Source organism: Camellia sinensis, chromosome 9 (assembly GCF_055761805.1).
Source record: "Camellia sinensis isolate YWXY chromosome 9, ASM5576180v1, whole genome shotgun sequence".
NCBI classification, from domain to species: Eukaryota; Viridiplantae; Streptophyta; class Magnoliopsida; order Ericales; family Theaceae; genus Camellia; species Camellia sinensis.
This window is the reverse complement of record NC_138969.1, coordinates 98,542,560-98,686,738: the sequence shown is the minus strand read 5'-3', so window position 1 is coordinate 98,686,738 and position 144,179 is coordinate 98,542,560. Positions and strand designations below refer to the sequence as shown.

Genomic DNA, 144,179 nt, shown 5'->3' with positions numbered 1-144,179 from the left:
CTCTCTCTCTCTCTCTCTCTCTCTCTCGGTTGTTTTCCCGCAAAGCAGCAACAATGACATCACTCTTTAACTCTTAACATATGCACACACATATAATTCTCAGTATACCCACGAAATTGCTCAATACACCCACACCCACACCCACATACATCCTCGATTCTAGATTCTTCCATAATTCAATTTATGTTTAGGATTAATTTAATTAAGCAACACTTAATCTTAATAAATCTTGATTAACACATAATTAAATTAATCATAACTAATTAGTTGAATTGACTTCCATTAGAGCCCAATTAATTATATTTATATTTATCAATCTGAATCAGATTTTTAATCAAACTCCCAAAAAGGCTCCGAGTATCAAACTAAACTTATTACCATCATCACTTTTGGTTTCCCAAATCTTTAAGACCCTCAATTTCATATCAAACTCAAAATCTCCGTCAATAACTTACATATTCAAATTGAACACCTCATAAATAAATTTAATTCATAATAATCTTAATTCCCAATCCTCATAACTCAATTAACTTCAATTTAGACCCAATTGATCAAATCTTAATTTTACCAAACTGAATCAAATATTTAATTCAACTCCCATATGGTCTAATACTCGAAATTGAACTGATTCAACTCATCGATTTCACCTTCTTAAGCCATTTAGGCTTTCAATTCTAATTCCAAAATAAATCCTTAATCAAATCATGTACGAATCAGACTGAATAATTCCCATAACTCGCAAATTAAATCAGAATAATAACTAATTAAATTCCGAATCTCCTTAATTAATTAAATGCCAACTATTATACATGGCGGGTCGTCTCACAAAACATGTTTATATGAGATGTTGAGTGCAAAATCACGAAGAACCTTAAGAAATAACTCATGTGAGTCCCATGCATGTGTGAATTTGTAGAAAACCAAGTTCAAAAGTGAAGAGTTATGCACGCATACACACAATTCACTCAAACTCACTAAACTCTTGATGATTCATGCTCATTTCTTTCAATTACATGCAAATGGTCAAACAATTTGGTGAATTCATCTTCCTACATGGATTAACTTCATGAATTATAGGTAAAGATCATACCTAGAGCTTGAATTGGGCCTTAGATGAACTTAAACTCTTCAATCTCCCCTTAATTCTCTTGAATTCTTCTTCTCTATCTAAGATGTTGAGTTCTCTCTCTAGCTCTCTCAATTTTCAGCACAAGTTGATGTCAAAAATGAAGTCTAAAGCATGATTAACATATATATATATATAGGTGGATTAGGCTTAGCTAATTAATTGTCAATAAGGCTAAACAATTGGGCTTAAATCTAATCAAGTATGATTATTTTATTCTAATTATTTTGAACCGAATTAAATTTTAATTAAATTTACCATATGGTGCTAAATATTCCAACTAGCCTATTGAACTAAGCAATTTTGGTTTCTTAATCTGTTTGGGCTGTCAATTTTGACTTCTAAGTCAGTAATTAAACAGATAATTCAGAATCAAACAGATAAGTCTCAAATAAACACATAATTATGTAAATTAGGCTCAATAAAATAATATGTAAAAATGATATAGAGGTCAAGGACGTTACAGCAACTCTAAGATCTGGTGATGCAGTCCACTTCTAGCAAAGAGTTTTGCAATAAAATAAAGTTTCATAAAAGTTGCCAAATCTGGACTCGAATCTACTTTTCACATTGCACTAGTGAGACTAGATCAAAGATACCGAGGGTCTAAACTATTAATGCGTGCTGGTACCCCCTGGGCATGTTATAGTTTTTGGTAACTCTGTTCAGAATATTAAGAAACCTTGACTCGAACTCCATGATATGTTTTTTATTTTCAATTATATGTTCATTGCATTGTGTGCATTGGTGCGCCTAAGTCCCGTGCTCGTCAATTGTTATCCTGGACGGCTATTCAACTTCAGGCGGATAGACGGACATGGGCTCTAATACGGTGGAAGCACAAGCCTTGGAATCAGGATCACCACGTACCGCTTGATCCTCTGAATTGGGTAGGTATATTGATGTCTTGCTGAGGTACCCTTTTGACTAAAGACTGACCTAGTGCATATAGTATGCTTTAGAAACTTCTAAATTAAGACAAGATGCTACCCCGTGCTAAGATGTATGATGCCACTTGTTTGAATAGTGAAACCCTAGATCATGTCAAAGCTAGGACAGGACAACCCTACCCTTCATAAGGGTGTTTGTTCTCTTTCCTTCTATGTGCGATGTATGGAATCTGAGGTTCTCAAAATTCTGAGCAGTGGTTCAGGCATTTCATTTTGAGGGGTTGAATTCAATGTTTCAACATCTTGTATAATGATCAATTGAGCCCGAATGCTACTAAAATTCTAATTGAGAGTTCTGTTTTTTTTTTTCTAGGTAGTCGTGCACTATAGCTTCAGAAAGGGTTCATATCTCTTAAGTTCTTTGGGCTCACGCTGGTAGACTCTGTAAAATCCAAACTCGATTAAGCAGCCAATGTTAGTTTCTTTACCACCAGTTACACGTAAAAGAGCGAAACCTTTACCAACTGTCTAGAGTACCCCATCTTCACCAACTAGATCATCACCACTAGAATCAACAATGGCTTAGATCCTCAAAAATATAATAAACATACTTTTGACTCTTCAATGGAGCATGGATACTATCGCCAATACGGTTGCCAACCATGGTGACGCTCTTGCTGAATTGCAATGCCCATCTGGGGAGTCCAGTACCCAACCGCCTCCGGTGACTCATATAATTCCAAGTTTGCCTCCACCAGCTGAAGAGTTTCCTAAGCTCAACTTACCAAAAGACCTAAGGGTTCCCGTGAAATCATTGGGAGGACCACTTTCCTTTCCAGAACCAACGAGAGGGCTTTTTTCCCTAGAAACAAATGAGTTAGATCCAACTTTGTTGCAACTAGCCATGTTGGAAAATATGATCAAAAAGGTCACAAGGAATTAACTCAATCCCAGACATCGAAGACGGGTGTACTGAAACAGCTGTGAAGTTGCCCGAACGAGTCAAGATACCACACATCAATAGATTCGATGGATCTGTTGACCCTATGGTGCACATCGGCCCATTCTCTGATGTTTTGAAGCCTACGGGTTTGACTCGGCAGCAAAAGCTCTCTCTGTTTGGACGGACTTTGTCAAGAGTGGCTGCTATTTGGTATGCCAAGTTAGAGGACTCAGTGAAACAAAGTTGGGAACAATTAGCCGAGGCCTTTATCACCCAGTATGCCTATAACACTCAAATTGAAGTGACCACCCCAGAGTTAGAGGTAACCCGCCAAGAGCCAAATGAAAGTTTTGTAGACTTCATCACCAGGTGGAGGGCCAAGGCAACAATGATGATCAATAGACCACCAGAGAAAGATCAAATTCACATGGTGGTAAGGAATTTGCATGGCAAAATACTGCAAAAAAATGATAGTCCTCCCATTATTCACTTTTAAAGAACTACATGAAATGGGGGTTCAGATAGAAGAAGCCATCAAGTAGGGAATCATTTTTTAAGACAAAGAACCTGTACGAAAAACATTCAGGCACAGTTCCCATGCTACTACAAGTGGTAGCACAACTGTGAAGCTCTTTGAAGTCAACTCGGTTACTACCACCACCAAAATGGTTGATCCTTTTGCCTATACCGGTCCGTAAACGATAAACCCAACCCGAACCCCAACCTGAACATTCACCCCTTTCTATATATCCCTCATCAGAGCTATGAACATCTTGACAGAAAAGGGGCATCTCAAGCTTCTTGACCCTCAACCTTTTCTCGATCCTTTCCCAGCCAAACACGACCCGACCAAACACTGTGTCTTCCACCAATAACCCGGACATGACACCGATCATTGCTATCATCTTCGTCATGAGATTGAAGATCTCATCGACAATAAAGTCATAGCTCCCCCACAACAGCCAAAACCCAATGTCAGCACTAACCTACTACCATCCCATGACAAAATCCAACAACTCTGTCACCTGAACCTCATACATACACTACCACCTACATTTAACCCCAGCATATACATCACGCCTTCCCATCTACCCAAACTCGAGGTATACATTCCTAAAAACACTGATCTGTGCATGATGAATGCACCTCTAATCTAGCCAAAACCTGAAAGCCCTATGGTAGTAGTGGCAGAAATCGAAAAGAAAATAGTCGAAGTGTCTGTGATTGAGATTAGGAAACTACCAGAGGATGGATACGATCCTAGCAAGTATATCGTATCCATTGGTCAACTGAAGCCTGAGGTTGTTTTGCCTAACTCATTTTCTATCAATGTCGTCAGGAAAAATAAACCTAAATAAGGGTTGGATGACTTGGCTGACCTAGAGGAGGACTTGGCCAATTTCTAGTTCTTTAAAGAATTAGACCTTGGGAATATGTAGATAGGATAGTGGGATCCGAGAAATTCCGATGCTAATCACGGTTGGTCAAACGGTGGTGAAATTTCTAGTTGGGAAACTGAAAGAAAAGAGGATGAACCAAAGATCAACACTGGAAAATCTGAAGATAGTAATGAAGGAAAGGGTTCTGGAGAGGAAAAGGAATCAGAGAGCCAACCTGAGTATAATGTGGGGATGATTTGAGCAGAGCCTAACAATTGTCTTTTGGTCAATGAAGGCGAATGATGGAATGATGACGACCTGTAGCTCGCCCACACTGACGATGAATGGGAACACAATGTGCCTGATGAGACTTGGTACGTGGAAGAAATAGATCATCTTACTAGGAGTAGGCACTTCTTCAAACCTCCATATCTAGATCAAGGAGAGCCATTGGGCAAAGACAAAAAAGATAAGAAAGAGAAAGAGGCAGAGGAAAACATGGTTCTAAAGCAATTGAAAAAGATTTAGGCAAACATCTCCATCTAGGGGCTTCTCATGGCTTCCCGAGAACACCGACAGGCAATGTTGTCAGCCTTAAGCAAGGCTAAGTTGTCAATCAACACAACTTCGAAACAACTAGTGTCACTGATCACCCCAAGAGAAACAGTCCCCGTAATGGCTTTCTCCGACAAAGAGTTGCCACCGAAAGGGTCAGGACACGATAAGCCTCTATATGTTTCACTAGAATGCAAAAAGAAATGGATCTCAATCATTCTGATTGACACCGGATCAACCATCAATGTTTGTCATTTACACACTGCTTATGCGATAGGCTAAAGCCGGGCAGATTTCACACCCACTACTCAGTTGATTCAGGCTTATGATAATACTAGTCTGGAGATTATGGGGACAGTCAAAGTGCAAGTAATAGTGGGTCCATCTAAGCACAAAGCTGAATTTCATGTCATGGATGTTCTTGTAACATTCAACTTGCTATTAGGAAGGCCTTGGCTCCATCAGATAAAAGTTGCATCCACCACGATGCACCAACTAGTAAAATACCCATATGATAGAGGAATTGCCACCGTTTTTGAGAATTCATCCATTCAACCTACTCTAAAAGTCACAACGCCATTACTAGAAATACAGAGGAGGATTTGTTCGTCTCAGGCTTTACATTGCCAGAAGCCCAGCTAGTTCAGACGATCATAGTAGAGGGTAACGGGATGTACATTAGTGCCCAGTCAATCTATTTCATGAATAGGCTGGGGCACATTCTTGGAATGGGATTGAGGAAAAGCGATAGAAAAGGCATCGCCATAGCAAATGAAGTGCCCCATAACCCGAATGCATTTGAATTGGGGTATGCACCTACAAAAGAAGACTTGAAAATGAAGGGTAAAGAGTTCAAAGAAATGATCAAGACAAAGAGAGCCAGGTGACGGTTTGAGTTGGTCCATAGGCCAATTCGTGGAACCTTGAACGGGCACTTTGTCTGTGAAGGAGAGGATTTTCCTTTCTGTGGGTTTCTCGAGCCATGGATTGACCAAGTGAAATAGAAGAGGTGTCCCAGGTTTGAAATCTTCTTTGATCATCAACTCTCTGATAGTGATGAGGAGTGAGCAGATTCTAGCATTGACAACGGTCAAGATAGTGATGTCAGTTTAGAAAATATCATGGATGATGTCCTGGGTCTAACACTAGCTGATTTGCTGAAAAGGTCAGATACCGAAGGCAAACCAACGAACTTAGGGGATATAACCGTTTCTGTGATCGAGGAGGGATCACCTGCTGATTGCTCAAGCTTCATCATAGATGCAATGGATGGCCCGCATGCAAAATGGAGTTTGGAAAAAAGATTTTTAAGTTCTAAGTCGGTTGTTGAGTCTAATTTTGTGGAGTCAGATCTGTCTAGAATGCCAGACTCCAGTGATTATAGGGGGTAATAACCCAAACACCACTATCCCGTCTGGGTCTTCTATTTGTTTTTCTTTTGAGTCTGTTGTAACCGTTGAGCCTAAGGCTGTGAATAAAGATGATGTGATTTTCGTTTACTTCTCTATGCCTATAGTTCATAACATTGACCATAATTTTCAAAATTTTGATGAAAACGAAGAGGAGGAAATTCCTCGGGCTTTGAAAAATCAAATTGAATGGGAGAAAGAGAGGCGTGCCAAGCCATTAATAAATAAGATTATTTCAGTAAATATGGGAACTAAGAAAGATCCTCGTTTGGTCCAGATTGGTTCCACTTTATCTTCGGAGGAACGCGAGCAATTAATTGCTTTATTAAAAGAATTCAAAGATATTTTTGCATGGTCCTATGAAGATATGCCTAGAATCGATCCTGAGATTGTACAGCATAGGATCCCTCTTAACCCTAAGGCCCGACTTGTCAAACAAAAGCTTTGCAGAGTTCGTCTAGATTGGCACTACCAAAAAAAGCAATGTCGGATTCTTCTTGGTATCAGAGTATCCGACTTGGTTAGATACATTGTGCCAGTTCCAAAGAAAGATGGTAGAATTAGGGTTTGTGTTGACTTCCAAGATTTGAACAAAGTCGGTCCAAAGAAGGACTTTCCGTTACCACACATTGACAAGCTGGTGAACTTCACATCAGGGCATGCATAATTCATGGATGGTTTCTCCGGGTACAATCAGATTTCTAAAGCTCCAGAGGATAGGCAGAAAACTATATTTACCACTCTATGGAGAACGCACTACTATAGGGTTATGCCGTTCGGACTGAAAAATCCTGGGACTACATATCATAGGGCATCAAACATAATATTGCATGACATGGACCATAAAGAGGTCGAGGTATATGTGGATGATATGATCATCAAATCCAAAGAGCGGGTGGGCCACTATGTTGCACTGAAAAAGTTCTTCGAAAGGATCAGAGTGTATAAGCTGAGGTTGAATCCACAAAAATGCACATTTGGCGTGACTGCTGGCAAGATACTGGGGTTTCTAATTACCCAACAGGAAATTGAAGTTAATTTGTCAAAAATCAAGGCCATCTTAGAAATTCCATCACTAATGACTGAAAAGGAGGTGCGGGGCTTTCTGGGCAAAGTGCAATTCATAAGAAGGTTTATTTCAAAATTAACCTTGATTTGTGAACCACTATTTGGGCTCCTGAAGAAAGGAAAGAAGTTTTGATGGGATGATCAATGTCAGTTTGCATTCGAGTAGGTCAAGCAGTATCTCCAAAATCTACCTATGTTATTGCCACCCAAGTCGGGAAAACCATTAATCCTGTACTTATCAGTGACTGAATCAACTATAGGGTGTATGCCTGCACAAGAATCAAACCAGAAAGAGGAGAAGGCCATTTACGAGACCCGTTACACTCCATTGGAAAAGGCTTATCTAGCCTTGGTTTAGGCTACTAGGATGTTGAGGCACTACCTGTTAGCGCACTCGGTAATTCTGGTTTCAAGATTAGACCCCATCAAATATCTCTTTGACAAACCAACGCTTACTAGTAAGCTAGCTCGTTGGTTGCTTTTGCTTTCCCAATTCAACCTCAAGTATGTCTGTGACAACCCCGTTCCGTATTATACTATTAATCCTCAGTTATATTTGTGATTATGTGCTTAATGTGAATTTGGATGCTAATCATGTGATTATATGTGTTTTTGAATTCATATATGTCCATTGTAGTAATATTTGTACTAAATTCTGTTATAATCTGAAATTGAGGGTCATAAAGGTGATAGAAACTGAAATTGACTATACCATTGTGATTAGCATAATATTTAGAGCCTATGGTGAAATTTAATTAAAAACTGATTCGGATCAAATTAATTAGATTAAATAATGAGCCATAATTAATTAGACTAACCCTTAGTTAATTAGCTTAAGCTAATCACTCACTAGATATATATGTTAAATTATTATCTAGGCTCATGACTTGAGCTCATCTTCAATATTTAGCTGAAAATATCCACTATAGAGACAGAAGTGAGAATTCAAAGGAGAAAAGAAGAGAACTTGGAGAATTGCTCAAGAAATTAAAGGATAGTGAAGCTAGGCACAAGAGTTTGCTACACCTAGGCTCACTGAAGTTCAAAGGTAAGAGATTGAACCTCAACCCATGAGTTTTAGTTCATAATTAAATGGATTCAAGAAGATAATGAAATAAATTGCATGAATTGAGTCTAGAATCAAAAAATTGAAGATTAATTCATCTATGCATGTAAGAAATTACTGTGAAATCTCATTTTAGAGTATTATCTATGTTGTCTAAGTCAAAAGAAAGGTCAGTTTGATCATGCATGCATAATTCATGAGGCTATGAACTTGAATTTCATGTATATAAAGCCTTAGAAAAGAAATTGGACCAAATTGGGACATGCATGGTGAATTCCACAAGTTTGGGTTTTGATTTTTGTAGTTGGAGCTAATATTTATGTTTATTAATGAGTATATGAAGTCAAGAGTATGTCATGTTTGAATTTGGAGCCTTAGATATGTGTTTGAAGCTCAAAATAGAATTCTAGAAATTCCAAAAATTCGACAGATTGCTTAAATGACCAGAAGGTGGCTCGAGCACACAATTCGAGCATCCAGTACTTTTGCAAACATTGGAGGTTGGCTCAAGAAACCAAAAGACCGCCCAAGCGACCACCCTTTATTTTCAATCTTGGCTTGAGCGGCCTAGAAGTTGGCTCGAGCATAAAATGATAGCATCTAGTACTTTTGCAGACTGAAGGGCTCGCTCGAGCGACCAATGTTGCGCTCGAGTGAACTACCTTGTTTTAGGAAACTTTGAAAAGTTGTGTTATGTTTCAATTTCTGTTCTATTTCATTTCTAGACATTCTTAGGCACACATTGAGCATCCTAAATGAACTAAAGAGTTCGAAAAGAAGCCTAAGAAAGACAAACGAATTAAAGAACGGATTGTATTGTATTGTGACCCAATTTCTATATTATTACAAATTGTGTAGGGTCAACTCTGAGGACGAATCAATCAACTGAACACCGTGAGTAATATCTTAGTAAAGATATTTTCATGCATAATAATTTCTGAATACTACCTACGTTAAGTTTTCTAGACTTGTGTATTTATATTATGAATGAGTATTCTATCTGTCTGATTTGTAAAAGGACATGGAATGGGTCAAAGGCCGTTTAGAATGTTTGACAAGATAGACCTAAGGTCATCTTATATATGAATTGGACCAAATGTCATTTTGTATGTTTTTTACATGGACCAAAGGTCATTTTGAATAAGGAATTGATTGGACCAAAGGTCGTTTTGAATATGAATACAAAAGTGAACATGATCATGGCTATAAACGTGCGCATGAATATGAATTTGGAAATAATGGACCCGAGGTCGTTTAGTACATATGTTATGAAGGATCAGTGGTCCTCTGTGTATGGATCCATTAAATATGAACATGATCATGAATTTGAATATACGCATGATTAGTACATATGTTATGCAGGACCGGTGGTCATTGGTGTATGGATCCATTAGACCTGAGGTCAGATTATGAATAAATGTTTGGACCTAAGGTCATTTTGCCGCTTTCATATGCCTTGAGCATAATGGAATGGACCTGAGGTCGTTTTGTTTTGATAATCATCTACATGTGTTGTTCATGAGTATGATTTACCTATTTAAGAGTCTCATTCATATGACCTCTTTACTCTAGTATTATTCACTGGGCGTTAGCTCACTCTTTATTTATATATATGTATGTAGGTGAGTAGCGGGATGTCCAGCCCCAGCCCTAGTGATCTCGTGAAAGAACCAAGTTTTGTGATGTCAACTCGGGATGCCTCACGCAAGAGGCTTTGTTTTTAATCTTTTGTTTTGTCCTTGGGTTACTTTTGTTGGTCACATATGACAGCTTATGTATATAAGTTTTTGGCTTGGAAGATTATGTTATAAATGTTCCTGGACATGTATGATGTTCTTTTTTTTTTTTTTTTTTTTTGGGTATGAATGTGTGAGTTATTATTAATATGGGTAAAAAGATGTTTATGTTCCATGCCATGTATACACAAGCCCATTGGACAAAACTTTACAGTCTGCTTCCTCTTTTGGCCCCATTATTAATTAAATATTTTTGTTAATTTTGTCTTTGAGGCTAGGTAATTCGGGATTATTGGCCAGTTACGGTCTAAACCTATAGGAACGGGTTTGGGTCGTGACAATGTCACTCGCAAATTTGTCAAAAGAAGGGCCGTAACAGAATTTTTGGTTGATCACCCAATTGAAGGAGCGGGGGATGTGGAGACTCGTTCCCAGATGAAGAAGTCATGTAATTGGAAGACGATAGTTGGAAGTTATACTTTGATGGAGCATCCAATCAATTTGGCTATGGGATAGGCGTGTTGCTCATAGTGCCAGATAATTCTCATTTCCCTTTAGCCTTCAAGCTCTGATTCAAAGTGTCCAATAATCAAGCCGAGTACAAAGCATGTATTGCCAGATTGGAAGCAGCCCTAGAACTAGGGGCAATAAGGTTGGATATGATCAGGGATTCGAATATGGTATATACTGACATACGAGTTGATAGCTGTAGTCGATCTTGGACATGTTGATCCTGAGGTTTGAAAGATTGACATTTACACACATTGTGAGAGAGAACAACCAATTTGCTGATGCATTGGCAACCTTGACCTCAATGATAGATATACCAATTGGGGTCAAGATGCATCCAATCCTTATAGAGCAAAGGTATATACCAGCATTCGAGTTGATAGCCACAATAGAAGAAAAAGTACAAGATGAAAATCCATGGTACTTTGATATTTGAAAATTTTTAGAAAGAAACACATATCTGCAATGAGCAAATGCCAAGGACAAAAGGGGGATATGGCGTCTAGCTGCTCAGTTCATCATCTGTGGAGATAAGCTGTACAAAAGAGGACATCTGGGAATGCACAAGTTGTGTGTAGAAGAGGAAGAGGCAAAGCGCATCATGGAAGCTATCCATGGAGGAGAATGTGAGGCACACATGAATGGTATAATGCTAGCTAGAAAGAGCCTTAGGCAAGGATACTATTGGCTAACTATAGAAAGTGATTGTATTAGTTTTGTTCAGCGATGCCACAAGTGTCAAATTCATGCTAACCGTATGAATATCCCGCCATCAAAAGTCTACAATATGACCTCAACATGGCCTTTCTCAGTTTAGGACATAGATGTCACCGAAGCAATCACACGGAAGGGTTCAAACGAGCATGAATTTATCCTAGTTATCGTTGACTATTTTACCAAGTGGGTTGAAGTGTAGTCATGTTTAGTATTAACAGCATCACATGTGACCAAATTCATTCGAAACAACATCATTTATAGATATGGGGTGCCAAACGAAGTAGTTTCAAACAATGGTTCTCACTTCAAAAGAGAAGTGGCAGATTTACTTGCGAAATAGAATGTGGCTCTTCACAAGTTATCAACATACAGGCCACAAACCAATGGAGCCGTTGAAGCTGCAATAAAAACATCAGAACCATTATGTGTAAGATGGTGGAGACCTACAGAGATTAGCCTGATAAACTTCCTTTTGCGCTTTGGCGATACAGGACGTCCATTCGAACGTCTACAAGGTCAACCCCTGCTCTTTGGTATATGGAATGGAGGTTGTTTTGCCAATTGAGATAAAAGTGTCGTTGTTGAGGATTATGGAAGAATGCCAGATAGCCGAAGCTGACTAGCAACAGAACTGATTTGAGGAGTTAATGTTGTTTGATGAGCGGAGATTGAAGGTGTTATACCACATCAAGAGATATCAACACAGGATTATCAGAGCATTTAACAAGAAGGTTAGATCTAGGAATTTGAGGGAAGGAAACCTAGTGTTGAAGGACAATCGAGCCATTATCCATGATCCTAAGCGCAAGTTTAGACCCAATTAGACAGGTCGTTACATCATTAAGTCAATTTGGTCAGGAGGAGCGGTTGTTCTAATGGATTTGGATGGATTGGAGTTTTCACAACCAATTAACATGGACAAATTGAAGAAGTACTACCCTTGAGAGGCTCGTTGGGTCGAGAACCCAGAAAGGTGACCCAAGCAAAAGTTAGAGCTTAAGAAAAAATGAAAAATGAAAAAATAAAAAAAAATAACAAAACCTCGCAAGGTTGAAAACCCATAAGGGCGGGTTTGGCAAAAATTAAAGCACAAAAAGAGAGCATCAATACTCGAGTGAACCTTAACCATGAACTACGTAATGCCTAATTCCCATCTTTGGGATACGTGGGCAACTCTATTCTGAAGTTTGGTCAAAACCTTGAATCACCCGATTTGTTACGCCCCAATTTTAATTACTCGGAAACCTTACCAAAAAGTCTTTAATTTAGGTCCATTTTTTTTTTTTTTTAACAAATATCTATTACCCTTGAGTAATAGAAACATAATAACACATGTTCTCTCTCGCAATGAAAATAACAATAATAATAATAATACATGCCAACTTCCACTACGGAACTACAAATGAATAATTACAAACGTTAATATACAGAATTCATTTCTTTCACATCTACCATGAAATTACACATAAAAGATACATGAACTTCTTAACCTTCCAACCAATCAATCCGAATTCTCATCCTGTAAGAAAATGAAACAACAAGGGGTGAGCACAGTTACCCAGTAAGAATCTCATAGTTCTAAAACAATAATCATCCCATAGATAGAAATGATCATACATGCAGGGTGATACCATATAGTAAGGTAGTGTTTTGTAATTTCAAAATATCATACGTAGAGTATCTTTTTCTCAAAATTTATTTGAACATTTAAGCAAAACCTTCAACCATAAACTTTTTCCCTTATAATCAGAAAACCATAAATCTTTTTTGAAAACAAATGTGTTTAAGGAACAACATTATTTTAAATTTATTAACCCGATTCCAAAGCATTCCTCATTTCATTTCCATTTTAATATTCCTCTTTGTACTAATTACATTCATTATAACACCATAACTTCAAGTTCAAGTTCTCTTAATACTCAAAACAACCCTCATACACTCCATTCCCCTTTGTAGATCCATTATTGCTATAACTCCTTAACGTAGAAATCCAAATCTCCTTTATATTCAATAACAATTCTTCTAAACTCAACTCCTACTTGTCTAACAACTACAACACATCCACATTTGCATTATCAATTATAATTCAACATATCGCAAGGATAATAAACCCTTTTAATTCAATTTCTCCATTAATTACAAAACAAAACCCCTAATCTCTCCTTATAGTTACAAACAACCCGGTGAATCCGTTATCACCGACTCCTTATCTAGTTACTATTTCCTTATCCATTCTTTCCAAATAATTGCTCTATGCATTCCCCTTCCATACCAAATTACACATCGAAATGTAATTTCAAAAGTTCATCACAAGTCACACATATCATTACTGATTCAATGCATTTCACAACACATACCACCTTTTGCCAACTTGATACGGTGGGATAGTGGCCACCCAATTCATAACACCCTCCACCTTTTGCCGCTATTATACGGTGGGAATTGAACTCCCAAAAACCCTTTTCTCGAAAACCATATTTTCCCAAAAATCATGTTTTTCCACATTTACCGACTGCCATACGGCAGGACGTAGACCCCCAAAAACATTTTCAACTTTAAAACCATCCCCACATTTGGCGACTATTATACGGTAGGAAGTGGGCACCCAAAAACATTTTCAAAACCACATGTTTTTCCACTTTTGCAAGCTATTATACAATGGGACTGTGTGGACACCCAAAAATATTTTTCTCACATTCGTCCAGCGATAAGCCTAGACAAGGCATTTGGGCACCTTCAATTCAAAATCACCCCCACATTTGCCAGCTATTATACGGCGGGACGTAGGCTCTCAAAAATATTTTTCAGCTCTCACGCGGGTACCAACCACAACACAACCCAACACAGCTCAACTCAACCCAACACAACTCAACTCCACACAACACAACTCAACCAAACTCAACACAACTCAACACATTTTAACATAACTCAATGCAATTCAACATAACACACAACAAAATTCAACACAACCTAATTCAACACTAATCAATGCAATTCGACATAATTCAATACAACTCTTAACCCTTCACATCATCATTTCATCACAAAGCTCATATCATCCATACCATTAGTAATTTTTTTCCCCCAAGTTTGGTTTCACATTATAACATAATTTAAAATATCAACATTAAGAGTTCAATCGTAACTTTTACATAAATTTTTAAACTCTTTCCAATTTCAATTAAACTTGTACATATGTAATTTGACGCCTCAATTTCATGATACTACTTTTAATTTAACCAAAACCATCATCAATCTTCATGGACCAAACTAGGGTTTTTAAGAGAAATTAAAGTTTTTCACAAAACACATTTTATCCCAACCCTTCTATTGCTTTTACACCCAAACTCATGACCCAAGATCATAACCCAACAAGTAAACCCCAACTCATCAAACCCTAAACCCCCAATCTCATGATTAATCACAATATGCATAAAAATATAAACTTTTTATTTATATAAAGAAAATACCACAAATCTATCCATAAATGAGGGTATTGAAGGAGAACTAGAAACCTCTACCACTTGAAGCAAAGAGATGACAACCCAAAAATCACTAACAACGAAACCACAAAACTCTTGGATCAAAAGGAAGCCCTTGACGAGATCTACAATCTTTCTCAAAGGACCAAGGTGAAAAGATCACTCTAGGTGAGTAGATCTAAAGATCTAAGTGAAAAATTTTGAGTTGAGAGAAAGAGAGAAGAGAAACTCATGATGTAGAGAAAGAAAAGAGGAGAAAAAGTGAAATGAATATATGTTTGGAGCCTATTTATAGTAGCAAGGTAACAATAGAACAATAGCCCCAAAGTCAAATGAAAAGAACAAGTTAAAAACCCCCAAAAAGTATGGCCCAAACCGACCCAAAAATCTGAAAATTACACACAAGGGTCGACCCTTCAAGCAGAGGTGTCGACCTTTCAGGAAGAAAAGCTAAGACACTAGTGTGTGCAGAGGACAAGGTGTTGATGCCTCCTAGACTGGTGTCGACACTAAATTCCGGCAAGCAAACCCCAAATTCTGCAATACACAAGGGTCGACCTTTCCCAAACTGGTGTCGACCCTTGAGGCCAACAACAAAAGACAAGTGTCGACACAACCAAGATTGGTGTCAACCCCAGAACAAGATTTCTAAGTTCCCAAACAACTTTTCAACGTAAACAAGTGTGAACGAACAACCCCAACAAGTTTAAATCGATTTATACTCCTCTAAAACCAAGATACAACAACACCAAAGATTCCCAAAATGAAACTAAAGAAATTAAATACACTCTCCAATAGAATAAAGGATTCAAGTGTTACAAACTCCCCACTTTAGGAAATTTCATCCCCGAAATTAAAGAAAGCCAAAGCAAAGGTAGCATGAACACAATTGGAAACACAACCTCTAATCTAGAACTAGACCCACACTTGGGATAGATTCCCAAATTCTGATTCAATATCGCAGTGCCCCAAGGACACCCAAACAAGAAGAATTACAAGGAAGAGATCATGATCACTTTTTCGACCCACATACTCATCGACGTCTAAGAGACAAGAAACAACATCAATTACTAGTACATCCAAGGAAAATCAACAACTCGTCAACCGACAACAACACACACCACTACCACCGGATAACCAATACCCAATTGGGAAGAGAAAGAAAACCACCATTAAACCAAAAACTCAACTGACACTAGCAAAATCCAATGGCACACTACAATGTATGGTCCATCACAACAATTTCAATTCGCACCAAGCTTAGCAACATTTCCAATTTTTTATACAACCCAGCATTCAAAGATAAGACAATAAAATTCGTTCATGTATATGTATATATATAAAATTTTCATTCTCAAATGGTGTTCCAGCTTACATCATTTACCATCAAAGTACATTTGCAAATCTAAAATTTTCATAACAATCACATTTACCATCAAAAGTGTTATTGAGAACATTAAACCAATTACATCCTCACGACTTGTCCATATTTAGTTTTCACTCAATCAACAAGTTATTCATTAACACAACTTTGATTAAATCCTTAGCATTTCGCTTGATCGTGCCATCCCAAGTCACAACACAGAGAAACGAAACGTTCATTTTCCAAATTATTCTCAACATTTACCCGGTGAATTTCAACCATCACCCAATAATTTATTTCACCCATCCGGTGACATCACAGCACCTTTACCATACACATGTAATAACAACGAACAGAAACAATCCGGTACATTCGAGGAGTAATAAAACATATACGACTTTCCAAAAATTGGGAGTTCTTACTCATTACAAACATCAACACAAATAATCATTAATACACATTAATACAAGTGCGCTCAAAATGTATTACATTTGAACACTTTAATTTCATTAAGGTAATTTCACAAATTCACATCAACAACATACATGCACAAACAAACTTCATCTCTGCTAGTACCACTTAAAAGTACTATTCGACCGTACCATTATTTATCCAAACCATAGCAATTCTCAAATTGACTAAGTGTCAATTCACTTTAAATAGCATTCATTTAAAACTGGTCGCCAATTGAACCAAAACAGACCAAACTACCCAAATCAATCCTTAAGTCCCATCAAAGGGAGCGACTACAAGGGTTCATCTCCCCTATGCGACTTAATCCAATTCACCAATTTTCTACTCTTACAATTCAAACATTGACATACTAGCCAACACCAATTGTCCCTATATGGGGTTCAGCACACACCCCTTCACATCTCACAATTCATGCTCATCGTTACCACTTTTCATTCACATGAGAACTAGACTAAAAACTTTACGATGTCTCACCCTCAACCTGAGGAATTTCCATCAACTTGAGACAAGCCTCATCCAAACATCGCCATTACATATGGGATACTCCACACTCATGAAACCCTTCCAAGACACTTCTCAAACTTGCTACTCTACTCATACCTAAGCATTCCAAAGTGACTATTTGCCACCAAAACTCCAATATCAACCAATGTGGTTAACCATTCAATAAAACTTAAATTTTGACACTCAAACATCCACTAGTTGCCCTGAATCAAATACTCCGAGACGGAGCTCCATACACCATTCCCCACAATTCTAGAATTTCACCATACTCCTCAAATACACGTTGCACTAGTACTATTCCCAACAATCTCATCACTCTTGTGCTGATATGGCAACACCAATTCCAAATCAAACTAAACAATCATCACATGTACTACACCCATTACAAAGATTACAACGCGCATTCCTTCTCGATAACCACTTCTAGCATTTAACTATCAAATTTCCTTCATACTATTGAACTCTATACAAGCATTAATCATATCACTCAACACTTAAATACCACAAACCCCATTTCTCACCCTCATCATTATGAAACACAATTCTCACACCTCATTTCCAAACCTTTCACATTATTCTACATAACTCAAACTAACCTCATACCATCCTAAGATTTCGCCTCATCTTAACTATACTCCCTTACAACTCTTATTATCTCAATAACATCTAACATCATTTGACTAAACTCTAACCCTTCCTTGTGACACTTACTCTTCCTACCAAAACAAGAAACCAACCTAACATATAATCACACAGCACATAAACAATTTTTTAAGCAACAAACCACATAATCGAGTCAAGTCTACAAGGATAACCACTTGTTCCAAGGAACTCCCACTGGAAACCACGTTGATTAGACGTGTTTCCAATGAGATCTCAAAGTAAGTTAGCCGGCTACAAGCACTATCCAGGAAGCTCAACCCATGCTCACACAATGCAACACATAAAATCCTACACCTTCTACTTCTACATGCAAACATCCTCACCAAGCAAAGCCAACCCATTGTGGTAAAAACCACTTCCCGTTAGCTCTAGGTTTTCAAACCCAATTAGCTCTAATACCAAGTTGTTACGTCCCAATTTTAAGTACTCGAAAACCATACCAAAAGCCTTTAATTTGGGTCCATTTTTTTATTTTATTTTTTTTTTTTACAAATACCTATTACCCTTGAGTAATAAAAACATAATAGCACATGTTTTGTCTGGCAATGAAAACAACAATAATAATAATACATGCCAACTTCCACTACGGAACCATAAATGAATAATTATAAACATTAATGTACATAATTCATTTCTTTCACATCTACTATGAAATTACACATAAAATATACATGAACTTCTTAACCTTCCAACCAATCAATCCGAATTCTCTTCCTATAAGAAAATAAAATAACAAGGGTTGAGCACAAGTGCCCAGTAGAAATCTCATAGTTCTAAAACAATAACCATCCTATAGATAGAAATGATCATGCATGCAAGGTGATACCATATAGTAAGGTGATGTTTTCTAATTTCAAAATACCATACGTAGAGTACCTTTTTCTCAAAATTTATTTGAACATTCAAGCAAAACCTTCAACCATAAAATTTTTCCCTTATCATCAGAAAATCATTCCTTTTTGAAAATAAATGTGTTTAAAGAACAACATTATTTTAAATTTATTAACCCGATTCCAAAATATTCCTCGTTTCATTTTCATTTTAATATTCCTCTTTTTACTAATTACATTCATTATAACACCATAACTTCAAGTTCAAGTTTTCTTAATACTCAAAAAAGCCCTCATACACTCCATTCCCCCTTGCAGATCCATTATTGTTATAACTCCTTAACGTAGAAATCCAAATCACCTTTATATTCAATAACAGTTCTCCTACACTCAACTCCTACTTATCTAACAACAACATCGCATCCACATTTGCATTATCAATTATAATTCAACATATCGCAAGGAGAAACACCCTTTTAATTCAATCTCTCCATTAATTACAAAACAAAACCCCTAATCTCTCATTATAGTTACAAACAACCCGGTGAATTCGTTATCACTGATCCCTTATCCAGTTACTATTTCCGTATCCATTCTTTCCAAATAATTGCTATATGCATTCCCCTTCCATACCAAATTACACATCAAATTGTAGTTTAATAAGTTCATCACAAGTCACACATATCATTACCGATTCAATGCATTTCACAACACATCCCACCTTTTGCCGACTTGATATGGCGGGATAGTGGGCACCCAATTCATAACACCCTCCATCTTTTGTCGGCTATTATACGGCGGGAAGTGAACTCCCAAAAACCCTTTTCTGGAAAATCATGTTTTTCCACATTTACCGACTGTCATACGGCAAGATATGACAAACATTTTCAACTTTAAAACTATCCCCACATTTGCTAGCTATTATTATGCAGAAAGTGGGCACCCAAAAACATGTTCAAAACCATCCATTTTTTCACTTTTGCCAGCTATTATACGGCGGGACTATGTTGACACCCAAAAATCATTTTTCCACTTTTGCCAGCTATTATACGGCGGGACTATGTGGACACTCCAAAATCATTTTTTCACTTTTTTCGGCTATTATACGGCGGGACTGTGTGGACACCCAAAAATATTTTTCTCACATTCGTCCAGCAATAAGCCTAGATAGGGCATTTGAGCACCTTTAATTCAAAATCGCTGTAGACGCGCCCGCGAAGGCCTCATGCTACTACAGTTTGGACTCGTTTGTCACGGTTCTGAATCTAATCCCGCAAAGTGCAATGCGAGACAGATAAATCACCAAAGAGTCCAAATCCGGTAAATCGTTTTGGAAAACTGATTTTTAAGAAAGAAGTGTCAAACATGGACTGCTTTTCCAGATACAGAGTCGCCACCTAAATATTTTATTTTGGGAAAATTTAGGAAACCCTGACTCGTTGCCTAAGGCCACGTGTCCGTCATCACCAAAGTTGTCTCGGCTCAGGAATTTTTGTACGATTGGGGAAGGTCATCTATGAGCACCCCGCTCGCCCGATCCGAAGATCAGCCTGTACTAAGCATGATGTCAAGTTTTTGAAAACACATGCGTTCTTATTTCGATTAATTGGCTAATCTTTATTACGTGATGCGCATAGCAAAACAAGTATAGACTAGATTGCCTAACTTGGAACAAAGTATCGCATATCTGTTTGTTTGGAAATGGTTTTGAATTTTGCTACTCGCAAGTAGGCTAAAACACGAATTTCAATGAATTGTCCCGATTCAAGCAATCCAACCTTCACCCACAGGCATTCAGGCAGTTATATCATATAAGCACTTAGCCTCATGGCAAGCATGCTGTTATGTTAACACTCACATACATGCAAGATGCTAAAGCATAAACACTCACAGTGTACTCCGAGCCGAAACAAAGAACATGTTAGTAATCAAATGTATGATCCAAGTCCATGTTAATATGGCTAATGCAACACATGCAAAATGCAACTAGAAATAGGCTCGGCTATTCTAAGATGTCATGTGAATGCTACATTTGATACATGTATTCAAATTGGAATTTGAAATACAATGCAGTTAGTATGATGCGCCAAGCTCGGTGCATGCAATACAGATGAATGATGCAAACATGCATAGCATAATGTATGCTAATGGAAATATGCCCTAAATCTAACCATCGTAAGCGGTTAAATAAAAGGGAGAAAGAAGTGGGGTTGGAAGACATGCATCGCACACACGCACGCTTATTACATAATTGCGCCCTCTCGACAGAGGGACCGAAAGAATAATATAAATTAACTAATTAGCTAACTAATTAATTATTACAAAACACTTAACTAATTAACCAAATTAATTAAGCTACAAAAGTAGTAAAGAGGCCTCGAGAAGAGGGACAAATGCACGCATGCTCGCTCCGCTCGGAAATCTATCGCCATGCTCATGCTGCCTCTGTTTACACTGCACTGCACCTCTGAAAACTGTGCAGGTCTCAAGGATGCTTCCAAACCACTCCCTGAACACTGTGGGATATCACCGGCCAAAATACAGGAACACTAGCCATGTGGAAATGGTCATCGATCATTTGTGGGGATCTCGGCCAACAATACATAGCCGGCCGGCACTGAAAATGGCCGACCGACCATCTCTTCCTACAGAATGCTATTTTGCTGCAGCAGAGGACAAACAGAGCATGGCAATGCATTTTCAAAGCAATGTATGCACAACCACCCTTTCTATCATGTCATGAACTCAAGGAAGTATGGTTCTCGACCCTCGGGCCATCAATCACGCATTTCAATGCATGATGGCCAAAGGAGCCGAATGTGCAAATTAATGTACAATGAATGCATAAAACATATGGAGGACCCCAATCTCTATCATGGTTGATCAGGAGGCAAGGGATGCATGCATGCAAGCAAAACTAATCATGAGCATGTGAATAAGGATGCAAACGACCTAAGCATGCAAGGCAAACATGTGACAACATGTAAAGGGGCAAGATATGCAAACATGCAAAGCAACTTAACAAAAGCATGCCAAATGCAATACCACTTAAACATGCAACAACATGTTATTGACTAAGTATGCAACAAGGCACAATTGAATTAGCATGTTACGACACGCAATTTACTAAATATGCAACAAGCATGCGACAACATGCAAGACAAGCATGAAACAACATGCGGGGATGGACTTAAACCAAAATGGACGGCTCTCAAATAGGCCCAAATCAGTGGCCAAGGTGCAATGGAAATGAGGACGAATGCACATACGAACATGCATGCCAATTGGCCTAAAGACTAAGGCATAAAAGGGAAACTTTTAAGCACACTTAAAAGGAGTGAAAAGCATGCAAATGTGACAACATTACATGTTCTGAAATAATGCTAGGAGAGACGCCAAATCACATAAACGAGTCAAGCATGGCATGCTTAAGGCTTAAAGCCTAAGACTAGTCAAGGGACTTGAACCAAAGCTACACAAAACAAAGAGCATTTGGCAAGCATAACCCAAAACAGTCCTAAATCATGGCAAAGTGAGCCTAGAACAAGCAATGACCGAAGCCAAAACAAGCTAAAACAAAAGGGCAAAACATGAGGCATACAAAGCTACCAAAGAGGTGTTACACTACACCTATCAAAACCAAACATGGCATGATTGAAGCAATAAAAAAAAGTTATGGCATGGTAAGACAAGCCCAAAAACCCACTTAGATGGCATCCAAAAGGCCTCAGCATGGAAGCATGCACAATGATCCAATCATGAGGCATAAGACATCAACTCTTTAAAACATTAAAGGAGTGATAAGTACAAGTGTTTGAGCATGCTATATGGACTGAAATAACATAACAAGTGATGCCAAATCACTGAAATGAACCAAGTAACGCATGCTAGTGGATTCAATACACGAAACTTACAAGCTAGATTGAACCAAAGCTATACAAGCCAAGTCATGGATGACCAATACAACTAAAATCAGATCTTAAACATGATAAAACATGAACAAAATATTCTTTAAGCTAAGCCAAAACATGCAAGAATGGTATTCTAAACACAAGATGCATGTTAAGGCAAATAAGGGGATTGCAAGACAAGTACATGAAGCATGTAAGAGGCCATCAAACCAACTTGAAACAGAGTTATATTATGGCAAAACAAAGCCTAATACACACTGAAATAAAGCTAAAACAAGCTAGGCATACAAGCCACCCACATAAGCCATTTATGCAAGCATTCAAGACAACAAGGAGAGGGGATGACCCTCTCCTATTTGAGACCTTAAAACACCATCCCCACCACTGAAATCCCTCTGGATTTCAGTGGTGAGAAGGCCAAAACAAGGTGATCTCAAAGCTTAAAAATAAAGCACAAGAACAAGGCCAAACAAGGACTAAGAGGGGGGAAACAACCCCAAACACAAAAATGGCCTTAAACAAAGGTCTTAAGCACTAAAAATCAGAACTTTTATTAGTTATAGTCGAAGCTTAAAACAATATGCAAGATAGGCTAAAAGTTTAAGCAAGAAAGGGGTATCTAAAGCAAGGAACTCACCCTTGTAGAACCTCTTCAAGAACAAAGCTCTAGCAGGTTTCTCTGATCAAAAACAGCTCAAGAACCCTAACAATAACCCTCTAGTACCTTAGTAACCCAAGATGGTGTAATGCTAGGTGTTCAAGTGCAAAAGTAAGACAGAAACTCACTTTAGGTCACAAAACAAGACTAAACAAAGAAATATAGATACAAAACTATATCTATCCTCTCTAGGTCATTTTTCTGAACCCTTGCGGAGGGAGGAGGAGCTCTCTCTTTATAGAAGTTCAATAACAAAGCTTCCAAAGCAAGCTAAACCAAGAGGCAAATCCCTCCATACACGTGTATGGAGGGGAGCAAATGTGCATGCCAGCTAATCCAGCTGGCATAAAATATCTGCATAAAACAGATGAACAGGGTTCGACCAGCAAAAATGGCCGATTGACCAACACAAGGGCCGGCCGACCAAATAAAGTGCCGATCGGCCAATACATTTGGCCGGTGGAAAGAAATCATGGCCGATGGCCTCAAGCCTTGGCCGGTGGGTTGAGGGCATGGCAAACAAGCCTCCCTCTTCCATTAGAAGCAAAAACACAAGTGTTTGGTTCACAACCAAGCACAAAACAGACAAGTTAAGAGATCTTGAGGTGAGGCGCGTAGCCGAGACCTCCGAGAACTCAAAACGAACACGAGCATGGATGATCATCGAGTGATCAAACGATGATGTTCAAGTCTTGAGAACTGTCAAAAATGGGGTGTCTACAATCACCCCCACATTTGCCGGCTATTATACGGCAGGACGTGGGCTCCCAAAAATATTTTTCAGATCCCCGCGCAGGTACCAACCACGACACAACCCCGACACAACTCAACTCCACACAACACAACTCAACACATTTCGACATAACTCAATGCAATTCAACAAAACACACAACAAAATTCAACACAACCCAATTCAACACTAATCAATGCAATTCGGCATAATTCAATACAACTCTTAAACCTTCATATCATCAGTTCATCACAAAGCTCATATCATCCATACCATTAGTAATTTTTTTTCCCCAAGTTTGGTTTCACATTATGACATAATTTAAAATGTCAACATTAAGTGTTCAATCGTAACTTTTACATAAATTTTTAAACTCTTTCCAATTTCAATTAAACTTGTACATGTGTAATTTGACACCTCAACTTCATGATACTACTTTTAATTTAACCAAAACCATCATCAATCTTCATGGACCAAACTAGGATTTTTAAGAGAAATTAAAGTTTTTCACAAAACACATTTTATCCCAACCCTTCTATTGCTTTTATACCCAAACTCATGACCCAAGATCATAACCCAACAAGTAAACCCCAACTCATCAAACCCTAAACCCCCAATCTCATGATTAATCACAATATGCATAAAAATATAAACTTTTTATTTATATAAAGAAAATACCACAAATCTATCCATAAATGAGGGTATTGAAGGAGAACTAGAAACCTTTACCACTTGAAGCAAAGAGATGACAACCCAAAAATCACTGACGACGAAACCACAAAATTCTTGGATCAAAAGGAAGCCCTTGACGAGATCTACAATCTTTCTCAAAGGACCAAGGTGAAAAGATCACTCTAGGTGAGTAGATCTAAAGATATAAGTGAAAAATTTTGAGTTGAGAGAGAGGGATGAGAAACTCACGATGTCGAGAGAGAAAAGAGGAGAAAAAGTGAAATGAATATATGTTTGCAACCTATTTATAGTGGTAATGTAATAATAGAACAATAGTCCCAAAGTCAAATGAAAAGAACAAGTCAAAACCCCCAAAAAAGAACAAGTCAAAACCCCCAAAAATTAGGGCCCAAACCGACCCAAAAATCTAAAAATTACACACAATGGTCGGCCCTTCGAGCAGAGGTGTTGACCTTTCGGGAAGACAAGCTAAGACACTAGTGTGTCCAGATGACACGGTGTCGATGCCTCCTAGACTGGTGTCGACACTAAATTCCGGCAAGCAAACCCTAAATTCTGCAATAGACAAGGGTCGACCTTTCCTAAACTGGTGTCAACCCTTGATGCCAACAACAAAAGACAACTGTCAGCACCACCACGATTGGTATCAACCCTGAAACAATATTTCTAAGTTCCTAAACAACATTTCAACTAAACAAGCGTGAACGAACAATCCCAACAAGTTTAAATCGATTTATACTCCTCCAAAACCAAGATACAACAACACCAAAGATTTCCAAAATGAAAATAAAGGAATTAAATACACTCTTCAATAGATTAAAGGATACAAGTGTTACACGATTGCTATTGTCCATTTGATGGGTTTATCTCCGTCCAATCCAATTATCTTGTTCCTTGTTCATGGGATCATTTCAATCAAAATTATGCATCTCGGGGACTGATTTCATGTTTGTCAGGTAAGGACCATTCGAAAAATAGTTTTTGTTGAGTTTTAATGGAATTGACTGATTTCCTCAAAAATTACCATGTTTTTTGCAAAATTCAGACCATTCTTTAGACCGTAGAAGGAAAATTTTTAGTATTCACAACTTTTATTACATGGTTTCAAAACAGAGGATGGAATAAGTACACTAATCTATCTCTCGTTTTGATCACAAACTTGTTTTAGACAATTGAAAAACCGTCAAAGCAATGAACTAGGGGCACACTTGAGTCAAGTCTTCTGTCTCTTATTTGCACTCCCAAAGACCTCCTGTCTCTTCCTTACATTGTCGGAGGTCTTCGTCATCAGGACAACACCAGCATGTGTCTCTTCCTCCAGCCAGAGTAGATATTCATCGAATAGGGCATGAGTGAAGTTGTCACCAGAAGCCAAAAGTTCTCCCACCCTCCAAACGGGTGTATAATGCGAGAGATGTGCAACCCGAAATGGAAATTAAGCAGGGTACTTAACTTCACCAACAAGATGAGTTTGATCATGTCCGAATTGTTGTTTATACCTGAATAGGAAGTAAAAAATGCAGGGGTCAAGCCGATTAGTTGCACACCCAACCGAAGAAACATGTTATAAGACATCTGGGGCAAGTCAAGCCAGGGGCATCGCCAAGCAATGTCCACCACAGACCTATGATGCATCCAATCGTACCACACTGCCTCTGAGGGAAAGCTCACTAGCTGGGAGCAAGAAGAGTAGCCTCTAGCTGAATACTAAATACAATTAGCCACTACTTCCAACTTGTCCATCAACCATATCTAGGGACGGATTAAAAGACAGAGAGATCAAAGAAAAGAGAGGAGTATGTTGAGAGAGAAAAATGAGCAAAAGGTGATGAAAGTGAGAAAAAGGGTGTTAAGTGCCAGAGTGACGTGAGTACCAGAAAATGAGAAAAGGACGGGAAACAGTACCTGCAGAAGTAGTGGACTTCCTACAAAGTGGAAGGTTTCCTATTGACGGTATATGTCCAAACCCATCAAAGTCTCGACTAGTACCAAGTCAATACAGCTCTAACCTTCCCAAATGTGTTGAGTTATGTCAACCAATTTGATGCTAGCTTCAAGGCCACCAGGAACAAGTAAGAAATGTTCTAGAAGACATAGACAGAGAGCTTGTTGTCACTAGCCACACCAAAGAGGATCATTTCTATGTAATGACCCGACCCTTTTATATGCTTTATATACCTAGTTCTATGAGAAATTACATGTTTAATATGAAATTCCATGCTAAGTTATGCTTATATGTGTGAATTGTTTGATTACATTTTCTATCTGTTGATTATTGACACACATCTGTTAAAATTAAGATGTTAACTTGAAAAGTGATGATCGTAGAGGCCTGATAAACTGAAATTAAGCATGTTAACTTGCTAGTGGGAATTTTTATAGCTACTTGAGAAGTTTAATTGAAAATTTATTTTATCTGATTCGTTAAGGCCCGTTTGGCAAGCCTAGAAGCTAAAAGCTTATATAAGTGTTATATAACTCCCTTTTTGAGCTCATTCCCTAACATAAGTTGAGTGGAAAAGTCTAGAGAAGCTTGAAAGGGAGAAGAAGGAGATCAACAAAATTTGGGGATTGAGAAACTTGCTAGGAGCAATTGAAGAATTCAACTTAAAGTGAGTGTAGATTATTGGTACACTCTCACTTCATCTAAAAAGTGATTTGAATTAAGCTTTGTATTGATGTATTCTCCCTCCATGGAAACTAGGGTTGATTAGTTACATGATCACGGACCTCTTGAATGTGTAAGATAGCTAAGCAATCACTTGATTACATGATCATGGACCTCTTGGTTACATAATCACTTGATTTCTTTATGCTTTGCCTAGTCTCACTCTTTTATGTGTTTGAATTCACATCAATGAATAGCTAAGCAATTGTTCATGTATAACTACATAGTGGGAGTGAGGAAAGTATGGAAATTTGAAGTATAAAAGGCCAAAGAGCTAAATCACATGTTTATGTGTTTATATGTCATGTTTTAGTGCAAATCTATCTTGATTTTGGCTGTAACAACTACCCCCTTGTACCTTAGAATTGTTAAAGTTTCGGACTAAAAAACAGGGAAAACGACCCCATGTGCGGGGCCCATGGCCGCACGTGCGGGAGGCACAGCCGCACATGCGGAAAACAGGGGAAAAAGTGAGGTGCATTCTGCTAAAAAGGCACGTGCGGCCCGCATGTGCGGCGCACCTTCCTGCACATGCAGCGAGGACTTCCGTACGTGCGGCCCAAGTTCAGAAATTCTGTAACTTTCTTACGTCCTTCTCGACCCTCTGAATGTGTTATTATACGTATTTGATGGTCCTATAATGCGTTTAATTAACATGAAATATAGCGAATCAAATAATTGAGAATTGAAAGAAAACTAAGGATAATGATGTGCTTATTATTTAAGTACTCTGTGTAGGGCATCCGCAGGAGGGAACCAGCGTCCATCCGCATCATAGTGAGTAATAATAGAGTAGCGATACATATATATTTTGTATTTCCGCATATGAATTACGTACCTTGATTGTACTTAGCACATCCGAGATTATGGTTTATGCATTAAAATGGTGAATGGTGTATTTGGGATTAATGGTACTATAATCCATGGAGTTTGCTGGTAAGTATAGCATTGTGCAGATAAGTTCATTTGTATTTATTGGGATACATAATTGTTGTGACACCCTGGAATTATAGTTTACGTGAATGAATAGGTTACAAGACCTATAATAAGATATGATGGGCCTAAGGCCGTTTCATTATACTGTGACATGACATGAACTGTTCAGTCTTTAAGACTCATGAGTTTTGGGTATAGAACAAAGTGCTGTACAGAACTAAGCACTACAATGGGAGTCACATCTAGGGTCCGTACGAGTCACCTCTTGGGTCCATACATACATGCATTGGGCCCAAGGAGAGATGGAGACATGTCGATGTTCCATCTCCTCCATGATAAGATACGTTGGGCCGAGGCCGTTTTGTATTATGTTGGGCCTGAGGCCGTTTTGTATTATATTGGGCCCGAGGCCGTTTTGTATTGTGTTAGGCCGGAGGCCGTTTTGTCATACGTTGGGCCTTAGGCCGTTCCGTCTTATGTGGGCTCGAGGCCGTTCGAAATATGATGAAGGAGACATGTAACGTTAGATAAATATTCTCTAAGACATATGCTTATTCACTCGAATCTTTTACATTATTATTATTCACTGAGCTCTACTCACTTCGTTTTGTTTACATATGTCTATGTAGGTGAGCAGCATAAGGGACAACCCTAGGTCAACTTCAGGAGCTTCGTTCACCCTGTAGTATCGAGCCTCCCCAAGTGGAAGCCTTTTGCCTTTTGTAGAATATTTTTTGTATCACATATTGTAGGGTCGTTGGTTTTGTTCATATCTTACTAGCATGTGTAATTGTTGATTTACTAACTTTTGTACATAACTAAGACTAGTTGATCGTGGGCTGTGTATGATGTGTACATAGCTATATAGAATGTCACATGTTTACAATCCAGGCATATATACATTGCTCAAAGGACGTTTTGTTATCATTAGCTTCCGCTTTAGGCCCCATTATTATGCGAATATTTTGTCAAAAGCTTTGAGGCCAAGTGTTGGCCGGTCATGACCTAAATTTTTAGGGGCGGGTTTGGGTCGTGACATTCTATCACCAACTTTTGAAAATCGGCAAATCAAGGCGAAAAGATTCACTTTGCCAGCATAAGCTAAAGACTGAGCTTCATTTGATTCCAGACCACACATTTGAGCAAGGGGTTTGTGCATAGCCAAAATTTAATCGGGGTAAAATTTCCTCATCTCGAGAAAGCTCCATTAGTGCTTAAAATTATTCTTCAATAGTCAGACATAACTCTTGTGTCCCAAAGCGGAATACATGAGTGACCAAATTCCAACAATGAGTAGCTACACGAAGAAACGGAAGTTGAAGTGGGGCACAATTTAAGGAGAAAAGTGCGTTTAGGCCAAATCCGGCATAATTCACTTTATCCGCGCCGTCTAGGGCCATCCACTTATTGAGCATAATGAGGGAATTCTCCATTTTCAAGAGCAAAATATTTATTTCTTATTTCTATGGCATTACAGCATGTGAAGATCACTTTTTATAGACGATGGTGCCTTGGCATGATAGCTGTCTCCAATTATGTCACACTACCTGTCCAGTTGGCTGGCCAACTTTTTCTGTCGACCGACCACTTCTCCTTCTCATAATTTGGCTGGCTATCAACCAAATCAGTCGGCCGACTAATTAATTGGTCTACCGGCTAATTAATTACCCAGTCGGCCAAGTTATTCTCTGCCAAGATTTGAAAGCTGCAAGAAGGGAGAGGGCTCAACGGTTTGTTTGTTAAGGTCTTGTTTTGAGTCTTTTCTATTCCAACAAGTGTATTTTGCCATGTTTAAGCTGTTTACGCTTTGTTTTTCTGTTGTCGAGTTGTATTTTGAATTTTGGACAATTGAAAGCTCAATGACCAATCCAAAACTCATTAAAAATCAATCATTCTTAGTTTCAAATTGTGACGCCCCAAAAAAAATTTTGAAGCATCATAAGAAATTAAATAACAAAATAACTTACTAAATTGAACATTTAACATCTTAATAGGAAAATTTCAGTTCTCACACAACCAAAAGTTTAACAACACTAAATAAATAAATAAAATTAGAAGTCCAAAAACAATATTAAGAAACATTATAACATCCTTAATCCTTAATCATTAATACATAAGATAGTAAAATTTTATTTTGCTAAAGTCATGGCTTTAAGGTAGCCAAGGCTCTATATTAGCAGGGGCTTCAATTTCAGCTTCCGGCCCTCGTCAAAATCTGGCATAAAACACGAGGGCAACAAAACATACTCCATGAGTTTTGCAACACAACAAGAAAACATAACAAACCTACGATTCTTTTCAAGAGAAAATAATCAGATTAATAACCATGACAATTAAGAGAAAATAATGAAATTAATAGAATAAAAATATAACAACCCTTAAAATAATTTTTATAATTTCAATAGTTTAGGTGACACTCAAAATCTCACCAAAGAGATTTTCTTACCAACCACCAAGTCATGGCCACGGTTAATTTGAAAACCCCCCTTTGTCAAATATTCAAGTGCTACCAACTGTAACTATTAAGGATGCCCACACCCAAAGTTGTATACCCAAGCTGTGGCATCTGTGGAACAGTCTGCCAGGAGTACATAACCTCCCTGCGTGCCACTTGCACATTCACCCTTATCCCAAAACCAAATACCGATAAGTGTTCAAATAAGTCACGTGCCATCTTAGGGTTTTGCGTCACAATAATGTAAAAATTATCAAAAACAACCCTCAATCGCTAATTGTGTACATGTCGTTAATCATTTTAGTTAGTTTTTATGTTAATCACAAATAATTACAAATTTCAACCACCATAAGTGTTATTGTCACGACCCAAACCCGCCTCTATAGGTTTAGTATCGTAACCGGCCAGTAATCCTAGATTACCTTCGACCTCAAAGACAAAATTTCAAAATATTTAAATAATATCGGGGCCTAAAACGAAAGCAAAACAAAAATAATAATGTCCATTGAGCTTGTGCATACATGATAACTGAAATATTTAAAACATTCATAATACACTTTTATAACATATACAAACACGAAGACATATCTCACACACATATACATATAGGACTCAACAAAATACAAAATGCTGACAAAACAAAACCAATGCCTCGACACAAAAGCGCATCTTAGATGGCTTGACAAAGGGCGAACTCTAAGGCAAACTCTAATGTTGATCCTCCAATTGCTCACCTACATATATATATATATATATATAAGAGTGAACTAGAGCCCAGATTCAAAACATAATTTCCCATTTCACAAATGATCCATTTCCTCGAACAACAATTTGTTTAACAATGAATCCATTGTATCACAATAGCAATAACCATTCAAATCAATTTATGTGGTACATTCAATAGAGTAACAATGTGCCAATATCAATACAACCACCAGAGTCAATCCAATGAGGCTACAACGGGTCAATCAATATATCATATTTCAAAGTAGACCATTAAGGTCTATCATCAGAGATCTCTATGTTTCAATTAATCTAATGGGCCACGGTATTGTTTTTCCCGGGCAAGGGCCAATGGGCCATGGTATTGTTTCCCCGAAGCAAGGGCTAATGGGCCATGGTATTGTTACCCCTAGGCAAGGGCCTCACTAAAAGATGCCACGAATACATTTTCAAATTCCCTTGAGCTTAAAATCATCATCCTTCTCATCATTGCCTTTATGTTTAATTCACGATTTGGTTGATCACTTTCATTGGATGTTACAAGGACCCATTTTGTTTGAACATTTGCTTTGACGTTAAAATCGTCATCATCATCTTTGCATTTACTTCTAGTTATACCCATTTCAGAATAATAAACTTGTCATGTAACAACAATGTAAAATTTTACTAATTAAAGGTAGTAACCAATAAGCATTGCGATTTATACTATGCAAAACAATAAAATTTTACTATTCATTAACATAACAATGGGCCAAATAATATTTTGTGATATTCAAGTGAACAAAAAGGAATTATTGTTTTGAGTATTTTGATGATGATGTTAAGGATGATTCATTGAACATTGAACAATAAACATTCATAAAACAATATTGACATCAGAACAGTGATTGTAAACAATTACTATGAAAGAAAATAAAACAAGGCTCAATAGTAAACTAGTAGGTCTGCATGGATAAACTCTAAATGTAAAATTCACACAATTGAACAAACTTACAACACAATAAGAGTAAAATCTTATAAATAACTATTCGCATTAGAGTGACTTAAGTCAATGTCAAAAATAACAATATTAAACATAATGATTGACTCCGTTCAAAAAAAAAAAAAAGCCATAATGATTGGCTTGTCATTCAATTTTGAATTCAATGACACAAACATTACTCTAATTATCATCATAAAATAAAGCCAAAACACAAGAAGGTAAAATTTTACTATCATTGTCAATTTTACTCAATTTCACAACACAATAATCACAGAAACCCTAGATTGAACAATGAAAAATCTAAAACCCTATATTTGACTATAATGTTGTTCTAAAATGACATTTACTTTTAACAAAACTACAAAATATTCATGAAAAACATAGAATGAGATACTAACTACAAGTGAGAATTAGAGGTTGGTACTTTTGAACACCAGTGAACTGTAGAAAACTAAGTGCATTAAAATCAAAACTAAGGCACAATTTGTGAATTAGCTATTTTAGTTGGCTTCTTGACGTTGAACCCAAAAAAAAAAACCCCGTATAGAACAATAGAGAGAATGATGTGATAATTTGTAGTGGCGTTTTGGCTAAAAACCAAACTCACCAAACAACACCTAAACAGATTTGAGAGTTCAATATATGAATGTTTCTACAAAAGAGAGGATTTACCAGGTATTGCTTGTTGTTTGGAACTTCAAAGATATTTTTGATGGTTGATTGGAAAGTAACGAATGGTAGAACATGATGAAATCCTTCAATATCTTCAAACTTCACAACACTAAAACTATTTGCTTCTAGTTCAATTTTTGCTTAGAAAATGAACCATTTGTCTCTATGTACCTCTGTACCTATATATATGGAAGGGCATTTTAGTCTTTTTATCCTACTTTTTTGGAAAATTCTACTTACACCACAACATATTCTCTTTACACCTATTTTTTTTATTACACCTTTAAGAAATAATTGAAATTCTCATTACACCATTTATAATACCAAAACTTTAAATTAAACCCTTTTCAAAACCCTTACTGATTTTTCTCATTACACATATTCCTTTTGAATTACTCCAATGTTATATTACCGAACAAACTATATTTTTCCATTCATCTGTTATCATTTTTTTTCTTAAATTTATGATGGGCTTGTTCGGTTATACGTTGCCAAACAATTTGGATTATTCCGATGTGTTGCCGAACAAACTAGATTTTTCCAACCATTTGTTGTTGCACGTTTACAGGGTTACTTTCCTTAAAACATCAAGAATTCATAAAAATATGAAGTGTACATCCATAAAAACATTCATAAAATTTGACAATACTTATCTTCAAATTTGTTAATACAAACATCTATAAAAACACGCTAAGATGCTATCACAATATATCTATGTTGATAATTTTGATAGTTACTACATCAGGGTTGACAAATGTACGAAATTGATCAGTGTGATTAGTATATGCTTTCTTCCATCCATTAGTACACATATGATAAAAAAGAATCCAATTATTTGCTTTCGGAGATACTGGATGACAAGCAAATAAATCTAACAAATCTCGTCTGTAATGAATTTATAAGTATAGTCCATTAAAAATGCACTACTAACCTTGCTACAATGAATAGAAGCATAATCTTTCAAAGCAGAAAAAACAAAAATGTTAAAAAAATGAAACTGAAAATGTTTAGTAATGAGTTACCGGGCATGTACCTTTTATTCGGTAGTGGGTCACTAAACAAATATTTTTTGCTTGGCAGTGGATTACCATATATGTATTTTTTGCTCGGCAGTGTGATTCCAAACTATACAATTTTGTTCAGTTCTAATACATCAAACAAAAGTCGAACATCCCTTTTAAAAAATGAAATGAAAACATAAAAAATAAAGGAAAAAACTCACAATTTCTTACAACAATAAAATGATGAACAAGATTGGCTTAACATTCCCATTGAGTTTGCAACAAAAGAAAAATTACAAACATTTCTTACAACAATTATTCAATAATGAACCTCCTTAATGCAGGAGGTTAACTAAACCAGATCAAAGCTACTGGTGGGAATAACAATGAGATCTCAAGACAATGGGAAAATTAAGGTGTAAACAAAAGAAACTTTTTTTTTATTTTATTTTATTTTTATTAACTAAACCAGATCAAAGCTAATGGTGGGAATAACAATGAGATCTCAAGACAATGGGAAAATTAAGGTGTAAACAAAAGAAACCTTTTTTTTATTTTATTGTATTTTTACTAATAAAAAAAATTAAGGCTCCTCCTTGCCTGAGTAGTAATGGCGAAAGACACAGGAGAAGTCCTCCATTCCATGACCATGATTACAGAGCTCCGTGAATCTGAAGAAACAAAAATTCACATCATCATGAGAAGAATTATACTCCGATATATCATGCCACAATCTATCATATGTATCTCTCTCATTCTCATCGACAAAAGCTTAATGCTACATTACAATTTACAATTCCATGTCCTCGTAAGAAGTCTAGGTCAAATAACTTTAGCGGGACAGACTCTCTCTGAAGAATTTTGTGTTTGAATTCTTCACCAACCCTAATCTTGTAAGGCTTCAGATTCCCTACATTTTGCCCCTAGAGTCATTTTCATCCCCACATTTTCAATTAACTTAATTTTGATCCTTAATTTTAAATTTGTGTCAATTTGATCTAGTTGATAATATCATTAAAAATTTTGACAAAAAATGATATCTAAGTTGGTTGAGATTAACTCAGCGAGTTAATCAAGTTCATAATTTTTCCCCTAAAAATATAACACTTCCCGCTCATATGCATATTTTTCATTAAAAAATGATAACCATTGTAATCAATCGGACCGAATTGAGACAATCATAAATTTAGGGTCAAAATCGAGTCAATTAAAATTATAATAACCAAACTGACACAAGAACCAAAATATAGGAACTATCGGTGTAATTTACCCTATTCTTTAATATTGAGCACAAGGACAATAGAACCTTTGACGTATTTATCAACAAAAAAAAAAAAAAAAAAATTGAAGCTTTGACATTAAGGTGACTTTTTCGAGCTTGAGAGATTTGTCTAGCAAAGACCATGCAGTAAATGAATTGCTCAAGTTTATAGATGCGAATGTCCCCTCAGACTTCCACTTTTTCTCTCTGTCTCTCTCATTCTCTTCTTTTTTTTCTTTTTTTTTTTGGCAACATTAAGCTTCGAATTCTTAGAAGAGGGGGAAAAAAAAAAAAAAATCTCGTGCTAAATTTATTTATCTTATGCCAAAGTTCATTGACTAAAAGTTTCCATAAGGACACAGTAAGCCAATAATGAATCAAGAAAATTCGATAACGGTCAAACTTTAATGATCGAAAATGAGGAGTGGGTTGGATTGTGCCACATCAGATGGGTGAAGCCCAGTCTCTATAGGAACACCGTCACAGTTTTGCATATCTAATTGGGAAAGAAAAGTGATACCAAAAAGTGTTAATACTCTAGCATTCTATGACTACCACATGATCCCAAAGCTGGCACACATCCATTCAGAACATTATCATTTTGTTAATGCCCTCAATATAATAGACTAAAACCAATATTTGCACACAACTATTATAATAGACCATCCATTCTCTAAAGGATTGAAGAGCTCTTCATTCTATCCACATCTCTTCCATTTTTTTAAAGGTATTGTGGGTAGGGATTTTTACTAGTTACTTCAAATATACTAGTTACCATGTTTAGCTTTATGCTTCATGCTTTGGAAAGCATGTTTTATGTTTCTAGTTTAAAAAGTAAAAAATAAAAAATTGTTTTAGCTTCAATGTTTAAGAAAAAGTGTTTGACACCATATATCTCTACTTATTCTTTGTTTCTTGTAAATATATACGATACATGCATTGATTTATTCCAAAGGTAGTACGTTGAGAGCATAAAAAAATAGGGCTTTTATGTGATAAAAATTCCTATCTTGGAATTGGATATCTAAATGACAGATTAAGCATGTTTAAGTGCTAATAAATTGTAGTATTGTTTGATATATTTCTCGAGCAGACTTTATATAATTTTCTGTTAAGTTATTACTTCATTATTTGTGATTTTTAGTATTTTATTTGATATTTGGGTGAGTTATTGGAAGAGTACAGAATTTGGCATGCAGTTAGGACATTATGCTTCGGGCTAGTGACCTTTCTTGAATGCTCAAAGTAGGGCTGTTCACAGGTCGGATTGGATCGGATCGTGTTTTCCGGTCATCCGTCAACCAAACCGGATGCTTCGGTTTAGAGAATATATCAACCGATCTCGACCATCACTGCTTCGAAACCGTTTACTTCAGGTTGCATAAAAATCAGTCGGACTTCGGTCGGTAGTGTGACAACCTTCCGGCATCTTCCTCAGTGGTAAAAAGATCAGAGATGAGGGGATGAGGATTCTGGAGGAGAGATAGCAGAGCAGAATGGGAGAGGATGAGGAAGAGGATCAAAGGAGATTCGAGAAAAGGATTTCAACGCCAACGCCAACGCCGACACCACAACCACCATCTCAACGCCATCTCCACTGCAATCTCAGCCCATCAACCATCTAATTGCCTCAGCTACTGTGAATATGTGAGGTGATTAAGATAGTGGGACGAGAGAGAGAGAGAGAGAGAAAGTGAAGTGATGAGATGAATGAGAGAGAGGGAGAAAGATAAGATAGAGAAGCTATCTGATTTTGATTGAGGCCGAGAGGGATTATGATAATGAAAAGAGGAAAAGTCTTTGTAATGATGAGTGTGTTTGGTGAAGTGACAACACTCTGATCAGAGTAAAAATTAATGAGAACGTTATTGATTAAAAAAAAACATATATATATATATATATGAGGAAAAGGCTTTGTAATAATGAAAGTGTATTGGTGAAATAAAACTCTCTGATCAAGATTAAATACTGCTGTGTAAAATGACAAGGCAGTAACAAATGGAATCATGCCACATTTAATGTACATTTTCGGTCGGATTTTATTCGGATGGAACATTTTGAATCCGCTGTCCAAACCGAAACTCACTTTATTGGTTGCTCAACATCCGTTTCCCACCAAGAATGTCATCGAAACAGACCATGGAGTGGCGGGGTCAGACCAGGTCAGTTGGGTTGTGCGAGTCAGTGGATTTTATGAACAGCCCTAACTCAAAGTACACCATACTATGCTTTGTTGTGGTATAAAGTAAGTTAGTTAGAGTTGATGTGTGAGGACTTTTGAAAAAGTAGAGGTTTGGAGGACTTTGTGGAATCTCCAAGTTCTGATGAAACTAGTGATGTTTTCATGAAAAAGAGAAATTTTGGTAAACTTAAAAGAATGGTTATAGTGCGGAATGATTAATAATGGAAATGAAGATTTTCAAGAAAGCTAAGAGACTTTGAGGTTTGGGTTTCTTAGATTTGATGTTTAAGGTTGAGGCCTTTTATTGATTTAAAGTTGATGTTATTGACTTGGGTTTGAGAACCACGTTTTTGTGGGTTTGTTTTGGCCCATATTGAAGTTGTGTGAATGAAAGGATATGGGTAATGAGTTTGAACGTCATTGTAAGCCTGTAAACCCGCATGTGATTTCTATCCCGTAGTCTTTTGGGTTAGTAACCCATATATTTTCGGTTTACTTTTTCACTTGGAAATTTTGAGTGAGTTGAAGTTTCAATGGAAATAGAATGTGTTAACTTTATCAAATTAAAGATTGGTATAACAATGATTTCAAAACACATTGCATACCATGCACTTTTATATTTTATTGCTAGTGGTTATTCTCAAGGAGCGGTTGTGTAGCGTCCCGGGTCTAAAACCCGACTTGAAATCCCGTATGTGGGTATGTTGATGCCGAGTTCAGACCCTTAGTGTGACAGATCGTACTTTCCAATTGTGATTGGGGCAACATTAATATCTTTTGGCATCTAGTGTATTCAATATTTTTGTTTCAGGCATAATGATGAAAATAACTGAGGGCTTAGAAACATTTTTGAAACAAAAAGTGCACAAGAGGCCAAGGGCTTCCCTTCTACTGGAGCTTCTCACGAGCGGCCAAATTCTCCGCACGAGTGGCAGGGCCACTGCACGAGCGGCCACACTGAGTTTCTTTTCTGCTGAAGCTCCGCACGAGAGGCCAAATTCCTCCACACAAGTGCCCAAATTCCTCCGCACATGCGGCAGGGCCACCGCATGAGCAACCAAGCTGTGCAGGCTGCGACGTGGCAGCTTCTCAGCCTAGTATTTTGAAACCCCTTTTCCTATTTTCTACAGAGAACTCAGCCTCTCTTAATTTACTATATCTCTGTGTCTCTATACCTCTCTTCTCTCTACACTCTCTCTCCACCACAACTACACAACTTCAACCTTCCATTTAGAGCCCTTAGAATCTGAACCGATCCCCAATCCGAGTATTAACATCATAGAGCTCGATGAGGGCTTCAAGATCATCCAAGTCAAAATTCAATTCGGACATATTCAAGAGATTGTGTTCATCTCTACTTTGTAGGTACAAATGCAAATCCAAAGACTTAGCACAGGGTGGACACGTCCAATATTTGTAATTGGAGGACTAGTCTCCAATTATTCCCTTAAGGCCCCTTTGAATTACATGTATTAAGTTTGGACTTTGTGCAAACAAATCTAATTTCCAAAGGATAGATCCCAAAAAAAAAAAAAAAAAAATGAGAAAAGTGACAAGTAATATATTCAAAGCTTACCACCCAAAGAGATGTAATTATCATGTTTAAGTTTCTCCTCCAAAGAAAAATTGCTAGAAGATTTTTCTTTGACAATCTTTTCTTTAATCATCAAAATACCACCAACGTCACAAGATCTTCAACAGAAGCAAATGATCAAAGCCTCGATTGTCAACCAAGCTCTAATACCATGTTAAACGGTCTTGGGTAGACCTCAATCCCTAAGCAAGACCGTGTAACATTGTATCAGAGTCAGAGTACTCAAGGATGGATATGGTGCGCGTCCCTGACCTGCACGCCACTAGTGCTGTCGAGTGAGCACGTTGGGCATGAGAGAGGCATTGATGTATATGCTGATGTATTTTTATTATTTTTTTTACTTATTCCCGCTTTATTTCCATATATTTTACTTTCACCCCAAATCAGCATTATAAAATTATTGGAAAAAACCTTACAAAGGTGTCCTAAGGTGTGTCCAAACAAAGGACACCCATACCCCTAATGTTTCCTACAAATAAATAAATAGTAATTAAAAAATGGACACACCATTTGGCGTGTTGAACACATGGACAAGTGCGTCCTTGCTGTGACGGTGTCCCAATCGGGTTTAACACAAACACGGCTCCCATCTTGGAGGCGCTTCTTAGAAGCTATTTAATAAGAACCTGAAAATTTCAAAAGTTGGATCATACAAGGAAAAGGACTTACATTTTTTTTGCATGAGATGCCAATGGGCATTTAACACCAACTTCTGTGGCGGCTGCGAATGCAATACTTAAATCTTTGGCCTGCATGAAGCAAAATGACATAATTGTACTAGCTCATGGTCAGTGAGTGACACAGTGCAGTAAAAAAGGAAAAGAAAAGAAAATGAAACACAAGCCAAAAGTTCGATTAAGAAAAGTATTAATTAAATGGACTAATCAGCAAAGGAATATAAAAAGTGAAGCAATAACCTGTAAACACCAAAGACAAATATGACCAATGAACTGGATGAATACAAATTTTGTGCACTATTAACAAAAAACAAAAAAAACGCTCAATTAGTACACATTAATGTGTGTATGGGAGGGGAAAGATTGAGTACACACTTAATCTTTGGCATAATGCACAAAGTGGTGGTCCCAAGACTTGAACCCATAACCTCAAAGTTATTAGGCCAAGTCTTAACCATTGAACCAATAGTCACCCCTTGTGCATTATTAACATATGAAAGAAAAAAAAAAAAAAAAACCTCTATGATATACCACTATGATAAATGATTTGTGCAGGGGACAAATGAGCTCCTACTAACTCAAAGAGATCCTCTGGATTGCAGTGCATTTGACATTTGGAGATTTCAGATTTAACTGCAAATTGAAGCCCCCCAAAGGGACTCCAAAGATGAGGAAATCTCCATTGCAAAAGACTCAGCAACAAGACTATAACCAGCTGCATGGTTTCTCAGTCAGCCTCCACAACATCAGCGTAATGTATATACGCACCAGAAGCCATAGTATATGAAGTGACCAAAATATAATCTCAGAATAAAGTCAACAGGATGGCTCGACATTCTTCAACACCAATCTCTTTCTCCTTTTTAGATGCTTCTTGCACTCTTTTGAAGTGACCCTAGTAATCTCCTTGAACTCCATCCTCCTTTAGAACAGGCAGGTCAACTAGAAAAGCTTGGAGGAAATGGGACTAGTGTAGGCTAGGTGACAGGTATGTAATTGTTACAATGTTGTTTCCATGGATTTTCCTATAAACTCTTGTGGTTCACAAGACCACAAATCAAGTTTGAAGGGCGTCGGAATTTCTGGCTCTTGAAATTTTATACTAACCCATGCATAAGGTCATTTCTCTTATTCACCCAAAAAAAGGCTGTGTCTCCATTGTATTCGCTCATCAAGGTATTACAAGAACTTAAATATGTTATGCCCCTACAGACAGCAAAACATGGCACATTCACATGGTCTATGTATACATAGTTAATACCTGTACAAGCTCTGCGTCGCCCTAGAATCTTAGTATGAAGCTGCTGGATGGGGTGGTCTCTAGCCCTGACAGCCGGGAGTGTACTGTGGGGGCCTGAACTGCTGTGAACTAGATGCTCCATAAGCGCCCTGATTGCGGGGCAAAAGCGTCTAACATAGTCTGACTAGCCACATATGAAACACACAGCCCCTGAACTCGGGGCGTGAATCTAAAGTCTCTGTGGACACTCAATCCTCCTATGCCCAGTCTGGCTACAGTGGTAACAGGTCAGAACTCCGGGACAGATTTCGCAGGAACAGAGGTGAAGGTCTTGGCAGGCCTAGCTGGCTGCACTGTCAAACTAGAAGAAGCTACCTCTCTCGGCCACTTCATACTGTCATGGAGGAAGTAGAAGCCCCAGAAGCACACTAGGCCTCAATCCTCTTGTTGTCCCGCCGATTATCCTCCACTAATAAGGCCTTCTTGATAACCTTCCCATAGTCCACCAGCTAAAGGACTATCAAGGATGTCCTAATAAGGGGCATCAACCCATCGATAAACCTCTCTTTCTTCTTCACCTCTGTATGGATTAACTCCAGATCCAAGCAGAAAAAGCCAGGCAATCTAGTCTCACACTGGCACACTGGAGGCTTCCCTTAGCTTGGATATTCCTAGCAACTGGGTGAAAGTATTAAATGAAAAGCCCAGCCCACACTTCTCTTTAAAATCCAAGTATTAAGGAGAGGAAAACTAGACCCTTATAACCAGCATAGATGGGGCAACTCTAGGCGATGTGAGACACATTCCAACACACCCTCCTAGACCACAACATGCAATAGACGGACAAATGGTACACTAGGTCCAACCAAGTTTTGATACCCAATTGAAGAGCTCAGCCCAGCCCACACTTCTCCTTAAAACCCAGATATTAAGGAGAGGGAAATTGAAAACTTATAACTTATAATCAGCACAGAAGGGGCAACTCCAGGCGATGTAAAACACATTCCAACAGTACTTCCTCAAGAATAACTTAGTAAAGGCCAACCATTCCAAAGCATCAATAGCGATGGTGCTGCAAACAAACCCCCACCACATATCAATGACACCTAAAAACTGATTAGTGAAAGAAATACGGAGGACAACCTCCACAATCTGTTGTGTACAGGATCTTAGTGATCCTCGTTACCAAATCTCCGCTGCTATGGGATCTGGATCCCCCAAGAAAAGTAGTGGATCACTGTGGCAAAATTCCTGCATAGCCAAGGTGACACTGAACTCATGCAGGTGAAACTATGCCTCTTAGGCCTCTCTAGCCCTCAACAAAGCCTATGTAAGCTCCCAAATCAGAAGGGTCAAGTCTATCAAAGATGGTACAACTAGTGGTGCAGCCAATGGCACCACTTGTGCAGCAGGGAACTCAACTAGGGCACTACTCTCCTCGTGCACTACTCCATCATGCTCGACTCACTAATGCTAAGTCAACTGATAATCCTAGGGAATTACATGCAAAATTTTATACTTCTAATACTGTTACTCTTGATGATCCTATTTATGTCACGAATAGGTTGGTCGTTAGATTTTTCTGACTGTGACTCGCCGCATGTTGTTCATATGGCTAGTCAGTTTGTCTTTGCACCTCGATTTACTCATTTGGCTTCCTTGTTGCACATATTACATTATGCTCGTGGTTACTATATTTCAAAACTTGTGGATATCCTCGAATTTCAATTTGACCCTTTGGGCTTATGTCAATGCTAATTGGGTTGGTGATTTTTATTCTTGGAACTTCACTATTGGTTTTTGTTTTTTTTTAATATCACGAGTACCTACCATGGTGATTGTGGGGAAATAATTTTCGTCTTGCCCACGTGGCTTATTTATTAGCCAAGGTACCACATGGAAGGATGTTATTGGCCGAGGTGTGATGTTATCACACGAGAAGGACCTGAGTCCTAGTTAAGGACTGATTCCTTGGTTGGATAAGTTGGGACTCTTGTGATAGGTTTATCCCAATCCAACAAACAGATATGAATCCTGGATTAGTGTTATTCCTGTGGGGAATAAGTGTCCTATTGAAGTATGACTCTTAGGATGAGGAGGGCACTGGTTCTATATAAAGAGAGGCACCCCCGGGGGTTAAAGGTATGTTTTCACTTGTAAGCTAATTGCTAGAGTTATCATTACTCTATTAATTATCTTTGAGAGATATTGTTATTGGCTTGATTGTCGGAGTGCCCTCCCAGTTTGTAGCAACCAGTTCAGTCATTATATTCCTTGTTTCAGGTTGTGAATTCCATCTACTGCACGTGCTCTTCGGCTTTGTTGCCGGAATCTTTGGAGGAGGATTCGATTTGGTTGTGTAATAATATTTTTACACACATTTGAAGCCAGTCCTGACCAGATCAAGGCTCAAGAAAATTTGGGTTTTTACTAAGGGTTTAAGTTACAAGTTAGTTGCAAGACAAAGAGACGACTTGAAAGAAAAGGCAAACTTCATTGATAATCGAAAAGTTCACTACAACTATGGGGACATTAGCCCTACAAAAGTTCAAAAGCGACCGATATCCAGAACGAAGCAAAAGGTAAAGACAAGAAAAAAGTAAGGAAGAACCCTAAGTCTGAGCTGTCTCCTCAGCGGTGGTGCCAGCCTTACTTTTACCCACAGCTTTAGCGTTTGCCATTTCGGCATCAGTGTTCTCGGTTTGTGAAGTCAACACAACATTGTTAATGTTTGCTTTAATGGCATGCTCCTCATCAATATCGTCAAGTGTCAAGTCCAAGACACCTTCAATGAAAGTGGGAGAAGACACATCGGTGGTCTAGGTAGCTGCAACATCAGCTAGAGGAGGGTCAGATGGAACTGGTTCTAGGGGGAAAGGGAAGTGCAATTTAGGTGACATCGTGAAGAGGAGACTCTTCTAGTACCTCGCTAGCAATAAGGGAAGCTTTCCACCCGTTTACATAACCTCGATTGAAGGCCTCATTCAATTGGGCTGCATAGCGGTCACGAATGGCCAATTGGCCATCTCAGTAACACTGAGCATCAGCAGCCTTGATCTCGGCTACCTTGTTTGCCATAGCTTCAGCAAGTTGTTGTCTCATCTCCTCTCTCTCTCTTTCTCAGCTTGTTCCTTCGCAGCCTCGGCTAGTTCTACTGCCTTCCTACTTGGTAGACATCCCTCTGCTTTCTGTTCCTTTCTGCATTCAACTTCCTCAGGTAGTCAACACTCTGGGCCACATGAGTCATGAGCTCGGCTTTCTGTTTGTCGACCCGTTTGGCCAGATCATGGTATGTTGGATCGCCTGTGGAACAAAGATAGAAATCATTGCAAATTTTTTTTAAGTTAAGTATGCAAGAAAAGTATAAAGGGAAAGTTATGTTACCATGATGGAGCACTACATCATCCTAACAAAGGATTGCTCCTCAGTATAGTTCTCCAGGGTTTGCATGTCCCCTGGGAGAACTCCTTGGCTTAAAGAGGTGGCCACCATTGGGTCCACAGTAGCTCGGTCTCCGCTTTTTAGAGGGTAGGTGCCAACAAGGCGTTCAGGGTACCATTCGTCCTCGGGGATGGACTCCCTTGGATCAATAGGCTTCCTAGTTTGGGCAAGCGTGGCCCTTTTGGCAACTCAAGCTTGGGTTGCCTCAGTTTCCGTAGCAGCAAGAGGGGGAATCCTTTAAGAAATAGGGATCAAGTCTTATGGTCTTTAGTAGTGGTGTCTCGGGTGGTGTTGGAGGTCGGTTGACTCCTGGACCGATGTGGTCGTGATCTCAGGGTTGGTGAACGGCTATGTGTGGTCTGGATAGATACCACTGACCCAAGCAAGTTTCCTAAGATATCGGGAATGGGCTCCATCTGGCGAGACATTTCGTCGGGCATGGCTGCAATGGTAACCCTTTGATAAGCTGCTAGGAGAGCAAGTGGTGGATTCTCTATATCGTAAGCAGGAGGATCAGAGCCTCATCTACGTCGGCAACGAGATCCTTCTACTTGGTTTGTGTTGTGTCGGTGTCTACGTCAGCGTTGAGTAAGAGATGGTTGTTGTGCAATAGCAGAGGTAGAAGCTTGACGGGGGGCAGAAGCCTCAGTTTATGTCGGCACTGAAGATAAGACTTGATCTTGTCGGGGTGTGGAGATCGATGCGTTTGTTGATAGCGGGAGATTGGTAAGTGACGGTATAGTTTAGCAGTCCATATGTCAATAGGCAAGCCAAGCAACTGCTTGACTTGGTCAATGCGAACGTATTATCGGTGAGCTGACTTGCTGGGTTGCAGAGGAACTGCATGAAGGAAGAAAGATATTAGAGAAAATCGATGGAAAAATTGCAAATCTGTGATGGAAGAAGTGGGAGTTGAGGGTAGGGTGTCGCTCACCTTGATCAAGTACCTCTCTGGTGATCGGGAAAAGTCGCAATTCATCGTTTGGAACAAACTCCCAATTACCCGAGACAATGGGGTAGTCGTCTCCAGCTGATTTGTTTAAGTCTGGAAGGTCAGATATGATTTTAACCTGGGTGGATCTAGGTTTGAGGCAGAAAATCTTCCCAATCTTAATTTTTAGACCACATATGGTGTAGCAGTATTGGATATCCTTAAATCCAAGGTTGTGCCATGTCGGTGATTGAGTTCAGCAATACTTATGATGATCCTAAAGTTTATAGAAGTGCATGACTTCTCAGAATACGATGTCTAGGGGAAACCTAACACCACCATTTACGATGGCAACTATGGGAATGGAATGTAATCTAGACCCCCTAACCAAGTGTTGTTATCACCGGCAAGACGAATGTGTATGTTGACCAGAATATGGAAATCTCAACAAAAGGCTTAGAGGTTAGCCTCGGTCTCTACTCTCCAACGGTGAACTCCTATGGTGAAAGGGAGTGGGGGTAGTATGTGTTTTTGCCTAAAACTGAACTTTTCTGGTTTTTCCTAAGTGTTTGTTACTAAAATCTGGGGTTGAGTAGAAAATCGAAGGAAAAATTGAGGAAATTGAAGAACAAGAGAAGAAGCGCCAGAAACATAAAAGAAAAGTGAAGGCTTAGAGGGTGACTTACGGTTGGATTCAGGTGAAATGGGGACCGATTAAAGGTCAATGGAGGGAGATGAATCGATTGATCGGAGCGAAGTGACAATGACGACGACCGGAGATGGTGCATGGAGGTGTGGCAACGGTGAGCTTCAAAGCACAAATGATGGTTTTGCAGGTATCTAGAAAGAGAGAGAGAGAGAGTTTGATGTTTGAGTGAATGAAAGTGAAAGGATGAGAAGGGTTTTAGGGAAGAGGAGGCACCAAACAGCGCAATGATTCAAATTTTTGGGAAGTTGAGGCATCAGAAGTGAAGTGACGCACAACAATGAAAAGACGTGAAGAGGACCAATGGGTTGATGCCATGTCACTGTGTTAGGTGGGATGTCAGACTTAGGATTTGTAAAGATAAACATTGAGGTCGAGTATTCTAGAGCTGACGAGTCATGATCTCGGTCGGAGGTGTAATTGGCACCAAGTTGTTTCAACCGACGTGTTAGAAGGTTGGCCAAGGTAGCTCCCATCACCTCAAGGTTACCGAGGTAATAGGAGCTAGGGGGCAATTGTGAGGACATAATTTTCTTCTTATCCACATGGCTTGGTTGTTAGCCGAGGTGCCACGTGGAAGGATGTTATTGGCCGAGGTGTAATGTTATCACACCAGATCCGAGATAATCAGAGAAGGACTTGAGTCCTAGTTGAAGACTGATTCCTTGGTTAGATAAGTTGGGACTCTTGTGAGAGGTTTATCCCAATCCAACTAGGAGAGATGAATCCTGGATAAGTGTTATTCTTGCGTGGAATAAGTGTCCTATTGAAGTATGACTTCTGGGATGAGGAGGGCACTGATTCTATATAAAGAGAGGCACCCCGTGGGTCAAAGGTATGTTTTTACTTGTGAGTTAATTGCTAGAGTTGTCATTACTCTGTTGATTATCTTTGAGAGATATTGTAACTGACTTGATTGTCGAAGTGCCCTCCCGGTTGGTAGCAACCGGTTTAGTCATTCTATCCCTTGTGTCAAATTGTGGATTCCAACTAGTGCACGTGCTCTTCGGCTTTGTTCCCGGAATCTTTGGAGGGGGATTCGATTTGGTTGTGTAATCATATTATAACACACACAATGAACATAGTAGAACACAACATAACACAAGACATCTGCACAAGTTGTAGCTCACAAGATGTATACCAACACCAACCCACCCCATAAAAATATTTTTTAGGAAAAATGATAGGGGAAAAAAAAGTAATAGCTAGTAACTACGCTATACAACTGCTATCATTGCGCATGCAGACATATTTTTGGTAAGAAACTACATTCTAATAGCTAACATAAAATTTGAAGCACAAAGTTCTAATTCACTAGTAGACTAAACCACATACCATAAGCTTAGACGCAAAGCCACCATTATAATTCCTTGAAGAAGGAACCCCTTCCATAACTCCAGGCACTGGATTATAACTGTCACTGTAATATTGCAGCATCAAGTCATTAGTAATAAGAAATCTCACTATAAAATGCACATATTACCCCCAAATCAAGGGAGAAGCTTAATGCACTATCTTAAGCACAAGAGCCAATGTTGCTAACAAGTTATACAGAGTGTACATGCCATTAATACATACTATGCTTAAAAACCTTGGAAATATAAATAAAAAAAAATGTAGTTTGATAATGACATTTGTGCCCCCACTTTGTAGTGTAGTCAATAATTAACTTATTAGGAATAAAAAATTAACAATTTCAAGTTATTTGAAAAACAAAATAGAATCATTTAATAGAGGACTCAATGTTGGACCATTTACAACTTCTGATGGAAGATGCTCTCAAGGAACTATAGAAACACAGACTAAGTATAACGTGTGATACCATTCATCTTTCATTTAACATGCACTTCATATAAAGAGGATTAAGTCATAAACACTTCATCAGAGGTCAAGGATGTTTCAAATTCACATATCCCATAATTTGTAGTCCTGAATTTCATTTTCACCTTTTAAAGTTACCAGTAATATTTGTCACAAGAAGTCACAGACATAAGAGCTTTGTGTGGTTGGAGAGATTGACTCTTATTTGTAATGTAATTCCTAGAAAGAAACCCTTCTACAATTGAAGCTATACTTCTCATAAACCAATAACATTAAAAATAGTACACATTACCTACTCCAACAGCGACCACTTGAGGAGTTGAATATCTTTGTCAGAGTACCAGCTGAAATTCCCAAAGACTGGCCAAGTGAAAAGGCTTCTGACACCCCAAGCATACTCACAGCCATTGCCAAATTGTTGCAAATCTTTGCTGCCTAAATAACAACCCATGCCAAAGTACCCAATACTTACTGAAAAGATCTGATGTCTAATAGTAAGCGCAGATTCCAAACAAAGATTTATTACTTTACTCCGTGCCTTGCAATCTGATACTAGAAAAATAAATGGATATGCCCATGTAATGATCATATGAAAAATAAATATATAAAGCAAAATAAGTTTATAAGCACATTATTTATGTTTCTTCTCTACTATTTTCTTCAATCCAATCAACTTAAATTCGTATATCCATCAATTATCTACAAGAACATGTACTCCTACATTGGTTTCTTTATCAGATAGGTCAGACTTATAGGTTGGACCCATTTGATGAAGTCTGGTTCATTTCCATGATTGCATTTGGACTGCAAGAATACAAATGAAGACTTCTCATCCAGTGTTCAGAATGGTAGAGACATGACAGTTAGAACCAAGCAACTGCTGATATCCTTGTTAAGACAACTTATAATCAGTTGCTTGTCTTGGTGGAAACAAAAAATACCTACATATAGAAAAGCATATACAATACAAGCCGCTTCCGAATTGCCAACTGATCAAGGCCATCGACTATGCAAGAATAACATACGGATAAGGCTATAAAGTGAAGTTGATCAAAAACCAACTACTACTCATGTACAATACAGATTAGTGGGACCACATGTTTCCAATAACATAACTTGTAAAGCATCCACAATATAAATAAAAACAAACATGTCATGGCTTGAGGCATGTAAGAGAACATACAGAACCATTTCCTGCTCCACCACAATAAATTGTGCTTTTGCCCATTGAGAGGAACAAGGACTTTGCAGCCAGATAAGCTTCCTCTAAGCCACCAACCTGGAATGACATGCTAACTTCTGTCATAATTCAGTGTGCCAAAAGCACTACCTTTTGCAGACACTAACCTAAAACAAACTAATTTTTCCTAAATTACACATGTAAACCATTTATGCACCCAACTGTTGTCATAAATGATAAACCAAACTTTCTAATCTACTAACTATATCAAGGTAAAAGGAGCACATAACTTCCTTATCAATGTTAAACCATTACAAGACATAAGCAAAAGTTTTCAACACAAGAACTGTTAGTTATGAACAAAACCAAAAATGGTGCTACATAGAGAAAAAGTTATAATTGATGGACAAGTTTTTCAATCTACTAGAGCCCATAAAATTCAATCCAGACCAACAGCCCTCCTAAAAAAAAATTGGATCTGGATTAGAAATTTTGCTGAACTTGTTGGTTAAACAGACTCAACTTAAGCTCCCGAAATTGACAACCATAAACCAAGTATAATTTATCAACTTCACTTCTAGTCTTGTCTAGTGTTTTTCAGAACAACTCTGCAGGTTGATTAAATTTCCAGTGCTACCAAATGGGTTGGATAAATGTATAGGCTTTCCAATTCATATATATTTATCAAAGTGGGTTAGGTAACTTTGGAACCTTCACACTGCCAGCTTTACTTTCACATTACAAAGACTTTGAAAAGGGCACATTTTAGCATTCTTTAGCATAGTATGACATAAGAATGATTATTGACTGCTAAGGGAGAAAATTACTATATCATGTAATATGCATATGCTAGCAGAATATGACAAATAGAGGGTCATATTGTTAGATTTTGTTTCAAATCTTAGACATACTGATTTTAGGTTTCAAAAATAGAAGAATAGTTGAGTTATATTTTAAAAAATCGTAAGTGATTGTGTGTGTGTGTTTTGAAGGAATATATTTGATTTGAGGCATTTACCTAGGGATGGTCATTTTCCACCGCCCCACCCCGCCCGCCCTGAACGGATTTTCCCCGCCCCGATTAAGAAATGGGGAGGGGACAGGTTTTGCTTCCCCCACCCCGGTCCACCCGAACCCCACCTCGATTATATTTATTAAATATATTTATATGTATATAATATATAATTTAATTATTTTTCATTATAATAAAGTTAAAATACTAAAATATTATACTTAATATTAATTTTTATTCATTTATTTTATATCCTATATAAGTCTCATTAATTAAATTATTATTCATAATATACTAAATTATCTATAATTTTTATTAATATTTTCATTTTTCAACTTACAAAATTAACCCACCTCCTGCCCCGCTTCCGTCACCCTCCGATTTGCCCCACCCCAAACCCAACCCGTGATTTACCTATAGGATGATGATAAAAGAATTTTAGGCTCCTTTTAATTAGTTGACAAGTAGAAATGCATTTCTAACTTTGACGAATAAGGTTCACTGAAATCATGCATGAATCCTCAGGGTCTTTTTTTTCTTTTTTCTTTTTTCTTTTTTTCTTTTTGTTTTTGTGGTGGTTTGGTTTATATTTTGATTTTTTTACTAGGTCATTTTTTACTTGATGTGAGACACTATAATTAGTATACCTTTTTTTATTTTCAATTTGGCCAATTCTTTGTTATTCAACTTCCTACATAGTTAACTTTTCACAACAGGTTTTTTTTTTTTTTTTTTAACTGAAAATCAAGGCTGATAGTTTATTTTATTGAGTACATGTATGTGCTCTTTATCAGTATTTGTGTAGGAGTAGATACGTAGAATGACAACCTTTATTTTACTGTGTTTATTTTCTGTCAAGACCTCCAAGATTGGTACTAGTATTGTTTTATTGTTTCATGAAATGAAGCCAATATATTCAAAACTAATTGTGCTACATACTTAGAAAATTACTCATAATTTTATCCATAATTGAAATATATGGACAAAATCATACCACTTCTACATAGATACTCATGATTGGTTCTTTTGTTCTGAAATGGTGGGGAAAAAATAAAAATAACAAATAACAAATAATATATAGTGCTTTTCCCTAATCTAAGGGCTCATTTGGCAACACCATAAATAAGCGGCCTATTGGCTTATTTCTATCACATCACCTCTCTACTTTTCTGCAAATCTTTTCATAATATGCACACACAAAAAAAAAAAGCCAACTTACAAGCCATACACAAAACAACTATGACACTCCAAATAACGCAACGTGCTATAATTATATTATTACCTATCCTTGAATACCCTAAGTCAAATTTACCATCTTACCACACAAATATTTAAGGTAAAACTTACAAATGGGGGATTAGGTAGCTCCGAATATGTAAATTTCACTATCAACTATTAAGACTTAAGAACTGGTCACCTCTTGAACATGGCATGCAAGTATGTATTACATCAAAAGTATTTTTACATGACATGACTGACTACTTACTTTAATTTAATTACCTTACAATGCCCTAGAGATAGAAATATGAATTGATAAGACGAAACTTTAGAAGATGAATACAATTAGTAAGGAACTTAGAAGTGAAAGGCATACTTTAGTTAAATAAACTTAGAGGAAAAAAATACTTGAAGATCATTAAGAGTTAGCGGACACCTTAAGTTTAGATTTGTGAATGCTAGGATGTACCTATTCACTAATTTAGGAGCTTAAAGATCTTTAGACTAACGTACTCGTCATTTTAATACTATATGTCATTGTGCTAATCGGGATAAGTGTTAATTAAGTAGGATTAGTGAACCCTAATTGAGATTAATTAAGCTAAGCAAGATTAAGTTTAACCTTGATTAATTAGAGACCAATCTTGATTAATTATAACCAAGATTGATTAACTAAAGCCTAAGTAGGATTAATTAGACTAATGGAAATTAAGGGCTAAGCATGATTAATTAGAACTAAGCTTGGTTAATTAAACCTAATAAGGGATTAGTGAAATGCTTAGACTAATTAATATCTCTATATTAAAACAAAAGAGGATCTTGGAGAAGTTAGAAGATTGTTCTTGAAGCCTTGAGAGTTCTTGAGCTAGAGAAGAAGAAGAACAAGAGGAAAAAGAAGAGAAAAATGAAGAAATGAAAGAAAGCGTAAGAAAGAAAATAGGTTGAGAAATTCTTGAATCAAACCTTGTTTTCGGTTGGTTTAAACTTGAATTCATGCATTCAAATGAGTTTTTTCATGAATCGTATATCATTTATTCATGTTTTGGAGCTTCTAGAGTTAAGATTTCAAGCTTTGGAATGAAGAGAATGGAAGAAAACACCAAGAACACACACCAACCCGTTTTGCCTACGTGGAACTGCTCGTGCGGCCAGAAATTCCGCACAAGTGGATTGAAATTACACTATTGTTAGGGGTCATTGTCTCAATCTGCACGTGTGGATTTTCCAAGCTTAACAAATCCACAAGAGCGGATTTGCCAACACACTTACCCGATTTCTACCTTTTCGCTCGTTTTGATGCACCAGACCTCATTATACTCTTTTAAGACCTAAAATAGGATTGAAAGCTAAGAAAGAAAATCAAAGTCAAGTTGACACATTCATTTTGCATTTTGCTTTATCAATGTTGTTTTGTGTAGGTTAACCACATTAGAGGAGGAACCCTTATTCAAGAGCCATTTGTGAGTAGTAGTGTAGTAAAGTCATGTTTGTTAAGCTATGATTTGAAATGCAAAACCTCTGCTATGTTTATGAAAAGTTTGTTAATGTTTTATCATGAATGAACATCATATACTCTTGTAACCATGTATTAAGATGACATTCTCGTGTCCCAATATTGGGGGAATAACCAGTCATGTCTTGATGGCTGAACTCACCTTGCCACCTTCAGGAAAGACCTAGTTACTGAGGGTTTAATGCCAATAACACCTTGCAAATCCTAGATATGTTCATCATTAAATAAATGTTTGCGAGCCAAGTTATGCAATGTCTTGCTCAAGTTAAAGCTAAGTTCAAACTATGATCTGATGCTATGTTTAAAAGCTTGTCGGTGTCCATTCATTTACCATTTTAGTATATTACTATTCGTTGGGCAATGGCTCACCCCTCTCCCTCATATATATATATATATATATGTAGGTGATGAAGAGCTCAATTACGAAGAGAAGTTTGATAAGAAGTTGGTCTCGTATGTTTGTGCTAGTTTTGTAAAGCTTTGTCAAAAGCGTTGTATTTTGCTTTTTGTTGTATAGATCATGTAATAACGCAAGATAATAATCCAAGAGAAATGTATGTTTTCATTTCATATAGTTATGCATTGCTCTGAATGGATGTTTCAAATGGACTCAATATAAACAAGTATGGCTTCCGCACTTAAAAATGGATAATTTGCCCCAATTATTCTAAGAGTCCAACTTGTTTTGTAAGTTAGGCCTTTGGTAGTCCGCAACTATTGTCCGATCACCTCACTATCCTGTTTAGAGCGGGATGGGTCGTGACAACCCCCCTCAGATAACACGTACAAAATTTAGTGAGTCCTCAATAAAAGAGTGTGTAAACAATACACATATTGATTGTGTAAAATAAGGGGGCCTACTAATTTAGGTGGTGTCATTACGTTTTCTTGAATATAGGGTCCATATTTTTTGACCAATCATTTTTTGTGAAGGTTAGGTATGGTAGCTATGAATATCGTGTTCTATTAAAGGGAAAATATTGTGCGGGATCCCAAGGTGTGTCTTATGACATTGAAGCGAACGGATTGTTTAATGTGCAAAAGGAAACATCATTAGGTTAGCTGGAGGAGATGACGGTGCCTAAGGTTGCCGGTTATGGGGAAAACTTAAAATTGAAGTTCAAGTAGGTTCCCATTGAAAGAGAAATACAAGTCCTTGTCAATCAATGACGATTAGACCTTGGCCAACGATGATTAGACCTTGGCTAATGTCTTGGATCTCCCCCAAAAGTTAGGAGTTTATTTTATTTTATTTCGAAAATTTATGTAGACAAGGAGAGCACAATTGAGTCCCCTGACAATGCACTTTTACAATCTCCACCAGTGTTTCATGAGAACTATACTCCATTTGATTATTCACATAATTACACTCCATTCTTTTCTTCACAGAATTACACTCCATTTGATTCTTCACAGAGCTTAGATGGTAACGCTTCCCAAGGATTTGATTGTTACAATGCCAGTCCAAGTGCTTCGGCAATAAATAATCCTATGGTCAACATCTGGGCAACCTCCTCAGTGCAGTGGAGTCAAGATTGTCCACCGACTGAGAATGTTGAACATACAAGTGACACGATTGTTCGGAACTATGTAGCCTTCGACAATACAATAACAGGTATTAGTTTTGATTTTGCACTGCAAGAATTGATAACGAGTTTGTTGAAAATATCGATGCGGCAATGGAGGGTGTAGAGGATTTATACTATGGTAATGAAGCCAGAGGGCATGGTGACATCCACGAGTCACACCTAAATTGTCACGACCCCATCCCGCCCCAAACAGGATAGCATTGTGATTGGCTAGTAGTTCTCAACTACCGAAGGCCTAACAAGACAAGACTAACAATACTTGGGGCTTAAGCGGAATCATTTGTCCGTTAATTACCAAAAGTCCATTCACAGCATGTGCGCAACTCAAATGGAACATACAATATACCTCATTTTACTATCTTGCTATTTACAAGTCCAAACAACAAAAAGAAAAGTAGTACATCGGCCACAACATGACTATACAAGGTTCAAACTAAAAAACAAAACTATTGTCTAAAAGTTGCATCTTTCAAAAAGACGACAAAAGAAAAGAAAAGATTTCTAGTGCAACTCCCCCTCGTGACCGTGTTCTTCATCTTCACCTACATACATATAAGCGAGAGGGGTGAACTATTTCCCAATGAATAGTAATAAAGTAAAGCGATAAATGAATGAATACCGATAATCTTTTAACGAAACATGGCATAATTCATAATTTGAACATAATATAACTTGAACGTGAATAATTCATAACTTGACTTGTAAACATTTACACAACGATGAACATTCCAAAGATATTGGCATGAGTCCCCATATAAGGACGTACCTGGCTTGAACCCCCGATAAGGTCTTACCCGGTTTAACCCCCAGTAAGGTCGTACCCGGCTTAACCCCTAGTAGGGTCATACTCTAAGGATGTCATCTTAATACATGATACAAAAATATAGGATGTTCATTCATAACAAACCATAGCATAGCTTTCATAAACATAGATAGGTTTTGCATAGTTTATTAAGCATAGCGTTACTAAATTACTACTCACAAACGGCTCCTTAAACAAGCGGTTTCCTTCTTCCAACGCTTGACCTACACAAGACATGAACAAGACATTGAAGCATCTAACTTAGCTTGCATGAACATGATAAACCAAGTGCTTAGACTTAACTAAACATCTTCCTATACTTCCCTTAAGTTTTAGTGCCATCTAAGTTTAATTTAAGTCTCAAACAAGTGTCAAGTGTTAAATGCATGCAAGGGAGGGTCCTAGATGATTAAAGCTTGAAAAACATGTTGGCTGAAACAAGGATATCCGGTCATGCGGAATTCTGGGGTGGAACGGGTGGATCCATACAATAGTGAAAATCAAGTTTGAGGGTTGGGCTGCTCGAGCAGAAGTCATGGCCACTCGAGCGGATCTGGCTGCTTCAAACTATTTAGTTTGAGTCTGAAAACCCATTTCTTTTCTCATCTTCTTCCCTTTCTTTCTAGGGTTTCAAAACATGAGTAAACATGAAAATAAACTTCTCTTAAAAATAAAATCATCAAAACTTCAAGATTTCTAGCTTCCTAACTTCTTTTCAATTCTTTTGTAATTTTCTTCCTTTCCACCCTTCAAACGTGAATTTAAATATGCAACAAGCTGTGAGAAATCATAAGAATACAACTTCCTATGAGCTAGGAACATCAAAGACAAGATCACACTAGCAAGAAGTTGAGACCCTCTAAATAACACCCCGAATTATACCATTTACAATAATTACGATAATTACATTATTATTTGTCATTGAATGACTTAAGCTAAATTAGTAAACTTATGATGTAGAACAGTTAAGTTAATGCTTAGAAAAGAGTATAATTAATAAGTTATGAATTTAGTTATTTGAATTTAATTATCTTATATTATTCAAGGAATAAAAATGTGAATTACTGAAAGAAAATTATGCAATTGGTTAGGAATGTAAAAGAAATACATACGTCAAATATAAGATTCATGAAAATTAGATCAATTTCAAGAAAGGCTTTTGTATAAATTTTAGTGGATGAAAATTAAGCTAAGGAATAACTTCGAACTCGAAATTGAAACATTTATGTACCTTCGAAATATTAAATGAGAAGCTTAATAGCTTTAATTTGATGATTAGAATCTTTTGGACACTTAACCAAAAAATTAATCAGGATTAACGAAATTAAGTAAGATTAATTTAGCTTAAACGAGATTTAGTAATTAAGAATTAAACATGATCAAATTAAACTCAATCAGATTAATTAGTTGATGAAAGATTAGAAATTGAGTATCCAAATGATTTAGAAATCCTTAAGTGATGAGCTTAATCAGTTTAGTCTAACATATAAAGCCTAATAGGAGCTCAATTGAATGTAAATGGGACTCATAAAAATTAAGAATGATTAAACTAAGACTTAATTTAAGATTAATTAGACGAATTAAGTTAAGTGGTAAGTATAATTAATTAAGACTAAGTAGTATTTAATTAAGTTAATGTGTAATTAGAGGATTAAGCTAATCATGTTCAATTAAATAAGGAATGAGAAGGGTTGAGTTCATTCTAGAATATTTGAGAGGAAGAGTGTATAACTTCAACATCTTGCTGGAGACTAGAGAGAGAGAGAGAGAGAGCTCATGTATGTATGTTGCTGGAAGTCTGAAAATTAGGGAGAAAGGAAATTGAGTTCCAAGTCAAGTTCAAGAGAAGAAAAGAGGGAGAGAAATTGAAGGAAAAACTCAAGAATTCACCAAATTGAAGACTCTAGGTAAGAAATTTAAGTTTAATTCTTGTAGATTAATCACCTAGCAACTAAAATCAAGAGGTAATTTGGTTCAATTTCATGTAAATAAAAAGAAATTAGAGAAGGAAGAAAATTGAATTAAGTTCAAGAACATGGTGATTGGTTTAGAAATTCATTATTTAAGTTTGATTTTTGTTATATTTCATGAATTTAAGTTTCAATTTCACATGCATCATGGATTTTCAAAAGTTTTGAAGGATAAATTTCATGTTTTGAAAGAAGAAAAGCAAAGTTTCGAAAAATTATAAGGTTATGAACATTATGAGTTTAATCTTGAAATTAAGGGAGTTTTAATGTTAATTGTTTGAAATTGAACATGTTTTCTTGATTATTGATCAGTTTGCATGTTTTTAGCCAAGTCATGCATGAACTCAAATTTTGAAATTTGCATTTTAGAAGCCACTTTCGCAAATTTTGGAAAGCTGAAATTTTGCAGACCGCTCAAGTGGTCTTGTTACCGCTTAAGCGAACAATGAGAATAATCAGTAAATGTTTTCGCAGATCAAAAATAATGTGAACAATTTTCAAAAGTTTTTGAAGGATTAATTTCATGTTTTGAAAGAAGAAAAACAAAGTTTAGAAAAATTATAAGATTATGAACATTATGAGTTTAATCTTGAAATTAAAAGAGTTTTAATGTTAATGGTTTGAAATTGATCATGTTTTCTTGATTATTGATCAGTTTGCATTTTTTTAGCTAAGTCGTGCATGAACTCAAGTTTTGAAATTTGCATTTTAGAAGCCACTTTCGCAAATTTTGGAAAGCTGAAATTTTGCAGACCGCTCAAGTGGTCTTGTTACCGCTCAAGCGAACAATGAGAACAATCAGTAAATGTTTTTGCAGATCAAAAATAATGTGAACAATTTTCAAAAGTTTTTGAAGGATTAATTTCATGTTTTGAAAGAAGAAAAGAAAAGTTTTGAAAAATTATAAGGTTATGAACATTATGAGTTTAATCTTGAAATTAAGGGAGTTTTAATGTTAATTGTTTGAAATTGATCCTGTTTTCTTGATTATTGATCAGTTTGCATGTTTTTAGCTAAGTTATGCATGAACTCAAGATTTGAAATTTGCATTTTAGAAGCCACTTTCGCAAATTTTGGAAAGCTGAAATTTTGCGGACCGCTCAAGTTGTCTTACCTCTCAAGCAAACAATGAGAACAATCAGTAAATGTTTTTGCAGATCAAAAATAATGTGAATGATTTTCAAAAGTTTTTGAAGGATTAATTTCATGTTTTGAAAGAAGAAAAGCAAAGTTTAGAAAAATTATAAGGTTATGAACATTATGAGTTTAATCTTGAATTTAAGAGAGTTTTAATGTTAATGGTTTGAAATTGATCATGTTTTCTTGATTATTGATCAGTTTGCATGTTTTTAGCTAAGTCATGCATGAACTCAAGTTTTGAAATTTGCATCTTAGAAGCCACTTTCACAAATTTTGGAAAGCTGAAATTTTGCAGACCGCTCAAGTGGTCTTGTTACCGCTCAAGCGAACAATGAGAACAATCAGTAAATGTTTTTGCACATCAAAAATAATGTGAACAATTTTCAAAAGTTTTTGAAGGATTAATTTCATGTTTTGAAAGAAGAAAAGCAAAGTATAGAAAAATTATAAGGTTATGAACATTATGAGTTTAATCTTGAAATTAAGAGAGTTTTAATGTTAATGGTTTGAAATTGATCATGTTTTCTTGATTATTGATCAAATTGCATGTTTTTAGCTAAATCATGCATGAACTCAAGTTTTGAAATTTGCATTTTAGAAGCCACTTTCACAAATTTTGGAAAGTTGAAATTTTGCAGACTGCTCGAGTGGTCTTGTTACAGTTGAAGCGAACAATGAGAACAATCAGTAAATGTTTTTGCAGATCAAAAATAATGTGAACAATTTTCAAAAGTTTTTGAAGGATTAATTTCATGTTTTGAAAGAAGAAAAGCAAAGTATAGAAAAATTATAAGGTTATGAACATTATGAGTTTAATCTTGAAATTAAGAGAGTTTTAATGTTAATGGCTTGAAATTGATCATGTTTTCTTGATTATTGATCAAATTGCATGTTTTTAGCTAAATCATGCATGAACTCAAGTTTTGAAATTTGCATTTTAGAAGCCACTTTCACAAATTTTGGAAAGTTGAAATTCTGCAGATTGCTCGAGTGGTCTTGTTACCGTTGAAGCGAACAATGAGAACAATCAGTAAATGTTTTTGCAGACAAAAATAATGTGAACCCGCATTCACTGCTCAAGCGGTGAAGGGACCGCTCAAGCGGTCACCCTGTTTTCAGCAACTTTTGAATAGTGCTTGTGTTCATATTTTCTTTCTCTTCTTTTTCCGAGCATCCTTAGGCATGCATTAAGCCTCAATAAGGGATTAATAAGTTAGAAACCAACATTAACAAATGAACTAGAAAAGAGAAGTATCCGATTGAGTGTTGTGTTTCAATGTGTGTATGTTGTGTGCAATGTGTAGGTTGGACCACTGAGGAGTAACATCTGACCAAGTCAATGTGAGTAATATCTTTATAAAGATATTTTCCCAAGTATTTTCCAAAATGTTCTGATGTGATAACCTTTTTGAAATTATATTTTGCTATGAATGAATGAGCTTTCCTTTTTTATTATCTACTGTGGCATCCTTTAGTTAGTCCCAATAATAGGAGATGTTAACATGTCTTAGTTTTGGAGATCTCTGTTAGATTCAACCCAATGGGGTTGTTAGTTTTGTTATTGACCCTACGTGGTTGTTAGTTTTGTTATTGACCCTACGTGGTTGTTAGTTTCGTTATGGACCTGAGTGGTCAATGTGCTTAGTTCTAATGGATGTACCATGTGTGTAATTCAATAAAGATTTGTTATGTATTTCTAAATGTGTTATGAATGTTGGAACTCATTCATTAACCCCTTTACTTCGATGTTACTCACTGGACTTCTAGCTCACCCCCTTCCCCTATATATATGGTAAAGACAAGGGTGAGGTGCTTGCTTGCTTGCTTAGCTTAACTAATCTTGCTAATTTCACTTGATTATTCAAGGTTGTACTAATTAATCTAAGTTTAACTTAATCATGCTTAACTTTTAATGAATCCTAGTTAAGGCTCACTAGTCATACTTAATTAACACCAATCTCGATTAGCAAAAGAACATATAGCATGAAATAGACAAGCACATTAGTCTAAGATCTTTAAGCTCCTCAATTAGTGCATAGGCACATCCTAGCATTGTCAATTTCTAACTTAAAGCATCCCCTAACTCAAGGCACAAAATAAATAATTTCTACACTTAAGGTTTTCAAGCTAACCTATTATTTATTCTCTAGTTCCTAGCAAGCCTTAATTCACATAAGCATATGACACAAAGCATGGATGCAAGAATTATATGATATGTATCATGCATGAATGGTTGGTTGTCACACAAATATACCTTTCTACCACAATGTTGATCTTTCTTGCTGAAGATGGTTCCATTACAAGTCACGATGTCATCGAATGTTTGCCATTGTGGAATTCATAAACAGTTGAATTGGAGAAAGGGATGGTTTTCAAGGATAAAGCGAGCTTGCGTGTCACATGCTAGCTCTTTTTAGAGGTGTAGTGGAACATATTTGCCCGTGAGGCGCTTGAACTCCACCAAGTGTCAAGCCCGCCTAAAATCTCCTTGACCGTCAAGTGTTGAATCTTAATCCATCGTCATGTCGTGTCAAGTGCAAGCCCAATGCTATGTCTAGGAAGAACAACTCCCACAAGGAAGCTGTAGCTTGCATGCCACAAGTAGGCTAAATGCCTGCAAGGGCATCTCGCGCGGCTCATGTCACTTCATGGCACCAAACTCGCCTTTGAGCAAGGTGCTCGCCCAATTGAGGTCCAACTCAATCAAGGCATCCTGTGTCAACGTGACTCACAACTGACCCAACAGAATGTTGCCCAACTGTATACCGAACATGAACCCTCAATCTAGCTTACAAGCTTTCCCTCTCTTGAACAGGGTCTCTTATTATGCACGTCTCGTATAGCCATAGGTGACTAAGGTCGCATCCGCGGCCACAACTCATATCCTCATGCATGCATTGACATGCTAAACCATCCATCAAGAGTCATTACACACCCGAGGCATTGCACTAGCACGTAGCACGAGCATGACAACATATGTCAATAGCCCTCAATTACCATTACGCCTTCCCACAAGCTACGCATAATTTGACTCGCATGATGGCAATGCTATATGACATTCAATTGTTCCCACGAGTAGCGATGTTGTCAACAAACCGCTAGCTAGGCTGCATAACCCTCGCGTTCACAGCTAAACCCAAACCTATGTTCACGAGTTGGCACATGAGGCCTTAATGATGGCATGCCTGGATTGCCTAATCCGTTCAATCCAAGACGACACCACGATATGCTACAAAGAGTGGTATTGCGAGTGCATGCCTAAACCTCCCGCTAGGAAGTAACGCGCAGTGTCGGCCCTCATACCCCTCGATGACACTGTCCATGGGGTTCCCAAACCCACATGGAGACCAAAGACAACAGGAAATAGTATGTCAGAGGCCCGCCCTTTGGTTGCCCAAAGGTTGCTCATTTGTAACCTATCATAGGTTAGGGAGACAGGCTGAAGCACACCATGCCCCCTTATAATAGCAACTTAAGCCCTTCTCTGACTGGCACAAGAAAAAATCCCACATGTTTGAGGAGTCCTAATAGTATAATCTAATAATTCTCAATATTATCCAAATATTAGAAATTACGGAAATGCCACCAAGGCATGCTTGGCACCAACTAGTGTGCACGCATGGACAGGCGGGCGGCACGCAATGGTGTTGGGCGGGCGTTGGACTACCTGGGGCCAACATGCCATGTTGGGGCGCCACTCCACATGCAAGAGTGATAAGCTGAAGTCAAACTGCCAACTCGTGACACTGCGTCATACAGTTTATTTCTGCACAATCGAGAAGGCGTGGCTGTTGAATCGAAAGAAAGAAGTTTAGTGTCAAAGTGGAAGCACAACTATAGCTGGACAGTCTGTGCAGAAAACCTAAAGAATAGATTTCTTTGAGATATGGAAGTTTGCAGGGCAGCATCGTTGTGTTTACCCGAGGATGACTAGGGATAATTGTAACATCAAGTCCAGCTTTGTTGCCCATTACATCAAGGGACAAGTTGCGGTAAGCTCCATTTTCAGTTACTATAGAGAAGTTTTGTGTTTACGTACTATAAGTACGATTTTAATATATTAAAATAAACGCTGCATTTGCAAATATTACCAGACTTGCCTCTTTATAGCATCATTGAGATCGTCAAGGAGTTATTCACGTTCACGATCACATATAAGAAAGCTTGGCTTGCAAAGACTAAAGCCATTTCAATAGTATTCAGGGACTGGAATGAGTCGTTAAAAGGTTACCTAGATACATGAGAGCATTGCAGGACTTCAATCCAGGCATAGTTGTCAAGTGTGACACTTTTCCTGGAATCCCCCCCATTAGCAATGAAATGTACATGAACTATGCTTTCCGGGCATTTAAACCGGCAATTGAAGGCTTCAAATATTGTTGTCCTGTTATATGCATTGATGGTATGCACCTTTACGGAAAGTACAGAGACAAGATTCTCGCAGCCGCTGGTGACTGGGGCTGATGAAATTGATTAATTAATCATGTTCAGCCATGGAAGTGCGAACAAACTTAAATTATTCAGCTATGTAAGGCCGAACAATCTCAATTTGTTCATTGAACCAGAGCCAAAATGAGTTTCAAACCCAATCTTTTCAAATGACGCGAAACTATATCAAAATGATTGAAAACCATACCCAAATATCTTTCAAACACAAAAAATGTGTGTATTATTCATTTATAATGATCATATATACATTTTTAATATAGATTTTATTGTTTTTGTTTGTTATTTGTTGTTGCTTATATATATGTATATATATATTCTTTAAGGTAGATGCATTTTGATTTGTAGATAGATGGAGTACGAGGAGAGAAAGGTGGCTGTTGGTAGAGAGAAGGGATGGTGGCTAGGTGGTGGCGGTTGGTGGAGAAAGGTGGTGGTGGGTGATGAAAAGAAAGATGAAATGGTATAAAAACAAATGTGAAGAGGAAGGTTTGGGGGTTTAGTCCTTAATAGTAATTTTACAAAGGAATAAAATTGCAATTAAAAAAAAATCAAAATGATAGGTGTAATGAGCTAAGTGTTAAGTAGAATGTCCCTTCACCAATCCTTCTTGCTCAGTCAGCCTAAATGCCCATTCTGCCCGAATACCAGCACATTAATCTTTAGGGCTACTATATTTTTCACTCTTATAGTCATAGGTAAATGGAGGTAGTAGCCACACTTTAACAACTCGCTGCCTGCACCTCCGGAGGACATAATGAGAGTATTACAATCGCTATGTATAACTTACGTGTTTTGTGTTACCATAGTTGGGGTACCACTATTTATATGACATTGGCATTATGATTGACATTAATATTTTCTATTTTAGAAATCTCAGTCTGTGATGTACTTTATATGCTTGTGATATTTCTTTACCTCAAGGATAAAATTGATGTAATTTGAACTATTAATTTTTAAAGGATCTTAAATAAACTATGGTGGGCACAATTACAATTTCTTAGGGGTTGAACAAGAACACGTTGCAAATATAGGTACTAGTGTAATTATAAAAATTTGAGGAGTGGCACGTGCAAATCCTTTGGAAAATCCTTTTACTTGAAGGATATAACCACTGCACCAGAACGTTTTAAAAGGTTACAAACCATGAAACCTACAAAATTAAATAAAACAAAAAAAAAAGCAAAAGCAAGAACTAGAATGTTGCTAAAGGCGACACTTCACCCTAGCAAGTGTTTGATGTTAGCCAACTTGTTCTCCTGTAAGACTTTTGCGAATGCTTTTGGTTTTCTGAAGGCATCAGTTGAAAAATTTGGTCGCAGTCACTAAACGTAGTACTTCCAATATAATAAGAAAGGGATCATGTCTACACATTTTTCTAATAACGACTCTAAAATAGAAATCCAAAGTGCAAGCAGATTAACATCTTTGTAGATGGGTTTCCCTATGGCTATTGTACTATGAAATGTGTTTGCATTAGTTGTAGGAATCACTGGAAACTGAAGTTCATTTAAAATTTCTTGTCATCTCAAAGGTTTTTTTACAATTACTCACAAACCCAAAATAGTGTTGTGAACAGTAAATATCCTTCTTACGGAAGAGATGCTCCAATGCATAAGCAGATGGTTTCGAATATGGGTAAATTACAAATATATCTCCAGAGATTTGCTTAAAATACAATTTGCCCCCTGTGGTTCTGGAAATTACATCCGCCCCTTGAAGTTTCTAATTTCATTACAAATGGCCCCTTTTATTAATAAATCATCAAGCCAATTAACTGTTTTTAATGACGTCAGAAACTTATTTCAATTAATAATTCAAATAATTTTATCATTGTATACGAGAACAGTTAGGAATTTCATTTTTTTAATTAATTCTATTAAATAAAAAATTCTAATAAGGGGGTATTTGTAATTTTTCAAATTACAAGTGGCAATCTATATATTAAACAAACCTCATGGGGAGTATACTAATGATAATGCAGTAAAATACTTGAGAGCTCCTTTTATTTTATAATATATATTGTGGATTTTGTATGTGTATTTTATTTTGTTCCATATAATTCAGTTCTCAACATGTACTATTTGGTAAATATGACAAGGCCTCGTCTGTTTGCGATTATAGAGAGGGGATTGGGATTGATAGTGAGGTGGGACCCACTATCTTTGTGTTTGTTTTGGGAGATGGAGAGGGGATTCATAATTCCCGCCGAATTATGAATCCCCTTGGGGAGGGGATTCAGACGGGCCTCTGGCACTTGGTATTAAAAAAATAGTCTGCCGGACTATTTCTTTTTTATTTTTTACGTGTTGGGCATTTTTTTTTTTTGGAACATCAATGTTTAATTTTTTGTATTTTTTATTAAGTAAAAATCATTGTTTTATTTTTTTCTAGAAATTTTTTTTTTTTTTTACACGTTGGACATTTTTTTTTTTTTTTTGAACATTAATGTTTAATGTTTTTTGTATTTTTCTTATTTGTTTTATTATTTTATATTTATATTATACAAAAATAATTTAACAATCTCTACACCAATAACTATCATCAAAATAAACACAATTTTACTCAATCCCCTCACTATCAATCCCCTCTATTCTACCTCTGAAAACAAACGAGGCCCAACATAAAAGAAAACCACTTGATCAGAAGCTAAAATGTCTTGAGATTGAAAAAGTCACCCGCCACTATATTTGAATACTTGTGATTCTCGTTTTGAGAAATCACATGTTACTCACCATTTGAATAAGGCACATCTAACTAATATATCATATATCTCACAACACTATCCACTATTAGTCTCACTAGGTCGACAGGGAGACCAGCCCCTGCTATCTTTACACATTTCTCTCCCATATCACCTCATTCCACTGTTGTTCCCTCTAAATGGGAGCAACACCTCCCCCACTGTGCAACAGCCCAAATAATGATATGTGCAACAACCACATCCATATCCATCTTGGAATGCTATGAGCTCAATTAGCTATATCACTACATATAATAATTAAAGCAAAGCTTAGAAATGAATAGTTAAAGAACTTAAGAATAGAAATATTTGAAGAATACTAAGAGTTAGGGGATGAGTTCAACTTGAATTCCGAATGACATCTTGAAAACCTTAATTGAGGAGCTTAATAACTTAGGTCTAATGAATAGAACTTTCCTAAATATGGTACCAAAATTTAATCAGGATTAGTAGTAATCAAGCGTGATTAATTAGACCTAATCAAGATTAATTAAGTTAATGATGATTAAGGACTAAACTTGACTAATTAGAACTAACCTTGATTAATTAAATTAATGGAGAAGATTAAGAAAAGATGGGACAAGCAAGCACATAGGTGAAGCATACACAAAGCTTAAGCTAACACCTCAAATTTGGATAGGCACAAGTCTTGGAGAGACAAGTGTCCCTCCCTCAAATAAAATGTTCAAAATGAGAGAAGAAAGAGAAGAAAAATCTGTCAGAGTCTTGAGAGGAGAGAGATAAGATAGAAGAAAAGAAGACGAGGAAGAAGAAGGAGAACAAGAAGGGAGCATCAATTTTTAGCTAAAAATTAAGCAAAAATCATCATAATTTAAGAAATTCTACCCTCTTTCACATGATATACATATTAACTAATAAGAAAATGATCTAAGATAGGTTCTTGAAAGAATAAAATAAAAGAAATGGAAAAAAGATGAAAAGAAGCTAGGTAAGAGAAGAATTTGTAGGAAATCAATCATTTGCTTGAATAAATCAAAGGGTTTTGTGTAGAATCTTGAAACTAAGTATCCTACATCAATTTCATATGTTTTGTATTGAAAAATATCATGTTTAGATGTTTTGAATTGAAGGAAATAGAAAGAAATAAAAGGGAACAAAGTTAGGAGAGAAATTAACTCGAAATGATTAAGAGAAAAGCAAACAGCTGTTACTAATTTGACCTATCTCCTTGTATAGTTGGAATTTAGATGTGAGACCACCACTATTAGAAACTAGACTTCAGGACTTGAATTTAAACTCAAGATTTTCTCAAAATCAAGTCCGGATGAGCGGGTTATGCCCATTTGAAGTTGATCACATCTTGTTTGTCAAACATTCATCACATGAGAAGATAACTGCATTAATAGTGTATGTTGATGATATTATATTGACCGGGGGATGATATAGTTGAGATGGATAAATTGAAGAATTCCTTGGCTAAGGAATTTGAAATAAAGGACTTGGGTGAACTAAAGTATTTCTTAGTTATTGAGGTTGCTCGATCTAAACATGGTATTTTCGTCTCTCAACATAAGTATGTGCTTGACCTTTTCAAGGAGACCAGGATGTTGGGATGTAAACCGGTGGACACTCCCATCAAACATAATCACAGACTGGGAGATGGTGAAAGTGATACTCCTGTTGATGGGGGTCGTTATCAGAGACTTGTCGGTAGACTTATTTACCTCTCACTCACTCATCCAAACCTAGCATATGCAATCAATGTGTGTTGGAATGTCTCCCACATCGCCTAGAGTTGCCCCATATGTGCTAGTTATAAGGCCCAGTTTCCCTCTCCTTAATACTTGGATTTTAAGAAGTGTGGGCTGGTCTTTTCAATTTGGTATCAGAGTTTCATTGGGCCGGTGATTGGTGTGCCGTTTGTCCAGCAACTGTATGTTGTAGTCAAGGAGGGTGTGTTGGAATGTGTCCCATATCGCCTGGAGTTGCCCCATCTATGCCGGTTATAAGACTTCAATTTCCCTCTCCTTGATACCTAGGTTTTAAGAAGTGTGGGTTGGGCTTTTCAATTATGTGGTAAGTCAATTTATGCATTCACCTCATGAAGTTCATATGGAGGTTGTGTATAGGATTTTGTGGTACTTTGAAGTCAGCACCTGATAGGGATATATTGTTTTCAAAATATGATGAGTTGCAGATAAAAGCCTATACTGATGCAGATTGGGCAGGATCCATCACTAACAGGAAATCGACTTCAGGATACTACACTTTTGTAGGTAGTAATCTTGTGACATGACGTAGCAAGAAGCAATCCGCTGTTGCCAAGTCAACTGCGGAGGCAGAATTTAGATCGATGACTCATGGGATACATGAATTGTTGTGGTTGAATTTTGAAAGAGTTGGGTTTTGATCACAAAAGTCCAACAAAACTATATTGTGACAATAAAGCTATAGTTAACATTGCATACAATCCAATTCAACATGATAGAACAAAGCACGTGGAGGGTAATAGACATTTCATAAAAGAGAAGTTGAATGAGGGTGTGCTTTGTACCATGTTTGTCAAGACGGGGAATCAACTTGCAGATATTTTGACTACAGAAGTGTCTAGTACGCTGTTTTACTCTGCCCTTGACAAGTTAGGCCTTTGCAATATCTATGTGTGTTGGTTATGTGTTAATGAGAATAGTATTGTAATCTTTTCAATAAGTACAAATATTAAAGAACAGGGAAGAGAACCCTATGTGCTCTAATTCTCTCTTTTCCTAACAATGTTGTTACTCTTCTCTCCTCTCCACTCCTCTCCTCTCTCTCTTTTCAGTCTTTCATCTTTTTCATTTAATTCTTCAAGATGAATCAGACATTCAGTGATAAGGAATATGCGAGCACCAATTTTGGCATGCAGATTTTATTTACAATTTTATAATTTATGTTTTTGACCCTTGTGTTTATGTTTATTTATTTTTAATTATAGTTTAATTAGGAGTCTTAATAGGAGTCTTTGGTTTTCAAACAATATTTGAGTTTTAGTTTCCAATTTTGATTAAGGTTTTGATTTGTATTATTTAAATCAAAAATGATTCATCCCTCTAATGTGGGAGCTCTAAACAGAGCTCTAATGACTTGGCAATGAAAGGGAAAAAAAAAAAAAAAAAGAGACACAAACATCACATTATTGTGGGGCCCACACACCATTAGAGCTCTCTAGAGCTCTTCTTTTAGAGCTCCCAATCTTTTTCTACTTAAATTTAGGTCAAAAAATTGAGTGTTAAGGTTATGGCCTAATGATTAGGGTTGTGGCCCTTGTGTTCTTCCTCTCTCCCCTTTCTCTCTTCTTTCTCCCTCTTGATTCTACATCAATTTGGTATCAAAGCAAACATCAACCCATTATTTGGCTTGTTTGGTGCAACTTTTCGTAAGTGGAAGCTAAAAGCACTCTAATCATATTTTTTCCACTTATTAAAACTATTCTTGCTTCATAAGCTGCATAAGTTGCATCAAACACTCTTACATAAACCAAACCAAACCAAGCCTAGTCTTAAGTTCCATCAAATGGGGTCGGCTATATGAATCCCTCTTCTCCACTCAACTCTATCAAAGGCTATTTGGTTAGTCAAATTAACGAGATTCATATCTCTATTTACTACATTAGCCCATGTCAATCTAGGTCTGCCCCTTTCCCTAACACTTCCCTCTACTGCCATTGTATCGTATCTCTTCACTACTGCCTCGCTTAGTCTCCGTTGTATATGACCAAGCCATCTTAATCTATTCTCTCAGCTTATCATCTATTAGTGCTACTCCTACCCATTCACGAATATGCTCATTTCTAACTCTGTCTTTTCCAATCTTGCCATACATCCACCTTAGCATCATTATCTCAGCAACACTCATCTTGTCTCCATGTTGTTTCTTAGTTGCCCAACATTTCATCCCATACAACATCACTGGTCTAATAGCGGTTCTATAGAACTTTTCTTTTAATCTACTAGGTACTTGTTTATCGCACAGTACCCTAAACGCACTCCTCAACTTAAGCCACCTCGCCTTAATTCTATGGACCACACCTTCTCTAACCTCTCCCGCCGTTGTAATAATCGATCCTAAATAACGAAAATGTTCACTCTTCGGTAGTTCTTGGTTCTCAATCTTCACTTCTCCGCTGTTTCCATTGCTACTATTTACTAAAACTACACTCCATATGCTATGTCTCATTTCTACTTGTCCTAAATCCTATAGATTCAAGTGCTTCTCTCCAAGTCTCCAACTTAGTGTCAACTCCTTCTCTAATCTCATCCACTAACACGATATCATCAAACACTCTTACATAGATTCCCAAAATTTTAAAAATAAAATAAAATGAAAGAAGCTATAAGCAGTGGAATAACACACCGAAACAAAAAATTTGTCATGGATCAAACCACTGCTACCATAATCACAGTGTTCTCAAAGGGCTCCATCATCCACACCATCACCGACTACTGTCATAATTCATCACATAGCCTTCACACCAGCAACAACCGCATCCTCACGACATCGTCACATCTTCAAAGTTTACCATCCTTGGAGAAGCTTGTTACCATTGCGATGCCAATCCCATCATCCTCTTCTGCTTATGGAAGACACTCTGCAGAAAAGGGGTTAAACCCATTCCCTGACCCATCAAACCCTTGACACGAAAGCCCACAGACTCAAATAATCCAAACCTACCCAACTCTCCAGCCCAACCATTAATCAACACCCAACATCAACCCAAAGTGGCCCGACATATTCAAACCATACAGAACCAAACAGTCCTATTCAACCCAGAACCAAGTCCAAAACCTCTCATAGCCTCTCCCAACCCAAAAATAAAAAATAATAAAAATAGCCCAACCCACCACCTAGTAACCCTAGCCCAATTTAAACTAGCATAAGCCCTGTTCATGATAATAATACAAATAATAAAAATATCGTATTTCCCATATTTTTTTACAACGGTGACCAATTTCGATTTGAATTTGGAGTTTGAAATATGTTATTAATACCAACGAGAAATACAAAGATATCAAGAACAGATAACAACTTTGGATAAACTGTTACCCCATGTTTAGGAGATACTTCAAAAATTTCTCAAACAGATTACGCAGATCAAGTGAAAATTATTGATCAGGTGTTCCCAAGCAAAAGAAATGTTATGTGGATTCGACAAAAGAAATCAAAATAGGTTGAAGTCGCACCAACTGATTACTTAGTCAAGTTCGAAAGGGTTGATTTTATTGGGGTTGAAGATTGCCTTTGTGTATTGAATCCATGTTTGATGGACCATATTAACAGCCTGACCACAGAAATTAGTTGGAATGTGAAAAAAATCAAGCAACTAGCATATTAAAAGTACTTAATTTGTTAGCATGGGTGAGTTCAATATTTAAAAAGGAAACTCGCGCTCGAGTTCTTTTCTCAGTCAGGGAGAATAATGTGGAACATGCAGGCACCAATTTAGACAGAGATTTTATTTATAATGCTATATTTTTAACATTTATATTTATGTTTATTTATTTTTAATTATAGTTAAATAGGAGTTTGGATAAGAGTCTTTTGTTTCCAAATAATATTAGGATAATAGGATCCTATTATGATTAGGGTTTTTTAACCTGTAAATATTAGAATTTTTCTTTGTATTATTCAGATTTGGATTAATAAAATTGAATGTTAAGGTTGTTGTGTTCTTCTCTCTCCCATTTATCTCTTCTTTCTCCCTCTTGGTTCTACATCATTTAGGCACAAAGCCACAACACACCAAATACCCAAGTCCATGTAACATAGGTTCTCAAATACATAAGAATACAATGTCAAATAGAAAAGATTTTTCCCTAACCAACAACACAGACCCAAAGGATCGTTGCTGTATGACCACTTTGATGACTCCAAAAAAGATGACAAAATAAATAAATAAATAAAAATAAAAATAAAAAATAAAGAAAAAAGAATCAAATAGACTAAATATGTCAACTTTAGGACAAAATGCATGAATGATGACTAGGTAACAAACTTGTCCTAACAAAACATACCAAACCTAGCAGATTATCAAATTGTGACTTACATTATTCTAACTTGTTTGCGAAGACCATGATAATGAATGTAAACACCTGTTTGGATGGATGGATGGATTTCAAATCAAGGGATTTGAGGTTAAATTTTGTAAAAATATTAGTAAGTGTAGAATGATCTCGATCGGTTGCTTTTATATAATGCAAGAGTTGGCTATTATAGATGGACAAAAAAACTATGGCAGAAGTAATGCAATCCATATGCAAATCAAAGATCAAATTGAGAGAGACAAGACAAGTGCCCCAATTAGGGGTAAACCCCTAAGGGCAAGCTCTACTCCAATCACAATGTATATTCTTTTAATCAAAAGCTAAGTACAATGGGATATTACATCACCTATTTATAGACTACAACTAATAGGCTATCTAACATACACTTAACCTATTTATTCTACAACATCATTCTCTCTTGAAGAAACTTGTCCTCAAGTTTAAGCAGCCACTAAGTAAACTCAGGGGGTGTTTGGGAAGAAAAAAAATTGCCAAATTTAGGCTAAAAATCACAAAAAGACAAAATAGGCTAAAATAGCTAATAAGACAAAATATCACATCAAACCCATAATCATTTCACTTTTTCTCTCACAAACATCATATCCAACCACAAAAAAATCCAATCATCTTCCCAAACACAAAAATTTTAGCCTACTTAAAATAGCCAAAAACTAAAATAGCCTACTAAAATAGCCACTTCCCAAACGAGGCCTCAATGTAACATGACTCATGTAACCATAGGTGAGGAACAGGTGCTGCGTTCCCTCGCCCAAGAACAAATATGATTCTCACAACTTAGCAATTGGCAAATACATCGAACTTCATCCTTGCATCCTTGGCTCAACAACCATAGGTGTGTCCATGCTCTCTCACTAGAACTCAAACAAACCCCCACTTCCAAACCCCTTCACCTCTGACTTGCATACTTGTATATGTATATTCTATGTTAACATAAATTAGAGAAGACATTCGAAAAATGAGTTTATAGCCAAATTTTTTATATAGATATACACATACATATAAGAAATAAATAATAACAAAAAAATTGGTAGGATCGGGATCGAAGTAGAATCGAGGTCATATGCGATTCTACATCATTTTATGACTAAGATCGTAATGACTTTAAGATCCTACTAAATTTAAGATCCTAATGTGATCCGGATCATTTGGCCCAACTAAGATCGTAGAATCATAAGATCTTACGATCCAGATCGGGATTTTGATAACAATGCTTGTACAGAAGAGTACTCATTCTGTCGAAATGAGACCAATGGCTGGTAAATGACATCTTCCAAAGCAAGGCTGAGAAACAGAGACACAATAAGAGGATGGACAATGCATCCAATAGGCAAAACACAAGAGAATAACTGATCCAATAGGCAAAACACATGAGAATAACTGATCACAAGCTGGAATTCGACATTGCACGCCTTCTTTCCTTCCTTTCTTTGAACACAAATGTCAACTAAGCACACAAGAAGCAACCTACTCAACTCGAAACAACTTCCTAAAGAGGTGTGAAAGGAGTCCCAACAATAAAGCTTCAAACAACTTTGAATACAGCTTCAAATTAATTCTTTGCTTCCAAGGCACAATTTGTTACTCATTCGTTTCAACTCATCTCTTTGATTGTGAGGTTGATTTGGATTTGCATCATTGGTCCTTCCAATTGAGAGATTCTTCCATGCCCCATCATGACCACCTCTACATCCTTGACCTAGTTGAGCCATTGACACCAAACAGTTCAATATTCAAGGTTACACCAACTCACTCAGATTTAATATGAACAGTCCAACGAGAATATTGTCCCAAAATCACCAAGAATCAAAGAAATCGAAGAAATTCAGATTGCACTTGCCCAGCCAAGTCAAAGAACAAGAACCCAGATGGATTCAACAGTGGACTTCGAATGTCAGACACTAGGATCTGCAACACACAAGTCGTCTTGGAACTTCAATGTCAGATTCAAACTCAACCAACAATCAAGCTTAGGCATTCGACCATATAAGGCTACAATCGAACCTGCTGAACATAGATATGAAGGAATCAAATCAAATCGAATCGAACTAGATCTAACGGATTCAAACTCATATCTGAAGAAATCAAAGAATTTCAAACCAAATCCAAAGGATTTGAAGTCAAATCAACCTCAATCAGGGCTTTTCAAACACAGATCTGAAGGGTTTTGAACAAGATATGAGGGTTTCGCAGCAGATTTGAACAAAATCTAGGGATTTCAAAGGGTTCCGAACAAAATCTGAAGACTCTAGATCAAAATTGATGTCTTGAGAAGAACTTGATATCGACTAGGTTACTAGAGTCTAGGAAGGAAGGAAAAAATAGGATCCAAATCCTATGTTCTGATTCCAAATAATGCAATCCATATGCAAATCAAAGAACAAATTGAGAGAGATAAGACAAATGCCCCAATTAGGGGTAAACCCCTAAGGGCTAGAGAGAGAAACCAAGCTCTACTCCAATCACAATATATATTCTTTTAATCAAAAGCTAAGTATAATGGTATATTACATCACCTATTTATAGACTACAACTAATGGGCTATCTAACATACACTTAACCTATTTATTCCGCTACATTAAGAAGATAAGTCAAGATAGAAAGATAATGAACGTAAAAACCTATTTGGATGGATGGATGGATTTCAAATCAAGGGATTTGAGGCTGAATTTTATAAAAATATTAGCAAGTGTTGAATGATCTCGATCGGTTGCATGTTGTCCATATAGTGCAAGGGTTGGCTATTATAGATGGACAAAAAACCAATGGCAAAGATAACTCGAGATAGAAGAGATGAATTTTAGAAGCATGCTTGTATTTAGAAGGAGAATCCTTGGCATGATTTCAAATAACAACTTATTTCAAATCCATCATGATAAAGCTATTTAATTTGATCTTGAAATCCATATGTAAACTATCAAATCTAAAAGCGAGCTATTTTCCATTAATGCCAAATCCATGCATTTGAAATCCATACATACAAATGGAACTGTAGTATAAAAGATTAAGGGGGAAAAACTCAACTACTTTCCAACGAGGAAATGCATGTTTCCTCCACTCTATTGACCATAATAGCAAAATCACATCCGTGATATTTGGTTTATCTAGTTAGAATGTAACAAGTAAAATCGTACCATGAAAGTAAGTGTTCCAGCCTCGGCAGCAAGAACCCCTCCAGACACAGGAGCATCCAACATGACAGGGGTCTCCCAGTAATCTACATAACACATAATCAGTCATGGAAATGCCAAGGGAAATTTGATCAACATATTCGTGTTGTCATTGCATAAGCAGAGAAAAAAGAAAAAAATTTGTGCGCTTCAGCAGGATAGGATTCTGTGTGGTCGTAGTTCTGATTCATAACACAAGTTGAAAAGCATTTCCCACCAATTGGTTCTGAGCATTCCATTTGTATCCAAATTTCATTGGGAAAAAAACTTAAAAAATTGGTGCTTAATAATTATTATTGCATAGGAGTATGCCCCCAAAACTGACATCTGGCTTTTGTAGGTGGCCAAACTAAGTGACGTAATGCAATAAGAATTAGTGCTTTAGGTGACCTACTTGGCATAAACCAATAAATAGGTGGTTAGGATCTTTTGGTAGTCACTTTATGATAGTTTGACATTGTATTTGAGCTTCAGAGCTCTTGTATCTCCATTGTGATTTTCTCACTATACTAAAATCTCTTTCCTAAATTGGTTCCATCATTTTCATGTTCCACTTACAAGAATTGTGAGAGATTTACACATTTGATTTCCAAAACTCTAGTTCGCAGCCTTTGGTTTCTGAAATTGGTGATCACAGACCCATCTTTTTTGAGCATCAAAATTTTTGTTGAGCATCATCACAGACCCATCTTTCGATCTATCTTTCATTCACAAGCTGAGAACCAAACCCAAGGAGCCCTATTTTCAGATTCGATTGAGGATTTCTATGCAGCGAACCTAATATTCACATTCAATTTCAGATTGGAAACCTAATGTCAACAACCAGAGCCGTAACGATGTTTGAAGCGAGATTTCCAGTTGAGTTCTAGTCGAGTTTTGTTAAGTTAGACGAAGGGTAGTTTGGTCTTTATGCACTTATTTGATTAGTATAAATACATATTGTTATAGAGGGAAAACCTAATCTAAGGTTTTGTGCCTCTTCCTCATAATTATTCTCTCTTTCATTTTCTCCTCTCCTCACTCTTAAACTTGTACTTATAATTTTAACATGGTATCAAAGCAGTGAAGTGGGAATCTTCTATTCTTTAGATTTTCTGTTCGTTCTTCCTTTTTCTTTTTAATTCAATATTGTTAAAAAATAAATAAATAAATTTTCAGGACGCTTGACTACAGCTAGGGATTTCCCAGAAAATTTTCAATTTTTTTCTTATTTTTGTTGGACCCTGTTTTTCAATCTGTTTGTTCTGTCATTTTTTGCTGGATTCGTGGCTTGGGTTCTGATCTATGGGAGCCGACCAGACCATCTGCAGCCTTCCTTGGCTTCAGTTGTTGCTCCTAACTTATTTTTTGATCTCATAGTCCATTTACGGGTGTGTTTACCACCCTCTGCCTCAATGTTTGACCTTTTCAGGGCTGTTTTTGGCTCTTGTGGGACTGGTTTTGTGGTTTGCTAGGATTGTTCCACCTTCCTCTATGTGTTTTTTGGTATAGTCGTGTTCTTAGTCCATGGCCGATGATAACAAGAACCCTAGGATCAGTGAGGCGAAAGGTTCGGGTCCTATTGTAACTCTAGGTGATAACTCTTCTCTTCATCTGTCTTCTGTCAAGTTGGATGGCACCAACTAACTGGTTTGGTCACGTTCTTTTTAGTTGGCCATTACTACTCGTGGTCTCTGTTATCAGAATCTTACGATTCACGATTCGATTCGCAATTTTTGCAAAATCGATACGAATCTATGGGGGAATCTATTTTGGAAGTGAATCTCTAGTGAATCGCACGATTCATAATCGATTCACGATTCGATTCACTTTTTACGATTCATGCAATTTTTAAAATTATTGTATACGACATATTTTCGACTCTTTTTTTCTCCATCTTTTTAGTGAAAATGGCATAATACAACTTTTAATAGCGTTTAATACCAAAATAACCAACACATATACATGATTTATTGTTATTTTAGTGATCGTGGAGTTTTTAATAAGATCCAGTTAGATTCAATCAGACCCAACATATTTTTAACCATTCTTCCCATTTTTTTTCCTTTTAAAAAATCATAATATATCTTCTAAAAATATTTCAGATTAAAGTCACACTATGAATTATCTATTACTATTTTATTAAATTGAATATTACATGTGTGAGGTCAGTTATACTTTTTAAAATGTTTTAGGCTTTAAAATAAAAGATTCTAAATAATTCCTTCTTATTATTTGCTCACTGTTACTTAGAAAAGTATATATGCTTATTGTCAAAATATCAACATTGTTGTTAATTATTGTTACTTTGGAAATTGATAATTTGTCTATTTGGTTACTATCTTTATTAAGAATGGCTGATAAGAAATATCTAAAAAAGAAAAAAGGCAAGATGGTGATATTACATCTTTATTAAGAATGGTTGATAAGAAATATCTAAAAAAGAAAAAAGGTAACATGGTGATCTTACATAGGAACCTTTGTTAACTTCTTACCTATTAAACTACGTGATTATTATTCAAAATAACATTTTTATTGATTTAAGTCTAAATATTTTATATTCATAAGATATATTTAACATCTAAATGTGTAGATATATGTTTTTAAGTAATTTAGAAAAAGTGACCGAATCTTTACGATTCACGATTCACGATTCAATTCGATTCGCGATTCGGTACAAGACCATTTCGATTCACGATACGAATCCCGATTTGACAACTATGCTCGTGGTATGTTGGGATACATAACTAGAGTTACGAAGGTTCCTAGCAAGGATGGACCAACACGTGACAAATGGCATAAAGAGAATGCACTTCTTATGACGTGGTTAATCAATTCCATCCACCCCACCATTAGCCGGTCCTTTGTGTCGATGGATACTGCTCATAAGATTTCGACTGCAGCCTCTCAGATATATTCTCAACGAGGTAATGATATGCCCAAACGTATGAACTACGGAAAAAGATTCGAGGGTTTGATCAGAAGAATAAGTCTCTTACTAAGTATTATGCTAAGTTGAGCAGTTTGTGACAAGAACTTCATTATTATCAAAACTTCCAAGCTGTTTGTTCCCAAGATGCTGCTACCTTTTAGCCGATGGTGTCCAAGGAGCATGTCTATGATCTTCATGATGGTCTCAACTTGGAATATGATCAGATTCATGTTCAGGTTCTCAACCGCCAACCATTTCCTACCATGCATGAGGCCTATGCTTGTGTTCTAAAAAAAGGGCACCAGCGGAGTGCTATGGTTCATCAACATTTTCAAAACCTGTTTGCTTTAGTTGTCTCTTCTACACCCACAAATGGGAAATCAAGTCTGTCTGAGTCTGGGAGTAAAGGTCCTTCTAGTGCTCGTGATCAGATTATCTGTGATTATTGTGGGAAAGAACAATATGATCGGGAACATTGTTGGAAGTTACATGGTCGTACTAATCGAGGGAGAAATGGTGGCCGTGGTGGTACTAGTGGTCACAGAGGTACTGTTCGCTCTTATGCACACCTGTTGGAATCCTCTCCTAGTACTTTTGGTGATCCTACAGCTTTTTCCCATGAGTTACATACTCTTTGGCTTCTAATGGCTCAGCTTTATTCTTTTCCTGCTTCTGCTTCTGATCCTCCTTCCCCCAACTTTGCTTCCACAAGTATTCCTATGCATGCCTTGAGTGTTATATCTTCCTATCCTTGGATTATTGACTCCGGTTCTACCAATCATATAACAGGTTGTTTGTCCACCCTTTTCCACTTTTACTCTCCTTGTTCAGGCAAAGATAAAGTAAGAGTTGATGGGTCCTTATCCTCTGCGTCTGGGACAGGCTCTATTCACTGTTCACCCTCTATTTCCCTCTCCTTTGTTCTTTATGTTCCCAAATTCTCTACTAATTTACTGTCTATTAGTCATATTACCAATTCCTTAAATTGTTATGTAACCTTTTTCCCTTCTCATTGTGTTTTTCAAGAACTGAGTACGGGGAGAACGATTGGCAGCGTAGAGCACATGGGGGACTGTACTTTCTAGATGGTGGATCTTCTGTCACTAGCCAAGCTCTTCAAACAACCAACACTTAATCCCTTTCTCTATTACATTAGTGGCATAAGCGTTTAGGCCAGCCCTCTATTTCAGTTTTGAATAAACTTTTTCCTAGTTTAGTGAAGGATTGTGATAGAAATAACTTTCATTGTGATATTTGTAAGTATGCAAAACATAAAGATCATGTTATCCTTTAGTTAATAAAAGAAGTTTGTTTCTTTTTATGATTATTCATTCTGATGTATGAGGTCCCTCTCGTGTTATGTCTGTGCCTGGTTATCGATGGTTTGTCACTTTTATTGACTGTTATTCTCGTGTCACTTGGGTTTACTTGCTTCACACCAAAAGTGAGGTATTTTCTTGCTTTCAAACATTTCATACGATGATTCGTACACAGTTTGCCACCGAAATTAAAGTCCTCCGGAGTGGCAATGGTACTGAGTATATTGACGGTGACTTTTGGGCATATCTTAAGGCTCATGGTATGCTTTATCAAACCAGTTGTGTTGGCACTCCTAAACAAAACGGTGTTGCTAAACACAAAAACCGTCACCTTCTTGAGGTTGCTCGTGCCTTTATGTTCACAATGCAAGTTCCTAAACCATTTTGGGGTGATGTTGCTCTCACCTTTGCGTATCTCATTAACCGCAAGCCTTCTAGTGTCCTCCAATTTCAGCAACCCCTTACCTTCCTTCCTCACTGTACCCCCTCACTCACTCCCTCCTAAGGTGTTTGGTTGTGTTTACTTTGTTCTACTCGGAGCAAACTGGACTCCAAGGCTCTGAGGTGTGTCTTCATTAGTTATTCCTCCACCCAAAAAGGCTACAAGTGTTATGACTCACACTCTCGCAAAACTTATGTTAGCATGGATGTCACTTTTTGTGAGTCTGAGCCATTCTTCGAGGACCAATCTCTTCAGGGGGAGGTTTCTTCGAAAGAGATTGTTTCTTCTGATCCATTCTTTTCTACCATTGAGAGGGACGAGGCGGCAAATTATGAAGAGGGTATGAGTAAGTGTATTCAAAGGGAGTCTAGTAGGTTGGATAGACCAGATTGTGTTCAAGGGGAGTCTAGTAGGTTAGATAGACCAGATCTTCAGACCTACTCTTGGTGATAAAGGGAACAGTCAACCTGTTGGTGATAAAGGGAACAGTCAACCTATGTGCCACCATGCCAATCACTACCTCCAACTCCAGTTCCTAATTCTTTTATGGAATCTTCAGGTAATGAGCCTTTGGTAACTTCTACTATTCCTGTTGATGATTCAAAACTTCCTATGCTATTAGAAAAGTTGTTAGAACTTGCACTCAACATCCTATTTCTAAATTTGCATCATATGATTCCTTATATTTATCATGTCGTGCCTTTGTTTCATCTTTGTCTTATGTTTCTTAATAATAAATTTTAAAAAATCCCATCTTGTCAAGAACACATGATTAATATTCGCGACCACACAAACACTTTTGAGGTTCATCTAGCTAACTTGACTGCCCTTGAGAGATCAATGCGTCTATTCTGTACCACCGTTAATAGTACCTAACATTGTAGGCAATAAGATTCTACTGTGTGTGAATACTTTATTAAGTTCTAGTCTCTCTTACAACCAGAAACTAGTCATAGCGCTTCTATTCTTGCGGATCAATTCAATTAGTGTTGAGACCTAAAATTAGTAGAAAGATGTTACTATCTGATGAGAATCAAGAGGATGCCTACGGTGATGCTTTAGAGGTAGAAGTTTATCTAAAAGAAAAAAGTCAACAACTATCCTGAGGTTACTGTGAGAATATATTGTGTATATTCTAAATTAGGCATGATTGTGGTTGTACATATTAGAGGCGTGATTGTATTTTCCTACTAGAGGCGTGATTATATTTTCCTTTTTGGTTTAGGAGTTAGGGCTATATAATCTAAGGTCTTATTGTAATCAAACACGCAAAGAAGGGAGTAATTACGAATTTGGGAGAACAAATCCTCATAAGGAGACCGACTAGAAAGAAGGGGAATAGGCATGTGGTTGAGAATAAAAGCAACAGTAAGAACTGCCTCCCCTCAAAACGGAGCCGAAACTAAGACAGAGAGAAGAAGAAACCAAGCTGTCTCAAGGAGATGACAGTGTTTAGACTCGGCTCGACCATTTTGGACAGGTGTATCTGTACAGGAAGTTTGGTGAATGGTACCCAAATTGGCCATATACTCACATAACTCATTTTTAAAATATTCCCTACCCAAATCAGACCGTAACACTTTAATTGTAGACCCACCCAAATAGAGTAATAATCATAGACTGAAAGGTACGGTATATCTGATAGAAATCGAACTTATGAGTCATAAGATAAACCCAAGTGTAATCGGTGTAATCATCAACAAATGACACATAGTATGCAGAACCCATTTAGTGAGAACAAGAGGACCCCAAACATTAATAAGAACTAAAGAAAACGGTATATCAAATATAGAAGTACTTTCACGAAAAAGTAAGGCTATTATTTTAGCAAGTTTACACTCCCGACATTCAGTACTTCACTAGGAGAAACTTTACCCAATATACCTGTTTGAGCTAAAGACCGTAAGCGGTCAACAGACAAATGCCCTAATCTAGAATGCCACAAGTAGAAAGGACTAGACAAAATCTAACTGAAAAGAGGAAAAGGCAGACGAAGAGGTTGTCATAGGCAGATGCAAACTCTCCACCACATAGAGGTCTCCAACTCTACGGCCAGTCCCAATCTGCTGCTTGAAAATCCGATCCTGCACAAAAAAGACAGAAGAAGAAAAGATAATATCAAAACCAGAGACATTAAGCTGACTGATAGATAATAAACTGACAAATAACTGAGGAACATAAAGGACAAATAGAATAAAGACAGCAGACGGTAGGACAAACCCAACAGATATCACAGACATACCAAGCCTATTATCAGCATTAATAGTAATAGGAAAAAAAGGGGGAGTACAATTGTGAAGCAAGGAGAGATGGGGAGTCATATGATGAGAAGCACCAGAGTCAAAAATCCAAATAGACAGAGATACATGAAAAAGACCCAAGCAAACCTGAATGAAGAGAGGAAACAACAGAGGCAGACGGGAATGACTGGGAAGTAGACAGTATATGTTGAAGCTGACTAATCTGAGCACTCAAGGAAACCAAATCAGGATCAGGAGCCAGAATAGATGCAGTAGAATCTACAGGAGACCGAAAAGTACTCGGAGGAAGGGCGCAAACCTAGATCTGAAGCTGCTGAGAAGACGAGGTAGGCAGATGTCCCTTCTTGGGACAATGATACTTCCAATGACCTCTCTGATGGCAGAAGGCACACTCATCAAGAGCCAGAGACATCGTAACAACCAGAGAGATGAGGGGTTCAAGTGTAATAAATCCAAAATAGAACAAATTAGCCAAACTAGGGTCAAGGGTAATAACCAAAAACAACTAAGGGGTTGAAGAGTAATAAACCCAAAATAACTAAATCTGAGATTCAGATGACCCACAAACCAGTCAAACAGAAAGGGAGACCCCTTCGCACCAAACGAACACAGAGAGAGAGAGAGAGAGCGCCAACCTTTGCGAGGTGAGAGAGAGACCACTTGCGAGAGAGACAGAAGCCAAAGTTGATGCAAACCAGATACGATAAAGGCAAGAAGCAAAGTTCGCGGTATAAGTCGCGATATGGGTCAAACAAGTAGCGATGTACTGAGCTTCAGAAATTCGAACAAAGGGCTTTGATGACTCATGAAACTAGAGTTTTGACTGAGAATAGACCAGATAAAGGTTGTCGATGGTCAATAGTGAGTTGTGAACTAGAAGCATGGTCGATGGTAAGTCATCGTGACCAAAGATAGATGGAGAATGACCTAGCGAACTTGATTGTGAGCAGGACCTCGCGATGACGAACCAGAATCAGAGAAAGAGCAGTGACGAGAGGCAAATTTCAATGCTAGGGTTCAAAAAATGATGATAGGCTCTGATATGTACAACCACAATCATGCCTAATTTAGAATATACACAAAATATTCTCACAGTCACCACCTCTAGAGAGCCTAATATTGAATCATCACCTATGGTGGCACTTGAGGAACAGTCTGTTAGTTTAGTGTCATTACACACTATTCCAGAGTTTCTTGACTTTAATATCGATTATGCTCCTCCATCCAATCTCTGCCAGTTTGTTTGATCCCATGCTTGAAGTGAGCAACCCTTTGGCCAATATTTTAAATCATCTCACACATTTGGGCTTGCATGTAACTTTGGTGCCTCGTGTGTTTAATTCTTTCACATAATTCCTATTGACATCTCATGGAATGTATTGCTGTCATTCTTGATTATGGACCGCATGCATATTTCACTAATTCTTCTTTGAATTTAAAATATTTCATGTGAGGAATATGGTAGTTGATCTAGGCACCTTGGAGCCTTATGTTTGTGTTGATATTTCTACTAGAATTGAGGCTCCCGTTTTTGGTGGTCAATTTGGTCCTGCTAATTCACACCCACTCTTCCATTGCAGTGATTCTCTATCTTTCATTGGATTACAAGCACCCTATGAAGCATGGATACTCTAAAATGGCCTCTGTACGCGTGTCTGATACGTACCGGATACGGATACGGATTCGCGTCTGATACGGCATGATACGTATCAGATACGACAAAGAAGTATCCCCTTTTTTTTAATTTTTTTAATTCAGATACGTTTGGGATACGCGAGAATACTTTAGGGATACGCTTGGTATACAGCGGGGCAAAAAAATAATTTTACAAACTTATAACAGGGTCAAAGTGTAAAATAACAAAAGTTATCTAAAATAAAACAAACCCTCGAGTAACAGCAACTCGAACAATGCAAGAGGAGTCGTCGTCGTCGTCGTCTCTATCGTTTCTATCGCCATTCGCGACCAGCAGCGAGGAGGAGTCGATCAAGGTTCATCCTCTCTCGCTTTCACTCACTCTCTCACTTTTCTATCTCTTGCTCACTCACTCTCACTCGCTCACTTTTCTGTCTCTGTCACCCGATCTCAGTCCCCCCCCTCTCTCTCTCTCTCAATCTCACTCTCTCTCGCTCTCGCTCAATCTCACTCACTCTCTCTCTCTCCGTCTCACTCAATCTCACTCTCTCTCCCTCTCACTATACTAAACTAACCCCATTGAATTTCTTTTTTTTTCCCCTTTTTTTTTGCAACTAAGCTAAGCTACTAGTACCCACTTTTTGTTTTCTCAAAAGACAACAACATCAAAGAGCCTTCTAAGGTTTTTTTTTTTTTTTCTATCATTGAAAGGGTTAACTACATTAATGTTTTTTTTTTTTTATTGAATTGCTGAATTGCTGAAATTTTATTAAATTGTTGAATTTTTGGAATTGCTAAAATTACTGAAATTTTATTGAATTGCTGAAATTTTATTGAATTTATGAATTTTGTTTTTGATGTTCATGCCAAAAGATAACTACATACATTAATGTTTTGCTTTAGGTTTTATTTGTATGCATGCTACATTACTTAAAATTGTAAAAATAATATTTTTTACGAACGTATCCTTGCCGTACCCGAATCCTAGTTTTTCAAATTTTGCCGCATCGTCATATTTGTATCGTATCGTACCCGTATCCCGTATCCATGCTTTCTAACAAGCACCTTATAATGATATTTGGCTTACGAATATCCTTCACCATTCTCATGCCATCTGGGTTGCAAAAGTGCCTTGATAGTGCGATGTTCATCTTCTATATCGGTACGTGTACCAGTACCCTGTACAAGTACAAAAACATTTTGAGTACCCGCGCTTCATAGTTAACAAACCAATTTCTTCGAAATACGGAGTTACATGAAGCTTAGCATCTTCATAGTACAAGATGGCAATGAGGAAAAATTAGTATAATAATCAGAAAGAAAACTGTAGTTAGTGCCAGACATCATACAAAATGGAACAATACTATAGACGGGGGAGAGTAAACATTCATGAAGAAGATTAAGCTCCCTCTTTACTTATCATGTATAATCTTTTCTTTACTATCTGTTAGTATTTTACACTACGTGATCAAACTGCCTATGGCCAGTGAGACATAAACATAGGATAACAAGAAGTTGAATATCTAATTGTTAACCCATAATGCTAAGTGGATGCCAAATTTCCAAAATACAATGGTTAAACTAAATAGATAGTAAGTAGATGATGAATGCTAAGTGCAATCTTGTTCAAGCACAACAGACTTCAATTTGAACTCCATACCTTTCTTTTCTTTTAATGCACAATTAGATATAGCAACAGAAAGTTTTCTTGATGTTTGAGGATCAATCGTAGACGAATCTATAAATAACCATGGTCTTAATCGATTCCCACTGCTAAGCAAACCATTTGGTCCAGTGTAAACATCCAAAACCTACATAAACAAGAACTGCATGTTCATATTGGAGACTATGCATGACAACAAGAAGAACAGAAACAAAACAAAAAAAAACAAAACAAAACAAAACAAAACAAACAAAAAAAACAAAAACAAAAACCAAAAAAAACAAACAAACAAACAGAAACACAAACATGTGCGGAAAATATTTGCAATCTTGAAATCTACAAGGAAAAAAATGAATTTGAATATTTATGTTTACCCAGCCTACTGTAATTGAAGCTCTGCTGAAAGTAGATAATGCAAAGTCTTGAATCCTAGAAGTGACATCAGCTTTAAATGAAAGTTTGAAGCAACTAGCTGATCTTATCAATATCTAGATTATTGAACATCCTAAAACAATGAGTTGTTTCGATAGCTATTAGAAATATCTAATAAGAGCTATTTTTATTTGATTATTTTTTCTTAAAAGAAGAGATTTGAGATCAAAGAAAAATCTTAAATTAAAGAGTGAGCTGGAGCGAGTGCAGGCAAGAGGCAAAACCAACTATCACAAGCGGTTGAGTAGGCAAAATCGGAAGGAGTCAAAAAGATGGAAGACCAACCAACAAGTGGCAGATTGCTATACCAACCAGTTGATCTTATCAATATCTTTATTTTGAACATTATGAAACAATGAGTTGTTCTGACACCTATTATAATACACCTTTTCACGAGCTATTTCTATTTGACTCTACGTTAAAGAAAATATTTGAGGATAAGGAAAAAATTCAAATTTATTAGAGAATCTAAAAAAGTAAAAAGGCGAATTTCGCGCCCCAAGTAATGTCCAGCATCCCACATCGAGTGTATGAAACTTTAGCTTGATATATAATGAACGAAGTGGACTACTACTAACAACTTGGGCTTAAGCTTTTGAGTCGTGTTGGTAGACCCACTCCATTCAAGTTGTCGGGCTAGTAGACTACTTTGTCGCTTCCAACCTGCCAAACACCTTTGAACATTCCAATACCCCATCCCACATACCCTTTGCCTTAAACATTGACCCCAATGGTAAGCCCAAGTAAGTCACTGGAAACATTGAAACCTTACACCCAAGAATAGCAGCCAAACAAAATAACTGCCTAACTTCCGCAACTGGGATCAACTCAAACTTCGCCAAATTCACCCACAAACCCGAAACTACCTCAAGACATAACAAAACACACTGCAATTGACCCAACTGTGATGCATCAGCACCACATAAACTACGAGCATCATTTGCATACAAATATGTGAAACAACCAAAGGCACCTCATGTTCCACCCACCGCAAAACACTCCACTAAACAGCCCTGCACCAACGGAGATAGCAATCTACTCAGCGCCTCCATCACCAAAATAAACAAAAAATGAGACAAAGGGTCACCCTAATGCAAGCCTCGGCATGAATGGAAAAAACCAGCAGGTGTCCCATTCACCACCACAAACATCTGGACCGTAGAGATACAAAATCGAATTCAGCGCCTCCATCACTCCCCCTAACCCATTCTCTCCATAACAAATAGTAGAAAATTTTAATTCACATTATCATACGCCTTTTCAATATCCAACTTGCAAATAACTCTTGGTTGGCCCTAACAAATGCATGAATCCACACTCATTTGCCACCAAAACAACATCCAAGATCTGAAACAAGAGCATGAAGGGTACCTTTGCACCTCCTCGACAAAATCTTAGCAAATAATTTATACAAACTCCCAAGTAAACTAGTTGGCCGGAACTCTCGAATAGCCTCTGCACCCTCCTTTTTCAAAATCAAAGCAATAAAAGAAGCATTAAAACTGTTCTCAGAACTCCCTATCTTGAAAACTTGTGCTAACATCGCCATAACATCACCCGTAACCACCTCTCAACACTACTGGAAGAAGGCTAAAGTAAAACCATTTGAGCCCAGTGCTTTATCCCCATTTAGGTTTCTCAGTGCCACTACCACCTCCTCTAGGAAAGGTTGCTCCAACGTACCTCTCTCCTCAGAAATCAAACCAAATTCCATACCGTCCAAACTCGGCCTCCATTCCCTCTTTCCACACTGGAATAAACCCTTATAGAACTCAACTACCCCTCCTAATCTCCACCTCAAAAATCAACTCGACCCCAACCACCCACACCTTACCGGTCTGATTCACCCTCCTAGAGGATTCTATCAATTTATATCCTATTTCAAAATCAAAGCATAAAGCTAGCTACTTTCCTAAGGCAAGGGTCACCTTAAGGAGATGGAAAAAGCCAGGAAACAATGAAGCCTCCCTCCAACCAATCAAGGAACAAAAGCATCAAAATAATTCATGGTATACACAATGGAGAAGACCAAGTGATACTCTTCCCGCATTATCAAAAACAACAGCAGTAAAACTTGAAGGTAAATAAATATTAACTAAAATAAGGAGAGCAAGAATGATAAAATCTATAACTCACATGGGTTGATGAAGGCAACATAGTAATTATGACATCACTTGTTTTCGCAATTTCAGAAGGCAAATCCTTTGTGAGAACTCCCCTCTCTGAGAACAACTTCATAACATTATGGTTTCTGAGAAGAAAAAACAAAAAGAATTTCATGCTCAAAACTAAAATATACAGGATAGTTTTTTAAATACACTAAACAAAAACTTTGAACTGAAAAAAAAAAAAACAGCTACACCAATAACTTGGTCATTCCTTTCACATATACCATTATTTGCATCCATGACATATGCACTATAACAAAGAAAATAAAGAGTTGAATACTTACAAATCATAAACAGTGACTCTATATCCTGCCTTTATCAAATTATTAGCCATTCGCGAACCCATATTGCCAAGCCCTATAAATCCGACCCGCTGTAATACATCAATGGATGAGAAAAGGTACCCACAAAAGAGAAATTTTAAATTCACTTATTCAAGCTCAATGAAAATACTGAAATAATAGTCCGCAATTTCTGGGCACAAAATTGTAATACTATCCAGCAAAAATTGGGGGAAAACAAAAAAAAATAAAAATAAAAATAAATTGAAAGAAAATTCCCATCGTTTTAACACATTGGAGAGTTGGGTTATCTCTAACCATGTAAGAGGAAAACAAATATATATTTCGTCTAGTGCAAATTAAGAACCCATATGCAACTATATAGGTCAAAGTTTCCTTTGTTCAGACACAAATTTTGCAGGAAAAGAAACCCAAATTTCTCACAAAACCCTAATTTTTATTTACCAAAATTAAAGAGGGAAAAAAATAAAAAATTGAAATTGAAAGAAGAATAAAGATTGAAAAAAAAAAAAAAAAAAGCTCAATATTTACAGACATGGACAATATATAACGTGTTCTAAATTTTAATCAGAATAATTCACAAAACCACCCCATTTGAAAATTGGCATAACAACGAAAGCATTAAACATTGTAGTTCATCAAAACCCAAAAATAAAAAATAAAAAACAAAGTTGTACTTACTTCCAATTGAGATGGTACAGTGGATGAAGAGAATCTGGTGACTGAAGAAAATGAATGCAAGAGAGAGGAAGTGAAGTTAAACTTGGATTTGCATTTGCATTTGGAAAGAGACAGTAGTGATCTCACTCTGCTAATCGCCATTGTTGTTCCAACACTTCGCTCAAAGATACTTCCAACTTCACCTTTGCTACTGTTGTCGTATCATCTATTTCGGATTCCTGCCTCAACGCGTTTATCGCGGACAGGTGTGCCCCATTCATCGGGCCGGGCCGGGCCGGGTTCAGGACGGACAATTCACAATAATAAAGAGATACGAACATTTTGCTGGCTTGTTTTTCAAAAAAACGCTTTATAAAAAATTCTAGTTTTTTTTTATAATTTAAATTTTTTATTAAAAAAATTCATATTTTATATAATTTTTAAAATTTTTTAACACACTTAACATAAATATACGTAAAAAATATAATTTTTATGAAAAAAATCTTTTAAAAATTCACTAATTATCAAAATTATATTAAAAAAATACGATAATTTAATATATTTTTATGTATTTATTAATTTTTTAAATATCTTTTCACAAATTTTTTACTTTTAAATATATTTAAATAAGGTACAACTAAAAAAATAATTTAAAATGTTTAAAATTTTAAAAATACTCACTAAAAACAAAAAAATACGAAAAATAAAAAATTGAATTTTCAAAAAACTTAATTCAAAAAATTCAAACCAAACATACACATTTGCACTCAAATAATAATAACTCACATCGGATTAAAATTTTAAAATTTCATTTTTTATTATATTTTAATATAAATTTATTAATAACAACAATATACATTAAATCCCATGATATATCTTAATTATTTATATTTATTATTCATATTTAAAAAAAATTAATTATTTTCTCTCATCTTTTTTCGCACCCTAAAATTCTAATCTACTTCACCAAAACTTATTATTATCATTAATATTATTATTTCTTATTATATTATTACTTATGAATAAAAAAATATGAAACAAAATCAAACAACAGGTAAGAACCATTGGCTTGGTTTGAAAAGTGGACTGACTTTTTTGACTATTTTAGCTTGGGACTAAAAAGCTTGATTTGGAAAGGGCTTTTGGTTTTTTTTTAGAGAAATAATATAATGATTATAGGTTGAATGTGATTTTTTATCTTATTAAACTAAAATATCTATTTTATTTTTTGTAACTATTTTAACCCAAAAAACCTCCAAACCCACTTCCCAAACAGGCACATAATAAATTTTCTATTTTTGGCTACAGAATTGCTATGGCTCCCAAAGGGAGGCTTTTGGCAAAAAAACACTACACCCAAAACACAAATTGACCTCAAAATTGGGTATTATTGCCAACAGTGGCAACAAAATAAAGATTCACAATTCTTATTAGCATAAATAAATAAATACCCTCACCAATAGTTCATCCGCATGAATAAAATACATGAATAAAATTGGGCTCCTACTTCAACAGCAACGGATGCTAGGGGTTTGCCAACGTCATTCTCCTTCATCAGTATCATCATTCTCTATATGTAAACAAAAGGAATTGGTGATTTGAATTGATTTGTTGAATATTAGGTGTATGACAAATTATAATTTTATTTTGAGGGGTAATTTGTGAAAAAAAACCTAGGGTCTATTGAGAGAAAATTATAATCCTAAATAATTTAATACAGAGTACTAAAAAATTGGGCTTACTAAATAATTTTTTAAGTGTAAATAAAACACTTAAATAATAAAACACTACATAATAAACAAAAAATTGTGTTTGTCCAAGCCCCGCTTGGTCCTAACATCGCACCTCTACTTCTATCCAGGCTTGGCTCAAAAAATAATTATAAATCACAAAACCACCCATCAGACTATATGTTAAAAAAAGAGAAAATTATTGAAAAGTCCAATTTAAAGAGGATATAAGGCATTAGGTCCAGTGAATTTTTTTGTTGGTGAGAGGATCACTTTTTGTGAAATAGTTTGATGAGATATCCATTTGCTATTTTTTGAGGACATTTTGTTTTTAATTTTACCTCTCAATTTATCTGTTGAATTTATTTTATTTGTTGACTTTTTTTGATTATCTGTTCAAATTATCTTCTATCCATTCAATTTTTTTGACTATCTGTTCAAATTTATATCTCTCTGTTGAATTTTTTCCTTATATATTCAATTTTTTTCCTGTCTGTTCAAAATCTATAGGTTTATCCATCTATTTATGTTAAAAACTGTGAGTTTCTCTCTCTATCTATTCAATTTTTTCCCCTTGTCTGTTTAAATATATGTCTAAATTTTATTATCTGTTCAATTTTTTTTGCTTATTTATTTGAATCTATCTGTCCAAGTTTTATTACCATGCCACTATCTGTTCAAATTTTGAACAGAACTCATCAATGCTATTATCTTTTTTATCATTAACAACATTCATCATCATCGTCGTCATCATCAACAACAACGACAACAACAATAACAAATCTATAACAATCAACTACAAAAAAAAAAAAAAAAAAAAAAAAAAAACGAAAACAAAAGCAAAAACCAAAAATAAAAAACAAAAAACCCTAACACTAGAGAGAGAAAGATGAAGGGAGAGAGTTACAGATATGTTTCATCATCATCAACAACAACAACAACAACAAGAGATGAAATCAACAACAATCAGCTAAAAAGAAAAAATGAAAAGAAAAAGAAAAAGAAATACGAATGACAAACTCCCGTGCCACACTTTTAAAGAAAATATGCAGAGTAAGCTTCCCACAAGTAAGCTTCTCATGGACATATAATCATAGACCAGAAGTTTTTCTTCTCTGCTAAAATAATAAGCCCTAAGAGGAACCAAGTTTCCACGATCCATAGCTTACGCATTCTCCACCTTCTCTCCAAAGTCTCTCCTTGAAATGATCACATCATTCAATCTCTTCACCGCCACTACCATCCCAACATCCAATACGGCCATGTACACCGTCCTAAAAGCCCTTTTTCCCAAAACCTCCACCGAAGCCCTTAACAAATCCTCCAAATTGAAAATCGTTATAGTCGTCACCTCATTGTTGAAGAAAACCAACACATTTGCTTCATCGTTTGCTCATTTCTCGCTTCTCAGTCGCCATCATCATCGCCGTCGCCACAATTTTCTACTAATTACCATTTTCATGTGTCATGAGTACTCTTTATGGCTCTTGAGATGATAGATTGATTGATCTAAGAACACTCTCGTGAATTAAGACAAATTTGTAAACCAGGAAAGTAGAGAGGTCAATGGTGCTGGTGAATATGGATCTACGGCGATAGTGAATGACGGATCTCACGATTTCATAACTGGATTGACAACGAATTTGGACACAGAGAGAGAGAGAGAGAGAAAGAGATCAGTGCGAAGGCTTCAAACGGCAAAAATAGCATCAAACCTTACTCTGAGAGCACCCCCCTCCACCCTAGCAATGATGACATCCTCTTCGACCCAAAACCTAAGGATTAGACTATCAAAATCAATCGCAAGGAGAAGCGATTGTTGATCTCTAAGGCGAATTAGAGCGTAAAGGGTGATGGTGGTAGAGATAAAAATATAGAAGGTTAGGGTTTAAGGGGAGAGGGAGAGAGAAAGAGATTGTGATGATGAATAGGATTGAGTACCGTGTATATGATATATATATATATATATATATACGGGTATTTTGGTCATTTTATCTAAGGTTTTCCTTTTGGACAAAGTATTTCAGTGCCTAAGATTTGGATTTATGGACCAAGTTTGGATTTATGGATTGAGTACCCTTAAAAGTTAAATAAAGAGTTGAATAGCAAAAAAGTTAACTCTCACAACAGGAGGTACCAATAACTGATCTGTCATGGTAACAACATACAAATGCCCTAGAGGCCTCTAATTTACTTACTCACCCCAGTATAGGCTTGATGAATGAACTAAGCCAAAGTGGTTCCCTGATTGGCCCTCGAGGCCTGAGCTGACTATACCGGTTGGTGGCTTTGAGTTTGCCTCGAATCAGATACACCAGATGTGCACCCCACTGAGGGTAAAACCTTTTCAAGTGCCCAGTCTACCCACACAGATAACAGGTAGGCGACTCACCTCTCCCTTGGCTCTGGCTCTAAGGAAGAGCCAATGACTGAGCCAGTCATTGCCCTCCTCCTCTCTGTAGACATATTGGAGACTTATGGCTTAACTAACCACACTTAAAGAACGTGAATTCACCCTACCTAAACTTGGCATGGGAAATGTAGACCTCGATTGTGAAGCTTCAAACTGCTGCGAGGTACAACCCCTCTGCTGTTTGTTGTCCCTCATATCCCCCTAAGCATCTTGTCTCTTCTGCTTATAGCCTCTCATCCACTCATCCTCCATCTGAATAACTACCTCCAGATGGGCCACTACTTAACCAGACGACCGTAATCCTAGATCATAGAACCGGCAACCTTGAAAATGAGCTCAGTCCTTAACCTCTTCTCGAACTCGATGTAACGACATTTCTTTGTCACCACAAGCTCTGTGCAAACCTCGAAAGGTTGGTAAAAGTCATTTCAAACTCAACCACTGCTGTGCTCAACTGATTGAGTTTTAGAAATTGCTCCATCAACGTCTCCCTTGCTGTGGGTGGTAAGAACTTATCATGGAAAACATCAACAAAAGCCACTCAAGTCACCCTGATGTGACCTCTCATGAATTTCTATCATTAACCTAGGTCGCCTTTAAGTTGAAAGGCTGCTAAAGTCAACCCCAAGCCGTCATCATTGATGCCAAGCATCTCAAACATCTTCACCATCTACCCAAGCCATTCATCGACTTTTAGTGACTCTTTTGGATTCCTAACAAACTCATCCAGATTAAACCAGAAGAACTCCCTCTTCAGAAAAGATGACCTTGTCTCAGTAACATGGGCCTGGACTTGATTCTCGACCTTGAGAATATTCATGGATTCCCGCAAAGCTCCTGTCATTTCTCGAGCCAAAGCTCCCATGGCTTATTGCCCAGAGGCTCAGCCACATTCGCCTGGCCAAGTCTCTCTTCTTGTATCGAAATTTCATCTTGAATTAGCACTTTTTAACTTCTAGGCTTACCATGCCTCCCACCACCACGTCCACACCTTGACATTCTAATAAAGGTAACACAAATATATTTAGCACATTCACAAATGTGCTAAAGATAATTCACTCAGGTCCTAATATAGTAGACAACACAATAATTCATTCCATGTAAACATTGAATTGCGTAGTCACACATAGATTTCCTTGTTACATAATAGTCGTTCTGTGACATTGCCAGGGTTCCTGTTAGAATTAGCAATGATCAAATACTCTTCTAACGAGACTTCTAGAAATTCGTAGACACAATCAATATCTCAGAAAGTAAATTTCATACTCATTTAATCAATAAACATGTTATCAAAAAGCATACCAGGTATTTTTCTATTATTATCTAACGAGACAAACCCATTGTGGTAATAACCACGTCCGACGATTCCAAAGTGTTCGAACCAGGTTAACTCTGATACCAATTTATAACTCTCCCAAAATATAGACAACAGATACTTTCATAATCCTAAACAAATATGCGAAAACTTATTAACATAAATCTTCTCATCATACAATATTGCAAGCTTTTCTCAAAACTATCTTCCATTTCATTAGTTTATATAAAGTATTAAAAGATTAATGTCACGTGCAATAATACATTCATTAATCCTAAGCTATGAATATATAGCATGTAATAGATATACATATATATAAGCGGGAAAAAATAAACAAATAAAAGAAAAGAAAAGAGAAGCTCATGCCTTAACGGTTACATATTTCCTAGACGATGCTTGGTTACAATGAAAGTGGGTCAAGCCCAATACATATAAAAGCCCCGAGCTTGTACAAAAATATATTGAAAACAAAAAACAATGAGCCTTCAGCTCTAGAGTCCTCCCAAGCTAATTACTTGGCGGAGGCATATCATTAGCACCTAAAAGTTGGTTTTTACATAGGGTGAGTTAAAGCTCAGTAGAGATTAATTTAATATAATGCATGATACTTAACAAAGTCATTTGGTGAATGCACATGAATGCCATTTACCAAAAAGATGCATTTTCTCTTTCAAACAATGCAATGATGTGCTTATAATTTAATTCATAAATCATTACTTCCAATATAGAAAACAGGGCAATGGATACACACACTGGAATCTCTAGGTACATGTCTACCAGTAGGCTATACAAGTACTACCAAAGCTATTTTACCGGTACTAACTAGAAAGATCGGCACCTAACCACGCGGACTTATAGACTTTCACTAAAGATCCACAGGCCAACATAATATATAACAATAACTACACCCCTTAATCAGATTCACTACGGTATTCACCTATTTTCTAAACAATACTACATTTTTCATGTATAAATATGAAACAATGTTCAAATGCAAGACGTATGAGTAAAATAGTTTTAATCAACCTAGTTCTTATGCAATTTCTATAACAATCAAAATTATTCCCCACCAATAGCCCAAAACATAAACCTCTATTCAAAAGATAAATTTAAAATCAAAAAATATTCACTAAAAATAAAAAAATACGAAAAATAAAAAATTGAGTTTTCAAAAAACTTAATCCAAAAAACTCAAACCAAACATACACATTTACACTCAAATAATAATAACTCACGTCGGATTAAAATTTTAAAATTTTATTTTTTATTATATTTTAATATAAATTTGTTAATAACAACAATATACATTAAATCTCATGGTATATCTTAATTATTTATATTTATTATTCATATTTTCAAAAAAAATTAATTATTTTCTCTTCATCTTTTTTCGTACTCTAAAATTCTAATCTACTTCACCAAAACTTATTATTATCATTAATATTATTATTTCTTATTATATTATTATATTATTACTTATGAATAAAAAAATATGAAACAAAATCAAAAACAGGTAAGAACTATAGGCTTGGTTTGAAAAATGGGTTGATTTTTAGACTTTTTGGCTTTTTTAGCTATTTTAGCTTAGAACTAAAAAGCTTGATTTAGGAAAGACTTTTGAATTTTTTTTAGAGAAATAATGTAATGATTATAAGTTGAATGTGATTTTTGTTGGAAAAAATGATTTTTGGGGACTTTAATTTAATATTAAAGTGTGGTGACTTTAATTAAATATTAAAGTGGGTCCTAACCATTTTTTGTGTTGGGTCCAAGTGAGCCAAAAATCATTGGGTTTTGAATAAGAAATTGCTTCATGATGTTAAATTCATGAATAGGATTTTAAAGAGTATTTAGGCCTCGTTTGGCAAGAGGCTATTTTAGTCAATTAGCCAAAAAGCCAATAACCCATACCAAAAAGTCAAAGATTCTTTTTTCTCTTTACTTTTTGCACATCTTTTCGTAATTAGCTAAAAAGTCATCCCAAACATACAAGTTTTTTTTACCTACCTTTTTAGCCAAATAGCCAAAAAGTTACTAAATTAGTTTGTTCCCAAACGAGGCCTTAAAGCTTTTTTCTTGGCTAAAGGGTGTGAATCCTTTGGGCATCCATACTTTTCATTTTGTGGAAAGGGGCTATGGATGCTTGGTGTTTTAATGACTAGCCTTAAAGGCTGGAGGCTTTTCCTCTCTCCCCTATACATGTATAAATTGAGACCCTCCTGTCAAGTTTCAATATATAGAAATTTTTGCTTCCATTTTACAAGTCAGTTTGCTTGATAGTTCCTATTGTGAGAGAGTGCTGCCATTGTTTTGTTCGCTAAGCTAGATAGATAGTGCTTCTGCCGTAGCTGGTTTTGACCGTCGTATCTTGGGAGACAGACACCGGGTTTCCTCAAGCACTCGACCCGTGAGGCGGCGAAATCAGTTTTAAGGAAAATGCTTCCGTGCAGGCTTCGGTTTTGTCTCTTTACCCTTTAATGTTTTTTGTGTATTTCTGTTGAAATTTAGTTGTAATTATCAGCATATGTTCTTGGTATATAATTTGTTTTCTTCATAAATCTATTTATTTAATTTCACAATTTTGAACAACAATTTTTTGTCTTATTAGACTAAAATACCAATTTTATTTTTTGTGACTATTTTAATCCAAAAAACCTCCAAAACCACTTCCCAAACAGGCACATAATAAATTTTCTATTTTTGGCTACAGAATTGCTATGGCTCCCAAAAGGAGGCTTTTGGAAAAAAACACTACACCCAAAACACGAATTGACCTCAAAATTGGGTATTATTGCCAACAGTGGCAACAAAATAAAGATTCACAATTCTTATTAGCATAAAAAAATAAATAAATAAATACCCTCACCAATAGTTCATCCGCATGAATAAAACTTGACTCCGACAAACTCAAAAATACATGGATAAAACTGGACTCCTACTTCAACAGCAACGGAGGCTAGGGGTTTCCCAACATCATTCTCCTTCATCGGTATCATCATTCTCTATATGTAAACAAAAGGAAATGGTAATTTGAATTGATTTGTTTAATATTAGGTGTATTACAAATTATAATTTTATTTTGAAGGATAATTTGTGAAAAAAAACCTAGGGTCTATTGAGAGAAAATTATAACTCTAAATAATTTAATACAAAGTACTAAAAAATTGGGCTTACTAAATAATTTTTTAAGTGCAAATAAAACACTTAAATAATAAAACACTACATAATAAACAAAAAAAAATTTGTTTGTCCAAGCCCTGCTTGGTCCTAACATCGGACCTCTACTTCTATCCAAGCTTGGCTCAAAAAATAATTATAAATCACAAAACCACCCATCAGGCTATATGTTAAAAAAGAGAAAATTATTGAAAAGTCCAATTTAAAGAGGATATAAGACATTAGGTCCAGTAAATTTTTTTGTTGGTGAGAGGATCACTTTTTGTGAAATAGTTTGGTGAGAAATCCATTTGTTATTTTTGGGGGACATTTTGTTTTTAATTTTACCTCTCAATTTATCTGTTGAATTTTTTTTATTTGTTGAATTTTTTTGATTATCTGTTCAAATTATCTTCTATCTGTTCAATTTTTTGGACTATCTGTTCAAATTTATATCTCTCTGTCGAATTTTTTCCCTATCTATTCAATTTTTTTCCTATCTGTTCAAAATCTGTAGGTTTATCCATCTATTTACGTTAAAAACTGTGAGTTTCTCTCTCCATCTATTCAATTTTTTCCCCTTGTCTGTTTAAATATATGTCCAAATTTTATTATCTGTTCATTTTTTTTTGCTTATCTATTTAAATCTATCTGTCCAAGTTTTATTACCTATACAGCTTTTTTTTCCTGATTCTATTTGTTGATTTTTTATCTATTCAAACATTTGTTATTGAAATTACCATGCCACTATCTGTTTTATCATTAACAATATTCATCATCATCGTCATCATCATCAACAACAACAACAACAATAACAAATCTATAACAATCAACTACAAAAAAAAAAAATTTAAAAAATAAAAACAAAAAACCCTAACACTAGAGAGAGAAAGATGAAGGGAGAGAGTTATAGATATGTTTCATCATCATCAACAACAACAACAACAACAAGAGATGAAATCAACAACAATCAGCTAAAAAGAAAAAAGAAAAAGAAAAAGAAACACGAATGACAAACTCTTGTGCCACACTTTTAAAGAAAATATGCAGAGTAAGCTTCCCATAAGTAAGCTTCTCATGGACATATAATCATAGACCAGAAGTTTTTCTTCTCTGCTAAAATAATAAGCCCTAAGAGGAATCAAGTTTTCACGATCCATAGCTTCCACATTCTTAATCTTCTCTCTAAAGTCTCTCTTTGAAATGATCACATCATTCAATCTCTTCACTGCCACTACCATCCTAACCTCCAATACAGCCATGCACGCCGTCCCAAAAGTCCTTTTTCCCAAAACCTTCACCGAAGCCCTTACCAAATCCTCCAAATTGAAAACCTTTATAGTTATCATCTCATTGTTGAAGAAAACCAACACCTTTGCTCCATCGTTGCTCATTTCTCGCTTTCCATTCACCATCATCAATGTCGCCGCCGCCATCGAATACTCACCACCATTTTCATGTCTTATGAGTGCTCTTTATGGTTCTTGAGATGAGAGATTGATTGATCCGAGAACACTTTCATGATTTGAGACAAATTTGTAAACCAGGAAGGTAGAGAGGTCAACCGTGCTGGTAGATATGGATCTACGGCGATAATGAATGACGGATCTCACGATTTCATAACTGGATTGACAACGAATCTGGACAGAGAGAGAGAGAGAAAGGGAGATTGGTATGGAGGCTTCAAACGGCGAAAGTGGCACCAAACCCTTCTCTTAGAGCACCCCCCTCCACCCTAGCAACGATGACATCCTCTTTGGCCCAAAACCTAAGGATTGGACTATCAAAATCAATCGCAAGGAGAAGCGATTGCTGATCTCTAAGGCGATTTAGAGCGTGAAGGACAATGGTGGTAGAGACAAAGAGATAGAAGGTTAGGGTTTAGAGAGAGAGAGAGAGAGAAAGAGAGAGAGAGAGAGAAAGAGAGAAAGAGATTGTGATGATGAATAGGATTGAGTACCGTGTATATGATATATATATACAGGTATTTGGTCATTTTATCTGAGGTTTTCCTTTTGGACAAAGTATTTCAGTGCCTAAGATTTGGATTTATGGACCAAGTTTGGATTTATGGATCGAGTACCCTTAAAAGTTAAATAAAGAGTTGAATAGCAAAAAGTTTACTCTCACAATAGGAGGTACCAACAACTGATTTGGCATGGTAACAACATGCACATGCCCTAGAGGCCTCTAATTTACTTACTCACCTCTCAAAGTATAGGCTTGACGTATGAACTAAGCCAAAATGGTTCCATGCTTGGCCCTCGAGCCTGAGTTGACTATACCGGTGGTGGCTTTGAGTCTACCTCGAATCAGATGCACCAGATGTGCACCCCACTGAGGGAAAAACCTTTTCAAGAGCCCGGTCTGCCCACACAGATAACAGGTAGGCGACTCTCCTCTCCCTTGGCTCTGGCTCTAAGGAAGAGCCAAAGACTGAGCTGGTCATTACCCTTCTCCTCTCTGTACACATACTGGAGACTTGTGGCCTAACTAACGACATTTCAAGCACGTAAATTCACCCTACCTAAACTTGGCATGGGAAATGTAGACCTCGATTGTGAAACTTCGAACTGCTGCGAGGTAGAACCCATCTACTGTTTGTTGTCCCTCATATCCCCCTAAGTATCTTGTCTCTTCTGCTTGGAGCCTCTCATCCACTCATCCTCCAACTGAATAACTACCTCTAGATGGGCCACTGACTTAACCAGACGATTGTAATCCCAGATCATAGAACTAGAAACCTTGAAAAGGAGCTCAGTCCTTAACCTCTTCTCGAACTCGATGTAACGACATTTCTTTGTCACCACAAGCTCTGTGCAAACCTCAAAAGGTTGGTAAAAGTCATTTCAAACTCAACCACTGCTGTGCTCAACTGATTGAGTTTTAGAAATTGCTCCCTCAATGTCTCCCTTGCTGTGGGTAGTAAGAACTTATCATGGAAAACATCAATAATTGCCACTCAAGTCACCCTGATGTGACCCCTCATGAATTTTTATCATTGACCCAGGTCGCCTTTAAGTTGAAAGGCTGCTAAAGTAACCCTCAAGCCGTCATCATCAATGCCAAGCATCTCAAACGTCTTCACCATCTGCCCGAGACACTCATCGACTTTCAGTGACTCTTTTGGATTCCTAACAAACTTATCCAGATTAAACCAGAAGAACTCCCTCTTCAGAAAAGATGACCTTGTCTCAGTAACATGGGTCTGAACTTGATTCTCGGCCTTGAGAATATTCATGGATTCCCGCAAAGCTCCTATCATTTCTTGAGCCAAAGCTCCCATGGCTTATTACCCAGAGGCTCAGCCACATTCGCCTGGCCAAGTCTCTTTTCTTATATCGAAATTTCATCTTGAATTTGCACTTCTTGACTTCTAGGCTTACCAAGCCTACCACCACCACATCTACACCTTGACATTCTAATAAAGGTAGCACAAATATATTTAGCACATTCACAAATGTGGTAAAGATAATTCACTCATGTCCTAATATAGTAGACAACACAATAATTCATTCCATGTAAACATTGAATCACGTAGTCACACATAGATTTCCTTGTTACATAATAATCGTTCTGTGACATTGCCAGAGTTCCTGTTAGAATTAGCAATGACCAAATGCTCTTCTAATGAGACTTCTAGAAATTCATAGACACAATCAATATCTCAGAAAGTAAATCCCATACGCATTTAATCACATAAACATGTTATCAAAAAGCATACCAGGTATTTGTCTATTATTATCTAACGAGACAAACCCATTGTGGTAATAACCACGTCCGACGATTCCAAAGTGTTCGAACCAGGTAAACTCTAATACCAATTTGTAACTCTCCCAAAATATAGACAATAGATACTCTCATAATCATAAACAAATATGCGAAAACTTATTAACATAAATCTTCTCATCATATAATATTGCAAGCTTTTCTCAAAACTATCTTCCATTTCATTAGTTTATATAAAGTATTAAAAGATTAATGTCACGTGCAATAATACATTCATTAATCCTAAGCTATGAATATATAGCATGTGATAGATATACATATATATAAGCGGGAAAAAATAAATAAATAAAATAAAAGAAAAGAGAAGCTCATGCCTTAACGGTTACATATTTCCTAGGCGATGCTTGGTTACAACGAAAGTGGGTCAAGCCCAATACATATAAAAGCCCTGGGCTTGTACAAAAATATCTTGAAAACAAAAAACAATGAGCCTTCAGCTCTAGAGTCCTCTCAAGCAAATTACTTGGCGGAGGAATATCATTAGCACCTGGAAGTTGGTTTTTACATACGGTGAGTTAAAGCTTTGTAAAGATTAATTTAATATAATGCATGATACTTAACAAAGTCATATGGTGAATGCACATGAATGCCATTTACCAAAAAGATTCATTTTCTCTTTCAAACAATGCAATGATGTGCTTATAATTTAATTCATAAATCAATAATTCCAATATAGAAAACAGGGCAATGGATACACACACTGGAATCTCTTGGTACATGTCTACCAGTAGGCTATACAAGTACTACCAAAGCTATTTTACTGGTACTAACTAGAAAGATCGACACCTAATCGCGTGGACTTATAGACTTTCACTAAGGATCCACGAGCCAACATAATATATAACAATAACCACACCCCCTAACCAGATTCACTACGGTATTCACCTATTTTTTAAATAATATTACATTTTTCATGTATAAATATGAAACAATGTTCAAATGCAAGATGTACGAGTAAAATAGTTTTAATCAACCTAGTTCTCATGCAATTTCTATAACAATCAAAGTTATTCCCCACCAATAACCCAAAACATAAATCTCTATTCAAAAGATAAATTTAAAATTAAAAAAGAAAAAATGAAAAAAAAAGAAATGATTTCATAACTACAATATAGGAGTAACAATACATGTTCAACTCCACTTTCAAAACCAATAAATATAATCATATTATCATTTCTATAGAGATTCTAGTTTAGACTCGACCCATTTTGTATTCTGGATCGGGTTTCGTGGTTTCTTATTGTTGTTCATGTCTTACTTCTCTTATACATCCCTGAATTTGGCTATTGGATTGTAGTGGTTGCGTTTGGAACAGGTTGGTTGCTTGATTTTCAAACTTTTATTGCCTAGAATTTTACTCCTCTATTCGAGCGACACTTCTTGCGCTCAAGCGGGCTTTGTGAACTCTCAGTACTTTTGCAGGTCTATACAACTACTAGGAGAGTGTATTCTACGCCCGAGCAATGTTTTCCTCGCTTGAGCAGTCTCAGCTCAAATGGCATTTCTTGGGCTTGAGCATTGGTCTGCTATTTACAAAACTACTAGAAGTGTGTATTCTGCGCTCGAGTGGAACAACTTATTGTATCTGGGCGCTTGAGCGTCACTTCCCGTGCTCGAACAGGCTGTGCGTATTTCAGTACGTAAAAGTGACATTTTACATCACTTTTTTCATTTCACTCTCTCTCTAAATATTCCAAAAACCCTAGACCTATAGCTTCACTCTCTAAAACTCACACTCTCTCTACATTTTCACCGAGATTTAGTGGTTTCTCTATCCATGTGTCTTTGTTGGAAAAGTAGAACATCTCAAGGGCTACGTTTTTATCCAAATAGAGTTAGTTCTCAGCTTCATCCGAGTTTCTTCCTTGCCTTGCTCGTCTTCTAGCTTTGAGGTAGGGATCTTCTACACTCTGCTATGATTTTTAACTTAGCTATTTATTTTTTATAAGCAATATTATGATTTTGGTGGATCTTGAACAAACCTAGGATTTTAGTTTAAAATCAAAAGAGGGGTTTACGTATGGATACATTGAAAATGGTTATGGGAATGAATATGAGGATGTGTTGTAATAAAATGGCTGATTTTGATACTTGGCTGAATTTTGGAAGAATGGAGTTTGCCTTAAAATGTCTCAAATATTTATTTTGTATAAATAAATGGAATTGGTATTGGAAATGTGAAATTAGATGGATGTTTTATATAAATGGTGGAGTTGGATATGTATTACCATTCACACTTTGAAATTTGGATAAGTTATCTGTCTTGGAGATTGTATATTTGTTTAGAAATATCTGTCTTGAGCTATCGGTAGATGATAGCTATAATTGTTGTAGAAATTGCATAAGAATTAGGTGAATTAAAACTAATTTTCTCATCTATTTCCATTGAACGTTGTCACATCTTTAATACATTGTAAATGTATGATATTTGGGAGAAAAAAATGGATGTACTCCATATTTGTGAGAAGAAATGGAATGTATTCCATTAAATTAAGTTGGCCGAAGTGACTAGGGTGAAAGTCTCGAAAACCATGAATATACATGGGTGCCGATTTCCGCGAATAAAATATCTATAAAATGGAAAATAGAAGTGTTGTATGATGATTATATTGGTTAGAGGCCCACTGAGTTGTATCCTCAGTTTGGTTGTCTAAATGAAATGGAAATGACTCATGAATTGAGATAAAATTGATCAAGATATATGTTTAACATAGTATGATTTTGCAAAAGAGTTATAAATGATTTTATCACAGGCATTGTATGTGCATGTCACACTTTTATCTTTGTTAAGATTTATATATTGTGTTAGATTATTTCTACTGGGCTTTGGCTCATCCTATATGGGAAAACCATTTTCAAGTACTGGTGATATGTCTCCGCCAAGGGCTTAGCTTGGGAGGACCGTAGAGCTGAAGGCTCATCTTGTCTATTTTGCTTTTATTTGTATTTCGAACAAGGCTCGAGGTTAGACTTGTATTGGATTGAGAATCCATTTTTGTTGTACCCAAGCAGTGACTTGGAAAAATGTAAGCCACCAAGGTATATGACTATCTGTATAACTTTCGTTTCTTATTATCATCTCGTGAATGTATATCAAACTCTAATTAATGAAAGCATTTTGTTTCAATTATACTTCCGCTTATGAGATGGGCTTATTGTATTTTTTTTTTTGTGGGTGCTACAACTTCGTATTAGAGCGTACCGAGTTTGAATATTTTGGGTGCATGGGAAGTGGTTATTACCACAATGGGTTTGTCTCGCTTGATAGAGACATTAGTATGTATGGTATGCTATGTGATAACATGCTTATATGATTATATGGGTATGAGATTTAGTTCCTAAGATATTGATTGGATTTACGGGCTTCTAGAAGTCTTATTAAAAGAGTATTTGATCACTGTTGTTTCCAATTGAAACTCTGGTAACGCCGGGGGACGATCGTTATCTAGGGAAAAAAATTTGTATGTGTTTATGTGACTACGTGCTTGCATGGACTGAATTATTGTTGTCCACCATCTTAGGACGCAAGTGAATTAGCTTCGACACATTTGTAAATATGCTAATCTCTTTTGTTACCTTCATTAGGATGTCAGGACATGGACATGGTGGTGGTAGGTGTGGTAGGTCTAGAAGGCATGAGGTGTCTTTACCGGATAAGATTCCAGCGCAAGAAGAAGGGGTTCGTTAGGCCAATGTAGCCAAACCAATAGACTATCAGGCCATGGACGCCTTAGCCCGCGAAATGGCTAGAGCATTGTGGAAATCTATGGACATTTTCAAGGTTGAGAATCAAGCCCAACCCAAGTAGCTAAGGTAAGGCCGTCATTCTTGAAGCAAGAGTTTTTCCAGTTGAACCTGAACGAGTTTTTAGGTGATCCCAAGGAGCCACTGAAGGTGGATGAGCAGCTAGAGCAGATGGTGAAGATGTTTGAGATGCTTGGCATCAAAGATGCAGGTTTGAGGGTGACCTTGGCATCATTCCAGCTGAAAGGAAATGTAAGTCAATGGTGGAAGTATGCGCATGTGCGTATTAAGGTGACTTGAAAGGCATTCGTCGACGCCTTCTAGGACAAGTATTTGCCTCTTACAAGGGAGAAGTTGAGGGATCAATTTTCTCAGCTCAAGCAATTGGGCACACCGATGGTCGAGTTTGAGGCCACATTTACTAGTTTGTCGAGGTTTGTACCGGAACTCGTAGTGATTAAGAAATGTCGTTGTTTAGAGTTTAAGAGGAGCTTGAAGACTGAGCTCATGTTCAAAGTGGCAGGGTCAATGATTAGAGATTATGAACGCCTTGTGGAGGCAGTGGCTCATCTTGAGATCGTGATACAGATGGAGGAGAAACGGATGAGGGGCTCCAGGAGGAGTTAGGATGTTCAGGGGTACGGTAAGAGGTAGAGAGGTACTACCCTAGAGCAGTACCAAGGAGCACAGTCGAGGTCCACTTTTCCAGTACCGAGTTCAGGTTCTGGGAGAGATGGTCAAGGAGATTTCACTTGCTTCAAGTGTGGTCAGTTGGGCCACAAGTCTCTAGCTTGCACGTAGAGAGGAGGAAGGCAGTGGTTGGCATCATCTTCGGCTCATTCTCAGAGCTAGAGCCAGGGGAGAAGGTAGCCGCTCACTTATTATCAGTGTGGGCAGGCAGGGTACATAAAGAGGTTTTACCCTCATTTGGGTGGCACACTTGGTGTGTCTAGTTCGAGGCAGACACAGAGCCACCAGCCTGTACATTCAGCACAGTCTTCGAGGGCTAATCAAGGAGCCTCTTCGACTTAGTCAGTGCATCAGGCTTATGCTCCGAGGGGTGAACAGGGTGAGCAGGTTGAGCAGAGACCTACAGGCATGTGTATGTTGTTATGGCGCCAAACTTGTACTAGTGCCTTCGGTAGTGAGGGGTACTTTCTTGTTAGGCAATTCTATTGCTAATGTGTTGATTGATACAAGTGCATCCCATTCATTTATCTCGTCTGCATTTGTATCGGCTTTGGGGTTAGAGTTGGCTCGGTTAGCATCTTCTTTCAGTGTAGAATCACCTATTGGTGGTGAGATTATTTTGGAGCAGGGGTGTCGGGGTTGTGACATAGAGGTTGCTGGTCACCGACTTCCTTTTACATTTGTGTTGATTAACATGTCTAGTTTTGATGCTATTTTGGGTATGTACTGGTTGTCATCGTATCAAACTGTTATAGATTGTTACCGTAAGAGGGTTACTATATGTACCCTGAGCAGTGATTGCTTTTATTTCATGGGAGACAAAACCGATAAAGACTTATCATCGGTGTATGATCTGCATGGGCGGAGTGAGCTTAGTTGTCTTCTTGCCAACTTCTTAGATAGTGAATGTGATCAAGTCTGAGTCAATTTATCGAGGGTAGTTTGTGAATACCCAGACTTTTTTCCTGAGGATCTCACTAGTTTACCACCTCACCAGGAGATTGAGTTCTCAATTGGTTTAGTGCCTAGCACAGCATCGATTTCTATGGCACCATATAGATTTGCACTCGCCAAGTTAAGTGAGTTGAAGATTTAACTCTGAGCTACTAGATAAGGGTTTTATCTGCCCCAGTACTTCGCTTTGTGGAGCACCGACTCTCTTTATTAAAAAGAAAAATGGTGCGTTGTAACTTTGTATCGATTACCGAAAATTGAACCGGGTAACTGTTAAGAACAAGTACCCAATACCTCGTACAGACGATTTATTTGACCAATTGAAAGGATCTTTTTGCTTTTCCAGGATAGATCTAAGATCAGGTTATCACCAATTAAGAATAAAAGATGAGCATATTCAAAAGACGACATTCTGTATGCGATATAGCCATTACAAGTTCCTCGTGATGTCCTTTAGGCTAACCAATGCACCAGCCGTGTTTATGAATTTGATGAATCAGATTTTCCATGAGTTCCTAGATCGCTTTGTAAACCGTCTTTGTGGACAACATCCTAATTTACTCACCCTCTGAAGAGAAGCACGGTGAACACTTGTGGATAGTACTTGAGTTGCTTAGAGCCCACAAACTTTATGCCAAGTTTGGGAAATGTGAATTCTAGTTAAGAGAGATTAAGTTCTTAGGCCATGTGGTATCCGGAGAAGGGGTGGCTGTAGATTCGTCGAAAATAGAGGCAGTGTAAGATTGGGAACAACCTAAGAATGCTTTTAAGATTTGTAGTTTCTTGGGTTAGTCGAGTATTATCGTCGGTTTGTGAAAGATTTCTCTCGATTAGCTTCACCGTTAACTAGACTGACGAGGAAAGGCATTAAGTTCGTGTAGAACGAGGCTTGTGAGAAGTCTTTCCAAAAACTTAAGGTTAGGCTTACCACTGCTCCAATATTGATTATTTCAGAGAAGGGTTTGGGTTATTCGGTGTATTGCGATGCTTTAAGGAAATGTTTGGATTGTGTATTGATGCAAGAGGGGAAGGTAGTAGCTTATGGTTCAGTGCAGTTGAAAATATATAAGAGGAACTATCCTACTCATGACCTAGAGTTAGTGGCGGTGATATTTGCCTTGAAGATTTTGAGACATTACTTGTATGGTGAGAATTTTGAAGTATTTTCTGATCACAAGAGTCTGAAGTATCTGTTTACACAGAAAGACTTGAATCTGAGGTAGAGGAGGTGGATAGAATTTATAGAAGATTATGATTTTGAGTTACATTATTATCCTGGGAAGGCCAATGTTGTAACCGATGCACTAAGTAGGAAATCTATTCGTAGTATAGCTTGTATTGACATCCGGGAATGGAAGATGTTGAGTGCTATTGGTGAGTATGACTTACATCTTAACAAGTCCATGGAGTCTGCAGCCTTGTTTTCTATAGTTGTATAACCTACACTTGTGAACCAAGTGATAGAAGCGCAGAAGAGTGATCTTGAGGTAGAAACCCTTCGAAAAAAAATCTCTAGTGAAAAAGTGGAGAAAGGCTTGAATGTGTATCCCGACTCGAGTGTTAGCTACCATGACCGTTCTTTCGTGCCAGAGTCTTATCGAGAGAAAGTACTCCAAGAGTTTCACCATTTAAGCCCTGTGGTGCATCCGAGAGACACAAAGATGTGTCATGGCCTTAGTCGCTAGTTTTAGTGGAATGGGATGAAGAAGGATGTGGCCATGTTTGTATCAAGGAGCCTTACTTGTCAACAAGTGAAGGCCGAACATCAGAGGCCAGTGGGTTTGTTGCAACCCTTGCCTATACTCGAATGGAAAAGGGAGCGTGTCACGATTGATTTTGTTGTGAGCCTTTCGAGGACTCAACGGGGTAGTAATGAAATTTAGGTGGTAGTTAATCGGTTGACCAAGTCGGCACACTTTATTCCTATGTGCGTGAGTGACTCGGCAAATTATCTTACTGACCTTTATATTAGGGAAATAGTAAGGTTGCACAGGGTCCCTATAACGATTTTTTTGGATAGAGATCTACGTTTTATAGCTCAGTTATAGCAAAGCCTACAGAGTGCCATGGGCAAGAGATTGACTTTTAGCACTACGTATCATCCTTAGACTGACGGCAATTCGAGCGTACTATTCAGATCCTTGAGGATATGCTCCGGGATTGTGTTCTTGACTTTAAGGGGTTGTGAGAGAGACACTTGCCCTTAGTGGAGTTTTCCTATAACAATAGCTTCTAGTCAAGTATTAGCATGGCATAATTTGAGGCTTTATATGGCCGACCGTGTAGATCCTGTGTGTGTTTGGCCAAGGTGGGTGATGCACCAATGTTGGGCCCAAAGTTAGTCTGAAAAACGATGGAGAAAATTGCACTAATTCGTAAGAGGTTGGTTACGGCCCATAGTTGCTAGAAAAGTTATGCTGACCGTCATGTCTTCTTGAAGATATCACCTAGGCGTGGTTTGATGAGATTTGGGAAGAGTGGGATGTTGTTCCCTAGATTTACTGGGCCTTCTGAGATCCTTGAGTGGATTGGAGAGGTAGCCTATCGCTTGGCCTTGTCGCCACAGCTTTCTGGGGTTTATGATGTGTTCCATATTTGTATGCTTCGGAAGTATAAGTCGGATCCATCGCACATTGGTCCGACTTAGAGGTAGAAGAGAATGCCTCGTATGAGGGGAGGCCAGTGAAAGTCTTGGATACTCAAGACTAAGTCTTGCGAGGCAAGACAATTCCCTTAGTTAAAGTGTTATGCATATATCATGGAGCTAATGAAGCAACTTAGGACGTGAGTTGAAAGTCCATGAAACGTATTTGGGCCTATTTGTTGATGTTTGAGTATGTATTGAGATTATGTTATGTTAATGAAATATGAAAACATTGTATATGTATTGAAAATATGGAAACATTATATATGTTGTATATGTTTTGGAAACACGAGTTTAATATAAACATTGTATATGTTTTGGAAAATGTGACATTTACTTTCAATGTTGGAACTCATGTATCGAGTTGATGAGAATGGATGACCGAAGAATAGGTCATGGTAATTGAATTGATAAATTATCATTATTATAATTGGTTTAAACATAGTTTTAAAACTTGATTTGAAATTACAGGGACGAAATTCCTTAAGAAGGGAGATTATAGCGATTCTGGTTTAGACCTAACCCATTTTGTATTCTGAACTTAGGTTTCGTAATTTTGTATTGTTGTTTTTGTCTTACTTCCCTTATACGACCTTGAATTTAGCGATTGGATTGTAGTAGCTGCGTTTGGAACAGGTTGGTTGCTTGGTTTTCAAACTTTTGTTGCCCAGAATTTTACTCCTTCGCTTGAGCGTCACTTCTTGTACATGAGTGGGCTTTGTGAACTCTCAATACTTTTACAGGTTTTCAAAATTAGTGGGAGAGTGTATTCTACGCTCAAGCAGCGCCTTCTGCATTCGAGCGGTCTTAGCTCGAGCAGCCTTTTTTGCGCTTGAGCGTTGATCTGTTGTTTGCAAAACTACTAGAAGTATGTATTCTACGCTTGAGCATCACTTTTTTCGCTCGAGCGGAACAATTTATTTTGTCTGTGCGTATTTCAGTCCATCAAAGTGACATTTCACATCACTTTTTCATTTCACACTCTCTCTCTAAAACTCACACTCTCTCTCTACATTTTCACCTAGATTTAGTGATTTCTCTACCCTTGTGCCTTTGTTAAAATGGTAGAGCATCTCAAGGGCTACGTTTTCATCTGAATAGAGTTGAGTTTCGGCTTCATCCGTGTTTCTTCCTTGCTTTGCTCGTCTTCTAGCTTTGAGGTAGGGATTTTCTACACTTTTCTATGACTTTTAACTTGGCTATTTGTTTTTTATAAGCAATATTGTGATTTTGGGAGATTTTGAATAAACCTAGGGTTTTGGTTTAAAATCAAAAGAGGGGTTTAAGAATGGATGTATCGAAAATGGTTATGGAAATGAGTATGAGAATATGTTGTAATAAAATGGTTTATTTTGAAACTTGAGCTGAATTTTGAAAGAAAATGAAGTTTGCCCTAAAATGTCTCAAATATTTATTTTGTATAAATAAATGGAATTTGTATTGGAAATGTGAAATTGGATGGATGTTTATATATATGGTGGAGTTGGATATGTATTACCACTTACACTTCGAAATTTGGATAAGTTATCTGTCTTGGAGATTGTATATCTGTTTAGAAATATCTGTCTTGGGCTATCGGTGGATGATAGCTATGATTGTTGTAGAAATTTCATAAGAATTAGGTGAATTGAAACTAATTTTCTCATCTATTGCCATTGAATGTTGTCACATCTTTAATGCACTGTAAATGTATGATGTTTGGGAGAAGAGATGGGATGTACTCCAAGTTTGGGAGAAGAAATTGGATGTATTCCATGTTTGTGAGAAGAAATGGGATGTATTCCATGTTTGTGAGAAGAAATGGGTTGTACTTCATTGAATTAAGTTGGTCAGAGTGTCCAGGGTGAAAGTCTTAAAAAGCACAAGTATGTATGGGTGTCGATTCCTACGATCGAAATATCTGTAAAATGGCAAATAGAAGTGTTGTATGATGACTATATTGGTTAGAGGCTCATTGAGTTGTATCCTCGATTTGGTTGTCTGAATGAAATGGAAATAACTCATGAATTGAGATAAAATGGATTGAGATATAAGTTCGACATAGTATGATTTTGCAAAAGAGTTATAAATGATTTTATTACGGGCATTATATGTGCATATCGCACTTATATCTTTGTTAAGATTCATATATTGTGTTAGATTATTTCTACTGGGCTTTGACTCACCCTAAATGGGAAAACCATTTTCAAGTGTTAGTGATATGCCTCTGCCAAGGGCTTAGCTTGGGAGGACCGTGGAGCTGAAGGCTCATCTTACCTATTTTGCTTTTATTTGTATTTCGAACAAGCCTCGGGCTTAGACTTGTATTGGATTGAGATTCCACTTTTGTTGTACCTAAGTAGTGATTTGGAAAGATGTAAGCCACCAAGGCATATGACTATTTGTATAACTTTCGTCTCTTGTTATCATCTCATGAATGTATATCAAACTCTAATTAATGAGAGCATTTCGTTTCAATTATACTTTCGTTTATGAGATGGGTCTATTGTATTTTTTTTTTTAGGCGTTACAATTTCAAAATCTCAACATCTTCCCTTTTTTCCTTAGTTTAAATCATGAATACTTAAGGATTTCCGAACACCCTCAAACAGATATTCTTTTCCATAATTTACATTTTCAAAGCAATTTCCCAAATTCCTACTACCATAAATCATTCCAAGATCATTTTAATGGAAACTCCTCATTTAAGCATCAAATCCAAATCAAAACCCAAATCAAATCAAATCTTACACTAAATCAAACCCACAACTCCTAAAACACTATTATTTTCAAAGAACACATAACAAGGTTAAATGCCATACAAAACACTAAAGAAATCATATAGACACTCTATTTTGGGGGGCCTTAAGACTTGCGATTTCTTTTAATTACTCGAAGTTAAAAATAAGAATGTGTTTTTCATAAATTGGCCGGCTAGCCAAGGTTTTGGTCGGCCAAGCCAAGATTTTGGCCAGCTGACTAATTTGCCCACAAGCAGGGCAGTTTCGGCAGAATTCTTGATAAAAGCGTGTGGGTCATGCCATTTCAGATATTTTCTTGTTATATTCATGTACGAGATGTATCTAGGCCCACTTTATTTGCCTCCATTGTCAAAAAAGAGTTTGTCATCTTCCATAAGGTTGATTTTATTTCAACCACCCTTATCACTCCATCATCCTTGTCTCCCATATCTTTAACTTTGCATTCCATTCATTGTCTATTTAGATAGATAAAGAGGATCAGAATGAAAGAAAGAATGAGATTGAATTGAGAGAGAAAAGAGAGAGTTAGAGAGGAAAAGAGAGAAAGCTTATGTTTTGAGCCAAAACTTCAGACACACACTGATATACCATATTTCAACATATCAAACCAAGCCTACAAATTCTGATATAGCCATAATTAAGTAACCTCAATCAAAAGAGAGTGAGTGTTCTTGAAAAAGAGAAAAACATAGAGTTGTAACTCTTCCCTGTAGACACCCCATTTTTGACCGACCTTAAGACTCAGACGTCATCGATTGAGCGCTCGGTGATTGTGCATGTTGTGCTCGTTTCGAGGTTTCGGAGTCTTGGCTGAGAGCCTTGCCTCTGGACCTCGGGACTCTTTTGTGCTTTGACTCGGTCTACGGACCAAGTCTTGTTTTCTCTTCCCGGAGGGAGGGAGAGGTCTTGTAGACCATCTCTCAGTGGTCGTAGACTACTTTTTGTGGTCGTAGGCCACTGTTCCCGTTTGGAGACTAGTTTTCGGTTTTCGGAACCGTCGGCCGTGCGCTTCGGTTCGGGATCGCTTAACATTTTTCGTTTGGCATGGTTTTTGGAGCACACCTTGTTTCCTCTGTCTAGAGGGACACTGTGGCCCGAGAGACCACTTTTGTGGTCGCACGCCACTTTCGGTGCTCAACAGCCAGTTTTCAAGGCACCTGGCCACGTGTTTTGCCTCCTGAACTCTTGTTTTGCATCCGTCTTGGTTTATTTTTGGCATGGACCTTGTTTTCCTTGTTTAGGAGGTGGTACAAGGGTAAGAGACCACCTTTTCTCCTTAGAGACCATTTTTCCCCCACCAGTCGATTTTCTTGTCAAGAAACTGGTCTCCTTGATTTTTGGGCCACAATTACTGGTCTCCCACCATACCCCTAGCTTGCTTTCAAAGTGGAGACCACCAAATGGGGCCACCGATCACTTTTTTGTGTGGGAGACCACTTAACCTGGTCGGCTGACCAGGGGAAGTGGTCGGCCGACCACCTACTTTGATCAGCCAACTTCCTCCTGTTTTGTTTGTTTGAGTGAGTGTCAGCTGGAAGGCACAGACTGTATCCTCCATACACGTGTATGGAGGATCTTGAGCCTTGTTTTTTAGCTTCTTGAAGAAGCTTTGGCCTTTGATCTCTATAAGAGAGGCCCTTCTCTTCCTTTGCACTGGTTCAAATTTTGGTCTAAGGCAAAAAACATATCTCTCTCTATATCTCTACATTTTGGCCCTAAAGAGTGTGTTATTCTTAACCCTTTGCACCACACCTCATAGCCTAACACCTCCACCATTGTTACTGAGTTCTTGGAGGGTCTTGAGAGGTCTCAAAGGTTGAGTTTTTGGTCCAGAAGCTTGCTAGTTTTGCTGAGCTTCAAGGGTAATCACTTTTCCCTCTTTTAAGCATTATTTTGATCCTTCTCTTAGCCTCATCTGCATGCTTATTTGAGCTTTGTTGTCAACTGAAAAAGGTTCATATTTAAGTGATTTTCATGTTTGTTTAAGGCTCTTTTGGTGTTGAGGGTCATCTACCCTCTTGCATGCTCTATTTTGCCTTGTTTTGGGCCATGCCATGCGACCTTTGTATTAAGCTTTTCTTGGCCCTTTAGCCACTGACATCCAGCAGATTTTCAGTGGTTGGCATGTGGTTTTGAGGGCCAAAATCAGAGAGGGGTGACCCTCTCTCTTTTGGCTTTGTTCGCTTGCATTTTTGGCTTTCCAAGGGAGCATATATTTCCACACTTCCTAGCCTTGGTTTAGGTCATTTTTAGTGATTTTTAGGACCTTCCTAGACTTTTTCTATGGCTGGTTTGGTCACCTTTTGTTTGGCTCTTGCACGTGTAGAACAATCCCTTGCATAGCCTATCAAAGTAGCATGTCATTCTTGCATGTGTTGGTCATATTTCAGTGGGTTTTTGGCCTTCCTTTGGCATGCCATGATTCTGTTTTTGGCTGGTTTCGTAGCCTCTCATGTGCTTCATATGGTTGTAGTGTAAATCATGGTTCACTAGCTTGTAATGCATGATGTTTTGGCCCTCTATTCTAGCATATTTTGGCCGTGATCCAAACTGATTTTGTTCATATTTTGGGCTGCCTTAACTCTTTTTTGACGTCCCTTGGTCAAATGAGGCTTGCCATGCATGATTGTAGTGTAATAGCCTTGCTTAGCCTTGAGTTTTGGATCCTCTTACATGCCTAACTTGAGGTGTTTTCATGTTTTGGCATCATTGCACATGATTTTTCAGAGCATATAGGGCTGCCATATTCTCATGTTTTTTACTCTTTCAATGTATTTGAAAGTTGCATCATTATACCCTATTTATGAGCCTTTGCATTGAACTTCATTCTTGTGCCTTTCAAGCCACCATCTTGGCTCATTTTGCCACTGTTTTGGGACTGCTTAAGGTTTGTTTGGAGTTAGTTTTATCATTTGAGCATCGCTTTTCATACCTATAGTGTAATATGCTTCACTAGTTTCGGTACTTGAGTCTTTCAACATGTGTTGTGTGAGTTGTTTGCATGATTCGGAACCATTTTGCATGTCATTTCAGAGCTGGAACATGTGTCATTGTATGTCATATTTCATCCTTTCAATGCTCTTGGAGAGTTACATTTTATGTCTTAGACACGGGGCCATTGCATTGCGCATATTTGCATGAGTTTCGGAACCTTGTTTTCATCATCTTTGGCCACTAATTTGGGTGTGGCTGAGGCCCATTCATTTTGATTTAAGTCCATTTTGCATTGGGTATGCCATTGTAGTTCATTGCATTGCGCATGCCATGTAGTTCGTCGCATCGAGTATGCTATTTGACATTTGCATTGTGTATGTTAGTCGCAATGTGTTATATTATTATATGCTTATGTTGTCTTGCATTGAGTATGTGCGCATTAGCATTGAGCATTGTGCATTGTGCATGCCATTAGCCTTGTTAGGTTGTCCATGTTGCATTTCATATTGGCATTGTATATGCTATCATGTCCCTCGCATATTTGCATGTTTAGTTGCATTGCATTAGGATCGCATGCTAGAGTCGCATTGTGCATGCCATTGTTTGTTGCATTTGTGTTTGGAATAGGAGTTAGTCCGAACACGGGAAACGAGGGACGTCTCGTACTCAAAGTGACGAAACGTGCCTCGATTCCCGATCGCCGACACTCTTGACTACCCATGACGGAGTTGTTGGCTTTAGGTGCTTACATGTGCATTCATTTCACATTGAGTCGTGCAATTCGACTCCTCGGCCATCATGCATCGAGATGCGTGATTGGTGGCCCGAGGGTCGAGACCTACACTCCCTTAAGTCTACGCAATGACGGGAAGGGTGATCGTGCACATATATGTGGCGGATACTTTGCCGTGCCTCTCTTTCTCTTTGTTATAGAAAACCAGAATCCAAGAGAGGAAACTGGTTGGCCGACTAGGTTTACTGGCTGGCCAACGACCTTTTTGGTTTCAACCACCAAAGGTGGTCGGTGGATGGTCTCTCATGCCCATAAGCTGGTCGGCAGCCTTCCTCCAGATTCCCGGGGTGGAGTTTTATCTCCTTGGAGCTTTGTACAAGTTTCTGAGATCAATTGCAAACAAAGGCAAGTCGGGGCGTCGCGAGGGATTTTCGAACAAGGCGACTCGAGCATGCATGCATCCATTGCCACCCAAAAAAGAGCCGAGGCAGCCCACTTTCATTTAGTTTACTTGCTTAGTTAGTCTGCTTACTTAATTAGATATTGTGTAATAATTAGCTGTAGCTTATTATTCGTTTCATTGTGTAATAACTAGTTTAATTAGATTAGCTAGTTAGTTTTGTATTATTTATTCGGACCCTCCGTCGAGAGGGCCAACTGTTGTAATAAGTGTGCGTGTGTATGATGCATGTCTTCCAACCCTACGTCTTTCTCTCTTTTACTTACTTGCTTTCGATAGTTAGTTTTAGGGCATGTTTCAATTAGCATCTTTATGTTTCGCATGTTTGTATTCATTCATTTGTCTTGCATGCACCGGGCTCGGCACATCATACTAACTGCATTGTATTTCAATTCCAAGTTGAATACATGTTATCTGTAGCATCTCATATGCCATCTTAGAATAGCCGAGCCTATCTTAGTTGCGTTTTGCATGTGCTGCATTAGTTGTGTTTTGCATGTGTTGCATTAGCCTAACTAGTTTCTGTTTTGGCTTGGAGTACTCGGTCAGTGTTTTTGCTTTAGCATTCTTGCATGTGTGTGAGTGACTGCCATGATAGCATGCTTGCCATGAGGCTAACTGCTTATGTGATATACCTGCTTGAATGCTCGTGGGTGAAGGTTGGATTACTTGAATTGGGACAATTCATTGAAATCTGCATTTTAGCCTACTTGCGAGTAGCAAACTTCAAACCATTTTTCAAACAAACAAATATGCAATGCTTTTGTTCCAAATTAGGCAATCTAGTCTATACTTGTTTTGTTGTGCGCATCACATAGTAATTCTAGGTTAAATAACCAGAATAAGAACGCATGTGTTTTCAAAAACTCAATATCATGTTTAGTAGTGGCCGATCTTTGATCGGGCAAGCAGGGGTGCTCATTGCATGACCTTCCCCAGTCGTACCCAAGTTCCCGAGCCAAGGCAATTTTGGTGATGACGGACACGTGGCCTTAGTGTAATAACCCCAATCTCTGATTAACGTTAATTCGCACTTAATTATGTCTAACAGTAATTTAGGGAGGATTTGGGATTAATCTGCATGTGTATTGCATTATTTATTTTATCTGTTTGCGATAAAATGATCTGTTCATGTCCTTGATTTTAAATTGCGAATTGAAAGTCTTATCGGCGTCCGAATCAGAAATTGACTTAATTTATGTGCTAGTTAGAATTTATAGAATTTTATGGTAGGTTTAATTAAAATTCGGTTTGGAACGATTGAATTAGAATAAATTGTGTTAAATTACATGAGAAGGCTTATTTACCAAAATGCCATTAGGTGGACTTTGCTAAACCAATTGGTTACTCTCCATGTTATGTGTTGGCATCAAATTCCTCCATTTTCCTAAGCCTAACCGACTAAAGAGAGGGAGAGTGAGAGAAACTTGATTTCATCAAGAATTTGCCTTGAAACTTAGGAGAATTGAAGAGGCTTGGCAAATTTAAGCTGCTAGACTTGGAATTCAAGGTTTAAGGTAGGAGATTTCCCTTTCAATTATGAGTTTAAGGTTAATTCTTGCACGGTTCATAGAAGATTAGTGATTTAAGTCATAAATTGGTTGAAAATGTTGAATTGAGGCTTAAATCATGAATGCATGTAAATGTTCTTGGTTTTTGAGGTTGTTTTCATAAAACTACTACATGCAAGTTCACATTTTGGTTGCAGTCCATGAATTCATCATGAATTTGAGCTCAATCTTACATTTGGCCAAGTTTTAAAGCATTGGATTTAAATGAACACTTGCATATTAAACTCTTGTCATGTTCTTGAAGTTTTATTTGAAATTATATTTAATTGACTCATCCTTGGGCTTTGATTTTACAAAATTGATCTTTGAAACACCTTATACTATGAGTTTACAAGTGTTTTCCAGAAAATGGGCCCAAGAGGTCGAGTTTTGAGGTGTTGAATGCTTGGTTTGAGCTTGGGAGGCAAATCTAGAAATTTCAGAATTTGGCTTCCTCGCTCGAACGAAGGATTCCACGCTCGAGCGACCATCGTTTGTTCAGAGCTCCGCTCAAGCGAGGGAATGGTGGCTCGAGCGTAAATTGCAAGCTCTCAGGTTTTTGGTGCATGCAGATGCACACTCGAGCGACGAAACCTACGCTCGAACGAAGGGCTGTGTCTCACGCTCGAGCGAGCATCGCGCGAGTATTAAGCGTAAAATTCCAGCAACCAGTACTTTTGCATTTTTACAGTCCGCTCGAGGGAAGGAATCTACGCTCGAGCGACCCCTCTGTTTTGACAAGCTCGCTCAAGCGAAGAAAGTCACGCTCGAGCGAGGCCCCTGTTTTTAGCAAATTTTGAAAAATATTTTCCAAGACATCTTTGCATCCTCATTTCATCCTAGGCATTCCTAGGCCATGTGTCACACCCCGAACTTGCCCCTAACAGTTCAGGCATGACCCGTTCACAAACAGACATATAACCTGGTATATATAGTATATAGGGCCTTGACGGAAGCACAAAACATACAAGAATACAAAACCAAACAAAATCCATTGAGCTATTTCTAACATGCCAGGATCTCATACATTACATGCACCATAAGAGGTTGACAGAATCCAAAAATATTCCTTGGCAGTACATATATACAAACACATATACAGACCCAGCCCTGTAGTCGGGCATATAACAAAAACTATTGGAGTTATACACATTCAACCTTGGAAGGGTAGCCAAGAAATAAGCTAATTATCTTAGTAGACTTCACAAAATGGGTGGCCTCGTGAGTGCTTGGATACACGAAGGTTGTCAAAAGGAACCGGGCATCATAGGTTAGGATTGACCACCTGGTTGGTTGCCTACAGAACAGACATAACAGAGAGTGAGCCGGGCTCAGTGAATAGTAGTACATAATGAAGCAATGCTCAACTTGAAACATGACATATATCAATACATGGGGAAATGCAGAGATTACAAAGTTAGCCTGATTCTGTATTCATCTTATAACGGCCTTAGGCCCAATCTTGAACATAAAAGCTTGATATATCACATTCTTAATTCATAACGGCTTGAAGCCCTTAAACATGGTGGCATAATGCCCTTGAACATAGTGGCACAAGGCCCTTAAACATGGTGGCATAAAGCCCTTGTAACATATGGCACTAAGGCCCTTGAAACGTGTGGCACAAGGCCCTTGTAACTTGTTGGCATTGAAGCCCTTGAAAGTGGCATAAAGCCCTTGAAACCATGCTTATACGAACTCAAGAGGTGTCTCACACGGATTCTAGAGGTGGCTCACGTCGTAGCACTTAGTTCCGTGTAGCACTTTGTTTCATGTCGTAACAACTTACATTGAATGGCCTTAGGTCCAGAGTCGTATAGAAAGAAGGTATTTTACCTTTCCCATTTCTTTCTTTACATACTTGGAACATACTTGAACATTAACATACAAACATACATACTTGAATTAATGAACATAGTTGCATACTTGAAACATTAACATAATTGCGTGAACGAAATGCTAATGGAATTCATCAGCCATATGTAAAGCGGATAATGATATTACTACTCACAGTGTTGTGATGATGTGCTTGTTCCTCCCGGAGTGTGCCCTGCACACATTCAACCTTTAGAGTTTAGTTTCCTTTTCATATCTGATTACTTTCTGTTTCGTTTTACTTCGAAGGAATTTATACATATTAAAAAGGCATCAAATACATATTCTGACAACATTAGAGGGTTCTACATGCAAAACGGAGCGATCCACGTTTTTCAGCATGGGCCGCACGTGTGGCTGTGAGCCCCGCACGTGCGGCAAGCTCTCCCGCACGTGCGGCAAAAATGTCCCGCACGTGCCTTTTTAACAGTGTCCAGCCCCTGTTTTTCACCATTTCCCGCACGTGCGGCCATGACTCCCGCACGTGCGGCAGCACCTCCCGCACGTGCGGCCGCACCTCCCGCACGTGCGGCCATGACCCCCGCACGTGCGACGATTCTGCCCAAAAATGCCCAAAAATTCTTACAAAATCCCTCCTTTTGGCACATATTTACTAGGCTCAAATTAACATTCTTACTTGATAATACATGGTCCAAAATCATGTCAAGATGATGGCAATTACATCAATCTAATTTAGTTCATCATTCTTAGGCTCACAACAGACACGTATCCATGAGAATTCTAACTTACACATCCATAAACATATATCCACATACTTGCATTCGAATTAAGAGCTCAAATACAACTTCTCCATGGTTAATTTAAAGTGAATCAAACAACCAAGTAAGAGTATTTTTTTCCCATTAACTTCTACACATACACAAGGTCAATTACTATCTTCAAACACCATAACCAAGGGAAAATCTTACTCAAAGCTAAGAGGAAGGTTGTAGAAAATGATTAGATTTACCTTAAGCTTGAGCTCCTTAGATTCTCTACCTTCTCCTTGTTGAATTCCTCTCAAACCTCCACTCTCTCTCTCATCCTTTCTCTTTTAGGAAATAGCTTGAAGAAACTCTTCTAAGTCCAACATATATGAACATGAATATATACTTATATATAAGCATATCATAGGTGAATAAGACAAAAATCATTCAGTTTAATCATCCTAAATTGAAATTTCATAAACAGGCTTAATATTACCTAAAAATTATGCTGATCATGTATATATACTCAATTTCAGTTAATTAAGATCCTAAGGCTTCCAATTTCTGCTTTTAACTTAAAGATGTAACAGATATTTTTCTTGTTGAACAGATAGACATTCTTAATCACATGGTCCACTTACTTATTTAAATTTCCCATAGGATTTCATAGTAAGCATTCAAATCATCAAAATAGGATCCGAAAATATAACAAAGAACATGTATGGGGGTCGAGTTATTACACCATGTTTAAGACTCTATAGTAAGGATTTAAGGTTAGAAACACACTAAGAACCAACGCCATAAGTTTTGTGCAATTAGAACGTATGTTTCAAGTGTGTGCCCATTGTGTGTTATGTAGGTCACGTGCCGCGTGTCGTGTGATCAATCTGCTCCGTCTGTCTGTTTCAAGGCCAACTGTGAGTAATAATTTAGTAAAAATATGTTCAACTGTATCTATTTTCTGTGTGATAAAACAAGATCTGTTTTCTGAAATGATATGTTCTGTACAATGAATGATTGTTCAATTTCGGATATGTATTCGTGACATCCTTAGCATCATGTAATCTTTGTCAGCTGTTACCCGGTATCGGAGTTTTCTTTATAGAACTTATATCTGTCTGCACTCTGTTACCCGTACCGGAGGCCCTGTCACGGGGGCTCAGCTTATGTTCTGTTCTGTTGCCCGGATCTGGAGGTTCCTTTATGGAACTGGTTATTTGTAACCCCACGTGTATACGTTCTATTCTATTTTGTTCTGTTAGTGCTAATGGATGTATCACGTAAACGTAATCATGACTTATGATTTATGTCTGTATATGATCTGGGTAAACTATGATTTTGATATGAAACCGAATTATGATTTCTGAATCTGTACGAACTCATTCATTGAAACCCTTTACTCTATTATTATTCACTGGGTTTTCGCTCATAGTTTATATTATGTATGTAGGTGAGCCGGCACATGGCCAGGGCCAGAGTTGACGGCCTTTTATACTGTTTTTGTCAGCCAACCGTTGTGCCTCCCAAGGAGGTTCCGATCGAAGTTTAACGCCATGGTTGTTTTTGTTTCCATGCTAGTGTTTGCATATGCTTTGTAAAGTCAGATCTTAGGAAGTAAAATTTGTACATACTTTGTAAATATTATGTAGCTGGACTGGCATGTTTGCATATATATATAAATAAGTTTGAAATGTTTTGTCCCATGTATGTTATCACAGCTCATTGGATCTTATCTATTTTGCATTTATTGCTTTCGCAGCCCCTTATTATTTACTAATCTGTTCAGAGGCCTTTGGTAATCCATGGGTTACTAGCCGGTTACGGTGTTAAACTTACAGGGGCGGGTTTGGGTCGTGACACTTAGGCACAAGTCAGGGTTTCCTAAATTTCCCAAAATAAAATATTTAGGTGGCGACTCTGTATCTGGAAAAGCAGTCCATGTTTGGCACTTTTTTACAAAAATCAGTTTTCAAAAACGATTTGTCGGATTTGGACTCTTTGGTGATTTATCAATCTCGCATTGCACTTTGCAAGATCAGATTAAGAACCGTGAAATTTGAGTCCGAGCTGTAGTATGCCCAAATGAACAAAATGGGATTTTTCCCGGGACGTTCGGGGATGTCTATATCCCCTCACAAATACTGTTAAGTAGCCAAAAAATACCATTCTAACTAGAATTTCGAAATTTCAACCGGAAAATTGAGAACACACTTTCTGAGCTTGAGGGTGATCAAAAGGAAGCTTGGAAATAAAATATTTCCTTAGAAGGTAAATTTTGCACACTCTCCGTTTTCTTTTACTTTCTTGTTTTTCCTTTCTTGTATTGCTTTTCTTGCTTTAATTTCGTGTTATAAAAATGTTGTAAGCTAATTGGAAGTGGTTACTTGAGCCACTTGCATATTTTCCGCTGTTTTTCTGGTATTTGAACAAAACAGAGTTTTCAGCCTGGCCTTATTAGTCGGTTAGCCACCTTTTTGGCTGGCTAACCAAAAAGGCCAGCTCATCTTTTGGCTGGCTAGCTAGTTTTCTCTTGGACAGAACCCAGCTGTCTCCCGGTGTCGAACAGAACACTCTCCGAGACCCCCTGAAGCTTCTATTTTTCTATTTTTTTGTTAATGAGAAAGTAATTTGTGAGGATATTTTATTGTAATATTTTTATTTCTCTCCTCCTTTATTTGGATTTGTAATATTCAAAGTTGTAATAATTCCCTACCCCACTTCTTTCTTTTACATGCTTTTTATATTCTATAAATATGCATATTATTTTGCTTGTCATCATATCCATGCATTATATCCATGCTTTATGCCTTAAGATCCAGCTGAAATTGCATCAACGGGTTCAATTAATTATTATATGATTTTGTTCGTTACCTCACGTTTTCAGATGATTCACATGTCACATGTTAGAAGTTGGATCTGTAGTTGCATTTCATGAGTGAATTGCATTAGGATCTTGTATATAAGATCATACATGTTTACTAATTTTGTTTTGTGCCTATTTGCGGGACACTAGTAAATATGTAAGTTTTTGTACTTTAATATCCAACTTGTGTATGTTTTTCTACTATGTCTACCATTTTACCATGTGGCTAGTTGCTTATTTGATATAACTCTATGGATGCCAGTGGGTGAATGTTGTGTTATTTAATTTAGAATAAAATTGATTTGCATGATTGCACTATTCAAAATATTTTTAAAATAATGAAATTAAATTGTTCCGAAATAGACGACACAGTCAATATTTGTTTGCTTCACATATTAAATTTTAGGATTTAATAAATAATTAGAATATGAATATGTAAAGCTAATAAAATTCATATCATGATTTAGTAAATACCGATTTTTTGATCGAGCGAACGGGGGTGCTCAATTAATGAACTTCCCTTTTCATACCTAAAGTTCCGAGCCAAGCATCCTTGGTTACAACGAACAATGACCATAGTATGAGTCACGTGTTTCCAAATTCTCCCAAAATAAATATTAAGTTATGACTCTGAGTTCTGATGACGCAATCTATTTCTGGCAAATGTTTTTGCAATAAAATAGATTTTCTAAAAGTTGCCAAATCTGGACTCTTATCTACGTTTTACATTGCAATTGTGAGACTAGATCCAAGAGACCGAGAGTCCGAACTATTTAACATGCGCGGGTACCCCTCCCCCCCCCTCCTCCCGCGTGGTGTTACAAACCACTACCTCAAAATAGGAAGAGAAGAGGAATAAAACCCAAAGATTTGACGGAGACCAAAGCTTGAACTTTTCAGATTGAAACGATCACTACGTCGAGCTCTACCTTTTTTCTCAAAGCACCAAGGCGGAAAAACTAACGAATTAGGGTATATAGGAGGAGTTTGGGTGAGATTTACAGAGAGAGAGCAAGAAATTTCGCTCAGAAAGGAAAAATAGAGGAAGTGAAAAGCAAAAAAGTGAAAAGAATATATTTTCCAGTAGCTTTATACTAACAGACCACTCGAGCGATCAAAACAATGCTCGAGCGTTAGACACATAACACCACTCGAGCGACCAAACCATGGCTCGAGCAAAGAAACCAAACTCCCAAATTGTGAGAACCCGAATATAAAAATTAAGTAAATAATTAAATAATAATTTTACAAATCTCAAATATTTTATTTTGAATCTTTAAGTGCAAATTAAATATTATTGGAGGATCTTTTAATTAATTTTAAAACCTAAAATAAATTTATGGTGAAAGTCTTCAATTTAAAGGCAAGATTTATTATTTAAAAATAAATAAATAAATAAAATAAAATTAAGTGTCAAATTAGTAAGCATATTTTGATCTAATAGTAGTTGTATTTTATTTAAATTAATGGAGAGATAAAATAAAATAAAATAAAACAAAGGACATTTTTGTCTAGAGTCATTTATGTTATGTATAACAAAGAAAAGAAAAGAAAAACCCTAGGTTCCTAATACATTCTATAGCAGCAGCCACACAGCCACGGGGAGGAAGAAGTTTGAGAGAAAAGAAGAAGAAAAAAAGGGGATTGCAAACAAGGAGTAATTTTTGGGTGTGGTAGGTATCTTTCTTCTTTCTTTTTTTTTTTCTTTGTTTTTGTTCTTTATTCTTACTCTATTATTATTTAGATCATTGATGGAGAAGTTGTAGGTTTATGTATTTTGTATATATATATATATATACTGTTAATAAATTTGAGGAGTTAAATTCATGTATAAAGAATGGTGTAATTCTTAGTCCAAAAATTCTGCACAGAATCACAAACTTTAAAAATCAAGAAACCATATCAAACGGATGAATTTTAATCTGAAATTTTTACAGTAGATCAATTACACATTGAATTGCATATTTGAATTTTTTCATAATTTTTGGGAGTCGAAATCCATATAAATTGAGGTATTCAAATCTGTCCAGGAAACCAGTCCGAAACAGTAAATTCGGGATTGTTGTTCTCTTTGGGTATAAATCCAAAAATTATCTAATTAGTGTCATTAGAACCGGTTATGAGTCTAGTTTCGTACGTTTTTGGCCTTGCATTGATTGCTCTTGTATATTAAGAGAACCGTTAATTTCTTTAAAGTGCTGCAGAAAACAACCTGTTTGGATATAATAAATTGCAGAAAATTATTTTGATAAGCAAATCAAGTGAAACTAATTGGGTTTGAAACTTAAGATATATTAGATTATATCTGGAGGTTATTGGAATTTTTCGAATAGCGTGGAGTGGGTTTTGTAATTTTCAAAGTTAGCGAATAGATTGGAAAAACTTGTTTAAAACACTGTTTCATCTTAAAGTTATTTTTAGTTAAGTTTCGATCGGAATCTATGTCTTGGGTGATTTTAGACCTTGAAGAATATGAACTTAGGTAATATTTAAGAGTAACGGCGAGTTGGGTTGAGCCGTGTTAGTGCGTTTTAGTTTGAGGTTACTTAGTTCCTATTTTTTTTAGTATTTTTAAATTAGTTGTGACGCGTAGTTTTTATACTTGGTTCAGGCCACTAGTTGGACTTTTACACTCTATTCGAGGATTATATTATTGCGTTTCAGGTGAGTAGTTTCATGCTACATATTTTTATAAATGTTCCCCTACCCTGAACTGTTGGAAAAATTAAATTGTTGTTTCAAGATTAAACTGTTTTGATAAATTATTATATTATCAATTGAATCAAATTATTTCTGAAACATGTGTGAACTTGGCATACTGTAAACTATTTGTTTTGGTCTCATGTTTATAATGATGAACTACCATGTTTTGCGAAACTGATGTGTATTGATTATTGGGACCATGTGTGTATTTAGTCCAGGGAAATTATTCCACTGTGTGTGGTGACTCTGGCCACTAGGGAATAGATCCGGGTTGGGCCGTGATGACTCTAGTGCTCAACGATTGTAAGGAACAGACCTTTAAAAACAACTAGGTGACCTTCAATCGGATCGTCTTTGAGAAAAGGCCCAGGTGCCACCCTGAGGATGACTCTTAGTTCGGTATTGGATCCAACGGGGCTTATAGCCTGAGAAATGTGTGGCAGATTATTTATTTTTATTGGTACCCAGAAAAGTATTGGTGTTCATGTTATAATCTGTTTTAAGTGGAAAATGTCGTTTATCATGTTCTTGCGAGACATGAGTATTTTAAGTGTTGAATTGTGGAACCTTCTTTTTGAAACAGATTGTATTTACCAAACTGTATGCCAATCTAGTTTCTGTGATATATATCTTATTTTGGAATTGAACCCTGTTTTCAAAACTGTATTTACTATCCATGTTACTACTCACTGAGCTATCAGCTGACTTAGTTTTTATCACTTCCAGGTGTTAGAAGGACTTAGAGTGGACTCATGGCGTAGCGGGGACTCAATTGCATGGACCTCTAGGGCATTCCTTTAGATTAGAGTGTTATGTCAAGTTTGTGCATATTTATATTTATTCTTATCGAAGTTCATTTAGGATTATTTTTGATATGTGGGTTGTTTATATCCCATAAGTTTGGATGGTTTTTGATTACGGTTGATTTTGCCGTTTATAATTGTGGCATGTCTGGATTGAGTTTTGGTTATTTATTATTGGACTATTGTTCAGTTGTTCAATGTGATTGGATTCGTGTTTAGGCTTACGTGTGCCTTGGGCTAAGTCCCTGTGGGCCACGGCCGGTCATGCCCGGATTTGGGGTGTGACACAAATGTTCAGACCGATAAAAAGACCGCTCGAACAAAGAACACCCTACTCCCAAAAGTTTAGACTGCAAACACATATTTTGGGAAAAAGGAAAGAAAACTGAAGCGAAGTAAAGAATAAACAGACAGAATTTTCTTTGAAATATTAACTCCCAACTTGTTTAAAACATAAACCAACAATCCAAATAACAATTCCCAATCAACTACAAGACCAGAAGAAGCATAGACAACAACCATAGGTGACAAATTCTAAATCAAAGAGTATAAAAGGACTTGGTCTTAACCAGGACCATTATATTCCCCAAAGGAACGGTTTTCCAGGGATACTCTCCCTATTTGAGACCTTCACTGCCACCCTTATACCTTTACCAAATCCATATAAAAGCCAAAATACAACTCATGTCATCTTAGGGTTTCACGACATTTCTTGTACAAGATTTTCCAACCAGGGCCACGCCCCGAATCAACATCCTAACATTTCCATATTCTTTACCATTTCATAACTTTGCCATTTCACTATCGTTAACTTGAACCACTAGACTATATACCATAGTACAACCTAACAATAAATAATGCACGTTGTTTAACAACTAACCGTCTTTCTTGTATGTATTCATAATAGGTACATTAAGAGAAAATATGAGAAAAACAAGCTTCTTAACACATAATTGAAGATTTTGAAATTTCCAACAATCTGCCTGCACAAATAAACACATAAAAGAAATATTAAATGACGTCAAAAAATTCTAAAATTCAAATATGTTGTAGATAAATAAGTTAGGCACATTTCTATTAAGGGCTCGAAGCATTTGATCAATGTAAAGGGATGAATTAATTCAATAACAGTAACTCATCTAAATTCATCACATTTTAGGAAAACATGTGTTTCTCTTTCAATAATTAATAAAAATTGATGAAACTAGTGGCATTTGAAATATAACTCATAAATATAGATTGCCCAATTTGAATCACTTAAAAATTCATTTTGTAGAGTAAACCATAGCCTGGTAAAGTCTGCCTAGCTGCTACCTCCAAACAACAACAAAGTTAAAAATGTGTTTTGAACACGAAAAGTTGTCAAATAATTTTTCCAAAATTTGCACACAATGAGAACATGTTAAATTAACTCCATTAGCTTCATATTTCATAAAAGTGTTTCTATGAATTTATTTGAGTGTTTCTGTAATAACCAAACCTTTCATGCATCATTGTATTTAATTGTTCATGCATTCATGCCATGCGTTATGAGCTTGTATGACTTAGGATTGATTAATGGTGGAAGAAAAATTGGGCAGATTTAGTTTGTCTAACCACAATAACCCATATTGAATTCATATCTCGGGATGTATAAAGTAAGCCTACGATAAAATTCATGGTTATGTGCTCCAACTTCAATTCCGGGATTGGAAGAGATTGAAGTAATCCTGCCGATTTTTGGTGCTCCGCTTTTACTTGCCTGCATTGTAAACATCTCAAAACCAATTCTGTAATCTCCTTTTTCATGTTAGGCCACCAAAAGGTTTGCTTGAGATCTTGGTACATTTTTGTATTATCGGGATGCATTACAAATTTAGACTTATGCACTTTCTCTATAATTCTTCTTTTAATTTTTGAAACATTCAGAACACATAATCTTTGCTTAAACTTCAACACTGAATTTTCAAAAGTGGACCCTGGTTTTGGCTTTGCATCTATTTCATCATAGATTTTCTTAAGAAACTCATCTTCCACTTGCCTCTACTTAATCTCTTCGATGATAGCCAGTTGTGTCGTTATCTCAGCTAGCACTCCACCTTGTTTATGTAGCACAATTTCTACTTCCATTCTTTCCAACTCTATTAGTAACTCTTTCTGCCCCGTAAGCAAACATGCTAGATTTCCCACAAACTTTCTGCTGAGAGCATCTGCTATCGTATTAGCTTTACCGGGATGGTAATACATTTGCAAGTCATAATCCTTGATGAGTTCCAACCACCGTCTTTGTCACATATTAAGCTCTTTTTGGGTAAAGAAATGCTTTAGGCTTTTATGGTTAGGGTAGACTTCACACATTGCACCGTGCAGATAATGCCGCCATATTTTCAATCCAAAAACCACTATGGCTAGCTCCAAGTCATGCGTGGGATAATTCTTTTCATGAGGCTTAAGTTAACGAGAAGCATATGTAATTACCCTTCCATTCTGCATAAGTACACATCCCAATCCTTTATAAGAAGCGTCACTGTAGATAACAAACCCATCTGTACTGGACGGTAAGGTAAGAATTGGTGCTGTAGTTAGCCTTGTTTTCAACTCTTGGAAGGCAGACTCCCTTTGTTCTGTCCACTCAAATGGAACACCCTTCTGTGTCAACTGAGTAAGCGGCACTGCAATTTTAGCAAAATCTTTAACAAATCTTCTGTAGTACTCGATTAAACCCAAGAAACTGTGCACTTCTGACACATTAGTAGGAGTGGGCCAATTCACAATAGCTTCTACCTTTTGTCTGTCAATAAACACACCTTCTTTATTAATCACATGCCCCAAGAACACTACTTCATCTAGCCAAAACTCACATTTCTTCAATTTAACATACAATTTCTTGTCTCTAAGTGTTTGTAGGATTATTCTTAAATGTTTCTCATGTTCCTTCTTACTTTGCAAGTAGATAAGTATGTCATCAATGAACACAACAATAAACTCGTCCAAGTACGGTTTAAAAATTCGATTAATTAAATCTATAAAGACCGCCAGCACATTAGTAACTCCGAATGGCATAACCAAAAATTCGTAATACCTGTACCTGGTTTGAAAAGTGATCTTCTTAATGTCTTTAGCTCTTACTTTCAATTGATGATACCTAGATCTTAAATCTATTTTGGAGAATAATTGCGCTCCTTGCAACTGATCAAATAAATCATCAATCCTGGGCAAAGGGTACTTATTCTTCACGGTTACCTTATTAAGTTCCCTATAATAGATATATAACCGGAGTGTTCCGTTTTTCTTTTTTACAAAAAGAACTGGTGCACCCCAAGGTGAAGTACTTGGTCAGATGAGCCATTTATTAAGCAATTCTTGCAACTATACCTACAATTCTTTCATTTCAGTCGTTAACATTCTATAAGGAGCTTTCAAAATCGGTTAAGTTCCCTGCACAACATCAATTACAAATTCAATTTCATGGTCCACCAAATCCCCTGGCAACTCCTCTGGAAAAAATCTGGAAACTCACCAATAATAGGAATATTATCAACGCCTACATCTTTTGTTTGTACATTCAAAATACTACACAAATAACCTCGACAACCCTTCTGAAGTAATTTGCATGCTTTCACGGCTGATATCATATAGGGTGAAGGAGCTACCCCATGCCCCGCAAAAATAAATTCATGTTGTCTCGAAAGGTGGAAAACAACTTGTTTAGACACACAATCAATGGTTGCATGATACTTAGTTAGCCAATCCATTCCCAAAATTCTATCAAAATGATCCATATCGAGTGGCATCAAATTAGCATACAGTTGAATGTTCCCAAGTAAAATCTCACATGCAGGATAAAAATAAGCACATAACGTTGAGCCCCTAGATGGTGAAGACATACACAACACATAATTCAATGGCTCTATAGGTCTATTCAAATTAGGAGCAAATATTTTCGAAACAAAGGAATGACTAGAACCCGAATCAAGTAACACATGAGCAAGATGACCATTGATAAAGAGTGTACCTGAAATCACATCCTCTGTATTCTGAACATCACCAGGAATAAGAGCAAAGACTCTCCCCTGTCTGACATTATCTCTCGTATTATTAGACTTTACCGTAGTCTTTGTTACTGGAGCTGGAGTTGAACAGGTTGAACTTGCAGTTGCTCTAGTCATATTTTGTCGCTTTTTCTGGGGACAATCCTTGGCTAAGTGGTTCGTCTTTCCACACTTAAAGCATGCCCTAGTTGTTCGATGACAAACTCCACGGTGTTTATTCCCACATTCGGGGCAAGTTGGTGCCGAGTTATGTATAGAATTGGAAATACTGGAAGAGGTTCCTAAATTCGATTTTTTGTTCTATGAGGATGCCGATCGTTTCTGCACATTAGTACCCTGTCTTTTCCCTTTCCACTCAGAGATTTGGTTTTGAGTGGCTATGTTAGCTTCAACCATTAAGGCCCTATTCAATACATCAATGTATTTTGGTAACTTCAACACATTGATCTAGTCCAAAATGGTATTTCAGAGTCGTCCCTCGAACTTCCTTGCTTTTTTGTAATCCGTATCCACCATGTACAGTGCAAAACGGGCTAGTTCTGTAAATTATGCTTCATCTTCCGCTACGGTTTTGTTCCCTTGCTTTAAGTTCTCAAACTCGGTGACTTTCCTACCCTTGATGCACTATGGAAAATATTTCTTACAAAAGACTTCTAAAAATTGAGCCCAATTCAGTCCTTGATGTTCATTCCGTATAAGCATCCACCATCTTCTTGCTTTGACTTCCAACGTAAAGGCGACAAGTAGCACTTTCTGTGTCTCAATGCAGGGAAAAACCTCAAACAATTTCTCTATTCCCAACACCCAAGATTTAGCCTTGAGTAGGTTCACACCTCCATGAAATAAAGGCGGTTTCATCTTTTTAAACTCTTTTATAAGTGCAATTGTTCAGTTTTTTGCTTAGTTGTCTTGTACCACTGGTGGGTCAGGTATAGGTAGCAATGGCGGAGGTGGTTGTTGCTGTTGAGGTTGTTGGTGTCTCATAGCCTCTGCCATTTCCATTATCATTCTTTCCAACTGATCAAGTCGCGCGGAGGTAGACTCCTTTGAGTCATCCGCCCTCGTCCTCACCATGATCTATATAACAATAAATTATAAGACACAAAGAAAATATACACAAGTACATAACGATAATGTTCATTTCGTACTTCATATCATCTTCCATATCACATACAGATCATAATAACATCTTTCATATCATATCATATGCATATCATATATATAGCATCATGCAACTTAAGTCTTTTCTAGACTCCTAATAGCTCAAATGGACCCGTGTGTGAGGTATTAACTCATGCCCTGATACCATTTTGTCACGACCCAAACCCGCCCTTAAGAGTTTGGATCATAGCTGACCGGTAATCATTTGATTACCTACGGCCTCAAACAAAAATACAAAATAAGTACAATAACGGGGCCATAAGCAGAAGTATATCACATACAAAGAAGTCCATTGAACTGTGCCAATATGATCAAAATATACATTGTTTATATGACAACGTATCACACATATTTACATGTCTATGCAAAAGTTTATGTATCAAAGAAGTTCTTTGTATATATAGTTTACATAACCCAGGACCATCATAACAAAGTTAACACAAAGTGATATCAAAAAGTAAGTCAAAAGACAAAAAGACAGAGGCTCCATCTTGAAGACTTGACCACTCGAGTTCACAAACAACTCCTGGTACAGACCCTATGGTTGGGCTCCATGCTGCTAATCACCTACATATATATACATACATACGGAGTGAGCAAAGCTCAATGAGTAATAATAAAGTAAAGAGGGTTAAACCACCGAGCATGAGTTGTAAAAGACTATAATAACTGAGGACAAAACCGTTCATGGTATAACTTCCACACCATATTCATGATCACATTACAGAACGGCCTCGGGCCCAACATAGTACTGAATGGCCTTGGACCCATCATATAAACAGAACAGCCTTAGGCCCAGCATATAGACAGAACTGCCTTAGACCCATCACTTTATCAGAACGACCTCATGCCTATTAAACAGAACGACCTTAGGCCCATTACATTATCAGCTGGTCAGAACGACCTTAGGTCCAAACAAATCATATTAGAACAGAACGACCTTGGGCCCAAATATATCATAGTATAGCAAAACGACCTTAGGTCCACATTGTATATATCATATCACGTTCATGAAACTCATTCATTTTGGAACTTAATGCAAGTTACAGATGGCATATCCTTTAAAAAGGAAAACAAGTACTTTAAAACTTATCTTTACAATACTACTACTCACAGTGATATTGGCCTTGCAATGGTCATTCCAGCAGGCAACCTTGAGCTAAAGCCTTGAATTTCCCCTTCAAATCCCCAAGCTTCCAAGCCTTGACTTGATCTTCTCTTTTCTCCTTTTGCTCTCCCTTTCTAGAACTCTCAACAAGATATTTTGAGCTTAAGTCTTTAAGTTCTCTAAGGCTCTCTCATATATCTATCTTATGTTAAGTTAGAAGCACATGTAAATTAATCATAATTCAACTCCTTAGCTTAATTAAATGCATTTAAGTCATTATGACTTCAATTTTTACAAAACTTCATATTAGGCCTTAAAAATCATACTGGTCATAAATATCAAGTTAGTTTTGTTTTCTAACATCTCTAAGACCTTCAATTTTCAGCTCAAAGCTCTAATCTCAACAGATTTTTCTGTACTAAACAGATAGAAATTCACAAACCATGGCTTTGTTTGGTTTGTATTTGAGAAACATGTTTTTAGATAAAAAGTACGAAAATTTGTTTGGTTTGGTTTTTTTTCAAAAGATGTTTTGAAAAATTATTTTGAGAGCGAGTTTTGGAAAAAGTGATTGATTTGATGTGTATGAGAGAGAGAGAGATTTGTTTGGAAAATTTGTAAACCAAACAAATTTTGGAAATTTTTTTTGGAAAATTTTGTTTGGTTTGATTACTTTTGAAAACTTATTTGTAGAGAATTTTTCCCAAAGTTTTTTGAGAAACACAAATCAAACAAGGCCCATACCTTTCACACAACTAAGCATGTAATTCCATATTAAACACATAATCACATGGATAATTAAAGAATGAAAGTATATTATGGAGTCAGATTATCACACAACTAATACTTTTGCAGTGTTTTGAAGACCACTCGAGCGACCAAAGTTGAGCTATAGCGAAGACCCTATTTTTAGCAAATTTGACTAAGTGTTTCAAGTTACATTGTGGCATCCTCATTGTATCTTAGGCATTTCTAAGCCTTAATTAAAACATAGTAATGAGGATAAGGATTAGAAACACACCAAGATAGAAAAAAAATGAGTAAGTGTTTTCCGAGCATGTGTTTCAATGTGTATCTGTTACGTATTTGTGTAGGTCATGTGTTCTGCCCGCCTGATCAATCTGTTTTGTTCATGTGACCTATTCTTCTACTAGAGCTATCTGTGTGTAACAACTCTGTAAAGTTATGTTTGACTATAAGTATTTTTTGACTAATATGATATGATCTGTTTTCTGAAATGCTATTTTGTGAATCATGAATGAATGTCCAATTTTCTGAAATATATTTGTGGCATCCTTAATTCACGTGGCCTTCACCTAGGGGTAATAATACCGAAGCTTATGTTCATGTGGCCCTTGCCTAGGGGTAGCAATACCGAGATTTATATTCATATGGTCTTTGCTCGGGGGTAACAATATCGAGGCATATGTTCACGTGGCCTTCACATGGGGGTGACAATACCATGGCTATTTGTGCACAAAAATGTTGACCTTTATGGTCGTCGGTACTGACAATGCATATGTGTCTTATGACCAATTTGATCTAATAGCTAATGGATGTACCACATATAACTGCTAACGAATTCTATATAAGTATGTGAATCTTGGTGTGTTTTTTATACGAGCTCTGATTTTTGAATTTGTGATGGACATCATTTATAAACGCTTTACCCTGTGTTATTCACTAGGCTCCAACTCACTGTATTATTCATGTATGTAGGTAATCAGGCGCAGGACCAGGCTCAGTAAGGATTGCCTGGAGATTTGTTTGTGTCTGTCAACCAGTATGCCTCCCGAGGAGGTTCCGAAATGTCATGTGGTCGAGTTTTGTGGACATGATGCAAGTTTAAGTTTAAGTTGTTTTCTTTTGTTTGTTTGGACAAACTTTTGGTTTATCTGTATCTAAGATGACATAAGGCTGATATTCTAATGACATGATATATACATATATATGTAAATATAAGTTTTTAAAATTTCAGTTCCATGTATTTCTGCATAGCTCTATGGACATTATATGTTTGTATTTGCTTCCGCTAGCCCTTGTATTTTGTTTAATTTGTTCAGGGGCTTTTGGTAATCCCAAGATTACTGGCCGATTACAACACTAAACCTATAAAGGCAGGTTTGGGCTGTGACAACCCCTCTCCCTTATATGTATGTAGATGAAGACGTAGATCAAGTACATGAGGAGGAGTCGCACTAGAATTCCTTTTCTTTGATTTTGTCTTTTGGTGGCGTTGCAACTTTAGGACTAGAGTTTTGTACCATGAGTTAGGGTTTTTGTAAGGATGACTTTTGATGTTGCATCTTTTTCTTTTTGCTGTTTGAACATGTGAATATCAAGTAAATAAACAAAACATATGCTTGTTTGGACTTCATTTTACTTATGCACTTGCTCTGAATGGATTTAACTAAAATAGTGGACAAGTTATTTCGCATAAGCCCCAAAGTTTGTTGTTCAACCTTGTTTTGTTTTGTTAGGCCTTTAGTAGTTTGACACTACTGGTTGGTTATGTCCATTATCCTGTTTTGGGACAGGATGGGGTCATGACAGTTTCCAACCCGAACAGAATTCTACTTGTGCTGGAAGTTCATTGTTTTGTAAAAGATAAACTTTGTATTCACTATTTTTCAAATACAAGGCTACAAAAATCATTTCTTGCTATTACTCTCATATAAAACACAAATATTTCAGATTACTTTCATTAGTGAAAAGGGAAAATAGATGGAGATAAATATTCGTGAAGAAAACCATAAACATAAGGCATGCATGTTTCACATTCTTTCTTCTAACGACTATGAATTAATTTCTTCATATACTCCTTGTAATAACCCACATTTTATGTCCTAGTCATGTTTGCATGCATTTGTATGTTTTGCCATGTTAAGATGCTGTAGCGACCCATATTCATGTCATGGTCATGTTCATGTTCATTTACATAACCTTGTCTTGTTAAGTTGCATTCATGAATCTTGTCTTGTTTGGTTAAGTATTGCTTGCATGCTTTGTTCCTTCTTTGATGTTAAGCCTAGGTCATGCCAAGCCTAGGTTGTGTTAAGCCTAGATCATTCCAAACCGAGGTCATCTTCAGTGTAGAATTATCTTGGAACCACCTTGTTTGACCTCCACCTTTGCTTTGACATATTGGCCGAGATGTCATTATCTAGGCTGAGGTGTTAATCACCAAGGCCGAGATGTGTATTATCTAGGCCGAGATATTACCTTTGCACCCAAGCGATCTTGTCCTGGAGTGGTATGACCTAGACCGAGGTGTGGCACATCTAGGCTAAGGTGTGGCACAGCTTAGTCAAGTGTTGTCCTTCCTAGCTGAGGTCATTGCCACCTTAGTTGCTGAAGTCTTGTTGTTAGCCGATGCCATCACTTGCCGGAGTGCCTTATCGAGTAGCTTGTTAGATACGCTTTGCCATAGTCTTGTCTTGTCAATCTATCACCTTTTTGTGGAGAGCCAACCAGCTGTTGCCACGTGTCCGAGCGCAGTGTTAAGCCAGCTGACAGAGAGAGAAACCTATCATTTATTATATCCTTGTTTTTGAAGAAGAGAGAGAAGCTCTAGATGAGGAAGAAGAGCTCTTGAGGGAGAGTAGATTTCCAAGCTTGATTCCTAGAGATCAAACCGTTAGATCCGTGTTCTAAGGTTAGATTCTTGATCTGCGCATGTTATATCGGCAATGCTTATGTCGGCAATCCTGAATATTATGTTTCTTGACATGTATTTTGTTTATGTCGGCTTGAGAAGCCTTTTTCCAAGATGTAATATGTATTTTTGTACTTCACTTTATTTGTATTCAAGTTGTAAAGTTATGTAAAGATGTATGCCATTTCATTTGACTTATGCACTGCTTTTATGGACCACTTGTATTTTAGATTATTGCTTCCGCACTTGTGAGCCCCCTATATCTATACTCTGATTGTGTGTGAATTTTGAAAGTTGGCCTTCGGTAATCTCGGATTACTGGCCATCACGGCACCAAACTACTAGGGGCGGTTTGGGGTCGTGACAGAATGGTATCAGAGGACAAGTCCCTTATAGTACGTTATTCACACACTTTGAGTCCTAAAGAGCGTAGGATGTCCCTTAAAAGAATGTTAGGATTGCATCATGTTGCTTGCTACTTGACAAGGTGTGTATCATCTCGGCATGAGCATTTGTTACATCGGCATGATCATGTTCACTTGCATGCATGTTCATTTGTTCGTTTTGTTCTAAGAGTCACATCCTGCATACGCCCAGCATCATGAGAAGAGGTAAAACCCCAGTTGGCTGAGATTATCTTGAAGACAGAATAGACAGATTGGAAGGACTGGTTGAAGGTTTGGCATACGAGTTAAGGCAGGTAAGACGACAGAACACTGATGCCGCATCCACTCAGGCCGAGCAGATAGATGACCGACAAGCAGTACCACCTCCGCCTCCTCTAGTACCACAAGTGCAGCCGCAGTCAGCCTCGTATGGAGATGGCACATTGCTCAACATGCCGACGTATTCCGGAGTACTAGACAAGGTCATCTTGGCAGAGACCAACTTGAATAAGAGTCAGAACTTGGGGGAGAAACAAAAAAAGCGACAGCACTATGAGAATCGCAAAGTACCGTTCAACGCTAAGAGAAAGGCGAACATGGGCAGTTCTAGCAACTCAAAGCAGGAAGGTAATGCTAAGCCGACATGTACAAGTTGCAGGATGCGACATTTTAGAGTTTGTCATAGGGCATCGAGGGCTTGCTTTAAATGTGGCGAGATGGGTCACTGTGTGAAGGACTACCCGAGGGCAAAGGCTAGAAAGGATAAGAAGAAATGAGAACTTGACATCCGGAGTCGTTTTGGGAACAAGGTAAGTGAAGTTTGGGGACCAAACTTCTTTAAGGGGGAAGGATGTAACAACCCACATTTTATGTCCTAGTCATGTTTGCATGCATTTGGATGTTTTGCCATGTTAAGATGCTGTAGCGACCTATATTCATGTCATGGTCATGTTCATGTTCATTTACATAACCTTGTCTTGTTAAGTTGCATTCATGAATCTTGTCTTGTTTGGTTAAGTGTTGCTTGCATGCTTTGTTCCTTCCTTGATGTTAAGCCTAGGTCATGCCAAGCCTAGGTTATGTTAAGCCTAGATCATTCCAAGCTGAGGTCATCTTCAGTTTAGAATTATCTTGGAACCACCTTGTTTGACCCCCACCTTTGCTTTGACATATTGGCCGAGATGTCATTATCTAGGCCGAGGTGTTAATCACCAAGGCCGAGATGTGTATTATCTAGGCCGAGATGTTACCTTTGCACCCAAGCGATCTTGTCCTGGAGTGGTATGACCTAGACCGAGGTGTGGCACATTTAGGCCAAGGTGTGGCACAGTTTAGTCAAGTGTTGTCCTTCTTAGCCGAGGTCATTGCCACCTTAGTTGCCGAAGTCTTGTTGTTAGCCGATGTCATCACTTGCCGGAGTGCCTTACTGAGTAGCTTATTAGATACGCTTTGCCATAATCTTGTCAATCTATCACCTTTTTTAGGAGAGCCAACCAGCCGTTGCCACGTGTCCGAGCTGAGTGTTAAGCCAGCCGGCAGAGAGAGAAACCTATCATTTGTTATATCCTTGTTTTTGAAGAGGAGAGAGAAGCTCTAGGAGAGGAAGAAGAGTTCTTGAGGGAGAGTAGATTTCCAAGCTTTATTCCTAGAGATCAAACCGTTAGATTCGTGTTCTAAGGTTAGATTCTTGATCTGCGCATGTTATGTCGGCAATGCTTATGTTGGCAATCCTGAATATTATGTTTCTTGACATGTATTTTGTTTATGTCGGCTTGAGAAGCCTTTTTCCAAGATGTAATATGTATTTTTGTACTTCACTTTATTTGTATTCAAGTTGTAAAGCTATGTAAAGATGTATGCCATTTCATTTGACTTATGCACTGCTCTTATGGACCACTTGTATTTTAGATTATTGCTTCCGCACTTGTGAGCCCCCTATATCTATACTCTGATTGTGTGTGAATTTTGAAAGTTGGCCTTCGGTAATCTCGGATTACTGGCCATCACGGCACCAAACTACTAGGGGCGGTTTGGGGTCGTGACACTTCTCGTGTAAACATAAGATTCCACATATATTTCATTACTTATGAGGTGTTTGGGAACCCAAGTTTGAGGCTAAAATAGCCTAGAACACTAAAAAAGCCAAATAGCCTCAAATTATATCATAAACCAATGATTTATATTAAAAATATAATAAAAAAAATAGCCGACAGTAGGGTAACCTACACTGCCACATTGACAGTGTAGTGATAGCCTAGTCTCACAGGCTAAAAAGACTATTTTGTCCCATTAGACCAATTTTGAAAAAAGTGAGGTTGGGGACAAATTTGTTATTTCAGCCTCAAACATCAATTCAAACACATTTTTCAATACAACAACTCAAATAAAAATCCATCCTATCTTCCCAAACACAAAAACTAAAATAGCATACTAAAATAGCCAAAAAGCCTAAAAAATAGCCACTTCCCAAACACTCACTTAGTAGATGGAGGGTTTCTAAACATTACCAATACCCTTAATTTAAGTCCATTTTGTAACGCCCCAATTTTTTTTTTTTTTTTTTTTGGGAACATCTTAAAATTTAAATGAAAATAACTTGCTAAATAAAAGTTTTAACAACTAATTAGGGAAATTTAAATTCTCACATAGAGAAAGCTTAACAACAAAAGAAAATTACGAGTTCTCATACAATATTACAACAAATTTATAACATTCGTAATTACTAATACAAAAGATAATAAAATTTTATTTTGCTAAATTCTTGATTTCAAGTTAGCCACGGTTCTATATTAGTAGCGGCTCTAATTTCGGCTTTAGTTCCTTCCCCGTCATAATCTGGCAGAAAACGCCAAGGTAACAAAATATATGTCATGAGTTTTGCAACACAGTAAGAAAACATAACCAACATACCATTCTTTTTAAGGAAAAATAATCAGATCATGACAATTAAAATCATAATAAAAATTAACAGCATGATAGATTTAACAACCATTATAATAATTTCAACAATTTTTAATAGTTTAGGTGACATTCAAAAATCCCACCAAAGAGATTTTCTTACCAACCACTATACATGCAATCCTCTCTTTAATGGTATAAACTATACATGCAAGTCTATTTTCACAATAATACCATAACTTTAAGACTACCAATATCTTCAAATATTTGATATACAAATCACAAATTTACATACAACTATAAATAAAATTCTATCTACAAGTTTAATCATTTTATCATATGAATACAATCTGAAAATTTCAACAATTAAAAAAAAAAAAGAGGGTTGAGAGAGTTTTTCTTACTTAATAATAGAATGATAAAATGGTAGAAAATTTTAGCTTCTTTAATCTCTTACTCTTCTTCTTTGCCCCTCTGCTTAGCTTGCTTACCGATTTCCTTTACTTCTCTGATCAAAGGAGTAGCATGCATATATATGCATGGATTACATGCTGAGGCTTTCCTTTCTCATCATTCTCTCAGGTCTAATTCAATCTTCTAAATCCAAGAAGCATAATGGGGCCTTATTCCCTATATTGACATGCAAACAAACAAGTGGCATTCTACTGCCACCAAAAATCAAATTCTGATTTTTTTCAAAAAAAAATTTGTGTGGGTTTTCTTAAAATGATATACTAAGATTTTTAACTAAGGTATTTAATAAGAATAATTATCATGTTAAATCCTTATTAAAATAATTGATAAACAACAATATTGAACATCCACAAAATTATTATTCTTAATAATCTCTTTATTAGTGATTGAATTAGGTTAGTTTGAAACTAACTTATACACTAATATATATTTTAGATAGACTCTGGATAAAATTAATTAATTAATTTATTCATTTATTTTCTTTTAAGAATAATTAAATGCGGGTTGTCATACAATTACATAGCACCAATATGGAAATAATAAGTACAAATGGGTGACTACAAAGTGTTCTCTCTCGAATAAAATGACGAAACATTCCAATACAATAAGTGTAGCAAATGCCCTAAGGCTTACATTGAAAATTTCAACAAGTTTAAATAATTACATTAAAAAAATCAACACATTATCATTCCATCGATGAGAAACAAAGCTTAAATCAACAACATTCAAACTTCTTGAACTTTTGAACGAGGTAACAACTCTACACCTGAAAACCGGTTCAACAATTGGGATGAACACAAGGTCCAGTGGGGATGTACAATGATTCTCAACAATAAAACTAATAGATATATGTGATCATGAATGTTGTCACGTGATAAGTACCTAAATAATGTGTTCTTTTATATCCAAAATAACTATACATAGGTAGATGCTTTCTTCACAAATTCCACTTGACATTTCAAAAAAAACCATTTGTTATAACGAGGTAACAACTCTACACCTAAAAAATGGTTCAACAATTAGGATGAACACAAGGTCCAGTAGGGATGTGCAATGATTCTCAACAATAAAATCCATGGATATATGTGATCATGAATGCTATCACGTGATAAGTAAATAAATAATGTGTTCTTTTTTATCCAAAATAACTATACATAGGTAGATGTTTTCTTTACAAATTCCACTTGACAATTCAAAGAAAACCATTTGTTATCTTCTTATCTTATCAATATTTATTCAAAGAATTTCTTAAATCTTTTTTGCGGTAGAAAAAGATCTTAGGCCAACTAATCAGGTACTTTTCCTACTCATATATCATACAGATTAATTACACTACCACACGTCACTTTGTCATAATCTACATAACACCGAACACACACATACCGACATGTTTCATATAACTAAGTGATAAGGTTCAATTAATTATAGACGTATTCCAATTACACACAGTTTATCAGACACTACTCTGGAACGAAAGCTAAAACCTATCTCAAGCATCACGCTTTACCGATGGCTAACCGGAAGGAAAGCAGAACCTCTATAGCCCAATAGTCCACACGCTTTATCGGGCGGTACTCTAGAAGGAAGGCGAAACCTTTATCAAACCCCACACTTTATCGATCACAAGCCAGAAGGAAACGGACCCTCTTTCTGTCACGCCCCACTTTTTATTACCCGAATAACATTACTATATCTATTAACATAAATCATTTTCCATTAAGAACATGCGGAGTTATGCATACATTAAATTTATAAATAAATGAAAGTCTTCTCAATTGTACATATATGAAATGCAACAGGAATTACATTTAAACAAAATGCCCCTAGGCATACATCGTTACATTAAAATTAAGGGTTTAACCTTTTTACAATAATGGCGTTTCCACTAACAGGTATAGGCCCTTGGCCAACAATTAAGGAAGATCACAGGTCTTTAATCATCTCTCAACTTGTAACTGAAAAATAATTAGCAAGGTTAGATAAACATAAAGTCCAGTAAAAATCCCAATATGATCCTAAACAATAACAACATACAAATATTTATGATCATGAATGCACCATGATGTGCAATATAAATACTATGACAATTTTATATTGAAAAGTTACTTATATAAGTACATTGTCTTCAAAAACATCCATTTAAACACCATAAGATGTAAAACCATTTTTTTTCTTTCCCATTTATCCAATTTAGTTCCAAAAATATTCATTTACAACACAATTTTGTTTCTTTAAATCTCCATGTTAATATAAAAGATTTATGTCTCTACTTTTGTTTTGAAAGCACATTCATATATACAAGTCTCCACTTGTGTTTTGAAAGCACATTCATATATACGAGTCATAATCCAACCTCATAACTCAACCCACTACACACACTTATGCAACAATACATCTACTATCTTCCCTGACCATAGGCCCAAGGGCAAGGAACACCCATAACAAGATACCAAGAAAAATATATTTCTAAATATAAATAACTGAACGTAATACATACTTCCATTTTCACCAGCCTACAGCATGGATGGCAAATAATACAACTCACATAACACATGATGCGTTACTAGCCTCACCCAGAGGGAAACAACCCCATGGTCATACTTTACTGGGTGCAAACTGGAAGTAAAAGAACCTATGACAAGGCGCCATACTTTACTAGTTCAATACGAAAAGAAATGGACCTCCTTTCACACGTTATTGGGCACAAATCAAAAGGGACGAAGAACCTTTGTTAAGGCACCACGCCCGGAGGGAAATGGACCCCAAATAATAACACAACATGCTAAACTACATAATATCAGACAAGTATAATACATACACATTATCCACTCAACAACAACAATGTCATCCTTTACCGATGACCAAGGACAAAACCTCTAAACGGATAAATAGATACACAACTCATACAATATAAATCCATAACTAGTTCCACATTTTCAAATCAACCATTTCTCATTTCATTTCATAAAAGAGTTACACATGCCATTTTATTTCCAAAACCAAATCTGTTGTTTCAAAACCATCAACTACTTCCATCCATGGCCAAAACATCATATTTTTCCTTAAACCAGTCCAATTTTTCATTTTAATAACTAAACTACTATTCCAATTCTCTAACACATAACTCGGTTATTACACATCTTCACCCATTTAGGATTAATTAAGCCCATAATGATAAATTAAAGTTTTTCCCCACTCGCAACACGAACATGCCCAGCTACTTTTTAATTAATCGAAACACCTGCAACTCATCTAATTCATACTTCCAAAATCCAAACCCCAAACCCCTATCATGCTTTTTGTAAAATTTCTTAACAAACTTGTTTTTAAATGCTGTAAAAACTACCACATGTATATCTATACAAGTTATTGAAAAGGAGCAAAGAAATCCCTATCTCAAGCAAAAAGAGAAGAAAGCCCAAAAATCCAACTTTAAAAAAAACACGATCCGATCAAATTAAATGGAAGCCATCACCAAGCTCTACGTTTTGATATATGCAACTAAGGGTCAAAGATGTATAGAAATAGATGAAATCAAGGTTAAAGAGCTTGAAAACTCAAAAATCACAAAAATAAAGAGAAGAGAGAGTGAAAAATTAAGAGATTTGACCTAAAAAATAACTTTTAAAGTTATGATTCCCGACAAATTACTTGAGCGGTCAAAAGTTGATCTTAACGAAAAATATGATCTATATAGACTGCAATATATATGAATTTTAGGGCGATTAAAGAAAGTTCGAAATTATGCAATTTCATGTATGTAAATCATGTATACATATACTAATGGCTACAAACACGTTTTGAATTGCTTTGCATGTATTAAAATAGTACGAAAACACCTAAAACGCTTGGATACCAATGTAGGAAAAGTAATACATAGTGAATAAACGGATTCAAACATACCTTTAGATGTTGAATCGAAAACAAAGAAGCTAGTAGGTGAATCATGTGACTCGAAATCATGAATTGAAATTCCAGTGATTGAATGATACTACAGCGTTTGTATCACCCTCTCAACTGATAATATAAA

At 36.9% G+C, this 144,179-nt stretch overlaps 1 protein-coding gene and 2 long non-coding RNA genes across 13 annotated transcripts; 1 reads left to right on the top strand and 2 right to left on the bottom strand.

Moving 5' to 3' along the window:
- Positions 1-31,237: 31,237 nt before the first annotated feature.
- LOC145798702 (uncharacterized) lies at positions 31,238-34,290 on the bottom strand. Its single transcript, XR_014340129.1, has 2 exons — positions 34,177-34,290; positions 31,238-31,500 (listed from the first exon to the last, which is right to left on the bottom strand). It is a non-coding gene; the product is annotated as an uncharacterized LOC145798702 (long non-coding RNA).
- A 95-nt stretch (positions 34,291-34,385) lies between these two features.
- Positions 34,386-88,963, bottom strand: LOC114291054 (6-phosphogluconate dehydrogenase family protein). Of its 11 annotated transcripts, XM_082887340.1 has the most exons (12): positions 88,654-88,887; positions 87,955-88,043; positions 87,639-87,753; positions 81,483-81,595; positions 74,804-74,886; positions 55,492-55,535; positions 49,181-49,276; positions 48,290-48,432; positions 47,512-47,596; positions 40,099-40,155; positions 39,851-39,930; positions 34,386-34,815 (listed from the first exon to the last, which is right to left on the bottom strand). In XM_082887340.1, the coding sequence occupies exons 1-12, from the start codon at positions 88,792-88,794 to the stop codon at positions 34,728-34,730; spliced, it is 1,134 nt and encodes a 377-aa protein (XP_082743466.1). In that variant the 5' UTR covers positions 88,795-88,887; the 3' UTR covers positions 34,386-34,727. The 11 variants fall into 11 exon arrangements, 9 of the variants coding, with proteins under 9 accessions (XP_082743466.1, XP_028090857.2, XP_082743467.1 ...); XM_028235056.2 differs by lacking the exons at positions 55,492-55,535; positions 81,483-81,595 and adding an exon at positions 85,068-85,218 and having other exon boundaries at positions 88,654-88,928; XM_082887341.1 differs by lacking the exon at positions 40,099-40,155 and having other exon boundaries at positions 88,654-88,880.
- A 35,490-nt stretch (positions 88,964-124,453) lies between these two features.
- Positions 124,454-126,658, top strand: LOC145798701 (uncharacterized). Its single transcript, XR_014340126.1, has 3 exons — positions 124,454-124,603; positions 125,542-125,594; positions 126,360-126,658. It is a non-coding gene; the product is annotated as an uncharacterized LOC145798701 (long non-coding RNA).
- Positions 126,659-144,179: the final 17,521 nt, after the last annotated feature.

Excerpts from the sequence above, each read along its gene's own strand:
- LOC114291054 (XM_082887340.1), bottom strand. The coding sequence starts at position 88,794 with ATGGCGATTAGCAGAGTGAGATCACTACTGTCTCTTTCCAAATGCAAA. Across the intron at positions 88,044-88,653 it reads CTGTACCATCTCAATTGGAA|CGGGTCGGATTTATAGGGCT; the intron begins GTAAGTACAACT and ends GATGTATTACAG. Across the intron at positions 47,597-48,289 it reads AGTGGTCGCTGTTGGAGTAG|TGACAGTTATAATCCAGTGC; the intron begins GTAATGTGTACT and ends GCAATATTACAG.